General features: G+C 40.9%; 12 protein-coding genes, 1 long non-coding RNA gene and 1 pseudogene across 23 annotated transcripts; 9 read left to right on the forward strand and 5 right to left on the reverse strand.

Annotated features, from left to right (window-relative positions):
* Positions 1-2,331: 2,331 nt before the first annotated feature.
* Positions 2,332-3,988, forward strand: LOC121746029 (F-box protein At5g49610-like). Its single transcript, XM_042139966.1, has 2 exons — positions 2,332-2,335; positions 2,505-3,988. Exons 1-2 carry the CDS (start codon positions 2,332-2,334, stop codon positions 3,089-3,091), a joined length of 591 nt encoding a protein of 196 aa, XP_041995900.1. The 3' UTR covers positions 3,092-3,988.
* Positions 3,989-29,691: 25,703 nt separating this feature from the next.
* LOC121746030 (translation initiation factor IF-2-like) lies at positions 29,692-32,102 on the forward strand. The gene is made up of 2 exons (XM_042139967.1): positions 29,692-30,258; positions 31,824-32,102. Exons 1-2 carry the CDS (start codon positions 29,692-29,694, stop codon positions 32,100-32,102), a joined length of 846 nt encoding a protein of 281 aa, XP_041995901.1.
* A 7,938-nt stretch (positions 32,103-40,040) lies between these two features.
* Positions 40,041-42,144, reverse strand: LOC121744772. 4 transcript variants are annotated; one of them, XR_006038659.1, is made up of 4 exons: positions 41,820-42,144; positions 40,854-41,708; positions 40,718-40,790; positions 40,041-40,306 (listed from the first exon to the last, which is right to left on the reverse strand). It is a non-coding gene; the product is annotated as an uncharacterized LOC121744772 (long non-coding RNA). The 4 variants fall into 4 exon arrangements; XR_006038658.1 differs by having other exon boundaries at positions 40,718-41,295; positions 41,626-41,708; positions 41,820-42,143; XR_006038660.1 differs by having other exon boundaries at positions 40,718-41,708; positions 41,896-42,143.
* Positions 42,145-42,247: 103 nt separating this feature from the next.
* On the forward strand, positions 42,248-43,764 carry LOC121746031 (annotated as a pseudogene).
* On the forward strand, positions 43,678-45,169 carry LOC121743291 (acyl-CoA--sterol O-acyltransferase 1-like). Its single transcript, XM_042136550.1, has one exon. The coding sequence runs from the start codon at positions 43,878-43,880 to the stop codon at positions 44,967-44,969; it is 1,092 nt and encodes a 363-aa protein (XP_041992484.1). The 5' UTR covers positions 43,678-43,877; the 3' UTR covers positions 44,970-45,169.
* A 2,496-nt stretch (positions 45,170-47,665) lies between these two features.
* On the forward strand, positions 47,666-49,794 carry LOC121746032. The gene is made up of 2 exons (XM_042139968.1): positions 47,666-48,001; positions 48,499-49,794. Exons 1-2 carry the CDS (start codon positions 47,666-47,668, stop codon positions 49,792-49,794), a joined length of 1,632 nt encoding a protein of 543 aa, XP_041995902.1.
* A 4,717-nt stretch (positions 49,795-54,511) lies between these two features.
* On the reverse strand, positions 54,512-56,215 carry LOC121745172 (BAG family molecular chaperone regulator 5, mitochondrial-like). Of its 2 annotated transcripts, XM_042138976.1 has the most exons (3): positions 55,764-56,215; positions 54,950-55,304; positions 54,512-54,778 (listed from the first exon to the last, which is right to left on the reverse strand). In XM_042138976.1, exons 1-2 carry the CDS (start codon positions 56,067-56,069, stop codon positions 54,960-54,962), a joined length of 651 nt encoding a protein of 216 aa, XP_041994910.1. In that variant the 5' UTR covers positions 56,070-56,215; the 3' UTR covers positions 54,512-54,778; positions 54,950-54,959. The 2 variants fall into 2 exon arrangements, with proteins under 2 accessions (XP_041994910.1, XP_041994909.1); XM_042138975.1 differs by lacking the exon at positions 54,512-54,778 and having other exon boundaries at positions 54,859-55,304.
* A 273-nt stretch (positions 56,216-56,488) lies between these two features.
* LOC121745171 (fumarylacetoacetase-like) lies at positions 56,489-60,120 on the reverse strand. The gene is made up of 14 exons (XM_042138974.1): positions 59,810-60,120; positions 59,198-59,276; positions 58,952-59,010; positions 58,740-58,864; positions 58,590-58,664; positions 58,125-58,200; positions 57,911-58,010; positions 57,778-57,837; positions 57,542-57,612; positions 57,395-57,457; positions 57,198-57,262; positions 57,005-57,101; positions 56,770-56,895; positions 56,489-56,686 (listed from the first exon to the last, which is right to left on the reverse strand). Exons 1-14 carry the CDS (start codon positions 60,011-60,013, stop codon positions 56,624-56,626), a joined length of 1,263 nt encoding a protein of 420 aa, XP_041994908.1. The 5' UTR covers positions 60,014-60,120; the 3' UTR covers positions 56,489-56,623.
* A 6,286-nt stretch (positions 60,121-66,406) lies between these two features.
* On the forward strand, positions 66,407-72,673 carry LOC121745320 (transcription initiation factor IIF subunit alpha-like). Its single transcript, XM_042139176.1, has 9 exons — positions 66,407-66,818; positions 67,470-67,622; positions 68,533-68,678; positions 68,748-69,118; positions 69,623-69,738; positions 70,613-70,753; positions 71,029-71,241; positions 71,363-71,575; positions 72,266-72,673. The coding sequence occupies exons 1-9, from the start codon at positions 66,648-66,650 to the stop codon at positions 72,362-72,364; spliced, it is 1,623 nt and encodes a 540-aa protein (XP_041995110.1). The 5' UTR covers positions 66,407-66,647; the 3' UTR covers positions 72,365-72,673.
* A 14,577-nt stretch (positions 72,674-87,250) lies between these two features.
* LOC121744175 lies at positions 87,251-88,721 on the forward strand. Its single transcript, XM_042137622.1, has 2 exons — positions 87,251-87,805; positions 88,085-88,721. The coding sequence occupies exons 1-2, from the start codon at positions 87,385-87,387 to the stop codon at positions 88,585-88,587; spliced, it is 924 nt and encodes a 307-aa protein (XP_041993556.1). The 5' UTR covers positions 87,251-87,384; the 3' UTR covers positions 88,588-88,721.
* A 17,533-nt stretch (positions 88,722-106,254) lies between these two features.
* LOC121743723 lies at positions 106,255-107,161 on the forward strand. Its single transcript, XM_042137069.1, has one exon. The coding sequence runs from the start codon at positions 106,315-106,317 to the stop codon at positions 106,921-106,923; it is 609 nt and encodes a 202-aa protein (XP_041993003.1). The 5' UTR covers positions 106,255-106,314; the 3' UTR covers positions 106,924-107,161.
* Positions 107,162-121,532: 14,371 nt separating this feature from the next.
* LOC121743475 (uncharacterized membrane protein At1g16860-like) lies at positions 121,533-124,622 on the forward strand. 2 transcript variants are annotated; one of them, XM_042136777.1, is made up of 4 exons: positions 121,533-122,375; positions 123,332-123,487; positions 123,773-123,984; positions 124,081-124,622. In XM_042136777.1, exons 1-4 carry the CDS (start codon positions 121,614-121,616, stop codon positions 124,271-124,273), a joined length of 1,323 nt encoding a protein of 440 aa, XP_041992711.1. In that variant the 5' UTR covers positions 121,533-121,613; the 3' UTR covers positions 124,274-124,622. The 2 variants fall into 2 exon arrangements, with proteins under 2 accessions (XP_041992711.1, XP_041992712.1); XM_042136778.1 differs by lacking the exon at positions 123,332-123,487.
* Positions 124,623-124,925: 303 nt separating this feature from the next.
* Positions 124,926-129,147, reverse strand: LOC121745107 (glycosyltransferase BC10-like). 3 transcript variants are annotated; one of them, XM_042138891.1, is made up of 11 exons: positions 128,949-129,147; positions 128,595-128,862; positions 128,188-128,304; positions 127,814-127,914; positions 126,873-126,944; positions 126,669-126,750; positions 126,297-126,377; positions 126,179-126,220; positions 125,843-125,902; positions 125,555-125,701; positions 124,926-125,482 (listed from the first exon to the last, which is right to left on the reverse strand). In XM_042138891.1, the coding sequence occupies exons 2-11, from the start codon at positions 128,793-128,795 to the stop codon at positions 125,303-125,305; spliced, it is 1,083 nt and encodes a 360-aa protein (XP_041994825.1). In that variant the 5' UTR covers positions 128,796-128,862; positions 128,949-129,147; the 3' UTR covers positions 124,926-125,302. The 3 variants fall into 3 exon arrangements, with proteins under 3 accessions (XP_041994825.1, XP_041994824.1, XP_041994823.1); XM_042138890.1 differs by having other exon boundaries at positions 128,529-128,862; positions 128,955-129,144; XM_042138889.1 differs by having other exon boundaries at positions 128,529-128,862; positions 128,949-129,144.
* A 2,501-nt stretch (positions 129,148-131,648) lies between these two features.
* Positions 131,649-140,459, reverse strand: LOC121744549 (calcium permeable stress-gated cation channel 1-like). 4 transcript variants are annotated; one of them, XM_042138133.1, is made up of 12 exons: positions 140,257-140,459; positions 139,160-139,503; positions 138,883-139,044; positions 138,164-138,299; positions 137,642-137,743; positions 136,546-136,665; positions 136,339-136,419; positions 135,126-135,466; positions 133,132-133,377; positions 132,558-132,882; positions 132,198-132,431; positions 131,649-132,117 (listed from the first exon to the last, which is right to left on the reverse strand). In XM_042138133.1, exons 2-12 carry the CDS (start codon positions 139,471-139,473, stop codon positions 131,860-131,862), a joined length of 2,319 nt encoding a protein of 772 aa, XP_041994067.1. In that variant the 5' UTR covers positions 139,474-139,503; positions 140,257-140,459; the 3' UTR covers positions 131,649-131,859. The 4 variants fall into 4 exon arrangements, with proteins under 4 accessions (XP_041994067.1, XP_041994065.1, XP_041994066.1 ...); XM_042138131.1 differs by having other exon boundaries at positions 140,052-140,459; XM_042138132.1 differs by lacking the exon at positions 140,257-140,459 and adding an exon at positions 139,924-140,010.
* Between the last annotated feature and the right edge of the window lie 2,153 nt (positions 140,460-142,612).

Consider the following 142,612-nt stretch of genomic DNA (forward strand, 5'->3'; position numbering starts at 1 on the left):
TTGTGCTACACTAGCCCCGTACACTTGCGGGAATTTCTTGTGTTAAAATAAGTTGAGTCAGATTCTTCGCACACATGGACCCCAACAGAGGCGCAGTTCATGCAATATGAGACTTTCTCCTTAGAGGAGTTGGGGTTTGATCTTCTCGGTGTTCCAGAAACTCCCGTTCAAACGGGGGGAGTAGGACGGGGTCGGGGCCCCGCAAAGAAGAAGGGCAAGGGGAAGGACAAGAGGGTCGGCCAGTCGTCGCAGCCGGTTGAGGACGACCCCTCGGTGCGGAGGAAGTGAACGGATGCGGAGAACGTCGCGCTTTCCAAGGCGTGGGTGAGTGTCTGTGATGATCCTCTGACTTCGAACAATCAGAAGATCATCAACATGTGGGCCAAAATTGCTGCAGCCTACATGAGATTTTGCCCGGAGGGGAGGCCGCGCACCGGGGATGAGTGTCGGAAGGGGTGGAACCGAATCAGGGCTGGGGTCTCCCGATTTTCGGGCTTGTACGCCAACGCCCTCCGCATGCAGAACAGTGGCCAAACGAAGGATGACTGCAGGAGGATAGCGGAGAAAGCCTTCCCCCAGCCTGGGTTGTATAAGGAGTTCACCTACTGGAACTGCTACGAGGTGCTGAACGACTCCAAGAAGATCCGGGCAGGTGTCGACGCTGGCTGGCCGAAGAAGCAACGACTGAACTATACCGGTGATTACAGCGGCAGCAGCGGCGGTTCCCACGACCTCCCCGAGGATGCGGAGGAGCTCCCGTCCCCGCCATTGTTCGCTCGCCGAACTCGCCCGGTTGGTCAAAGGGGGGCGCAACGGGAGGCGCCGGGGGGTCCCAGGAGGTACAGTCGGCATCCCCCCTTGGCTTGTCGACAAAGGATCTCAAATTCTTCGTGTGTCAACAAACGCGCGCTCAGATGGCCAAGACGTTAGCCGAATGGCAGACGGCGATGGACCCCGAGGAGAAGAGTTTTCTTCACGCAAAGCTCGTGAGCATGCGTGACGATTTGAAGACCGGGGGGGCACCGTGGGGTTCCGGCGGATACGGAGGCGGCGGCGACGGTGGCGGCGGAGAAGGGGGCGATAGAGACGATGAGTGAGGCGGAGGTCGTGTTTTTTTTTAATAATGTAATTTTTTAAAATTAATGTATTTTTTTAATGTAAATTTTTTTAAAATTAATGTATTTTTTTTGTTGTACTTTTTTTAATTTAAATAATATTATTGAATTTTCCCGTTTCTGTGTCGTACATTTAATTCCGTATTTTGTGTGATTCTCAATTATTTGTTTTATATAATTAGGGGTGATGTGGCTAGGCTATTGTTGGACTATTTGCTTGTCCTGGTGATGTGGCATGAGGATTTTTAGGGCTGATGATGTTGCAGGAGGTGTTTGTGGCTGGGCTATTGCTGGGCGAAAGTCACTGAAGATGCCCTTAGTCAGTGACGAAGCCAAAAACTTTACTTTGGGGGGACCGAAGCTTAGGTATATTTTAGTGTTGGCATCGCCGAAAATTTTTGTAGCATAAGCAATGGGGAATTGCAAAAGATATAGTAGTAGATGAATAATGAGAGGAAAAGAATGAGAGAATGTGTAATAGAAACTAGAAATATACTATATACTTACTATCGTTATAAAACAAGGTGCAAATAAATTATAATATAAAATTAAAAGTTGGATATATGCAAATAAAATAGCAGTGAGAGTAAAACTAATAGACATAAAAGTGTAAGAAAATAAAACAATAATTTTTTTTTGATTTATAGGTGGAAGGATTTGAACTTGGATACATAAAAATATACTGTAAGAAAATAAAACAAATTCTTGGAAATAAAAAGTGTTAAAAAATTATTTGTGACAAAATGAATTGAACTTTGGGAACATAAAACAAACTCCTAGACATAAGAGTGTAAGAAAATTAAGCAAGAAAAAGAAATTGATTTTTAGGCTCAAGGGGAGTCGAACTTGGGAGCATAAAAATGTAGAACTTGGGAGCATAAAAATGTAAGAAAATTATGCAAAGGATAAAAAAAAGACCGATTGCAAGCTGTGGGATTTGAAATCAGCTAAGCAAGGACACTGATCTGAACTGAAACCAACTGTGCTACTCACAATCTTTATCTTTTCAATAACATATATATACTAATAATTTCAATAGCTGGGAGGCCCAGTGACCCCAGGCCCCAACGTGGCTTCGTCCCTGCTCGTAGTTACATTATACATTATCTAAATTACTGACACACAAAAAAAGTCTTGCTTTCAGATTACAAAAACAAAAGTGATTTGCAACTTTTTCAGTAGACATCGCAATAGAGTGACTCACAGCACATTAAAAATGAGTAAATTAGGTTTTCTTTTAACTTTACTTGCATCGTTCAGCTCCCTCCTCCCTTCACTATTTTAAACGTTGATATATATCCCTATCTCCACAAATACATACTACAATCAAACAAATCTCTGCATCCATTTACAAAATGAAGCCATCTTTCTTCACAAATCTACCATAAGAAATCATCCCCAATATCCTCTCAAGGCTCTCTGTTCGTAGCATTGCAATTAGCAAGTGTGTTTGCAAAGCATGGCTCAATCTACTTGATGATTTCATCGATTCACATCTTTCCATATCCACCCCTACCCTAGCTGTAATGATGCCGTTGCCGGATGCATATCAGTGCGAAGTTTTCGAACTGGAAGACGAACTCGATCTCCGCCATGGCTACGGTCCACTCACCGAGTTCGATTCCCCCGACGAAGCAACGATAGAAGGCTCTGCTAACGGTTTGCTCTTTCTACACAATCTCGAAGCCGATTTCGATATTTTCTATGTATGCAATCCGGCTACTCGTGAATTCTGCGAGCTCCTCTCGCTTCCTCAAGGAATCACGTATGGATTTGGAGCGAGCAAAATAACTGGCCAACATAAGGTAGTCTGTATTAGCCCCAAAATGGATTGTCATGTTTACACTCTCGGAACAAGTTCATGGAGACGCGTTGAAGCTGCCACCGCCTCGTTTGATTACAGCTATAGTATCTTTGGCTCATTCGTTAATGGCAGTCTCCATTGGATAGTATCCTCAGATTCTGATGACACATAATGGATTTGTTGCTTTGATGTTGAGAATGAATGCTTTAGCACCTTTCCTGCTTCTCCGCCTCTTCGAGACTGCAGATTGGATAGTCGCAGGCGCTTGTTTGCTTAGAGGGATTGCATGTGCTTCTATCATGTTACAATGAGATTGCTATATGGTTGATGAAGGAAACTTGGTGCATGGATCGTGTCATCCGTGTGAAGCCTTATTATGGTAGGTATGGCTTCGCATATGTTCAGCCTATTGAAGTATTCGGAAATGGTGACATCTTGATGTTGTGTGATGCCAAGATATTCATGTACTATTCCAACAAGACTAAGACGGCCCAAGAGATTGGTGCTTTCTTTGGTGCGAAGAAGAACTGTATCACCTCCGCGATGCTATAATACTGCGTATTCAGAGGGCTATAATGCAGATTTAAGTCTCATTACTCAAATGTGCCCCCACTTCTGTGAAAAGAATCGGCTTCTTCAACACACTTTCACCATCACTTATATGAGCATCTACCCATCTTGAAAGGTACTTCACTTTTGCTTCTAAATCTGCCTCTGGGATCCTACAACGTTACAATCCAATAATACTGCGTATTCAGAGGGCTATAATGCAGATTTAAGTTTACAAGAAACATTCTAATTGTGTTCAGAAAAAATAGTGCTGGTGTGAGTTACAAACCAGCTGTGAGGGTATGCATGGACTGAGGCAAAATCTATGTCTTTGATGGCAGAATTCTTTACAAAGTCTGATCCAAGCATCGCTGCCCACTTCCCTGGATTTGCTCTGTGACTATCATTTGAGTTCAGACTATAATCCCCTTCGAGTCCAACCGTTACTAGATGTTTTTAGTCCAAACTCGTAGTTGATTTTGCTTTGTTGGTTGAATCGTGTTTTGATCTCGTTTTCTTGCTTTGCACCGTTGATTTTGTCTTGATTTAAGTAATAAAGCTTTGTTGGGTTCTTCTCGTGTTGATCTTCGCTTAGATTTAGATGCTTATTTCTAGGTTTTAAATTTTCAATTTCCGAATGAACAAAGAAATTCTCATGGTATAATTGTTCAACGTTTTTGTTGGAAAGAAATCATGTAATTAAGCTAATTGATCACAAATTGATTGTTACCATAGCTAGAATAGGATCCCTAAATTATCTCCTTACCATATGAAGGATTGATTGTATCTATAAGATTGTAACCTAGCACACAATGAAATCAAGAAACAAATTCACCAAAATTACCGATTCTAGTTTCTTCATGGCATCAAGAGCAGGAAAAAGATCTCTGGCTCAGAGAAATCTCATCACTGCCGTGTAATACCCCTCTCGGCCTTTACCTAAAATCAAACACAATCAACCTCACCAAAAATGTCAGACGGAGCAGAAGAGAAACCAACAACAGAATCCTCAACATTGAGGACGAACAAGAACGTTACCGTGGCGTTCAAATTAAACGGGAAGAATTACCCGTTATGGTCGCGCCTAATGAAAGTCGCGATAGGAAGCAGGAGAGGATATACGCATATCCAAGACAAACCGCCGGAACCCGGAAGTAAGGGGTACCGCGAGTGGGAAGAGACAGACCTCGTGGTCTTCTCGTGGATCATCGACAACGTCGAGCACGATATCATTGCCGACTTCGCCCACCACCAAACGGCCAAGGCGTTGTGGGATAATCTCGCAATTACGTTCGAAGGAAAGGCGGATCCATATCAGATATATGACCTGGAGGACAAGATAACATATATGAGACAGGGAAATCTCGACGTAGAGACATATTACCGTCGCCTCCACGGATTGTGGATTAGCATTGATCGAACCCAGAAACAACCGGTCACATGCTGTGATAAGGGGATCGGACAGTATCGACAACACGCAAATGACAAGAGGCTCATCAAATTCCTCACTGGCCTGAATCAAGAGTACGACCACATCCGACGGGAGATCCTCAAGGAACAGCCGTACCCCTAAGTCGAAGAGGCCTACGGATGGGTGAAGAAGGAGGCGGCTCGACAAAGGATCATGCCACCGGCGTCAACTCCACCCGCCGGAGACCCCTCTGGCATTGGAAGTGCCGATGCATCATCGGGGGAGATAGGCTACGGATTCGGGGCACAGAGAGATCGACCGAACAATCGAGGGAGCCAGCAGCGTCCGCCACCAGCCGGAAACCACCACCAGACCGCCGCAGGCACCGGAGGGAGACCGGACAAGAGCAAACTGTGGTGCTCCCATTGCGGGAAAAACAAGCACACGAGAGAGACCTGCTTTCTCCGGGTAGGATACCCGGAATGGTGGGACGAAAAACAGAGAGCACGAGCCCAAGGGAGGCTCGCCGCCGTCGGAGTTACAGAAATCGCCCAACGACAGCCCCCAAATCAGAACAGGGAAGGGGCGAGTGGTGGAGGAAATTCAACCGGTAATTCCTCCCAATCAGAAATCAGCGGTGGCGGTGGAAGCAGCGGCGGCGGGAGCGGCATCCGGATCGGAAATTTCGTGGAACGAACCGGAGCAGCGACAGAGAATCAAAATTGGGGTAGCGGCGGAGGAATAGGAGGTAAAGGGTTTGATCTTCGATCAAACCCTAGTAAATCCCTTCAATTATGTTTCTATCCCCAACACTTTCAAATATTACAAAATGAACCCCACTACATTGAAAAAGAGCCCCCAGATTCCTATTATTCCGAAAAACCCCCCACACTTACTAAAAATCCGAAATTGACCCCAAAAATTGAACAATTTAGTATCCAAAACCGTTTTGCACCCTTGTTAAATATTTCCGCTGCATTCAACGTGCAAAATAGAGATAGGACTGATAAAAGAGGTTGGATTTTTGATTGTGGAGCCACAGACACCATGACCCCTGAAAGAACGGACTTTAGCGATTTTAGTGAAGTCACTAAAACCTTTATTAGAACTGCGAATGGGGAATTAATTAAAGTAGCAGGGGCAGGAACCATAGAAATTTCTCCAAGTCTTCGATTGTCAAATTGCTTATTTGTACCAAGCTTGTCTCAAAGATTGATGTCGGTTAATCATGTCACACGGGAACTACAGTGCACTCTTCTGATGCACCCAAATTGTTGCGTTTTGCAGGATATTCGGACGAGGAAGATCATTGGGCGTGGCACTGAGAACAATGGACTCTACTACGTGGATGGGGTAGTCCAACATGGCAGTGCAATGCTAGCTCACGGGTCTACAAGAGAAGAGGCTTGGCTGTGGCACAGAAGACTAGGACATCCTTCTTATGGTTATTTTCAACTTTTGTTTCCTAATTTTAAAATTCCTAAAGACTTTTCCTGTGAGACATGTGTTTTGGCCAAGAGCCACAGACAATCTTTTAAACCTTCAAATTCTCGTATGAAATCTATGTTTGAACTTGTGCATGCTGATGTTTGGGGCCCTGCGTCAGTTGTTGGGGGAAAGGGATTTAGATACTTTGTGACTTTTATTGATGATTGCACTAGGATGACATGGGTTTATTTCTTGAAACACAAGTCTGAAGTGGTTGAAAAATTTGTTCTTTTCTTCCATATGATTCAAACTCAATTTCAAACCACCATAAAAATCCTTAGGTCCGATAATGGGAGGGAATTTGTCAATAGTGATATGTCGGATTTTTTCCAAAAAAAGGGCCTTATTCACCAAACTTCATGTGCGTATACGCCCGAACAAAATGGGGTAGCCGAGAGAAAGAACAGAACAATCCTAGAAATAACCCGAGCTATCATGATTGACTCCAAAGTCCCAGCCTTTCTTTGGCCAGAAGCCGTGGCAACTTCCATCTACCTCATAAACCGATTACCCACAAAAATCCTCAACAAAAAAACACCCCTTGATGTCCTTTCCCAACAAGCCAACATACCTGAATCCCAGAGTTTGTCACCAAAAATTTTCGGATGCACAGTTTATACCCATATTCCCAAACATGAAAGAACAAAATTTTCTCCATGTGCCACCAAATGTGTCTTTGTGGGGTATGGAATCAACCAGAAGGGATATCGTTGCTTTGACCCAAGTACCGGGAAGATTATCACCACCATAAACTGCACCTTCTCAGAAACTGAGTTCTTTTACACCCACCACCTTAGCAGTCAGGGGGAGCAAAATCCTGAAATTAATCATAGGGACTGTCTAAGTTGGTTTGTGTCACCTCCAAGTCCTTCAATTGAGGATCCACCAGAGACTGTAGCGGTCACTGCCGCCGAACAAGCCTCACCACCAGAGTCTCCTCAACCACCTCAAGATCAACCTCAACCGATATCCCAGGTATCTCCTATACCACCATCTGAAGAGAATACTGTGGCTAATACTAACCCTGCAGAAGAAGAAGAAGATAATACCATTGATAGTGATACTGGGAGATATGTCCTCCCAAATCGAAGTACTCGGGGCATCCCTCCGAAACGGTATTCTCCCGGGAAGATTGGTGTCAAAAACAGATATGGGGTTGCAAACTTTGTGCAAGGGAATTTGAGCAAGATGGCGCGCGCATTTGAGGCAGCGCTGTATGAGGAAGAAGAAATTCCGCAAACTGCGGAAGAAGCAATGAGGCACAAGCACTGGAGAGAAGCCATGGATACAGAAATGAAAGCATTGATGAAGAACGAGACATGGGTGAAGGGAAGACTGCCAGAAGGAGTCAAAGCCGTGGGATGTAGATGGGTGTTCACTATCAAACGGAGACCTGATGGCTCGATCGAACGATATAAGGCACGACTGGTAGCAAAGGGATACACTCAGACTTACGGAGTTGATTATGCTGAGACTTTTTCACCAGTAGCAAAGATCAACACAGTTAGGGTGCTATTCTCGATTGCAGCCAACAAAGATTGGCCACTTCATCAGTTTGACGTGACGAATGCCTTCCTACATGGGGAACTACCCAAACCGATCTTCATGGTTCCTCCCCCAGGATTCGGAGATAACTTTCAGCCTGGAGAAGTGTGCAAACTACAGAAGACATTGTACGGACTTAAGCAATCCCCGAGGGCCTGGTTCAGTCGATTCACCGAAGTGATGAAGAAGTATGATTATCGGCAGAGTAACTCAGATCACACGTTGTTCATCAAGAAGAAGAACGGCAAAATCACGTGTCTTATCGTATATGTGGACGACATGATTATCACTGGAGATGATGAAGAAGAAATCCAGGAATTGAGAAAGAACCTGTTCAAAGAGTTTGAGATGAAGGATCTGGGTCTTCTCAAATACTTTCTAGGAATTGAAGTCTTAAGATCAAAAAGGGGGATCTTCATCAATCAGAGGAAATACATCCTTGATTTGCTAGCAGAAGTGGGAATGATAGATTGCAGGCCAGCAGACACGCCAATGATACAGAATCACGGATTACAAATAGTAGAATGAGCCAAACTCACAGACAAGGGGAGATATCAAAGGCTAGTAGGTAAGCTCATCTACCTAGCTTATACTAGGCCTGACATAGCATATGCAGTGGGGGTAGTAAGCCAGTTCATGCACTCACCACAAGAAGATCATTGGGAATCAGCTCTCAGGATTGTACGTTATTTGAAGGGTACAGCGGAGCATGGGGTCCTGTTCGAGAAACATGGACACTTGGACATTAGTGGTTTCACTGATGCAGATTGGGCCGGGAATCCGAACGACCGAAAATCCACGGCAGGGTACTTTACGCTGGTTGGAGGAAACCTCGTTACTTGGAGGAGTAAGAAGCAAAAAGTGGTTGCTCTCTCAAGCGCAGAAGCTGAGTTTCGGGGAATTAAAAGTGGCCTCACTGAGATTTTGTGGCTAAGGAAGCTCATGATAGAGCTTGATTTGTACGTGCCAAAACCGTGTAGACTGTTCTGCGACAACAAAGCTGCGATCAGCATCTCCGAAAATCCAGTCCAGCATGACAGAACTAAGCATGTGGAAGTGGACAGACACTTCATCAAGGAGAAAATTGAAGCCCGGATTGTCGAATTTCCATATGTGAAGTCAGAGGATCAGTTAGCAGACATTCTAACCAAGGCGGTGAACTCCACGTCATTCAAAGGAGTACTGAGCAAGTTAAGGATCGAAAATCTCGTTACTTAACTTGAGGGGGAGTGTTGGAAAGAAATCATGTAATTAAGCTAATTGATCACAAATTGATTGTTACCATAGCTAGAATAGGATCCCTAAATTATCTCCTTACCATATGAAGGATTGATTGTATCTATAAGATTGTAACCTAGCACACAATGAAATCAAGAAACAAATTCACCAAAATTACCGATTCTAGTTTCTTCAGTTTTCAATTTTACGAGTAAAATAGTTTGTAGTTGTTAATAGTACAATTTAATGTTTGTGGGTTGAATGGGGTATGGATGGGGCTGGTGCAGAAAATGAGAATGATGACATGGATGAGATTTGAGGCCTTGTCCCTAGACATGGTAGTGGATGCTCTTAGAGACCAATACTAGTTTAAATAGCAGATACATTCTTGGTGTTTAATAACAGCTCATAAGTTGGTACCAAAATAACTTAGTTTACTTTCTTATTTGGATTAGCTAGATACCACTACAAGGAAAATAACAATTAATGACGCATTTTTATTACATTATGGGCACTTTTTTTTGTTGCTAAACAATTCACATGAGCTTTAAAAAGCGTCCTTATTGGTGGCGTGCCAAACAAAAATAAGGACGCAAAAGAGGAGCGTCAGGTGAATTATTTGATTTTGGGACGCTTTTTAAAAAGTGTTAATAGTGTCTCTAATTTACATTCAGGGACGCTTTTTAATAGTAAGTCAATTTGCTTCACTAAATAATGACTTTCCACCATAACTTCACTTAAAAATCAGCATAGGCTTGAGTTTGTACTTATGCAGTGTATCGGAAAGAGGAATGTAAATAGTGTTAGAATAAAGAGAAGATTTAGGAGAATCAATTAAGGATCAATTCCCTACATCAAGAGATTGATCAAATCATGTATAGAATAGGAATGATTTAGTTACCATATGAGAATGATTGTACTCCTATTTAACAGGAACGATTGAATGAGAATAATCATCAAGCCTTACACCAAATATCTCTTCTTCTTGGCCATTTAACATGGCATCAGAGCAAGCGGCGATTCTGGGAGCTTAGAATCAATCTCATCATCGCTCGTAACCCTTTCCCAACCTCTTGGCCAAGAACCTGTAAAAGGTAGAAATGTCAGAAACCGAGAAGGTGATAACCGGCAGCCAGAACACATCCGAAGCGGATGAGTTTGCACGCCTATTCTCAAACTTCATGCGTAAAAGCCTTATGCAAAACCAATCACCAGACAATCACGAAACCAAACCAGAAAACTACCCGGTATGGTCCATCCTAATGCACAACGCAATTAGCGGGAGGGGGATGGTATCTCACATCACAGGAGTCCCAACCCCACCGTCGAGAACCGATCCAACGTTTACACAGTGGCAGGAAGCCGACCATTGTGTATTCACGTGGCTAGTTCAGAACATCGAGACCAAGCTGGTCAGCCGAGTTGCTCAACAACCGACGACGAAACATATATGGGACAACCTAGCTGTAACATACAAAAGTGGTAGAGATTCGTTACAAACATACGATCTCCATCGTAGGGCGAGTACTCTAAAACAGGGGAGCACCACTGATAAGTCGTATTCTAGGCCTTGGTTACTGGTCAGTATGATGTGCAAAATTGATTATATCTGCAAAACAGTTGCTCAAAGTGTGCAGGTTAAGTGTTCTAGCCAGTAGGGAAGTTTCGGAATGTTCAGGTGAAAAAGGGCGCCAGCATGATCTCATACTGATCAGTATTCGTGCTGAAACGGCTTGAGATGGGGAAGACGGATAGCTGAGACGGATTACCCACAATTGAGGGCAAAGAAGTCAACTTGCAATGAGGATTTACCCTAAAATCAAGGGTAAGCCTCCCTATTAAAGGAAGCCAAGAAGGAGAGAGAAAATATACACATTCACTCATTCACCACCATCTTTAGGTAGAGAGTTCTCTCGGTAATACCAGTCTTTCAGCCGTGTCCCTCTTCTTGCCTCGCCGCAACCATGATCACCTGACGCCCAAATGTTCCTGGAGTACCAGTCATCCTTATTCCAGCCAGCAAGATCATAGTTTAGGAGTTCCATCGCCCGGAGTGGCAAAACACTTTTATTTCGCTTTCGTAGTTTAATTTACTTGCATTTTCCTTACGTTGGATCTTTGCTGCTTTTGAATTTCACTGCTTTGAAGTATTTTGTTGAAGATCCGAACAATGTTTAATGCTATGAAGTTGATTTCTGTTCAGTTTGTCGAGCTGCTTTCTTTTCCTTCTGCCTAGTTAGCTTAGATCTAGAGTTTCTGGTCGTTTTGAGTATCGAATCGTGTGTTTCCAGTTAGTAGTTTATTTCTTCGAGTTAGCATAATCTGTTTACTTTTATTTCATAGAGGTTTGTTTCATGCAAGGTGCAGTTATGTGTTTCTTGTCTTCTTCCATGCTGATCAGTAGGCGGGATTTCAGTTTCGATGTTTGATTTTCGATTTGGAATTTTTGATTGTAGATCTGTGTTCGTGAGTTATTAATCGGTGTTTTTATGGTGCTGGATCTGGTTTGTTTTCTTATTTTAGTTTATGTTTGTTGAAGAAGATGATGTCCATATCCAAGTTTGGGACCACTTTTGCTTTTTAGATGCTTTTTACTTTTTAGATGCTTTTTACTTTTTGTCCTTCACCTTTAGTACACCCTGCAGATCTGTCAGCCTAGTCACCACAACTACCACTTATTCTCTGCTTTTCTGTTTAGCCTTTTATAGAAACCTAGTACTTTCCGCATATTTTCTGTTACACCGCATCCACCATAATTCCACGTACACCACTACATGTCGACCACCATTCACCCTTCCTAGTCAGTAGGACACCATCTTAATTTCCCGTCTAGGTAAAGACTCAACCCAAGCGTGGTAGCTAACCAAACCATCCAGAATATTACCACAATAGTTTTAACGCACCATCTCTGTGGGATTCGACCCCTACCTTCACTAAACTACCCAGTAGAAGAGGGTTGAGGAATCTTTGAAACCAGGGTCTAGGCTTAGTTAGGATCTCTATCCTGACCAGTATGATATATCCTTGCTTGAACGACACCCACGCACCCTGCTGCTCTTTCAAATGGCGCCGTTGCCGGGGATGGATGGCGTTATTAGTTACTTTTGTGTGTGATACTTTGGTGTATATATTGTGTATAATTTCCCTTTTTCTTTTTATTTCAGTTTATGAGCAGTAGCTCGTCTCCTGATCAGTGGAGGCAGAAAATACTCAAGCGAGGAACTATACTCGTAACCACTCGTTTTGGCCTGTCGACCACCTTGTCTGACCTAGGCACGAGTAGTGACGAAGAGAAGGGCACCATAGAGGGACCAATACCAGAAGAGAAACCACTCTTGGAAGCCAACCCAAGGGAAATGGCCAACCAGGGAGATGAAGACCCGGAGATCGGGACGCTGAACGCACATACTGAAGGAGAGCCCCCGCAAGCCATAGTTGTTACTCCAGGGCAAACCGCCTGCGATGTGAAGCCTCATGTGATCGCGATCTTGCCTACATACTGTGGGAAGAGCTATGAAGGGCCGTATGAGTTTCTTCATGAGTTTTGTAAAATTTGTAGGGCGCAGAGGAGACCAGCAGGAGCGACTGAGGATGATTATAGGCTGAAGGCTTTGCCATTTGTGCTCAAGGGGGAAGCTAACACCTGGTTCATGCGCCTGCCCCCCAACTCTATTGAGACTTGGGCCGATTTCAAGTCAGCATTCCTGGGTGAGTTTTTTCCGTCATCCAAGACAAGCGCGCTGAAGAGGGAAATAACTAATGTGAAGCAAGGGTATGATGAACCCTTGAGTGATTATTGGGCAAGATACATGGGTCTTTTGGAATCATGTCCCAACCATCGCATGGCGGACATTGAAGTACATCATACTTTCTACGAAGGTATGAACGCGGTAACCAAGGACCTGGCAAATTCATCGTCAGGAGGAAGCTTCACGCAATTACGGGTCAGCGAAGCGAAGAGAGTCCTAAGGAAGCTACTGAATGCAAAGAAAGAGTATGACCATTCAAGGGAAGGATACAACCGAGAGCGGGCTGCTGTTGCCTCGCTTACTGATCAGGAAAATAAGCTGGAGCAGAAAATGGATTTGAAAATGGATGAGCTGAAGAAGTCACTTCTGAGTGCAATCGAGAAGAGCACTCCACCACCTCCCCCAGCTGGGAATTACAAGGGTGCAGAGTAGGGAAATCAAGGACCGAACTATGATCAGCCTAATGACTTCGGGAATATGGAGCAAGTTAATGCTGCGGGGTACTTCAATTCTAGTGGGCATTGGATTCAAGGTAGACAACGGGATGAACCATGGAGGGATCATCCAAACTTCCGATGGGGTGACGGAAGCCAAAATCAGAACCAAGGTCAGAACCAGTATAACCCCCATCCGAACCAAAACCCTAACCGTGGACCAGCAAACCCAGACTACCAGCCCAACTGGTCAGGAAGAAACCAACAATCCCAAAACCAAAACCCACAAAACCAGAACCCGAACCCTGTCTATGTGCCGCCCCACCAGAGAAACTTCCAAAATTTCCAAAATCAGCCGAACCCAGGACCCCAATACCATCAGAACCAAAATCAATTCCAAGGCCAGCACCAGAATCAATATCCTCCAGATCAGTACACCCCTCCTGCCCAGTATAACCAATACCCGCCTAATCAAGGCCAGCAAAAGTCCCAGAACTATCAACACCAAGGGCCGAGTCATTTCCAAAATTCGAACATGCCAAGGAGATCCGTTGAGGACATGATGGGTGAAATGCTAGCGTCACAACAGAGCATCAAAGGAGAATTGCAATCCCATAATGAGGTCGTGCAGGGGATGCAAAATGCCCAGAAGGAACATAAGGCGAACATGGATATGATGAATTGGCAGTTAGCTCAACTAGCCAGTTCGATGGGTGATTTGAAGGGAAATGCGGGGAAACTCCCATCTACAGTCCAAATGCCCGAAAAGGCAAATGTGAGTAAGGTTACGTTGAGGTCAGGAACTACTTATGACGCGCCTCAACCGAAACGACCTAGTGGAGGACCCAATGGAACGAAGATAGGAGGTGATACCATTTCAGCGGAAGAATTAGGGAGACATATGCCTCGGATGCAGGATCCATTCTTCTTGGATGATACACCAAGTGTAAGAGGTGAACCCGACACCCTACTGACCAGGAAGGAACCTCCTCAAGAAGAAGAGCCCAGAATGGAGGCCCAGACCCAGAAACTACCCAAGAAAGACTCCAAGAAGGTTGCTGAGGGACCAGTAGAGGAGAAAAAAGGAGAGAAACCATTCCCATTCCAATTTGTTACAAAGAAGAAGAAAGAGAACCCAGTTGACTACTTGTCGATTTTTGGAAAATTGGATGTCACCATACCATTCCTCCAAGCCGTGAAGCTACCCCCTCTCGGGAAATTCATAAAGGACTTCATAGCCGGGAGAGCCTAGAAGGATGGCAAGATTATGGTGGAAGGGATAGCGTCAGCAATAGTGCAAGAGAAGTTACCACCCAAGAGAGCCGACCCAGGTATGTTCACCCTACCCATAACTGTAGGAGATGTGAAGGTCGAACATGCAATGTGTGATTTGGGGGCATCTATAAATGTCATGCCACTGTCTATCTATAACCGGTTGAAAGGAGTGATGCTGTCAAATACTAGGGTGTTGATCCAACTGGCTGATAGGTCGTGCATAAGTCCTGAGGGAGTTTTAGAAAATGTGTTAGTAAGAGTGCATGATTTTACATACCCTGCTGATTTTTATGTGATCAAAATGAGTGAGCATGAAGCGAGGGAGTCTAGTGGAGTCTTGTTAGGAAGACCTTTTCTGAGAACGGCCAAGACAATAGTGGATATGGCTGAGAGGACTATTTGCATTGATTTTCATGGGGAGAAGTTTACCTTCGATATAAATGATGCCATGAAGAAACCCATCGATTCTGAAAATCTATGCTATGTTGATGTGATTGACCCCCTAGTCCAAGAATTTCTTGAGACCGAACTATTGCAGGAGAAACTCCAGGCTTTAGATGTTTATGAACAGGCTGACATAGAAGCTGCTGCATGGTGTGATCTGATCAGTAGCCAAGGGTTGACTGATGAAGAAATAGAAGTAGCGATCAAGGAATTCTGTCAGAAATCGGAGTTCATTGGAGCCGCAGGGGCTCAGCTACCAGTCAGTATAGAAGAACCATCAGAGGGAGATTTAGAAAAAGAAGGAGAGACTGAGAAAAACCCTCTACCCGAAGACACACTTCCACCCCAAGTTGAGCTGAAGAAGTTGCCACCGAATTTGAAGTATGCCTTCCTCGGGGGTGAGGACTCATATCCAGTGATCATCAGTAGCAGTCTTACAAGGGAACAGGAGGCTAGGCTGCTGACTGTGCTGAGTAAGAACAAGAAGGCGATTGGATGGAGTCTTACAGATTTAGTGGGGATAAGCCCCGACGTCTGCATGCACCATATTAGGCTGGAAGAAGGAGCGAAAGCACATAGAGATGCTCAAAGGAAGGTAAACCCGAACATGCGAGAGGAAATATTGAAGGAAATCTTGAAGTTGTTGTCGCTAGGGATTATCTATTTAGTACCGGATAGTGAGTGGGTCAGCCCGATCCACATGGTCCCAAAGAAGTCGGGCATCCAAGTAGTTCAGAATGAGATGAATGAGCTGATCCCAACGAGGCTAGTCACGGGTTGGCGAATGTGCATCGATTACCGTAAGCTGAATTAGGTTTTGGCCACTCGTTTTGGCCTGTCGACCACCTTGTCTGACCTAGGCACGAGTAGTGACGAAGAGAAGGGCACCATAGAGGGACCAATACCAGAAGAGAAACCACTCTTGGAAGCCAACCCAAGGGAAATGGCCAACCAGGGAGATGAAGACCCGGAGATCGGGACGCTGAACGCACATACTGAAGGAGAGCCCCCGCAAGCCATAGTTGTTACTCCAGGGCAAACCGCCTGCGATGTGAAGCCTCATGTGATCGCGATCTTGCCTACATACTGTGGGAAGAGCTATGAAGGGCCGTATGAGTTTCTTCATGAGTTTTGTAAAATTTGTAGGGCGCAGAGGAGACCAGCAGGAGCGACTGAGGATGATTATAGGCTGAAGGCTTTGCCATTTGTGCTCAAGGGGGAAGCTAACACCTGGTTCATGCGCCTGCCCCCCAACTCTATTGAGACTTGGGCCGATTTCAAGTCAGCATTCCTGGGTGAGTTTTTTCCGTCATCCAAGACAAGCGCGCTGAAGAGGGAAATAACTAATGTGAAGCAAGGGTATGATGAACCCTTGAGTGATTATTGGGCAAGATACATGGGTCTTTTGGAATCATGTCCCAACCATCGCATGGCGGACATTGAAGTACATCATACTTTCTACGAAGGTATGAACGCGGTAACCAAGGACCTGGCAAATTCATCGTCAGGAGGAAGCTTCACGCAATTACGGGTCAGCGAAGCGAAGAGAGTCCTAAGGAAGCTACTGAATGCAAAGAAAGAGTATGACCATTCAAGGGAAGGATACAACCGAGAGCGGGCTGCTGTTGCCTCGCTTACTGATCAGGAAAATAAGCTGGAGCAGAAAATGGATTTGAAAATGGATGAGCTGAAGAAGTCACTTCTGAGTGCAATCGAGAAGAGCACTCCACCACCTCCCCCAGCTGGGAATTACAAGGGTGCAGAGTAGGGAAATCAAGGACCGAACTATGATCAGCCTAATGACTTCGGGAATATGGAGCAAGTTAATGCTGCGGGGTACTTCAATTCTAGTGGGCATTGGATTCAAGGTAGACAACGGGATGAACCATGGAGGGATCATCCAAACTTCCGATGGGGTGACGGAAGCCAAAATCAGAACCAAGGTCAGAACCAGTATAACCCCCATCCGAACCAAAACCCTAACCGTGGACCAGCAAACCCAGACTACCAGCCCAACTGGTCAGGAAGAAACCAACAATCCCAAAACCAAAACCCACAAAACCAGAACCCGAACCCTGTCTATGTGCCGCCCCACCAGAGAAACTTCCAAAATTTCCAAAATCAGCCGAACCCAGGACCCCAATACCATCAGAACCAAAATCAATTCCAAGGCCAGCACCAGAATCAATATCCTCCAGATCAGTACACCCCTCCTGCCCAGTATAACCAATACCCGCCTAATCAAGGCCAGCAAAAGTCCCAGAACTATCAACACCAAGGGCCGAGTCATTTCCAAAATTCGAACATGCCAAGGAGATCCGTTGAGGACATGATGGGTGAAATGCTAGCGTCACAACAGAGCATCAAAGGAGAATTGCAATCCCATAATGAGGTCGTGCAGGGGATGCAAAATGCCCAGAAGGAACATAAGGCGAACATGGATATGATGAATTGGCAGTTAGCTCAACTAGCCAGTTCGATGGGTGATTTGAAGGGAAATGCGGGGAAACTCCCATCTACAGTCCAAATGCCCGAAAAGGCAAATGTGAGTAAGGTTACGTTGAGGTCAGGAACTACTTATGACGCGCCTCAACCGAAACGACCTAGTGGAGGACCCAATGGAACGAAGATAGGAGGTGATACCATTTCAGCGGAAGAATTAGGGAGACATATGCCTCGGATGCAGGATCCATTCTTCTTGGATGATACACCAAGTGTAAGAGGTGAACCCGACACCCTACTGACCAGGAAGGAACCTCCTCAAGAAGAAGAGCCCAGAATGGAGGCCCAGACCCAGAAACTACCCAAGAAAGACTCCAAGAAGGTTGCTGAGGGACCAGTAGAGGAGAAAAAAGGAGAGAAACCATTCCCATTCCAATTTGTTACAAAGAAGAAGAAAGAGAACCCAGTTGACTACTTGTCGATTTTTGGAAAATTGGATGTCACCATACCATTCCTCCAAGCCGTGAAGCTACCCCCTCTCGGGAAATTCATAAAGGACTTCATAGCCGGGAGAGCCTAGAAGGATGGCAAGATTATGGTGGAAGGGATAGCGTCAGCAATAGTGCAAGAGAAGTTACCACCCAAGAGAGCCGACCCAGGTATGTTCACCCTACCCATAACTGTAGGAGATGTGAAGGTCGAACATGCAATGTGTGATTTGGGGGCATCTATAAATGTCATGCCACTGTCTATCTATAACCGGTTGAAAGGAGTGATGCTGTCAAATACTAGGGTGTTGATCCAACTGGCTGATAGGTCGTGCATAAGTCCTGAGGGAGTTTTAGAAAATGTGTTAGTAAGAGTGCATGATTTTACATACCCTGCTGATTTTTATGTGATCAAAATGAGTGAGCATGAAGCGAGGGAGTCTAGTGGAGTCTTGTTAGGAAGACCTTTTCTGAGAACGGCCAAGACAATAGTGGATATGGCTGAGAGGACTATTTGCATTGATTTTCATGGGGAGAAGTTTACCTTCGATATAAATGATGCCATGAAGAAACCCATCGATTCTGAAAATCTATGCTATGTTGATGTGATTGACCCCCTAGTCCAAGAATTTCTTGAGACCGAACTATTGCAGGAGAAACTCCAGGCTTTAGATGTTTATGAACAGGCTGACATAGAAGCTGCTGCATGGTGTGATCTGATCAGTAGCCAAGGGTTGACTGATGAAGAAATAAAAGTAGCGATCAAGGAATTCTGTCAGAAATCGGAGTTCATTGGAGCCGCAGGGGCTCAGCTACCAGTCAGTATAGAAGAACCATCAGAGGGAGATTTAGAAAAAGAAGGAGAGACTGAGAAAAACCCTCTACCCGAAGACACACTTCCACCCCAAGTTGAGCTGAAGAAGTTGCCACCGAATTTGAAGTATGCCTTCCTCGGGGGTGAGGACTCATATCCAGTGATCATCAGTAGCAGTCTTACAAGGGAACAGGAGGCTAGGCTGCTGACTGTGCTGAGTAAGAACAAGAAGGCGATTGGATGGAGTCTTACAGATTTAGTGGGGATAAGCCCCGACGTCTGCATGCACCATATTAGGCTGGAAGAAGGAGCGAAAGCACATAGAGATGCTCAAAGGAAGGTAAACCCGAACATGCGAGAGGAAATATTGAAGGAAATCTTGAAGTTGTTGTCGCTAGGGATTATCTATTTAGTACCGGATAGTGAGTGGGTCAGCCCGATCCACATGGTCCCAAAGAAGTCGGGCATCCAAGTAGTTCAGAATGAGATGAATGAGCTGATCCCAACGAGGCTAGTCACGGGTTGGCGAATGTGCATCGATTACCGTAAGCTGAATTAGGTTTTGGCCACTCGTTTTGGCCTGTCGACCACCTTGTCTGACCTAGGCACGAGTAGTGACGAAGAGAAGGGCACCATAGAGGGACCAATACCAGAAGAGAAACCACTCTTGGAAGCCAACCCAAGGGAAATGGCCAACCAGGGAGATGAAGACCCGGAGATCGGGACGCTGAACGCACATACTGAAGGAGAGCCCCCGCAAGCCATAGTTGTTACTCCAGGGCAAACCGCCTGCGATGTGAAGCCTCATGTGATCGCGATCTTGCCTACATACTGTGGGAAGAGCTATGAAGGGCCGTATGAGTTTCTTCATGAGTTTTGTAAAATTTGTAGGGCGCAGAGGAGACCAGCAGGAGCGACTGAGGATGATTATAGGCTGAAGGCTTTGCCATTTGTGCTCAAGGGGGAAGCTAACACCTGGTTCATGCGCCTGCCCCCCAACTCTATTGAGACTTGGGCCGATTTCAAGTCAGCATTCCTGGGTGAGTTTTTTCCGTCATCCAAGACAAGCGCGCTGAAGAGGGAAATAACTAATGTGAAGCAAGGGTATGATGAACCCTTGAGTGATTATTGGGCAAGATACATGGGTCTTTTGGAATCATGTCCCAACCATCGCATGGCGGACATTGAAGTACATCATACTTTCTACGAAGGTATGAACGCGGTAACCAAGGACCTGGCAAATTCATCGTCAGGAGGAAGCTTCACGCAATTACGGGTCAGCGAAGCGAAGAGAGTCCTAAGGAAGCTACTGAATGCAAAGAAAGAGTATGACCATTCAAGGGAAGGATACAACCGAGAGCGGGCTGCTGTTGCCTCGCTTACTGATCAGGAAAATAAGCTGGAGCAGAAAATGGATTTGAAAATGGATGAGCTGAAGAAGTCACTTCTGAGTGCAATCGAGAAGAGCACTCCACCACCTCCCCCAGCTGGGAATTACAAGGGTGCAGAGTAGGGAAATCAAGGACCGAACTATGATCAGCCTAATGACTTCGGGAATATGGAGCAAGTTAATGCTGCGGGGTACTTCAATTCTAGTGGGCATTGGATTCAAGGTAGACAACGGGATGAACCATGGAGGGATCATCCAAACTTCCGATGGGGTGACGGAAGCCAAAATCAGAACCAAGGTCAGAACCAGTATAACCCCCATCCGAACCAAAACCCTAACCGTGGACCAGCAAACCCAGACTACCAGCCCAACTGGTCAGGAAGAAACCAACAATCCCAAAACCAAAACCCACAAAACCAGAACCCGAACCCTGTCTATGTGCCGCCCCACCAGAGAAACTTCCAAAATTTCCAAAATCAGCCGAACCCAGGACCCCAATACCATCAGAACCAAAATCAATTCCAAGGCCAGCACCAGAATCAATATCCTCCAGATCAGTACACCCCTCCTGCCCAGTATAACCAATACCCGCCTAATCAAGGCCAGCAAAAGTCCCAGAACTATCAACACCAAGGGCCGAGTCATTTCCAAAATTCGAACATGCCAAGGAGATCCGTTGAGGACATGATGGGTGAAATGCTAGCGTCACAACAGAGCATCAAAGGAGAATTGCAATCCCATAATGAGGTCGTGCAGGGGATGCAAAATGCCCAGAAGGAACATAAGGCGAACATGGATATGATGAATTGGCAGTTAGCTCAACTAGCCAGTTCGATGGGTGATTTGAAGGGAAATGCGGGGAAACTCCCATCTACAGTCCAAATGCCCGAAAAGGCAAATGTGAGTAAGGTTACGTTGAGGTCAGGAACTACTTATGACGCGCCTCAACCGAAACGACCTAGTGGAGGACCCAATGGAACGAAGATAGGAGGTGATACCATTTCAGCGGAAGAATTAGGGAGACATATGCCTCGGATGCAGGATCCATTCTTCTTGGATGATACACCAAGTGTAAGAGGTGAACCCGACACCCTACTGACCAGGAAGGAACCTCCTCAAGAAGAAGAGCCCAGAATGGAGGCCCAGACCCAGAAACTACCCAAGAAAGACTCCAAGAAGGTTGCTGAGGGACCAGTAGAGGAGAAAAAAGGAGAGAAACCATTCCCATTCCAATTTGTTACAAAGAAGAAGAAAGAGAACCCAGTTGACTACTTGTCGATTTTTGGAAAATTGGATGTCACCATACCATTCCTCCAAGCCGTGAAGCTACCCCCTCTCGGGAAATTCATAAAGGACTTCATAGCCGGGAGAGCCTAGAAGGATGGCAAGATTATGGTGGAAGGGATAGCGTCAGCAATAGTGCAAGAGAAGTTACCACCCAAGAGAGCCGACCCAGGTATGTTCACCCTACCCATAACTGTAGGAGATGTGAAGGTCGAACATGCAATGTGTGATTTGGGGGCATCTATAAATGTCATGCCACTGTCTATCTATAACCGGTTGAAAGGAGTGATGCTGTCAAATACTAGGGTGTTGATCCAACTGGCTGATAGGTCGTGCATAAGTCCTGAGGGAGTTTTAGAAAATGTGTTAGTAAGAGTGCATGATTTTACATACCCTGCTGATTTTTATGTGATCAAAATGAGTGAGCATGAAGCGAGGGAGTCTAGTGGAGTCTTGTTAGGAAGACCTTTTCTGAGAACGGCCAAGACAATAGTGGATATGGCTGAGAGGACTATTTGCATTGATTTTCATGGGGAGAAGTTTACCTTCGATATAAATGATGCCATGAAGAAACCCATCGATTCTGAAAATCTATGCTATGTTGATGTGATTGACCCCCTAGTCCAAGAATTTCTTGAGACCGAACTATTGCAGGAGAAACTCCAGGCTTTAGATGTTTATGAACAGGCTGACATAGAAGCTGCTGCATGGTGTGATCTGATCAGTAGCCAAGGGTTGACTGATGAAGAAATAGAAGTAGCGATCAAGGAATTCTGTCAGAAATCGGAGTTCATTGGAGCCGCAGGGGCTCAGCTACCAGTCAGTATAGAAGAACCATCAGAGGGAGATTTAGAAAAAGAAGGAGAGACTGAGAAAAACCCTCTACCCGAAGACACACTTCCACCCCAAGTTGAGCTGAAGAAGTTGCCACCGAATTTGAAGTATGCCTTCCTCGGGGGTGAGGACTCATATCCAGTGATCATCAGTAGCAGTCTTACAAGGGAACAGGAGGCTAGGCTGCTGACTGTGCTGAGTAAGAACAAGAAGGCGATTGGATGGAGTCTTACAGATTTAGTGGGGATAAGCCCCGACGTCTGCATGCACCATATTAGGCTGGAAGAAGGAGCGAAAGCACATAGAGATGCTCAAAGGAAGGTAAACCCGAACATGCGAGAGGAAATATTGAAGGAAATCTTGAAGTTGTTGTCGCTAGGGATTATCTATTTAGTACCGGATAGTGAGTGGGTCAGCCCGATCCACATGGTCCCAAAGAAGTCGGGCATCCAAGTAGTTCAGAATGAGATGAATGAGCTGATCCCAACGAGGCTAGTCACGGGTTGGCGAATGTGCATCGATTACCGTAAGCTGAATTAGGTTTTGGCCACTCGTTTTGGCCTGTCGACCACCTTGTCTGACCTAGGCACGAGTAGTGACGAAGAGAAGGGCACCATAGAGGGACCAATACCAGAAGAGAAACCACTCTTGGAAGCCAACCCAAGGGAAATGGCCAACCAGGGAGATGAAGACCCGGAGATCGGGACGCTGAACGCACATACTGAAGGAGAGCCCCCGCAAGCCATAGTTGTTACTCCAGGGCAAACCGCCTGCGATGTGAAGCCTCATGTGATCGCGATCTTGCCTACATACTGTGGGAAGAGCTATGAAGGGCCGTATGAGTTTCTTCATGAGTTTTGTAAAATTTGTAGGGCGCAGAGGAGACCAGCAGGAGCGACTGAGGATGATTATAGGCTGAAGGCTTTGCCATTTGTGCTCAAGGGGGAAGCTAACACCTGGTTCATGCGCCTGCCCCCCAACTCTATTGAGACTTGGGCCGATTTCAAGTCAGCATTCCTGGGTGAGTTTTTTCCGTCATCCAAGACAAGCGCGCTGAAGAGGGAAATAACTAATGTGAAGCAAGGGTATGATGAACCCTTGAGTGATTATTGGGCAAGATACATGGGTCTTTTGGAATCATGTCCCAACCATCGCATGGCGGACATTGAAGTACATCATACTTTCTACGAAGGTATGAACGCGGTAACCAAGGACCTGGCAAATTCATCGTCAGGAGGAAGCTTCACGCAATTACGGGTCAGCGAAGCGAAGAGAGTCCTAAGGAAGCTACTGAATGCAAAGAAAGAGTATGACCATTCAAGGGAAGGATACAACCGAGAGCGGGCTGCTGTTGCCTCGCTTACTGATCAGGAAAATAAGCTGGAGCAGAAAATGGATTTGAAAATGGATGAGCTGAAGAAGTCACTTCTGAGTGCAATCGAGAAGAGCACTCCACCACCTCCCCCAGCTGGGAATTACAAGGGTGCAGAGTAGGGAAATCAAGGACCGAACTATGATCAGCCTAATGACTTCGGGAATATGGAGCAAGTTAATGCTGCGGGGTACTTCAATTCTAGTGGGCATTGGATTCAAGGTAGACAACGGGATGAACCATGGAGGGATCATCCAAACTTCCGATGGGGTGACGGAAGCCAAAATCAGAACCAAGGTCAGAACCAGTATAACCCCCATCCGAACCAAAACCCTAACCGTGGACCAGCAAACCCAGACTACCAGCCCAACTGGTCAGGAAGAAAACCAACAATCCCAAAACCAAAACCCACAAAACCAGAACCCGAACCCTGTCTATGTGCCGCCCCCACCAGAGAAACTTCCAAAATTTCCAAAATCAGCCGAACCCAGGACCCCAATACCATCAGAACCAAAATCAATTCCAAGGCCAGCACCAGAATCAATATCCTCCAGATCAGTACACCCCTCCTGCCCAGTATAACCAATACCCGCCTAATCAAGGCCAGCAAAAGTCCCAGAACTATCAACACCAAGGGCCGAGTCATTTCCAAAATTCGAACATGCCAAGGAGATCCGTTGAGGACATGATGGGTGAAATGCTAGCGTCACAACAGAGCATCAAAGGAGAATTGCAATCCCATAATGAGGTCGTGCAGGGGATGCAAAATGCCCAGAAGGAACATAAGGCGAACATGGATATGATGAATTGGCAGTTAGCTCAACTAGCCAGTTCGATGGGTGATTTGAAGGGAAATGCGGGGAAACTCCCATCTACAGTCCAAATGCCCGAAAAGGCAAATGTGAGTAAGGTTACGTTGAGGTCAGGAACTACTTATGACGCGCCTCAACCGAAACGACCTAGTGGAGGACCCAATGGAACGAAGATAGGAGGTGATACCATTTCAGCGGAAGAATTAGGGAGACATATGCCTCGGATGCAGGATCCATTCTTCTTGGATGATACACCAAGTGTAAGAGGTGAACCCGACACCCTACTGACCAGGAAGGAACCTCCTCAAGAAGAAGAGCCCAGAATGGAGGCCCAGACCCAGAAACTACCCAAGAAAGACTCCAAGAAGGTTGCTGAGGGACCAGTAGAGGAGAAAAAAGGAGAGAAACCATTCCCATTCCAATTTGTTACAAAGAAGAAGAAAGAGAACCCAGTTGACTACTTGTCGATTTTTGGAAAATTGGATGTCACCATACCATTCCTCCAAGCCGTGAAGCTACCCCCTCTCGGGAAATTCATAAAGGACTTCATAGCCGGGAGAGCCTAGAAGGATGGCAAGATTATGGTGGAAGGGATAGCGTCAGCAATAGTGCAAGAGAAGTTACCACCCAAGAGAGCCGACCCAGGTATGTTCACCCTACCCATAACTGTAGGAGATGTGAAGGTCGAACATGCAATGTGTGATTTGGGGGCATCTATAAATGTCATGCCACTGTCTATCTATAACCGGTTGAAAGGAGTGATGCTGTCAAATACTAGGGTGTTGATCCAACTGGCTGATAGGTCGTGCATAAGTCCTGAGGGAGTTTTAGAAAATGTGTTAGTAAGAGTGCATGATTTTACATACCCTGCTGATTTTTATGTGATCAAAATGAGTGAGCATGAAGCGAGGGAGTCTAGTGGAGTCTTGTTAGGAAGACCTTTTCTGAGAACGGCCAAGACAATAGTGGATATGGCTGAGAGGACTATTTGCATTGATTTTCATGGGGAGAAGTTTACCTTCGATATAAATGATGCCATGAAGAAACCCATCGATTCTGAAAATCTATGCTATGTTGATGTGATTGACCCCCTAGTCCAAGAATTTCTTGAGACCGAACTATTGCAGGAGAAACTCCAGGCTTTAGATGTTTATGAACAGGCTGACATAGAAGCTGCTGCATGGTGTGATCTGATCAGTAGCCAAGGGTTGACTGATGAAGAAATAGAAGTAGCGATCAAGGAATTCTGTCAGAAATCGGAGTTCATTGGAGCCGCAGGGGCTCAGCTACCAGTCAGTATAGAAGAACCATCAGAGGGAGATTTAGAAAAAGAAGGAGAGACTGAGAAAAACCCTCTACCCGAAGACACACTTCCACCCCAAGTTGAGCTGAAGAAGTTGCCACCGAATTTGAAGTATGCCTTCCTCGGGGGTGAGGACTCATATCCAGTGATCATCAGTAGCAGTCTTACAAGGGAACAGGAGGCTAGGCTGCTGACTGTGCTGAGTAAGAACAAGAAGGCGATTGGATGGAGTCTTACAGATTTAGTGGGGATAAGCCCCGACGTCTGCATGCACCATATTAGGCTGGAAGAAGGAGCGAAAGCACATAGAGATGCTCAAAGGAAGGTAAACCCGAACATGCGAGAGGAAATATTGAAGGAAATCTTGAAGTTGTTGTCGCTAGGGATTATCTATTTAGTACCGGATAGTGAGTGGGTCAGCCCGATCCACATGGTCCCAAAGAAGTCGGGCATCCAAGTAGTTCAGAATGAGATGAATGAGCTGATCCCAACGAGGCTAGTCACGGGTTGGCGAATGTGCATCGATTACCGTAAGCTGAACAATGCGACCAGGAAGGACCATTTTCCCATGCCGTTCATTGACCAAATGTTGGAGAGATTAGCTGGGAAGAAGTTTTTCTGCTTTCTAGATGGGTACAGCGGGTATTTCCAAATTTACGTAGATCCTGAGGACCAGAACAAGACCACTTTCACTTGCCCGTTTGGAACCTATGCATACCGTCGCATGCCTTTCGGCCTATGCAACGCTCCAGGTACGTTTTAACGATGTATGATGAGCATATTTTCCGATTTGATTGAGGATTGCATAGAGATATTCATGGATGACTTCACGGTTTACGGAGACTCATTCGACTCTTGCCTTCACCATTTGGATATAGTTTTGGAAAGGTGTCAAGCAAAGAGTTTGGTTTTGAACTTTGAGAAGTGCCATTTTATGGTCACCGAAGGGATAGTTTTAGGACACGTGGTCTCAGAAAGAGGTATCCAAGTGGATCGAGCCAAGGTAAATGTTATATCCAAATTACCATTCCCTACTGTTCAGAAGGGAATAAGGGGTTTTCTGGGGCACGCCGGATTTTATCGAAGATTTATCAAGGATTTCTCCAAGATCGCCCAGCCCCTTACCAGATTACTTCAGAATGACGTGGAGTTCGTTTTTGATGAGCAATGCAAGGCTGCTTTCAATCTTCTCAAGGAAAAGCTGATATCCGCACCTATCATAAGGGCTCCTGACTGGAACCATCCTTTCGAAGTAATGTGCGACGCCAACAATTTTGTGGTAGGAGCCGTGCTGGGTCAGAAGATCGATGGGAAGAGGTACGTAATTTTTTATACGTCCAAGACTCTGAATCAAGCCCAGCGGAATTACGATACCACTGAAAAAGAGATGCTGGCAGTGGTGTATTCTTTCGAGAAGTTCCGGCCATATTTGCTGGGATCCAAAGTCATAGTGTATACTGACCATGCAGCGATTAAGTATCTGATTACCAAGAAGGAATCCAAACCACGCTTGATCCGATGGGTACTCTTATTACAAGAATTTGATTGGGAGGTGGAAGATAAGAGATGAGTCGAGAACAAGGTGGCAGACCATTTGAGCAGAATAATGCAAGATGGAAACAGCGAAGAAGTGCTGACAAGTTTCCGGAGGAACATTTGTGTGAGGTGATTTTTGCGCCCAGAAAAATTGACTGGGAAGAAGTGTTGAAACTTACTGGTCAGAATGATGCAGCGAAAGGAAAAGAGAATGTAGGGCATGAACCATGGTATGCGGACCTGGCCAACTACCTAGTGACTGGAGAGCTTCCAGAAGTACCGAGTGTTACCAAAGCACAAAGAATGAAGATCAGGAGTGAAGCAAAATACTACTTTTGGGACGACCCCTATCTATGGAGGGTAGGGTCCGATCAAGTGATAAGGATGTGCATTCCTGACTGGGAGCAGCGGGATGTTTTAACCCACTGCCATTCGTTAGCATGTGGAGGGCACTTCGGGTCCAAGAAGACGGCAAGGAAGATTCTGGATAGCGGCTTTTACTGGCCAACTCTCAACAAAGATGCGTACGAGTTCTGCAGGAGCTGTGAGCGTTGCCAACTGACCGGTGGAATATCTGCCCGGGATGAAATGCCGCAGGTACCTATAATAGTTTGCGAGCTATTCGACATATGGGGAATGAACTTCATGGGTCCATTTCCTTCATCCTATGGGAATCTGTATATCCTAGTTGCTGTAGACTACGTCTCCAAATGGGTAGAAGCCAAGGCCACAAGCACGTGTGAAGCCAAGGAGGTGGCCAAGTTCTTAAAGAGTCATATTTTCAGCCGATTCGGTGTGCCCAGGGCGATCATATCCGATCAAGGTACGCACTTCTGTAACCGTACAATTGAATCCTTGATGAAAAAGTACGGTGTGCACCATAGACTATCCAGCCCTTACCATCCGCAAGCAAATGGTCAAGCGGAGATTTCTAACCGCTAGATAAAGAAAATTTTGGAGAAGATTGTGAACACTTCTAGGAAGGATTGGAGTGTAAGGTTAGAGGATGCTCTCTGGGCGTATCGAACAGCCTACAAAACCCCCATAGGCATGTCCCCTTACCGGATCGTTTTTGGGAAGATGTGCCACTTACCGGTTGGGATCGAGCATCGAGCATACTGGGCAGTACAGAAAGTGAATATGGATGCTACAGCCTGTGAAGAGGAAAGGAAGCTGCAACTGCAGGAGCTTGAGGAACTTAGATTGGAGTCATTCGACTCAGCCATGTGGTACAAAGAGCGAACTAAATTGTGGCATGATCGGAATCTGAGAACTAAGGAGCTCCATGTTGGCCAGAAAGTACTACTCTTCCAGTCAAGATTAAAGCTTATGCCAGGGAAACTCAAGTCCAAATGGACAGGACCTTACATCATAACTGCACTCCGATCTAATGGGGCAGTGGAAATTTCAGGGTGTTTTTCTAACTCTGAACCTTTCATAGTAAATGGACATAGGTTGAAAATATTCAGGGATAATAGCGAGGTGGGTGTAGTGGATGAAATTCCACTACAACCACTTACATCGGTTTCATACTGATCAGTAAGATAGGAATTTGGAGTTCCACGTGGCTAGTTTCTTTTGAAAATAGTTTGCATATACTGGTCAAGTAGAATTCCAAATTGCCTAAGGAAGATGTAAATATTGTAAATACGTAGTTAATCTTTGCATGCAAGATAATTTCTAAAAATCCAAAAATATTTCCGGGCCTTAATTTTAATTTGGAGTACACATTGACCAAGGGATTACTTATCTGGTGCTATTTCAGATTTTATTTAAGGGCCCATTTGATTTATTTTCCTTATTAGGTAAGTATAGGGGGGATTATGGAGAGGACGAAAATTTGAATTAAAGTTGGTGCAGCTTTTGCAGGGTGGCGGCGGCTGGGAGTGGCGTGTGAGCAGAGAGAAGGGACACGCTAACCAATCAGAGGCCAGCAATCTCAACCGCCTCCCTTCTGAAGCGTCGCGACCGGCAACCCCTGATAACCGGTTACAACCACCTGCAACTGCTCTCTCTCACCCAAATTAAACTCACCGTCCCAACCCTTTTCCCTCACAAACCCTCATTTTCAAATTCGCTTTCAAGAAATTCTTGTCCATCTCTCTCACGGAAACATCATTCTCAACCCCAACTCTCTCCAAGATATCAAACCCTACTTTCCACCACTAAATCGCAGATTTTCGATCATGGGGAAGAAAGCGTTCGCCAAAAAAATCAAACCGCGCCGCCAAGAAACCCAGGAGGCACAACCACAGCAAAATCCACCAGCACCAGCACCGACCGCTCAGCCACCACCTATGATTTCCATGGATGCCATGATGACATTTCTTCGTCAACAGGACCCTACTCGGGACTGGACGGCGGCATTGGCTGGTTTCGGTCAAATGGGGGGCGTAGGAACCGCACCCAGTGAAATTCCACCTGCACCGGTCAGTCACGCAGAAGTACAATCGGAGGAGGGATCTCCCTCGGCGACCGCGCCATCGGAGACCTCGGTACCAGATTCGGCGGAGCTCGACGCTGTCGCTGCCCATTACGACTCCGACCCTGAGGAGCGTAAGAAAAGGGCCAGCCAAGAAGAGACAACCCATGAGGGGAGTGGCAAAACGGAGAGGACGCCCGAGGAGGAGCCGGTGTCTCATGAAGTGGAAAGGGAGGAAATAGATCTGAACGAATCAGCCCAGAAGCGGTCGTTGATGACAGATGAGGAGTTTGATTCCATCTTGAACCAAGTAGGCCAAGCAGCGGAAGCTACTGCCTCGGAGGCTGAGGGTCTAGACCTCGCTTCGAAGGCAGTAGGCATGAGCGAGGAAACAAAGGGAGTAAGTGAACCAGAAAGCCCGGCATACCAGTTGGAAGAAGAGGAGGACAATACGATTACGGAAGCCAAGGAAACAGGAACAGAGACAGCAGAACCAGAGGTAGAAGCATCCACCCTAGTGGCACCTCAGGTAGTAAAGCCGATTCCCATCAGACGGAAACTGGTAGTGAAGACAGACTCCAAGGCAGAGCCGGCCAAACCGCAGAGGATATCGCAACGTTGTTTGGGTAAGTGGGCAGCTAGTAAGGTGAAGCCGAACACAGAGGCAGATCCCGTGGAGATCTCGAGTGAAGAAGAAAGGACCACTCCCACAAAACCTGGGGAGGAGCCTTTACCTGTTACCGACCTAGAGGATACTGCAATGGAAACCAGAGCGGTATCTCCAACACTGAGTGGCCAAGGTGAAGAGGCTGACGGGATGGCTGAGGGTCTGGACCTCGCATCCAGGTCAGTAGGCCACAAGGAGACCAGTCCTACTATCCAGGATCCACTTTCAACACAAGTTGAGAAGGAACCCGAAGAAGAGAAAGACATAGATGACGGAGAGGAAGTTAGATACCGTGAAGAGAGAAAACGAAAGGGGAAGGCCCCTATGAAGAAGAAGCCCAGCAACAAGAAGCCACGTACAGTAAACACTGGCATAGTCATTACTGAGTCAGTTCAGCGAGTCCAGAAACACCGGAGGGAGCGAAGTGATAGCGAATACGCTGCCAGCGAGGAATCAGCCTCCGACAGCGATATCTCTTTGGAGGATGAGGAGTACGCAGAACAACAGCTTCAGAATGATCATCGAGAGTTAGTCCACCCACCGGTAGAGAGACTGAGGTACCGGCGCTGGACAGTGGACCTTACTGATGATCTGGTGGAGGAGATGAAACTTTTCGACTCGAAGGAGCTACAGAAAGCTTTCGATAGCAAGGATGAACGGAGTAACAGGTGAAGAGCGGAAAGGTACTTCACATTCCTTCTTTAGATGAGTTAGGTGCCCGCGAGCAGTTTCTATCTTATTTGCACGCGCTAGGATTTGAATGGTTGTTGGAGAATGGGGATCCGAGTGTCCCGGTTAGATTAGCGAAGGAGTTTTTCACGACCTTTAGGTTTAAGGTCACCATTGATCTAGATGAGGAATGTACCAGTTTTAGGCTGTTTGGCGGAGAGATACAGATGAGCTTGATTGAGTGGACCGTGCGTCTGGGAATGTGCAGTTTAGAGGAGGCCATAGGGCCTGAGTGAAGAAGTAGGGAACGGGGAATTCCCCGCAGACATGTGGAATTTGAGCCCCAGGAAGCCTGGGAGGAACTTACTCACCCTGATGCAGGGCAATTCCAGTCCACTATTTCCCGCTCCGTTCATTTCAACAACCCAATTCTGCGTCTTGTACAGCTTTACCTGGATTTCAATTTATTGGGGCAGTCGAACTCCGCTGTTAGGACATCGATGATGGAGTTATATCTTCTCTGGTGCGCCAAGCAGGGAAGGAAGTTGCATCTGGGTTTTTGGACCGCCTACCAATGCCATCTAATTGCCACCCACCCAGCGAAGAACCTCACTCTCTGCCATGTCTTGGGAGTGTTCGTCAGAAACAACATCATCATCACGGAGGCCGAAGATTTATCCGACCAGATCATGGTGGATCCTCCTGGTCTTTTTGATACACCTTTGTTCGTCCGAACGAACACCGTTTACATGAGGCAGGGCGCACCCCAATTCTGCGCAATGGGAGAAGAAGCTATACCGACTGGGAGATCAGCAGCAGCCAGGGAGGAATCAACGCAAGAGCAGCGTCAAGAAAGGATAGAGAAGGCTGTGGACGAGATAGCGGAGGAACACAAACAGATGAGATCAGAAATGACACGGTTAGCATCAGTAATGGAAGGGATCCTGAAGGAGTCTGCAGGACAGACGAGGCAGAGTCAGAAGCAAGAAGCTTTGGAGACGATTTTTACCCGGCTAGGAGAGGAAAACCACCGGTGATAGACGGGATATTGATGGAGTTAACACAACGATGCCAAGAGGAAGCTGTTGAACCAAGTGGCCATGGAGGCCGAGCTAATGAACCACGAGTATCAGAGGAGGTATTAACCAAGACGAAAGAAGCAAAGCAGAAACTAGAGGCGAGACAAGAGGACAGAGATGCCGAGGAGTCGGCCGAGCCTGAAGGAAAATAGTCCGAGAATAAGGAGGAGCAACCGCAAGAACCACCTGCACCACAACCTGCCCCGCGAAGGAGCAGGAGGAACAAGTGACCACCACCCCACCTGACCAGTTAGTTTCTTTTTATTTTCAGTTTTTAGTTTTTCGTATTTTAATTGTGTTTTTTTTAGGTAGTATAATTTCTGTTTGTGCGCAAACCCCATTCATAACACTTAGCCTATTTTATAGTCTAAGTGTGAGAAGTTAAGGGTTTGTCTTTTTGGCGCATGTGTTGTGTTTTCTGTTTTCTTTTTTTCGTAAGCATGTTGGCTCACACTTAGCCCATTGCATGGCCTAAGTGTGAGAAGTTTTGTATATATGTGTGTTTTGTTTGTTGGTTTCTGTTTAGGTTTTCAAACTCTCCCACTTAGCCCATTCCATAGTCTAAGTGTGAGAAGTTTTAGTTTTAATATGTTGTTTTTGTCTGTTTGTCTATGTGTCCATCATACTGGCCATTACCTTTTCCACTTCACTGCCCTATCTGAGGGCAGACACTTGTGAAGTGGGAGGGGGGACGCAATGACCAGTATGATGAATGTGTATATGTATAGTCTGTGTTTGTGCTTGTGTTAGTGTCCTGTTAGGTATAGTTTTTTTATTTTGTGTGTTGATTGGGCTTAAAACTCAACTGTCTTGAGCTGACGGTGAGGGGAATTGAGGGAAATAAGACATGCTGGAAAACAGAAACCACCCCCCTTAGTACCTCCTAGCCAGGATAGATGATGCGAGTATGAAAGAAAAGCCCATACTTAGAGCCAAACACGAAAGCCCTCTTAAAATGTGAGTTATAAGCTTTAAGTGGAACCACTTTCCACATGTTTAGAAAAGAAAAGAGCGGCTGCCACAAATTTCCTAGGGTGAAGTGACTGCGTGTAGCAACACTGAAGGCAGTAGGAATCCCCCCTCCCCAAAAAAAAACCCCACCTTTAGAACCTCTTTTCTAACTCTTTATACCTAGATAAATACCCCTAGCCACTGGGACTGTGTGTGTGCAAGGCATGAAGCGAATGAAGCTTACTGGCTAGAACGGTGTACAAGAAAGCAGAATCCAACTGGACAAGAAAGTTTGGAAGAAAATCGGCCAGGGAGTCATCCCAGGCCCAAAAAGAAGGTATAATGGTGGCGAAGCCACGAGAAAGAAAAAAAAAGAGAGAAAAGATGAAAGAAAATGGTCAGAAAAAAAAAAATCAGCCACACAAAAAATGAATAAGGAATAAGGGTGGCGAAGCCACAAAGATGCTACTGACCATTTGGAGACCAAAGCCAGAAGCACCAACTAAGAAAAGCAACTAACCAGAGGCCCAAATGCACAGTTCCCCCACATCAAATAAAATAGAAGTTTTTTTTTTAACCTTAGAGCCTTAGGAACATCCACCCAAAACACTACAAACCAATAGCCCCGTTACAAGCCTTTAAGCCCTTCAGTAGCTGCACGTGAAATCTAAGTCCGAAGCAATTGTGGTTGAGCACTATGAGAGAACAGTCCTAACATTCCCGGAGAGGTATGAGTGTCTGAGTGAACCTAGTGTTTGGCCGAAGGTTTGAGCGATCTTGACGAGCGGATATACTGACTGGGAGAGAAAGGGGGGGTGGCAGAAGTTCAAGGCTGTCTAAGGCTGGATTGCACCAGATCCCGAGGGGAGGGATGGTTGAAAATATAGCCCAATCTTTGTGTTTAGTCTTTCTGTGTTCGTTTATGTGTTTTCTTTTCTGTGCTTGTTTTTGTGTTTTTGTTTTCTCTTTCCGTTGTAGTCTAGGGTCTAGTTTAGGATTGAGTCGGTCAGGGGAGTAACCAGGCTAGAATTCGACTTAATTCTTTTCGTTTGTTCTTCACGCTTGAGGACAAGCATGTGGTAAGTGTGAGCAGTTTGATATGTCGTATTCTAGGCCTTGGTTACTGGTCAGTATGATGTGCAAAATTGATTATATCTGCAAAACAGTTGCTCAAAGTGTGCAGGTTAAGTGTTCTAGCCAGTAGGGAAGTTTCGGAATGTTCTGGTGAAAAAGGGCGCCAGCATGATCTCATACTGATCAGTATTCGTGCTGAAACGGCTTGAGATGGGGAAGACGGATAGCTGGGACGGATTACCCACAATTGAGGGCAAAGAAGCCAACTTGCAATGAGGATTTACCCTAAAATCAAGGGTAAGCCTCCCTATAAAAGGAAGCCAAGAAGGAGAGAGAAAATATACACATTCACTCATTCACCACCATCTTTAGGTAGAGAGTTCTCTCGGTAATACCAGTCTTTCAGCCGTGTCCCGGTTCTTGCCTTGCCGCAGCCATGATCACCTGACGCCCAAATGTTCCCGGAGTACCAGTCATCCTTATTCCAGCCAGCAAGATCATAGTTTAGGAGTTCCATCGCCCGGAGTGGCAAAACACTTTTATTTCACTTTCGTAGTTTAATTTACTTGCATTTTCCTTACGTTGGATCTTTGCTGCTTTTGAATTTCACTGCTTTGAAGTATTTTGTTGAAGATCCGAACAATGTTTAATGTTATGAAGTTGATTTCTGTTCAGTTTGTCGAGCTGCTTTCTTTTCCTTCTGCCTAGTTAGCTTAGATCTAGAGTTTCTGGTCGTTTTGAGTATCGAATCGTGTGTTTCCAGTTAGTAGTTTATTTCTTCGAGTTAGCATAATCTGTTTACTTTTATTTCATAGAGGTTTGTTTCATGCAAGGTGCAGTTATGTGTTTCTTGTCTTCTTCCATGCTGATCAGTAGGCGGGATTTCAGTTTCGATGTTTGATTTTCGATTTGGAATTTTTGATTGTAGATCTGTGTTCGTGAGTTATTAATCTGTGTTTTTATGGTGCTGAATCTGGTTTGTTTTCTGATTTTAGTTTGTGTTTGTTGAAGAAGATGATGTCCATATCCAAGTTTGGGACCACTTTTGCTTTTTAGATGCTTTTTACTTTTTGTCCTTCACCTTTAGTACACCCTGCAGATCTGTCAGCCTAGTCACCACAACTACCACTTATTCTCTGCTTTTCTGTTTAGCCTTTTATAGAAACCTAGTACTTTCCGCATATTTTCTGTTACACCGCATCCACCATAATTCCACGTACACCACTACATGTCGACCACCATTCACCCTTCCTAGTCAGTAGGACACCATCTTAATTTTCCGTCTAGGTAGAGACTCAACCCAAGCGTGGTAGCTAACCAAACCATCCAGAATATCACCACAATAGTTTTAACGCACCATCTCTGTGGGATTCGACCCCTACCTTCACTATACTACCCAGTAGAAGAGGGTTGAGGAATCTTTGAAACCAGGGTCTAGGCTTAGTTAGGATCTCTATCCTGACCAGTAGGATATATCCTTGCTTGAACGACACCTACGCACCCTGCTGCTCTTTCAACCACGTTGGAGGAAGTATGGAACGATCTCAACGAGATCTGGACGGCAATTGACCAGAAACGGCCCAACCGGATGAAATGCCCAGAAGACATCCAAATCTACAATCAAGAAACAGAACAAGATCAACTCTATCAATTCCTTACTGCACTGGATGATAAGTATGGGTTAGTAAAGAGAGAGGTATTGAAGATGGAACCACTTCACTCAGCCGAGCAAGCGTATAACATAGTGAAGCGGGAGGACGTCCGATCGGAAATCCTCCGCCCTACAGACGGAAAAACCCCAGGAGACGGGATCAGAGAAGGATTGTTCACGGCGAGAAGGCCGAATTACCCCACTGTCCCACGCCGCCGCGGCAGTAGCGGAAACGGGGGGTGGAACCAGCGCCCCTCTGATGAACGGAGAATGGATGAAGATCGATCTAAATTAGTGTGTACAAACTGTGGAAAACGCAAACACACAAAATAACAATGCTTCGAGCTAGTGGGGTATCCCGACTGGTGGGAGTCGAAGCATAAACCGGCGGCTACTCGACCACCGTGGAGCAAAGGCCATGCCGCCGCAGCTGTTGGAGCAGATGGAGGAACGGCGAACCTCGCCGCCACCGAGGGCAACCGCGACGCGGCCGCTCATACTCGGGGCAACGAACAGCTAACCGGCGTACCACCGAGAGCAGCCGGAATCGCCCAATTCACCGCTGGAGGAACTCGAACCGGAGCAGATGAGACGAGTGAGGCGGCGAGAGGTAAATCGGTATTAGGGTTAGGTTTACAACCTAACCCTCAATCTTCCGTGTCTTTGCAAAATATACACCACTCCAAAAATTCTCTTATTTTTGCCCCAAGCAATTCCCGAAATTATAAAGTAAACCCCAGGTTTTTTGAAAATTACAAATCAGCCCCAATTGAATGTAAAAATAGTTTTCAAGTCCATGAAAATTTTGGGGCAGCGTGCGCTATGTCTGCAGGATCTGGGAAAATCAATAGGTGGATTTTTTATTGTGGGTCTACTGACACGATGACTTATGATGAGTTGGATATCACAGAAATTCATAAGCCTCATTTATCTCATATTCAGACTGCTAGTGGGGAATTTACGGTTGTAAAAGGGACAGGGACTGTGAAGATTTCTCCAACTCTAGAATTATCTAATTGTTTACATGTTCCTTCACTGCCCCATAAATTATTGTCAATCAGTCATGTGACCCGGGAATTAAATTGCACATTGCTAATGCAACCGAATTTTTGTCTACTACATGATATCAGGACCGAAGAGATTATTGGGCGTGGCACTGAAAGTAACGGGCTGTACTACGTGGACGAGATAGCCCAAAAAGGAGCTGTCATGCTAACTCACGGGTCTGCTGATAGGGAAGCTTGGCTTTTGCACCGACGCTTAGGACATCCTTCTCCTGGTTATTTAAAAATGTTATTTCCTAATATTACTCCAAAATCGAACATGTATTGTGAAACTTATGTTTTGGCTAAAAGCCATAGAAACTCCTATCCTTTTGAGTAATTCTCGTACTAAAACCATTTTTGATTTAATACATTCCGATGTTTGGGGGCCCGTACCGGTAGTTGGGGGACAAGGATTTAAATATTTTCTTATCTTTGTTGATGATTGTACCCGTATGACTTGGGTATACTTTATGAAGCAGAAATCTGAAGTTTTCGAACACTTTGCCCACTTTTATAACCTTGTCCAAACACAATATCAAAAACCCATTAAAACCCTTCGATCTGATAATGGGGGGGAGTTTGTCAATTCCAAAATGAAACAGTTCATCCTAGAAAAGGGAATGATACACCAAACCACTTGTGCCCACACTCCAGAACAGAATGGGGTAGCCGAGAGAAAAAAACAGAATCCTACTAGAAATGACTCGTGCCATGCTCATAGAATCACAAGTCCCAAAGGCCTTCTGGCCTGAAGCCCTTGCCACTTCCGCTTACCTTCTAAATCGGCTACCCACCCATATACTGAAATTCCAAACGCCAACCGATACCCTAGCCCTACACACGACTATCCCTCCACATCTTTCACTAGAACCTCGAGTCTTTGGCTGCTCAGTCTTTGTCCATATACCAAAACATGAATGAACAAAGTTATCCCCTTGCGCTATTAAATGTGTATTTGTGGGGTACGGAGTAAACCAAAAGGGTTATAAATGCTTTGATCTTAAGTCTAATCGTATGTACATGACCATGAATTGTGATTTTCTTGAATCTGAGTACTTCTATACCCATCTTAGCGGTCATGAGAAGAGTGAGATTAGGAAAACTATTAGTGACCCACTAAGCTGGATGTCAATGCCAAGTGTACCAGAAGCGGACCTACCAGAGGAAGCAGTACGCAACTCCGCTGGGCAAGTCTCTGATGTGGTACAGAATGAAGCGGCAGGTGACACAAGTCCTAATAGTGACTCTCCGCTTCTGATATCGGATGTAAGTACACTTACCCCTGTCAATGAGATTAATGAATCTAATACTGTGGATGAGACTCAGGAGGAGAATGGTGATCACCTTGAAGAGGTTGATACAGATGACATAGAAGGGATTGATCCCGACACTGGAAGATACATACTACCCCCAAGGGTAAATATAGGTGTACCACCGAAGAGGTACTCTCCAGAGAGAATCAACAGAAAGGCGAGATACTCTATTGCGAACTTGGCGACATGTCACCTAACTGAAATGACTCAGGCTTTTGAGGAAGCACTCTACGAAGAGGAAAAGATCCCACAGTCAGCAGAAGAGGCAATGAAGAACAAACATTGGAGAGAAGCTATGAAAAAGGAGATAGATGCTTTAATGCGGAATTATACTTGGGACAAGTGTGTACTACCCGAAGGAAAGAAGCCAGTTGGGTGTAGATGGGTGTTCACCATTAAGCGGAGATCGGATGGAAGTATTGAGCGGTATAAAGCTCGGCTGGTTGCTAAAGGGTACACTCAGACTTATGGAATAGACTACTCAGAGACTTTTTCTCCAGTAGCTAAGATGGACACGGTACGAGTACTACTCTCCATTGCTGCCAATCGAAATTGGCCACTATACTAGTTCGACGTCACAAATGCCTTTCTTCATAGCGAGTTGAAAAAGGAAATATACATGGAAGCACCACCAGGCTTCTCGGATGAGTTCAAGGCAGGTGAAGGATGCAGATTGAGAAAGACTCTGTACGGGCTGAAGCAATCACCGAGAGTTTGGTTTGGTAGATTTGCAGACGCAATGAAGAGCTATGGATACAGACAAAGCAACTCAGATCATACACTCTTTCTGAAGAGACACGATGGAAAGACTACCTGTTTAATTGTGTACGTTGATGACATGATTATTACAGGCGATGATGCGGAGGAAATTAAGAGTCTGAAGGAAAGGCTTTTCAAGGAATTCGAGATGAAGGATTTAGGTGATCTTAAGTACTTCTTGGGGATTGAAGTTCTCCGCTCACCACGAGTGATATTTTTGAGGCAGAAGAAATACATCTTGGACATCCTAGCAGAGACAGGTCTACTAGAGTGTAAACCAGCCGAGACCCCGATTGTGCAAAATCATGGCTTGAAGATATGAGATGGACCTGAGGCGGCAGATCGAGGGCGATATCAGCGATTGGTTGGGAGACTCATCTATTTATCTCATACTAAACCTGATATTGCTTATGCCGTAGGGGAGGTAAGTCAATTTATGCATCAACCCCATGCTGAACATCTAGAAGCTGCATTGGGGATAGTTCGATATTTGAAGGGAACCGTTGGGCATGTAATAGTATTCAAGAAAAATGAAGGGTTAGAAATCCATGGGTATACTGATGCAGATTGGGCAAGTAATCCAGTGGATAGAAGGTCGACCTCGGGATACTTCACGTTCGTTGGGGGAAACTTAGTAACATGGAAAAGTAAGAAACAGAAGGTGGTAGCTCTATCTAGTGCAGAGGCAGAATTCAGAGGAATCAAGAGTGGTCTGACTGAGATCATGTGGCTAAGAAAGTTGATGACAGAGATTGATTATATTCCAAGCAAGAGTCAGTTATACTGCGATAACAAAGCTGTCATAAGCATTTCAGAGAATCCAGTGCAGCATGACTGGACGAAGCACGTTGAAATGGATAGACATTTCATCAAAGAAAAGATTGAAGAAAAAGTGGTCGAATTTCCATTTGTGCGTTCTGAAGATCAATTGGCAAGCATATTAACCAAGGCAGTTAGCTCAAGAAGTCTTGAAGAGGTCCTTGACAAATTGAGTATCGGAGATCCCACTACTCAATTTGAGGGGGAGTGTTAGAATAAAGAGAAGATTTAGGAGAATCAATTAAGGATCAATTCCCTACATCAAGGGATTGATCAAATCATGTATAGAATAGGAATGATTTAGTTACCATATGAGAATGATTGTACTCTCCTATTTAACAGGAACAGTTGAATGAGAATAATCATCAAGCCTTACACCAAATATCTCTTCTTCTTAACCATTTAACAAATAGTTAGTACTACTACTTCTAAGCTCATTGCTACTATCTCATAACATCACTTCATCTGGCTCCTTGCATGAGCTCCTGCTCTAACTTTCTGATTTCTGGAGATGATTCAGATTGAGGGTCTGAGTTGCTGAAAAGGAACCTGCATCAAAATAGTGAGGTCCACGAAACCAGTTTAAGCATTACTCGCAATCAGTTTAATCAAAATCTAATTCTATACTAGAAGACAAAGCATGATGAGTACAAACACAAAGGGAATTACAACTTCGGCATAAAACCAATAAAGATGCTTCTCACCCCAACCATGCTACACAAACAACACAAAAACCAAGATAAATAACAATTTTTTCCTTCATTTGCAAGAATAGTATTAACCGACCACTTGGTGATATGCATGATTCGTCTCTCTTTTAGAGCATACACATTAAACACATCCAAAATCATCCCATCAACCAACCACATCAAAAATCATCCCAGTCTAGAAACAGTTTCAAAGTTCCAGTCTGTGCTGAAAACATAAAACCTTATTATAAACAAAGGAGTGAAGACTTACAAATTTTAATTATAAGAAGAAAATGAATGAGGGAAGATTGAAGCTATCCGAGTGGAACGTCCTTTCTTTCAGTCTGCAAAGGTAGAAAATTTGGAAGACAAACCCTTAATAGCCACTGAATTTCATAAAAACTTACCTGAATGAGCTCATTAACTGTATTCTGAGCCAACAATGCAGCCTTATCTGACAGAATCTGCTAACGAAGAGAATACGTGCATTTGTTCTTACAAGTTACAACTTACAGTTAGAATTAACATTCCATCGTATAAGAGAGTAAATGACATAGGCTCTAAATATACCATTCGTATCAGTTATGCAAGGATAATGCTTGCTCAACCTAATATCAAATAATCAACCTGAATTCCACCCAACCAAGCTAGACATTTCCATTTCAAATATACAATAGTGAGTTAGTGACGAGTAACTTTACTTGTATTCTGATATAAAATGAACCTAACAACAGAGTTAAATGGTACCTTGTTTGTTCACACAAAGAAACTTTGTTCAGTTGCTATTAGAAAACAGATTTAGACAATAGCTTGATATCCAGAGGTTTGCTATCTTCAATAGAGCATTTTCTGGAAAAATACACAAAAAGATAAACCTATGCAATATACCACCATCTAGTCAACCATTAAGAGTTTCAATTAGATACCCAGCCCAAGCACCTTATTCAAACTCCAAAACCGATAAAATTAAATTGGAATAAACAAAAATAGAAAATATTTAGTATTAGATAGTTCTCATAATTCAACTAACAGATAAGCACAGAAGCTAATAATTCACGCACGGAGCTAAAATAACAATTAAACCTAGAAAAATCTAACTACAATCAAGCATGAAACCAAAAGAATTCAACAAAATCTAAATTGCGAAGTACCTACAAAGGAGGTGAAACAAAAACTTACAAATTGAGTATCCGAGCTTGGCAAACAATGGAATTCCACTTAAGAGACGAGTAGATATCAACATAATTCTTCAAATGCTTCTCCTGGATGGACATCCATGCAAATACCACAACCAGAAGAAAATCCATACATAAAAAAGGAAATGAGATTGACAAAAAATGTGATTGAAAGCAAAACTGTGCGCATTCCACTACCTAATTACGGCAGATACTCCATGGGAAAAAGAAATCGGCGGAGAGATTAAAGTGCTCGAAGTGGTGAACGACTCACCGGTGCTCAAAAGGTGAGTGGTAGCCGGCAGCAGCTGCGACACCGGCGATTGAAGGCACAATTTGGAGCAGTCGAGTTCGCGAAGTTAGAGTGGAATCAGGCCCGCGAAGTGAACTCTGTTTTCGTATGAGTGGGTGAGAGTGTTAGGGTTTTGATTTATAAATTAATTAGATAGCAATGTTGGTGCAGGTTTGAACATTACAGAGACACTTGATGTAAAGCGCCCCTAATTTGAGAATTTAGAGACACATTATTTAAAGCAAGCGCCTCTAATTTAGGGATGCTTTATTTAGCGTCTTCAATTTTTACTATTTTAAAAAAAATTACAACGCAAGCAAATGCGTTCCTAATTATGCGTCTTTATTTAGTATGTATTTGTTGAGGTATAACGTATTCACACAAAAAAAAAGTCTTGCTTTCAGATACTAAAATCAAAGTGATTTGCATCTTTTTGGTAGACATCGCTATTGAGTGACTCACTGCACATTAAAAATGAGTAAATTAGGTTTTTCTTTAGATTTACGTAATGTCGTTCTGCTCCCTTCTTTCACTATTTAAAAAACGTTGATATCCTCTCTCTGCACAACAAAACAAAACAAAACAAAACAAATTCTCTGCATCCATTTACAAAACGAAGCCATCTTTCTTTACAAATCTACCATCAGAAATCATCCCCAATATCCTCTCAAGTGCGAAGCATTGCAATTAGCAAGTGTGTTTGCAAAGCATGGCTCAATCTACTCCTCCCTGATGATTTCATCCATTCACATCTTTCCAAATCCGGCCCCGCCCTAGCTGTAATGACGCTGATGCCGATGCCGATGCTGGATGTAAATCGGTGCAAAGTTTTCGAACTGGAAAACGAACTCGATCTCCGCCATGGCTACGGTCCACTCACCGAGTTTGATTTCCCCGTCACAGCAACGATAGAGGGCTCTGCTAACGCTTTGCTCTTTCTAAACAATCTCCACACAATATTTTTTATGTATGCAATCCGGCTACTCGTGAATTCTGCGAGCTCCTCTCGCTTCCTCAAGGAATCGCGTATGGATTTGGAGCGAGCAAAATAACTGGCCAACATAAGGTAGTCTGTATTAGCCCCAAAATGGATTGTCATGTTTACACTCTAGGAACAGGTTCGTGGAGATGCGTTGAAGCTGCCACTGCCTCGTTTGATTACAGCTATAGTATCTTTGGCACGTTCGTTAATGGAAATCTCCATTGGACAGTATCATTGACTTCAGATTACAAAGGATGGATTTGTTGCTTTGATGTTGAGAATGAATGCTTTAGCACCTTTCCTGCTCCTCCACCTCTTCGAGACTGCAGAGTGAGTAGTCGCAGGCGCTTGTTTGCTTTGAGGGATTGCCTGTGCTTCTGTGATGAATCACGTTACAATGAGGTTGCTATATGGTTGATGAAGGAAACTTGGTGCATGGTTCATGTCTTCCTTGTGATGCCTTATTGTGATATCTATGGCTTCGCAGATGTTCAGTATATTGAAGTATTCGGAAATGGTGACGTCTTGATGTTGTGTGATGCCAAGATTTTCATGTACTATTCCAACGAGGCTCGGACGTTTCGAGAGATTGGTGCTTTCTATGGTGCGAAGAAGAGCTTTATCATCTCCGCGATGCTTCTCAACCCGACCTTGGTTTCTCTCAAGAGTTTGGGTATGAAGAATGTAATCTCATTTTGATGGTTAATCTAAATTCGTATACAGTTTCCTAATGGAAATCAGGAATGTGTAATTATTAGACAGATTGGCATCACATGGAAATAGTCATGAATTGGTATTTAAGCATAACAATGACGACATATGTAAAATTATACACGAAGCAATGCTTCCTCGATCTCACGAGTCAAATATTCCCATCACACATAATGTATGCCCAATTCCTTTTTCAAATGGTATAAATAGGAGCGAACATTCTGATACTCACAAACCCTTCTCATCCAACCAAAAAATAAGGGAAGGTTAAATGGAAATGGGGGGAGAGCTGAAGAAGGTGCTAAAATACTGGATGGAAGGAGAAATCACAAGTTTCATCAAGGTATGGCTCTCCGCCTATCTATCTCTAACCTATTGTTACATCGCCGCCAAGCTGCTGCGGAGCTCCGGCGCCAGGCTGGCCGCGTTCCTCCCGGTGGTGTGCCTCTTCATCTTCCTCCCCCTCGAGCTCCACTCCGTGCACTTGGTCGGCACCACCGGCTTCTTCCTCGCCTGGCTCGCAACCTTCAAACTCCTCCTGCTCGCCTTCCACCGAGGCCCCCTCTCCGCCACTCCCCCTCTCTCCCTCCCCAGATTCCTAGCCGTTGCCTGTCTCCCAATCAAGCTCCGCCAAGGCAATTTATATAAGAAAGACACCGGAAGAATGCACAGATCACTGCTAATTAATTACAGCGTGAAGGGAGGTTTGTTTGTTCTGATGCTGAAGGTGTACGAGTACGACGATCGCATCCACCCCAATCTGATAAAGGCGATATACAGTTTCCACGTGTATCTATGCTTGGAGCTGATACTGGCGATCGCGGCGGCGATGGCGCGGGGCATGGTGGGGGCGGAGCTGGAGCCGCAGTTCAACGAGCCGTACCTGTCGACGTCGCTGCAGGATTTCTGGGGGCGGCGGTGGAACCTCATGGTAACGCGAATACTGCGCCCCACGGTATACCTGCCCGTGCTGGGGTGGTCGGAGGGGGTCGTGGGGAGGGAGTGGGCCCCGCTGCCAGCTGTGGTGTCGACCTTCGTTGTTTCGGGAGCTATGCACGAGCTTATATTCTTCTACTTGGGCCGCGTGAGGCCCACGTGGGAGATCAGTTTGTTTTTCCTGCTGCACGGCTTCGGTTTGGCGGCCGAGATTGTTGTGAAGAAGGCGGTCGATGGCAGGTGGCGCTTGCCTGTGCCGGTGGCGAAGGTGCTGACCGTTGCATTCGTGTTGGTGACGGCGCTGTGGCTGTTTTTCCCGCCGCTGATGCGGTGTAATGGGGATGAGAGGGGGCTTGCTGAGGTGGCAGCCGTCGCCGATTTTATCAAGGATGTCGTTCGAGCTCTAACTTTCACACTCAATCCGTAGACCCCAGATTTCCGTTTCTCTCTCTACTAATACCCTTTGTTAGCATAAGCTTAAGCCTTACATTTTACTAGTATTCATCAAATTTATCTTACATGAAATAACGAAATATCTTAGCTATATTAATATAGCCCAACTATATATTATGTTATTTATATCTTATGAAAATAAAATAAGAGCCTACTGAATAATTAGTTGAATAATCAAGTCAAATTCACTGGCTCATTGCACGTTATCTTCACTTTTGTTGATATTATTGATGTATGATCATGTCGTGAGCACCACTGATCCATGTCTAGTTCTTTGTTATCTATCATTTTTAATTAGGATTATCTAATTGAAATTTTACGTAGAAATAAACTCAATGTTAATTCTTTTCTCCTTTAAGTTTCAAAGATATGATTGAAATTAATAAAGATAACTTTGGTTTAGGAAAGACATATAATTAATTTCCGAATCCAAAGAAGTTGTAGGCAATCAAATGCGCTCAATGGAACTTTGGTTAAGATCTTATTGCAGATACATGATGGCGACTAAAGAGTAAATAGTTCTTTCAGAAGAGACAAAAATTGTAGTCGATGTCTGCAACTGGTCAAAGTAAAATATGTCGACATACTAGTTTCAAGTGGAAGATTGGAATTGACTTGACTTTCTTTAATTGGTGGGAAGTCAATAGTCATCACACTTAAGACGACTCCCAATTTCTCGAGCATTTGCCGTCGGCAAACTTTGAATGAGAAAGATAACTTAGTGTTGCGTGTTGTTTGGTGAAGAATTCCTAATTAAGCAAACTTTTAGGCTAAACAGAAAGAGTACTGATTACAGTTTCATCTCCGACCCTATTTTATTACGGACAAGAAGACACTTGATAAAAACTCAAAATACAATTTATTAAAACATGATTGAATTATTAAGTATATCTGATAAGGCTCATTTCATGCATCGGTTTAAGGGTAAAATGTATGCTGCTTGATCGGTTTATCGAGCAAAACAAGTGTTAAATGTGCAGGAATGCCACTTGACCAAGGCAGCAAGGTCAAACTGATCAAGCAAGTACAAAAGGCGATAAAAGGCTAAGAATCAGGGGAGTTGATCAAGGGGAGTGATCAAGCAGTTAGGCGGGGACCACTGGCTTCTAGAAGATTCTAGAAGAAGAACACGTGAGGAAATGAGCTGGATGTGGCGCACCTTTCTGTTATCAAGGACAACGTTCTAGAAGGGGACATGTGCTAGCTTATGAGACGCAAGGACGAAGCTGAGTCATGAATCTGTTTCTCAAAAGCGTCGTCATTCTAGAAGAAAGGCACGCAGCAATCAATGAGTCGCTCATTCTCAGCATGAGCGAATATTCCATGTCAGGATCGTTATCCAGCTGGAGGCCGAATCGAGCTTATAAATAGAGGGTGTGTCATCACAAGTAATATATACTTTACTTTCCGTCTAGTTTAGCTTAGTTTAGCTTAGTCCAGTTCTCTAGAATAGCTTAGCTTAGATAAAGTAATGCGTAGTTAGAAGGGGGAATTAAAGAAGCGCTGCAGAATACTTGATTTCTGTCGGCGTATTCCTAAATTACCCGCCGAGATTCTTCTCGATTTTACTTGCTTTCTTATTTTCCGAAGTATTAGTTTAGTTTTAAATTCACGATGTATTGCTCTCAGTTTAGTTTAATCAAAGTTATTTTGTTTTCATCCTCGCATTTACTTTTCCGCTGTTACTTGCAATTTACTTGACACAGTAGTTAAATTTCCGTTGATCAAGTTAGCTAGTTTAATTCTGCCTAAAGTAAAAACAGTAGTTAAAAACTCCCAAGTTAAAGCGTGGCAGCAGCCAACCCCCCTGTTCACTATTCACACACTCAACACACCAACTTCTCTGTGGGATCGACCCCGAACTTGCCGCTTTACTGTTAAAGTTGTGCAAAATTAGGAGTTTACAAATTACTTTGGTAAGGAAGAAAGAGCGAGAGCGAGACTGCATTGATTAAGTGGCAACGATATTTGCTAACTGATCCGACCGGTTCGGTTATGATTCCATATAACTTGATCCGCATTCTAATCGCGTTTTCGTCTCTTTCCAAGTCCTTCCAAAATGATGCCGTTGCCGGGGAAGCATGGTGTTACTTTATGTTTGTACGTAGTGCGCATGTGTATATAGTCTTATTTCCTTGTTTTCTCATTTTGTTTTTTTTTTCACTGTTGATTAGAAGGTACCAACGTGGTGAACACTGGAATCATCCATTTCTATACAGAGAGACTAACGCTCATTGGAGAGTCCAGGAAGCTGGCGTTGTCACCACTCGTTACAGAGCAGCATTAGAAGCCGCAGCAGCCGCTGAACAGAACACACAACCACCACCAGCAGAGATGGCCCTTGTCGCTGACGACTCCGGTATCGGATCTCTGCACGCTCATGATGAAAAGGAGCCCACACATGCCATTGCCGCTACTCCTGGGATGCGGACCATCGCGATCAAATCAAGAGTACTGGCAGTTTTGTCCCACTTTTACGGTCTTTCAAAAGAGTGTCCGTACACATTTCTGGAGGAGTTCTGCCGATACTGTGCTATTCAACCTGTGCCGGCTGGATCCACATCTGAAGATTACAGGCTCAAAGCTATTCCCTTCTTTTTAAAGGGTGATGCGGGTGTCTGACTGTCAAGACTGCCAGAAGGATCCATCAGGACCTGGGCCGAATTCCGCATGATATTCCTTGACCGCTTCTTTCCAGCATCAAAGACGAGTGCCCTCAAACGGGAGATTACCGAAGCCAGACAGGAGTACGATGAACCCGTTGGCCAGTACTGGGACTGGTTCCAAGGTTTGCTTCAAGCATGCCCCAATCACAAGATGAAGGAGAAGGAAATTTACTCTGTTTTCTACAGTGGACTCACTATGGATAGCAAGAACGAGCTCAACCTCGCAGCTCAAGGGGAATTCTCAAAAACCTCATTCAGCCAAGCCAAAAACATCCTGGAGCGGCTTATTGAAGCCAAGAGGTCGTACGAGACATCACGAGGACAGTATAGAAGAGGAACAGTGCACGCAACAGAGGCGCGCAATGATGAAAAGTTGGAGGCTCGATTTGAGCAAATGGAAAAGAAACTGTTGGAGGCAGTAGAGAAAGCAAGACCGCCACCACCACCTGCACCAAAGGAGACACAATATGTGCCGCAACCGTCCCCACCAGAAGAACATCATTATTATTACTGTGAATTCTCCCCTAAGGTGGAGCCGCAAGCCCAAGTGAATGTCGTGGGTCATTGGAACGCGAATGAGAACTGGATCCAAGGGAAGCAGAGAGATGCTCCGTGGAAGGACCACCCAAACTTTAGGTGGACTGATCAGAATCAAAGCCAACCACCCCCGACGCAGCCCTTACAACTCACCGAGGGGCAGCCCAACTGGCCTGTCGGATCCAGGAGAGGCCGAACACTAGAGGGAACAAATTGCAGGGCGGTCAGGCAGGATGATCAAAAGGACCTCAAGGGAACTGGTCAAGTGGATGACAACCTAACTGGTCAAGCCAACAACAGGGAGGAGACTGGGAGTACCAGCACCAAGTCCCTCAGTTTAGCAATCAGGGAAGGCAGTCGAACAATCAAATGGTGAATTATGTCCCAGAGTACCAAAGAGGAAATCAGCAACCCCAAGGGAACTCACCGTACTTCCAAGGGAGCCAGCAAAATCATTTCCCCCAGAACAAACCGGAGCAGTATGGACCTTCCGGCTACTACCAGCAAGGCCATGGAGGAGGCCAATTTAATCAGAGGTATAACAGGCAGCAAATTGAAGGTTCAGAAGATTTGATGATCCCGCATCGACCCCATGATGCAATGCGAGAGATACAAGAAACCCAGAAGGAACAGAGGGCTGCACTCGAGATGCTTACAAAGCAGTTATCTCAGGTCGCCCTGACACTAGGCGAGCTGAGAGGCAATGAAGGAAAGATTCCGGCTACAGTGCAGCCAACCACTGGGCGAGAGAATGTCAATGCAATCGCTCTAAGATCGGAAGGGGTTATTCAAAACTCAGCTGCAAGTTTCCCAGCGCCCAGACCCAGTCATAACGAAAGCCTTGAGTCTAGCACCCTTGATCAAGTCACAAAAGAAAAAGAGTCTTACACCCGTAAGAAGGATACTGAAAAGGGAAGGATGGTCGAAGCAGAAAAAGTGACCGGTGTGATCCAACCTAGTGATCTTCCACCAAAGAAGACTGACCCAAGGGTATTTACGCTTCCAATCTCCATTAGAGAAGTCCTAATGGAGCAAGCAATGTGCGACCTAGGGGCTTCCATCAATGTTATGCCATATTCTATGTATGAAAAGCTGGGTGAAGAAAAGCTAGTCGAAACCGATATGGTGATACAGCTGGCAAATGGATCTTGCATTTACCCCGAGGGAATTCTAGAAGATGAACTTGTCAAAGTAAATAAGTTTATGTACCCCGCCGACTTCTTCGTCATAAAGACGACAAAGCCGGGAGCGGAAGAGTCTGTTGGCATCCTTTTGGGAAGGCCATTCTTATCCACAGCCAGCACAGTCATCGACGTCCTCCAGGGGACGATGAAACTGAGTTTTAATGGAGAACATCTTACATTCAAAGTTGATAAAGCTGTGAGAAAGCCACAGGACAGCGAGAGCATTCAAACAGTAGAGGCTATCAGCCCTCGGAAACAAAAGTATCCAGAAAAGAAATCCTTCAAAGAACCACCCTCTGGTTCCACTGAAGGTGAACAGCTCAAGAGAGAGGCAGCAGAATGGTTTGATACGACGATGACTGGAGAAATGGACGATCAAGCCATTAGAAGGGCAATTATGAAATTTTGTTAACCGTCACAACCAACCGAGTCGAAAGAGGTTACCCAACTAAGAAGGGTCGAGAAACCACCTGACCAAGCAACCCCATTGAAAGGAATGCTGAAGGAAGATCCCTCGCCTACAAGGCAACTAATCTCCGCACCAGCATCGCCAATGACTCTCAAGAACCTTACCAACCAGGCCAATAACAAACCAGTCAACCTAAATCTGCAGGAACAGGAAGGGAAATCGAAGAAAAAACTGAGGCCGGATCAAGATGTAGTCAAGTGGAAAACTCATGCCTTGATAGAAACTCACCAGAAGCTGTATATGCATCCCATGATAAAAAAGGGAGCGACGCCCCACTTTAATTGACAATGCAGAATTAGCCCCGCCCTGAGATTGGAAGAGTTCATGGTGGGGGAGGAAGAGTTACTCTTCCAGTGTCAACCGAAACTGACACCCAAGGGGCGGAATTCGAACTGGGCAAACCCTCGAACAATCGAAGCAATGCACACACAGGCTATGAAACTCCCATACTCTACCGATCAGGAGCAGGTCAGAACCTTTTTAGGACGCGCCAGGATCCATAGAAGATTCATCAAGGTTTTCGCAAAAAGAGCCCAGCCCCTGACGAAGCTTTTTCCAAATAACATGAAGTTTGAGTTCTCTGATGGCTGCAAGGCTGCGTTCCTAAAGGACCGATTGATAAACTTTTCAAAAATACGTGTGCGATGCTAGAAATCATGTTGTGAAGGCAGTAAGTATTAAATCAGAAAATCCAAGGGGGGTTACGTTTCCCTCTGTGTGTCAGAAACATTGAATCGGGGACAAAGGAACTATGATGCGACCGAAGAGGAAGTGCTATCATTAGTCTTTGCATTTGGAAAGTTCGGACGATACCTACTTGGTTCCAGGGTAATAGTGTATACAAACCAGGCGGCCGTCAAGTACCTCTTGGCGAAAAGGGGATCAAACCCGTGTTTGCACAGGTGGTTATTCCTTATACAGGAGTTTGAATGGGAAGCAGTAGATAAGAAAAGATGTGAGGACAGAGAGGCGAATCACCTGCGCCGAATTCTGCGGGAAGGAAACAGGGAAACCATTCCAGCCGATTTCCCTGAATGGCACCTGCATCTAATCAAGTCAAAATCTGAAGAACAGCGGATCTGCCAGGAAGGAAAAATTGATCAAAGCAAACAGAGAAGCTGCGGACAACACGCACAGAAAAGTGCAGTGTTTGCAGATATGGCCGACTACTTGGTAGCAAGCGAGTCGACAGGAAGGGACGGAATGGAGGCGTTTGTAGTGGGCGACATTCCACTACTAATGCCTAGCTCGCACTAATGAACAGGTAGAAGGAGTGATCGGGTACTCAAGGGAAGTCTGCTTGAACAAGTAACAAATTCCAAATCTATTAAACTAATCAAGTATCATCCCATGGGAACCCGGTCAAATCCTTATTAGTGTAAATAGTTTTTAATGTGTTATTTTTATTTCTTAGAAAATTAAAGGTCGGAAGTGGAGGAAAGAAACTGATCAAGTGGAACTATGTGAGTCGTCATCTGGATTTAATGGTCCACGTGATCAGTGCAAATCGAATTTGATCGGTAGTACAGTGACTGAGTTGACAAAGGCAGGTGATGATAAGACGTGTGCAGTAATTAGAGAGGTGTTAGGCGGCGCCAACTGTCACAATGAAGAGACGTCTTGGAGAGAAGGAGGAAGCGTATCGGAGAAGCTTTGTCACCTGGCACTCTTAAAAGGTGCGCCTGCACGTGAAGAGTCGCACAAGTCTGAACAGGCAGAGAGATCTCAAACTGGCAAGAATCTCAACAGTCGGGGTTGCAGTATAAAAAGGGTTTTTCGGATCTCACTTTCCATCAACTAACTTCAGAACCTTTGTGCTATCCTCATCTAATTCTCTCCAAGTTCAAATCACCCGAAATCATAATCAGAAAGTAATGCAGGGCAATCAACTCGAGACTTTCAATACTTCCTCATTTTCTTCAGGAGCCGGTATCAACAGTGATAATCAGAGATCCTTGTCACCACCCAGCCCACCAACCACCAGAACCTCATTATTGCCTCATAGATTCATCGGCCCACTCCAATATGTGGACCCGGTTGACATCAGGCGTATGGACTCCGTACTCAGAAAATTTCCCACCGTCGCTGACCCCGTGGAGGTTTACACCGCCCTCAAAGCTCGCCTAGGAATTTCTCGGTCTAAGGACCCCGCTTCGCCACCACCCGCAGAGGAGGATGACTCCATCAAAAGAACGCGCCACCGAACGAAGGACCAACTGCTTCTTGAAGCTGAGGGTTCAAGGTAGCAAGCGGATGAGAAGAGACAAGCGCACCAAGGGACCAAGGCAGCCGTAGAAGCAAGCAAGACTGTGGAGGGCAGACAGAAGAGAGCAGAGGAAGAGAGCGAGCGGAAGAAGGAAGAAAGTATCCTTCCTCCTCCCAAGAAGGGCCACCATACCAACCAAGGTATGTGGCTTACTAACGCTGCCAACATGCTTCTCCCAGAAGGAGAAAAAGAATAAAAATACCAAGAAGAAGGAGCTCCGATGAGCACAAACGCCATGAAGGCAATAAGGAAGGCCTGTGAAATGGAGGCTATTAGGAAGGCGTGCAACATCCCGTGATTCAACCATCTAGAAGGCAGTAGTATCACCCTTAACTCTGTTTCTTTGTGTAAACTGTGTTTTGACTCCATTATCACACTTAGTCCTGTGTATGGACTAAGTGTGAGAAGTTTATGAAAATTGTTGTCTGTTTTGCCTATGTATTATATTTTTCTATATTTGTTAGCATGTGTTGATCGCTGGCACTGCCTCACACTTAGCCCAATATCTGGTCTAAGTGTGAGAAGTTTCCATTGATTGATGTTGTGCCGTTGCCTCTGCCTAACCCTTTTTTCCACTGCATCCAGTCCCTCGAGGACGAGTTCATATGCAGTGGGGAGGGGGGACGGGTTAGTTACAGTAGAATCATACATGCTAAAAATTTTAACAAAATTAACAAATTCCAGTTAGTAATAAAATAGGCAATATGCATGAAGTTGGATAATTGGAAGACTTGATTACTTTTTGGAAGAGTTAGAAAAATGATTCAGTATGCTCACGTGTAAAAACTTGATTGCAAAAACTTGATCAATTTGAACGACGCAAGTATGATGGAAACGCTCAATTTCTAAACCAACTGTGAAGCCTCTCTATATGTGAGTTATAAGCCAAAAGTAGAACACTTTCTACTATTTTTACAAAAGGAAACTTTACGAGAGGCTGACTTTTAATATTGAGATGACAATTGCACAAGTAGTAAGGATTAAAGGCATTAGGACTTAGCCTTTTGAGCCATTTTCTTCCTTCGTTCCACAAACCCGCCTCACTAATCAAGGCACCCCTTAGTTAACCACGTTGAGCCCATACACTCTTACCCATTCCTTGAAACCTTAAAACCAAATTCAAAGTTTCATATCACATGAGAAAAGAGGGTCAAAGAGATGAATTTTGTCAAGGGAAACAAAAGGGGATGGCGATAGAATGGTCGAAATGAAGGGCAGCCGGGTTGATCAAGTTAGACAATCGGGTTGATCATATAAAAAGAAATGAAGAAAAGGGTTTGAGAAAAAGAGGGGAGGAAATAGTTGTAACCTGACCCAGAAAATCAAAAGTCAGGAAATAAGCCGGAAGTTATAAGGCTAAAGGTCAAAATTTGACCAAGAAGGAGCATCAAGCAGAGGAAGAAATAAATACCCCAAATCTGATCCAGCGACTTTAGTCAAATCTTTGGCTTTTTGACTCATGTTATTTTTCTTTACAAATTTTATTTTAAACTTAGAACCCCTAGGACCCTACCCTAATATGTTACTACCTTTGAGCCTCGTTACAACCCAAAACAAAGGCCTTAAGTAACTATCTTGTGCAGTCCGATTCAAAGTATTAAATTTATGCAACACCGAGTGAACAAGTCCTAACATCTCTGATGAGAAATGAGTGACTGAGTGAATCCAACAGTGGTTTTTAAATTGAGCAATCTTGACAAGCTGGCACATTGATCAAGCAAAAGCGAAAGAGAAGGAACACAAGCTACTGGCAAATGGATTGACCTCGACCTCGGGTATGATTGTTGGAAAATTATTTGGTCTAATGCATAAATAATTCTTGTATTCATTTATTTTCCAAAAATGGTTTCATAAATTCACAAGCCCATCAAATATATATGGACTATTATGAATTTCTTGTATTAATTTATTTGTAAAAATTATTTTTAAATATAAAAATTAATTTTTATAAATAATTTTTTTTTTAAATTTCGGTTGAACTGCCGAACCGGCCCGGAACCGACGGTTCAGGCCAAAAACCGGCGGTTTTTAACCGCCTCGTGAACCGGCGGTTTTTTTAACCGGAATCGCCGGGACCCTTGGCAGGCCGGTTCCGGTTCATGCATATGATGAACCGTGAACCGCCGGTTCATGAACCGGAACCGGCAGTTCGGAACTTTTGTACATGCCTCTGTATGAGTATTTAGTTAGATTATCTACTTTGGTGGGAACACCTGGGTTGTTCTGCCATGAAACGGCGACGTTTTCCCTGAACTACCACAACCGTTTACTTTTTGGAATAAAACTCCCACATATTAGAGCTATTGAATCAAATCATTGTTCAATTTAAATGGAGTAAAATAAAACTGAATATCCATTCGAAACTAACAATTCACCGACACAACATGACTAACTAAAAGGAAACAAATACTGGTAGTAATAAATAAACAGCAATCCATTAGATGCAAGCTTGACAACCAAGTGACTTTGCCAGACCTGTATCTTGGCACATGTAGTCTCTTTATGCTATAGCATTTAAATCTTACATCACTTTATTACTACACTCCCTGACCATAACATGGAGTAACATAAAATGAAACACGATTAAATGTGAGCAGATGATGCCTCAAGGTATGTTTGCTATCCATTTAATCGTTCCCCATATTTGTGGCTGGTTCTTTCCTTTGGCGATGAGCCATGTAGAGATCCAAACAAGACGTGTTGCAGTAAATGAGAGAGTTAAATGGGGAGGGAAGCAACAATAAGGAAATAAGAGCAAGGGATATTATAAGTATCATTATTCAGTTTATGTATACACATTAAGTTCAGATGTATAATACTATACGAGTGTACCTAATTAAGGTTATTGGTCGCGGAGAAATCTTTGAAGGCACTGGAAGCCCAAATTCTCCGCACAGAACCTCTCCATTTCATGGCCACCTCCTACATCTTTGCAAGCCTCCTGTTCAAGCCCTGCAACAATATCATCCCAATCCCTCAAATGTCCGTCCCATTGCTCAACTCGACTATCTGAAACCGCATCGAGTATCTCCTGCAACCCCACAATCTTGCGACTCACATCCCTCCTCAGCTCTCTCACATTAGGATCGAGTCCAGGCACTGCATCCAGCCTAAATAACAGTCTCATTAATGCCTCATTGATCTTCATCTTCTCCAGTGCACTGCTACGCACAGCATCAACCGTCTCCTGCCAGATTCATATATTCATGAGATGTGATCTAATAAGTACTGATATTTAACACAAATGATAATCAGAGAGTCAGAAGGTGAGCAAAAATGTCGGTGCTGACTGGTAAAATTTGACTTGAGAGTGTTTGTGGGGTCTAAATTTGACCGAGATAAAAGCAGAGATTTCATGCATCAGCGACTGGCAGTAATCATTCAAGTGCCAAGCATTAAAATTAAATTAGGCAAAATTTGGATGGATGCGAACAAATTATAAAAATTAATAATATCGTCTACAGTAAATCCATAGCAAAGAAAAACAGGCTAAATTGATCACTCAACGAATTGAAATTTGAAAAGGAGATGAGCTCGAGCGATTTAGCATATTTTTATGAGTGGTGATTACACAACACGATCGAGAATTTGTAGTGATTCAGCATAAATAATTGCGATCGGAAGAATTGAAAATCGGAGATCATGCCTGGCGTTGGATGAGTTTCTGCCAGTGATTGGCTTCCGAATTGACGGCGGAGATCTTCCTGACGAGAGCGCGGACCACGTGAGATCTGAAGGCCGCCTGTATCTTAACAGCGGCGGAGGATTGGGGATGAGGAGGGAGGTGAACAGTAATCGGGATAGGTTGCGAAGTGGGCTGGGAGGGGGCGATAGGGATTCCGGTAGTTTTGGAGCCAGGCTCAGAGCTGTCATTCTTATTACTATAAACAACAGTTGTGGTGGCGGTGGCGGTGGAAGAAAAGAAACGGTGGCTGCGGGAGGAGGACTTCATTTTGAGGAGAAGGGAAAGCGAGAAAAGAGAGTGAGGTTGCGGAATGTAGACGTTTCTAAAAAAGTTTATCTTGGCGCCTATTACGGCTTCGGCTATTCACTACTGCCCGTTAATTGGGGGACCAATGTCTGGCTTTATCTCGCTACATATAATATTCTGTTACTAATAATAATCCAGTGGCCAAATATTAATGAAGGAACGGGTTTTAATGAATGCATGCATATGAAAAATAGCGCAAAAATTGCAAATGAAAGAGCAATACAAAGACGTCATCCTAAAAAACTTGGAAGTTTGAAAAAATATGAATTTTGCTTCGTTTAAACAGTACAGACAGGATTCACTAACGAGTGAACCCAGTATTGATGAAAAGCCGCCTACTCATTTTTTGAAAAGTCAGATTTGATAAAGGCATAAAGCAATGAAGCCAAAAACAATGAATAGAACTGACTGGGGAATATCCAATTATTTGCCCGTTCCATATTCACTACTGATACAGTTTCACAGAACAATCAAGTACAATCTGAAGCAGAGACAGCCGAAAACTGAAGCAGTTCTTAAGGTAGCGAAGGAAGAATCTTCCCGGAGCATGTTCCAAAGCCAACATTATAACCATCACCCTGCAATCGAATCAGACACTCCTGTTGGGAAGGGCTATAAAGCCACGAAGCAGAGAAAAAGTAAATATTTAAAGAAACTTCACCTTGCAGTAGCCAGTGAAAATGACTTCATCTCCGTCTTCCAGAAAAGTACGACTGGTTCCACCGAAAGATAATGGTTTTTGTCCATTCCAGGATAACTCTAGTAAGCACCCATAAGAATCAGGTTCCTGCATATGAATAAAGACAGTAGCATACAAGTAGAACAAAAGTGATAATTAGCCAACAAAGAAACAAGTAGCTTAAGTGCTTTCATGGCCAGTAATGATAATATCTTACAGGTCCACTTATAGTTCCGGTTCCAAGGAGGTCGCCAGGCCTTAAGTTGCAACCGTTGATAGTCTGATGGGCAAGTTGCTGAGTTATCGTCCAATATCTGCACCACCAGAACAGATTTGGATTCACAAAAACTCCAGATGATCAAGTCAAAGAGATCGTCAAAAACTATAAGATAAGGCTGATAACTTCATACAGGTGTCTGAAGTTGCTTCGGGTAAGGACATGTGCATCTTTCTGTCCAGCTGGTACAATGGAGACCTGGCAGCGGCAAGGCCAAATTTCCTTTTATAAGCAAATATAAAGGGTTTCATAAACATGAGAAGATAGGGGTTACAAGAGTTTATCATTGATGCTCATCGGCATGTGTGTGTGTGAAGGACAGACAAAAACCTGCAAGGAGATATCATAGTTTTGGGATTTCTTCTCAGCAAGATATGGCAAGGGAGTGGGATTCTGCAATTAAGACATGTGCAAATAATTATATGCATGAAAAGACCAGGCAACCATATTGCTGTTAAAATCAGAAATTATATGTACCTGCTGTGGAGCATCTAAAGCAAACTGTTCCAGAGCATCTAAGGTCACAATCCACGGGGATAGAGTTGTGGCTGCAGAGGATCCACATATAAAAAAGTAAGCTATCGCTGACTGGAAGTTCCCTCAGAATATTGATGATATTGAAAGAATAAAGAGATTATCTACAATTATTGGCAAGTAAATTTTTGACAACATTATAGTTATAATTCACCATGGCAATGAGAATGGTTTATTACCGAAACTTTTTCCCAGAAAAGGACCAAGAGGCACATACTCCCATGCCTGAATGTCTCTAGCTGTCAAAAGCAGCATCATAAGTGAGTCACATATTTCTGCATGAATTAATATTATAGAAATCTCTGTCCATACCACTCCAGTCGTTCATCAAGACAAGTCCGAATATATGGTTTGCAGCTTCATTGACATCAACAGGTTTCCCCAACTCATTTCCAGGACCAACTACAGTAGCCTAAACACATCTCGAACAAGAACTCTTGAGATATGGTAATTATATCTAGCTGATAACATTCTAAAACACAGATGCTATTTTAATAAGCTAGCCTATCAGTGTCAAATACCTTACCATTTCCAGTTCAAAATCCAACTTGCGAGAAGGTCCAAAATACGGAAGAGAATTTCCAGCTGGATGGCCCTGCCCTCTGGATCACAGAAAGGACTTAAGTCAACATGGTTTCCAAGTATCTAATTTACTAATAGGGACTACAAGAACGTATCAGACAATTTTCCCTTTCTAATGGATGTTTTAATGCCCTTATACCTAACTGCAACCACTAAATAAAAATTTAACATTATAGTCCTGCAAGACTATGGAGGCTCTTATAGATAGAACTATTATTTTAGTAGAACAATATCCATTGGAAATTTATGAGTTTCAGATATCAAACGTTATTAGTCAATATAACTTTAAGTACATTACATTCCCCTGAGGCATAATTATACTGAACAATTAAGATTCAGCTTTCCCAACCTACATAAAGAGACTCAATTGAGCTTTTGAAAATATGGTAATGATTTCTCTTTTTGCAACCTTGGTCTTATTATATCAGTGCCAGAGATGACAATAGAGGATGCACGTCCATGATAAGCAATAGGGATGTGAAACCTGAAAAATATGAAGCCATTAGAGGATCATAAAAACAAGAGATTATTCATCTTTACGAAATTATAAATTGCATACCAGTTAGGGTTGATTGCATTTTCTGGCCCTCGAAACATAACTCCGCAGTTATATGCGTGATGTTTAGATGCAAAGAAGTCCGAGTAATCCCCTATTGTAATGGGAAGAAGCATTTGGACCTGGTTCTGTCGCATCAACAAGGATCAAATGTCAAATGCCAATATATAACATTTGGATGGATCATGCAAATCCAAAACTGTATAGACAAGTACCATAGGCACAAGTGCTTTCTCCCTCAAACTAGCATTATCACGCAATATTGACTCTTCAGCTGCAAGCACATAAGGAACTTGTGACTACAAGGAGAGTATGAATAATGAGAATTTTATTGATCTCACAAAACACATATAAAAATAATTATAAGCATGATCATGTAAGCAGATGCTGTAGGTTTACTCTAATGTTCATGAAAACAGAAATAGATTATAGGATGCCTAGTATCAATTTGAGCAGCCAACCTGACAATAGCTTTTGCAATGTTGTACGAGCTTCCGTCCACGCAGGACGCCCCAATTCCAAGAATTTGTTGAGATTAGACTGTAAAAAATGCGATGAACAACATTGATCAAAAAATTTCATATTGTTTTCCATAATAGAGTAGTAGTAAAAATTATTTTACAAACTTCAGAGGCAATTTATTGAGAAACAATTTCATCTGTCATAAAGAGAGAATTTGATACTAATATTGTTTAGGAATTATTATAAAATATTAGGCCATTGGCTTAATCCTTCTCCGGCGTCTAGCTACACCACCAAGAATTATGTCAAAAGATGAATTCAAACCAGAAAGGCGCTGGGCTTCATTATAGTTAAATTCGAGAGTTATTTGTGTAAATGTGTTTCTTAATTTAACTAGATTCCCTTATGCTCTAGTAGCTTCTTTGATGATGCAATTGCTACCCCTCACACCGGCTGCGTGATTAGGCGCCAATACACAAAATTCGGGTATAGAGAAAACGTGTGGTTGCCACAGCACAGAAGGTCAACTCAAAATGCACAAAATTAGCATGTTTCGCAACCTCCGAGGTTCGAATTGAAAGCTAAAACAAAAAGTGGGGAGCAAAAGAGACCTGATTGAAGCAATCGGAGTTTCTGAGAAGCGAGCCGTGGAAGAGACCGGCCGACGCAAGGACGGAGAGATCGAGCACATATTCTCCTATGGCAACAGCCGGTCTGGGATCGGAAGCCGGTTCGCGCTTGAAGACGCCGTAGGGAAGGTTCTGAATCGGGAAGTGCGAGTCCGGGTGGACTTCAATGAATGACTTAAGAACCATTTCCAACAAGTGAGGGGTGAAACGATGTTGTCTGGAGTGAGAGGAGAGGAGAGGAGAGACAGTGACGACGCGAGAGTGAAAGGTTATGGGTTGCTAACGTAGGCCGAAAATGGAGTCGAACACGTGTCCATACTCTAATCCACTTTTTTAATTGTCTCACTCCATATTTTCATTTTCATTTTCATTTTCATTTTCTCCCGGCGCGACGTGCAAAACAACTGTTGGGCGGGACTTTACGACGGGGACGCAGGCCCGTCCCTTCGCACGCCAATTTTCAGGGGCCTCTGAAATATTTCGGCCCATATACATGTATTCCTATTTTTTTAGCCCAACAAAGCTATTTCTCTTGTATAGCAACGCCCAGGCCTTTTTCTAGCACCGTGACTCCAATTCTGATCGGTTTCTTTTCCCGATCGTAGACCTGGGAGCGGCCTGCTCGTGTTCGGTGTTCCTCATCGACAAACGCCGCAACAGGGACCAGCTCACCAGAGCCATCGTTGATCGCTTCTGCAGCGCCTGCCATCGTCGGCCATTGCGATTGAGAGCAACGCAAACGCATCAATTTATCTTTTTTTCTATAGTATATTTCTTTAAAATGCATTGTCTTTTTTTCTTTAATTATCATATAGCTTTAAAATGTATTGTCTTTTTTTCTTTAATTATCATATAGCTTTAAAATGTATTGTCTTTTTTTCTATAGTGGTAGGCCTCATTTTAGATTTTTGCACAGGGCCTCTGATTTTGTCGGGACGGCCATGCGGGGACCGCATTAGAGGCGGCGGTCTCGCCATCTTCTCAAGCTCTACACTAGTTTATTTACCTCCCTCCGCCACAAAAATTGCTCGTAGTTCAATCTTAAGTCATACTACGTTTCTTAAATATTACTCCCTATATCCCACTTATGAGGAGTATGGGTAATCTCACTATAAATGAGATATTTATTTTTATAGCAAAAAAACAATATTTTATATCTCTTTAACTTTATTTCTCATTCTTCTTTTTTCTTACTTTCACTTTTTTTCACTTTTCATTTAAGTACTAAACACAACTACATAAAAACTTTGGCTAAAGAGTGTTATTTATGAATTCCCTAAATACTCCTAAATAGTAGTCCCTCGTATCACAGAAGTAGGCATTTTAGGTTGGACGGACATGTATTTTAATGCATAATTCGTAAAATAAAATAAATGAAGAAAGAATAAATAATTAAAGTATTGTTAGTGGATAATGAGTCTCGGTTCATTAGAGAGAAAATAATTTCCAAAATTAGAATGAGCATACTCTTGTAGGAAGAAGTAAAGAGGAAAGGGTGCATATTTTGGTGGGACGGAGTAATAGTATTTTATATACATTAAATACTACTTCATTCTTCCACTATTAATTGACACCCTTATTTTTTAGTACTACTTTTTGTAATGTCATATTTCATTAACTCATTTCACTCATATTTTATTATAAAATTGATATATAAAGTAAGTTTCATATTTCACTAACTTTTTTCACTCTCTTTCCACTATGTTTCTCAAAATCCATGCCAAGTCAATCGATGTCGATTAACGAGGAATAGAGGGAGGGAGTATTAATTAAATCATAGACTTTATACTTATTATATTATTTTAATACGCTCTAGGTTGGTTTTCACAATGATTAAGAAAATGTATCGTACAATAAAAATATAGAATCAGTTGGGATATATCGAAAAATCCCCAATTCCAAAGATTTATAGGATAATTTTAAAAAATTACATGTTTATATTAAAATATTTTATAGAGTATAACACATTTAGACATGCATCATGTCCGAATAAACAACTTATGTATACTCTAAGCTATGTACTATACACATTGCCTTCGTGTACTCCACCGAGAAATGGAGTTTTATATCACGTCAAAGACTAAAAAGGACCCGACCATAAATGGAGTTTTATATCACGTCAAAGACTAAAAAGGACCCGACCATGATATGATCACAAAGCAACTATATATCCGCATCAAGGGAAGAATCTAGATCATATTACTTTACCAATTGTGCATTAAAATCCGTGTCGTTTCAAATGTTTCTATTTTTTGAATACGGAGGGAGTATCTGAAACAAGATCATAACAAATGTTGTTGAATGTGTGTATGGTGTGAGAGACATTTTCCGGAGGTGAGATGGCACTTTTGATTTTATCTGTTATGGTGGGATGATCTGGTACGGAGCATGTGAGTTTTCCAAGTTTGTAATATGAAGGCTCTTCATTAGATGTGATACATGCACTATCATGCAAGACCTTAAAAATTGGGATACACACCTTTTGAATTTGATCACCCACGTTCTTAATATTTTATGTAATTCATTAAAAAAATTGCAATGTGCCTGCAAAATTAAAAGAAAGAAAAAGTTTATATTTCAATATATTTTTTTATTAAGAATGTAAAAAATAATAAAATACTACATAAAAAATTTGAATGCTTTAACAATTTTATGAAAATATAAATTTTAATACTCTCCCACGCTCATTTTGGTCTGTCCATTCAAATCGGTACTCTCACGATCTTGTCATAAGTGATATGTTTCTTATGGCCACTAGATCTAAGAAAATGATTTATATTTCATTATATTTCGCTAAAAAAGTAAATGACTCACTTTAAGTGGAACATCCTAAAAAGGAATTCGAGCAACTATGGTAATACGAATAGAATATCCTTTTTTATGAAAATTGCTTCACAATTTTTTCTCTATTTCTCTCTCCTATTTTACCCATTAATTTTGCACGTTACATCGAAACTCGATAAAAAAATTAATCACATGTTTTAAACTCAGTTGTTTAATATTTTAAAGCTATGGAGTTAATATTTTCTCTTGTTCTTTCTCAAAATTTTGTTTGCCAACTCAATTCTAACATGCAACAAATTCAAATTAGATATATATTATAGTATATTAATACTAATTGAATTTACAATTTTGATTTTAATCTTTACTTCCAAAATATTAATTTATATAAATACTTAATAAAAAATATTCACATATTTTTAACTCATACATTTAATATTTTAAAGTCATATAATTTACATCTTCTTATTCCTATTCGTTATATCACACAATAAAATTAAAATTTAATATAGTATTATATTAATACCAATTGAGTTTACTGTCATAATTCTAAGGAATTTCATAATTTTATTTCTTTTACTTTCTAAAAATCTAGTTTTCCAAAAATTCTTAATTTGTAAGTTTCAGTCGAATTCCATGGTCATAGGGATGTCAATTTAGCCCACAACTCGTGGGCTAGGCCGAATAGCCCGCCAAATTTATACGGTTAGGGTTGAAAATTTTCAGCCCGATAAAATTACAGCCTGATTAGCCCGCACCCGATTAGCCTGCAACCCGTTAGAGCCAGACCCAAAAACCCAATGGGCTGGCCCGAAAATCCGATAAAATTTATATTGTTCTATTTGTTTGACTCTAATTCGACACTCCATTGATTATTTTATAATATAGATTACTGAAAAAAATAACTTTCTATTTTATATATTAAATATATAGATTATATATTAAGCTTTTATTAATATAATAAAAGATAAATGAATTAGAAACATCAAATTCACTAAAAAATATATTTAAATTTCTAAACATGCTTTAAAATTTCTTGATGTTTTATGTTTTATTTTGCATAAATCTCAAATATTAGTATTTGATCATATTTATGTTTGAGTTTACTCATATATCTCAAATTTATCATAATTAAATATTTTACATTTTATAAATATAACTAATTTTTATCATTATTTATTGGATTGACCGCATGTTAATTTTATCGGTAGCAACCCGATTAACACGATGTGCTAGCCCGAATCCCGAGCTTCTAGGGTTATGGTTGAACTTTTATAACCCGAAAAAATAACAACCCGATTAGCCCGCACCCGATTGACCCGCAACCCGAATAGGGTTGGCTCGAAACCCGGTGGGCTGGCCCGATTGACATCCCTATCATAAATCATAATCCAATGATATAAATATGGAACGTAGGTCATCTTCTATTACTTATATCATCATAATTCAAAATCAAGACCAAATTTTCACCATTAGATTTTGAAATGAGTGGATGAGTGAAGTGCTGATAGAAATACTGTGTGTGCTTTTATGCTAGGTCAAACTTCTCAAACCAGAGAATCCGCTAGATCACAAGGTCTAGGAACTCGGAGGATCTCAGAAGTCTCAGTCGTTGGACACACAAATTCCGCATTCAAAACCCTTAACCCGCTATACTATGAATTAGTACAAGGAAGCAGGGATCGATCCCACGAAGATGGACACGTAAGAAAGCATTTAGAAGACTCTGGAAAAGTGAATGGCTGCTGCCACGCAAACTTGGGTTGAGGTGGAACTATTACTAGACTCAGGAATTAAATCTAACAATATACCTAGGAAACTGTAAACATCATGCATGCTTGGAACATATTTGTAACTACGAGATATCTAACTAAGTTCCTCGACCGAGTAAACGACTACCTAATATAGCTAGACAGAAAGCGAGTAAACAATGGGGACCATTTTCTAGAAACAACAAGTACGGATGAAAAACTGCAGATAACAAACTACGAATTTAACTAACAACGATATGCATTCCTTACCTGATTCAAACGTGAACATGAAGAAAAACAGAGCAGATTTCCAGATTCAAACAGAATGTAAAAGTTCGGACGTCGAAAACTTGTGATTAGCCGGAAGTTAAACAGATCTACATATACTAGACGGAAGGAAATAAAAATACGGAAATGAGGCATCAAATTACGACTACTCTGTTCAGATCCACACGTCGGATGCTCAATCCACTCCGGATCCAAACAATCCGAACCCAACTACAACCAAAATCAACTCCATAAACTCCAATTCAGCAAATCTATTCCGATCAACAACAATCGTCAACGATTCTACTCCAATTCAACAAGCAAATGCGAAAAGCACCCAATCGAGTAAATAACGACGAACTCAGAAATAAACATCATTCATACTCAAAATAAACATCGCCATATCAGAAAACAGAAATTGCATAAAACCTGGTTAATTCGACAGAAAAAACAGAGTCGAGCTTCGAATAGCGAAGCTCGATGAAATTCACAGTAACAGAAATGAAATAAAAGCTGTAAATTGTATCTTCGCTCTACGCAAGGACGGTGTTACCCAACAACTAACAGAAAGTGAAACCCAAAATCTCTTACAACTCCCGGGACATCCCCCTAAGTGTGTAGAAGTAAGTGAGCTAAAAGAGCCAAAAACCCCAGCGTCTCCCCCCCAAAAAAGGTCCCCTTCTGACTGCATGCTCTTGCTCTTATATAGGCGCGGGGGATCTTCTAGAAGCCTTCGCAGAAATCTCAGTTCTGCCCTTCAGCTTCGCTGCTTCCTCCGTCTAGTCATTTTTCTCCATATTGCTCACTTTTATAGCCGATTCCCTTCGCCATGCAATCGTCCTTCTTTTCTTTCTGGACCTGGCGAAACTTTCTACACACATGGCTTAAACAAATGTGTTAGACCCCGTAAATGCATAATTTCAACTCCTTAATCAATGCATGAAATTAGCCTTATCAATGTGCTTAAATCTTACGAATTTCAACAAATAGGAAACAAAATATCAACAAAAGGGTAAGATCGTCATTCTATTATCATATCATTATTTTCGTATTTTTTTATATCAACATAGTGTATTATAAATATCAAAACAATGACATGAGTATTTCAACACAAGTACACGAAAATATCAACATAGTTTTATTGAGATTTTACATGCATTATGTTAAGATTTTACATGTATTATATTGAGATTTTACATGCATTATGTTGAGATTTTACATGAATTATATTGAGATTTTTTTAGGTATTTGTTGATAAAAATCTGCTTATCAACATATACGAAAAACTGAAATAAAAATCATCAAATTCCATCATCCGAACGTCGTCAGAACATATGCAATTGGGATCTCTTTAGAATCCTTATAAAATTATCTTTAAATTGATATATTTTTTGCGCAAAAATAATTTAAATCGAGTGAGTTACGTAAATTTAAAATTTTGAAATAATTTAAATAAGAGAGAATTGACATTAATACCCTTTAATTTTATTTAATAATTATTTAAATTTAAAATATAATCTACTTAATATTATATCAAACACTGAATCTCTTAATTTAATAGTTAAAAATTGATCTTGATTTTGAATTACTAATTAATTAACAATTGATCAGATCCCTATAGAGCGTTAAATAAATTAGTCAAAATATAAAACGTAATACAAGAAAAAAATTATGAAAACATTATATCTCAAATTATTACATCAACATAAATATTATGGTGTGTCTATTTTTGAATAACAGTAATCTTCCACATATATTAGGAGAGAATTTAGATTTTCAATGTTTATAGAAAAGGGTTTACTACGAAACAGAGAGTGAATCGATCTCCGATCCTAAATTAGATTTATTTCTGAAAGAAAGCGTTTGCCTTTGATCGACGAGGTTGAATTCAAGCTTCTCAGCTCTAATATTACCTGAACCCTAACATCGATTTGTCTACACCCTAGCACCCCCTTGATTTTCAATTACTCTGTCATTCCTAATTGTGGGTTTTTATATCAGTAAATTAGGAAGGGGGAAAGATGTCAATTGATTTGATATTGAAGCCGTCGTGCGGTGCCTGTGGATCGACGACGGAGCTCTACGGCAGCACGTGCAAGCACCTGACGCTATGCGTGAGCTGTGGCAAATCTATGGCCGAGAAACGTTCCAAGTGCTACGAGTGCGGAACCCCTATCACTCGCCTGATTAGGGTTCGTCATTATTGGAAAAATTTATTGAAAATTTTCAGAAATAATTTGATGTATCTTATCCCTACATTAATTTCAGTATGCTTCTGCAGATAACTGGATGATACAACTCTAAATCTGTTGGATGTCAATTTGAACGCAGACTCTTAATGGTTATATTTATATCGGTTATCTGTAGACAATTTGGAGTTCTGAATATTAAGTGAATGAGTTGTCATTTCTGTGACTCGAGTAATTCAAAGGTTTTTCTAGCAATCGTAATCATTGGTTAACTTCTCCATCCAAGTATAAGAGAATGGATTGTTTGTTTCTGTTAATATACTTTTACATGAACTAAAATATCAAGTTAGTTGGTGTGCTTTAGCATCTGAAGTCAAAATGATGGTTGTCTGTTTTTGTCTGTAGGTTTCCAGGTTCTAGTTGACATGGCATGTTATATAACCAAAACTTAAAGTACATTTATGAGTTTTAACTTTAACCATTTTTGGAGATAGTTTAGAGGCTCTAAAACTTGCATTGTTGTTAACATTTGGCACAGAGAAAGTGAATATTGGTGATTGAACTGCATTCAATATTCTGTTCTTATGCTCACTTGCATCAGAGATCATTTTCCTTGACATATGTTTAAAAGTGGATGTTATCTGTTGAATGTAGGAATATAATGTACGTGCCAGTTCCAGCAACGACAAAAATTATTTCATTGCAAGATTTGCCTCAGGATTACCAAATTTTAAGAAGAAGAATGAGAATAAATGGACCTTGCAGAAGGAAGGTTTGCAGGGGCGCCAAGTGACTGACACTCTGCGGGTACTTCTTGTCCTGAATCAATATCTAGTTTCCATTTGTTGAAACTTGCTATATCATTACTATTTTTTTGTGGAAGAGTTCTGTCATGCATGTGATCGTCTAATTTTCCAATCTCCTAACATGTCCTTCTGTAGACAATTGCGAATCTGTGATGTTGTTCCAGTAGCCTTGTCGTTAGGAAATAATCTTTTATGTTCATATTTTCTCAACTTTGTTATTTGTAGTTGAGGAAGTCGCTATACATGGGTGGATCCAAAATTTGAAAATGAGTCAGCTGAAAAATAAACTATTTGGCACACTCAATTTTATATACATACCAAAATATTTTGGTGTTCACACAAGCTGTGCCTTGTGGAACTTCAATGCATAAACTCATCAATAACTGATTTTGTATGTTATATACTAACAGAATCTCTTTCAATTCAAAGTGTTAACAAAATTTCTTATATTTGGGTTGGGCTAAATTTGGTTAGTCTTAATAAAATGCTCCCTCCAACCCATTATCGATGACACATTTTTTGGTCACGGATATTCAGGAGAGTTGAAAAGTGGTGTGAGGAATTTATATTATTTAAAGTTCTATGAGTAATAAATATGTCTTAAAAAGAAAACGTGTCATGTATAATAAGGTGGCCTAAAAAGGAATACATGCCATGAATAATGGGACAGAGGGAGTACATGGGTATAAGAAAATGTTTTAGGCTGGAGAACAATGCAGCCACTGAATAGATCCACCCCTGTTGCTATAGTAATCTTCATGACCATTCCCACTTTTCTTGGACTGAGGTATATTTAGAATAAGATTACTGCAAACACTGAATTTTAATTGGCAGATTCAGCACATTCTTTTTTTCTTTTTTTTATGTCATTCGATAACCGATTGCATTCATCATTTAATTTTTCTCTGTAGGAGAAATTCAAGAATAAACCTTGGCTACTGGAAGACGAAACGGGTCAGTTTCAATTCCATGGTCACCTTGAGGGCACACAGACAGCCACATATTATCTTCTAATGCTTCAAGGAAAGGAATTTGTTGCTATTCCTGCTGGGTCCTGGTAATCAGCATTGCTTTACGCCCATGTTATTACTCTTTTGAATATGCATTTCATAGTTATTGATTATAGGTACAATTTCAACAAAGTGGCACAATATAAGCAACTAACCTTGGAGGAAGCCGAAGAAAAAATGAATAATAGAAGGAAAACAGCTGATGGCTACCAGAGATGGATGATGAAAGCAGCAAACAATGGAGCTGCAGCCTTTGGTGAAGTTGAGAAGTTTGATGGTCGGGAAGGTGCATCTGGTAGTGGGAGGGGGCGCAAAAAAACTACAGGGGATGATGATGAAGCCAATGCTTCAGATAGAGGAGACGAAGATGAAGATGAAGAGTCAGCAAGAAAAAACAGGTTGGGTCTCAACAAGAAAAGTGGGGATGACGATGAAGAAGGTCCAAGAGGTGGTGACCTTGACTTTGATGACGATGATATTGAGAAGGGTGAGTGTTGATATTTTTCTCTTCGTTCATGATTCTGTTACTGGATTCTCATATGCATGTGGTGGTTTGAGTGTGTAGGAAAAGTAGAGATGGTTCTATCATGTGGTCAGTTAGCAATGACTTGTGATGTCATCCCACAGAAATTTCTCACTTTCTCAATTTAAATTTATCTTTGCCAGCCATCTGCTATAGACCTTTCAAGTTCATGCATCATATATACAATGCTCTGTATCTGTCATATGTTACCATTAAACACATTTTTCAACAAACTTAAGTTTTGAAATTAAATTTTTTTGCTAAAATATAATTTGAAATAGAGTTTATGCTTTCTAATTCTCGGTTTACTTCTTTTTCAAGCGAATTTTTTTAGAAATTTAGAAAACTAATTTCAGAACTCACTAAACCTTCAGTTGGTGTAAACCGTATTCATAGTAGAGACACATATGGAGTGGCTATTACCTAGGAAAGGTCATCCCCCTCTGACCTTTTGATGATTGTCATCAGGTGATGATTGGGAACATGAAGAAATTTTCACTGACGATGATGAAGCAGTTGGGATTGATCCAGAGGAACGTGAAGATTTGGCCCCTGAGATCCCTGCACCTCCAGAAATTAAGCAGGTCATAATTTGCTGTTATTCTACCTTTAGAACTTAGCTGAGTTTCATATATACTGGAATGAAGGAACCTCATGATAAATACTCAATAAAATCTTCCATTTGCTTAAAGATGCATGCATATGTTTCTTCGATGTTGCAAGTTTGAATGATCCCTATTCATGGAGTAGCTGATGTTGCATAAATCATACTCCCTCCGTCCCAAGGAAGATGACCCCTTCCTTGGGCGGTACAGGATTTTATGCACTTTTATTTTGTGTGTTAAATGGAGAGAGTAAAGTAAGAGAGAGGGAATAAAGTAGAGATAAAGGGGTTTCCATTTTAAGTAATGGGTCATCTTGGTTGGGACAAACCAAAAAGAAAAGTGGGTCATCTTTAATGGGACGGAGGGAGTACAATTTCTTGAGTGCTATCAGTTATTATGTCAAGATGTTAGCTGTTTAAAATTCTTATAGCTGATAAGCATATAAGCTAGGTAGACCTAACTAAACCAAAATCAAGGATGTCCCGTAATGGCAAAAAGAGACATTATTTCATGGACGGAGGGAGTACATGTTATAGGTTTTCAAGGAACTAACTTTAGATGATGAACTTCTTCCTGGTCTTTTTATAGTTTGAAAGGCACTGCACTGTAGTATGCACGGTGGATCACATGAGTCTGGCTGAATGTGCAACTTAAAAAAAGATAGTTTGTTTTGCAGTCCTTTTTATTTGGAGCAAATGATATATTGTTTCCCTGCCAACCTTTTATTTTCATTTCTCATAGGACATTGACACAACCACTAAATGATTATGACATCCATTACCGCCATGCATGTGTTGTGATTGAAGCCCCGGTTTAAATGATGGTGTTATTCTGGATATTTCGTTTATCTCAGGATGATGAGGATGAGGATGAAGCTGACGAAGAAGATAAGGAGGGAGGACTGAGTAAATCTGGAAAAGAGCTGAAGAAGCTACTTGGGCGGTCTAATGGGCTGAATGATTCCGACTCCGAGGATGACGACGATGACGATGATGTATGTTGTTTGATGCCACATTCTAGTTTGTTGTTTTTATCTCAAGGAGTTTATGTGAACACACAAACACATTGCCTTGGTGGTGCGGATTTTGAACCTGATAAACATCCAATGTCCTGCACATGGTTTCTTGGAAACGAACCTATTTGCATTGTTTGGAAGTTTATGAGAAAAAAATTTAATTTTGTTTTTCAATGAAGTTAAAATTTTTAATTCTTCAACTCAAGGTTCTGAACCCAGATTTTCTGGATATTTAATTTTTCCACCTATGTTAGGCGGATGATGATATATCACCAGTAATCGCCCCAAAGAAGGAAGCTCCTAAAGAGGAGCCAGTTCATAACAACAGTCCCCTTAAAGCAACAAATTCCACAGCTGGTCGTGGGACACCATCTACTTCAAAATCGTCCAAGGGGAAAAGAAAAGTAGGCAGTGATGATTCAAAAACACCGAACAGTGCACCTTTAAAGAAAGTGAAAACAGAAAATGTGAGATTGCATTTGTGCAGCAGTGCTCATTTACTCTTATGCTGGTCCTCCGGTTCTTCCATAGGTCAATACTTTGTGTTTGTGGTTGGTTTATTCAGTGGAATCTTTTATTGGAATACAGGAAACAAGAGCTGTGAAAGATGAGAATGCTTCATCCTTAAAAAGCGCTGCACATCCTAAAGGTGCAATGCCACCCACATCATCAAAAAGTGTGTCGGCACCAGCAACTGGACCAGTTACTGAAGAGGAAATTAGGGCTGTTCTACTACCAAAGACGCCAGTGACCACGAAGGATCTTCTGGCTAAATTCAGATCCAGATTGAAGACAAAAGAGGTCAGGAAATTCATCTTCCGTTGTTTTTTCTCCCTCAAATTACCTTATGCTATTCATGTTTTAAATTTTCTTTTTTCTTCGGTTCTTACATCTTTTCAACACTTGTGAAAAGTTAAATTGTTGTTGGATCTAATAGTTTTATTAAAAGTTATGGAATATCTGCCGTTTGTGGATTTACAACTATCAGAAAGATCAAATAAAACTGAAGTCCCATTGCTTATGAATGTATTTGGTTCTTTTGATGCTTCTACTTGAATGACCAGAATAAAAAGTACCTCCTTTGATTATAGTCGAAGCTACTTTTATCCCTGTGGTCATCTCACTGCTAGTGTTTTTGAAAAGTAAATTGTCATTGTATTGTGTTGTTGCACGAAATCCCTGACCAGGCTTCAAGTTATAGTGATTAGAGAGTCTGTACAAATAGGTGTTGGACGTACGGCAGCCATATTAACAGTTATAGATGATTCTGGTTTATGAGTCCTATTTTAACATGTCTTCACAGTTGTGAGCCTATTTGCCAGCACATCACCCATCCTATGCTTAGGCTCCAGTGACACAACTTTGGCCATGACAGGCTCCTTATGTTTTAAGCTCTTTGTAAATTCATGCAAGATTTGTATGTGGCTCATAGTCAAATTCTCAGCATTTGTCTTGGAAATGTTAACTCTAGGCAAGTTTGTGTGGATGCAGGAAAAGGATGCTTTTTCAGCTATAATGAAAAGGATATCAAAGATCCAAAAGACCAATGGTGCCACAAACTACGTAGTTCTTAGAGATAACTTGGCGTAGTGACTTTATACCTCCTTGCAACAAAAGTTGGTTTATTTTGGGAATACAAATTGGTGGAACGCCAGAGAGAACAATACGAACCAATGATCAATTCGGTTGCTGAAGTCGTCTTCTTCTTCTTTTCTTTGGGATGCATTGCCTTTATATAGCCATAATAAGGATACATCATCCTTAACGCTGGTGACGAGACTTACATTTGGATACAATATAGTTAACCTACACTAGACGTGTGCCGCTATCTGAAACAAAGATTTGTATTGTTGTATACATCGGGATCTGTGTTGCATCTATCCAAATGATACTTGCTCACATCTAATCTAGAAGGCATCCATTCCCCATCCCAAAAGGAAGTTACTAGTTTTAGTACTTCATCCGTTCCCTCATAGTTGAGACGAAATTTTTCGGCACGGAGTTTAAGAAGTGATGTTGAATGTGTTAACTAAATAGATAAAAAAGTAAGAAATGTAAAAAAGTAGAAAGAATAAAGAAAAAAATGAATAAAGTAAGAAAGAAAAATGTTACTATATATGAAAATGACTCAACTATGTGAGAACTTTACGAAATAAAAAAATGACTCAACTATAAAGGAACAAGAACAGATAGAGTATAATTTATTTAGACATGATGTGCGTTCATTGAATCAATTTAACTGAAACAAATTGGGAGTAGTTATCAGTGAAACATCAAAAACTGAAAATGCAAACAAGGGTAGACAGTTTTAAAGACCAAGTTTCCAAGATACAAGGCTTTCTTATTATAACGAGTTGTTCAAAAGGGCTTCCCGTCCTTCCATCAAATATTCTGCTTTTTCCTGGATATTCGGGTTCAAATACCCATGGATTCGCAGTTTGCTTACTGACTTCATATAATTTAGGAAACACTAGTTTTCTGGAAGCTTCTTGTTCATATCTCTCATCAAAAGGCGCTATTCGATAATGTCTGTCTAGCAAACCCCCTGCTAACCCGAGCGAACATTCAAATATCTGTCCTACATTCATTCGTGAAGGTACTCCTAATGGGTTGAAGACCATGCTATCAAATTTCGCTCAAATTAAATGATATTTCTAACCAATCCTTTATTATAACTAAATATCTACATAATATTTTTGGATTTCAGTTTTCATTTATTTTGCAATTTTCAATAACACTATTTATTGCAAGTGAAAATCCCAATTAAAGAGGTGCAACCCCTACACTAGTTTCCACATCACACACACATTTAAAAGCAGGGTTATACTAAAAAGGAGTATGAAAAATATACTCGACAAACTTTAACTTGGCTACTCTATCTTCTTTTTTGTCTTTTTCAGAAATTGGCCAAAGTATCTCTCACCCAATTAGCTTCTCGCGGTTGACTGCAACTTTATGGGTATTTTTAATAGAAAATGACTCATTAATTGCTACTCAAATTATTACTGGGTGAAGATTGTTACGTTTAGCTTTGGGCCTTTGGCTGCTACTAGTTTCCATATATAGTAGGGACAACTGCACATAGACGAGTGGTCGTCCAAGTTCATTACAATCACTCTCTCTACATATGCGAATATAGAAAACAGATTAAATTGGTTTTAAATTTTGTACGGCTCTTAATTAATTTGGAATTGTTTCTTTTTTTTTTCCTTCAAAAACACCAAACTTATTTGATAATTATATGGAGTATTTAATTCTACCTGATGATAGTAGTATATTTCTAAAATCCCCATTAGAATGAATCGACCCGTAATTGAGGAATAATGCAAATCCCAGACAAGCGCGGGACCCTCATTTCTAGCGGAATGGATCACCTCGTACACTATATACTACATTTGCTAATACACCATCATAAAGTGGACATGTAAATTTATATTGAGGGAAAGAAAATCTATTTCTAACATAATCTCTTTAGCCTTTCCGTGACTTTCTCTCTTTTGTTTTCTATTTCTAATATTTTAATCAAATTAATTGTGTTATCTCATTTTTAAAAAAATACTAATAATATCACATTGCTACTTATTCTGAACGAATTTATTATTAAGATTCCTACTTAAGCCAAATGATTTATTCTCAATGATTTCATAGCTATGATATACCACATGCTAAATACCGAGGATTTATAATATAAGTATTTTGATTATTTTAAAATATAAAATGGCAACATAAGTTTTTAGTGATTGTTTCAAAAGAATTTTTCTTTTATTATTTTCTTAATTTTTCATATTTAATTGAAACAAATTTCACGATATAAATGATTCCTATAAAAATAACAAATATTGCATGACTTATTCAAAAATTAAAATTTTGTTGTGATTATTTTTCACTCTAAAGTTCATGTGCTTTAAGTTGTTTAGGCTATATATATCATATACAAAATATCATAACTTTTCCCATTATTTTCTTCGCAAAGAAGAACACATTCGTGTATAAACAAGTGTATTTGCTTATATTATAGAAAGACATCGTGTGGCTAATTAATTAGGTTTAAATAGATTCATAATTCTCATAATAAGCATAATTCTCTTCGTAATAAAAAATTTAGATATGCTAATTACTAATACAATTATTTATAAAAAGAGTTAACGCATTTAGATTAAAAATGGTAAAGCGAGGAAATATGAGAGAGGTTGTATTGAAAATAGATTCTACCATAATTATGGGTTCCACATGTCCACTTTATAATGGTGTATTAGCAAATGTAGTATATAATGCATGAGGTGATCCCTTCCGCATTTCTAGTACTATCACTCATGTACTACCCTCGTATGCATTAAAACATATGCTAGTTGCTTAATCATTAAATTTTACAAGAATTTACACATAATTTTGGGTCGATGAAGTTTATCGTAATTGATTCCTGAATCTTCGAGCCTCCACATGGCATTGGCGGAGTGGGGTGATTAATCTAAAAAGTATAAGAGGAAGTGAGAAAAAGTTTAGTGGTGTTGGATATTGGTATCATATATGTAAAAAATCATGGATTAAATATGTCCGGTCAATGGATTTTGACCAAATAATAAATGTGACGAGATATTTAATTTTGTGAAATTAAATGACATAGCGTCGATCTACATTTTACGTAGATAAATGTACTATATTCACTTTCTCAAATCCGATTTCCGGTGAGTGAGAAATAGTGGATTAAAGTTGAGCATAATTAGCTTTTAATTAAAGCTTGGAGTTGGAGCTTAGGGAATAATTAACTAAGTGTTAATTATCCCACATTGGAGGATTAATGCATATTTTAATGTGATGTTACTTAATAATTATAGTGGACCAAGATGGGTGAAAGAGCCCACACGCGCGCCGCCGCCGCCCCCCCGCCCGCCCGAGCCCGTGCCCGTGGTCGCGGGCCGCGGGCCCGATCCCGATCTGGATCTTGGTCTTTGGGTGGTCTTTGGGCTTGGTGCTTGGCCCAAACTAATCTTTTTAGACCACCGCCGAGTCAGCAATCCAAGTGGCTTGACACATCGTCAAGCGAGGCACAGTCACGGCTGCCACATAAGAAATCCACATGCTCCACACGCGAAAGGCACACTACTGCCACACGCCTGTAACCGACGACGGTTACGAATTTGCCATGATGAGCCTTCAATGGCTTGGTTGACCATGCATGGTGGTTTGGCCTATAAATAGGCTAGCCATACCACTGCATTAGACACACAAAAACAAGCATTCTCTGCATTCATAAGCTCTCTCCCTCTCTCTGCATTGTCTTTCTGTCGAAGCTCTGCCCTCTCCTCCATCCAGTTCGCCGGAGCTCTGCTGATAGCGGTGCTGCTTCACCAGAGACGTAGCCGTTTTACCTTTGGGGACGACACGCCAAACTGAGAGCACTACCGGGGCGTATCTCGTCTTGCGGGAAGAGGCCTCCTCGACTCGGCTAATTCACGGTTTAGTTGTTTCATTTTTCCGTTGTAATTTTAAGTTCAGTTTCTCCTTTTGTATTCTTTCTTTTGGGTTGTATTACGTCCGGTTGTATCTCTTGTAATCCCCAGAAACCAACAATATATTCATTCAACTTGTTTAATTGTGAAGAGGACTGCACAGCCTAAATAGGCTTAGGGTTAATTACATATGATAAGATTTACCCTAGCTACAAATCAGGAAAAAAATAATTACAATCAATTACAAGTCAATTCCCTAATCTCTGCATATCTTCTTGATTTATTTCCAACACTCCCCCTCAAGTTAAACAATGTGATCACTCATTTTTAACTTACTCAATACTCCATGGAAGCTTCTTGAATCCACTGCTTTAGTGAGAATATCTGCTAACTGATCTTCTGACCGAACAAAGGGAAGGTCTATCACTTTTGCTTCTATGTTTTCTTTGATGAAGTGACGGTCTACTTCAACATGCTTTGTTCGATCGTGTTGCACTGGATTTTCAGATATACTGATCGCCACTTTATTGTCACAAAAGAGTCTACACGGCTCTTTAGACATCAATCCAAGTTCTGTCATCAACCTCTTCAGCCAGAGGATCTTAGTCAATCCACTCTTAATTCCACGAAACTCCGCTTCGGCACTCGACAGAGCTAACACCTTTTATTTTTTACTCCGCCAAGTTACAAGATTTCCCCCCACAAAGGTGAAGTATCCTGCAGTCGACTTCCGATCATTTGGTTTCCAACCCAATCTGCATCAGTGAACCCATGTACCTCCAAGTTCCCATGATTCTCGAACAAAACTCCATGCCCGGGAGTCCCATTTAGATACCGCACAATTCTCAAGGCAGCTTCCCAGTGATCGACTTGAGGCTTATGAATGAATTGACTAACTACCCCACTGCATAGGCAATGTCTGGTCTCATATGAGAAGGGTAGATAACCTTACCCACGAGACGTTGGTATCTAGTCTGGTGTGTAAGTTCAGCTCCTTCTGTCAGTCGAAGGCCATGATTCTGCACCATTGGAGTCTCTGCAGGCTTACAGTCCAGCATTCCAGTTTCCACCAAGAGATCCAAAACACACTTCCTCTGACTTATAAATATTCTCTTCTTGGACCGCATTACTTCAATTCCCAGAAATTATTTTAAGAGACCCAAGTCTTTCATCTCAAACTCGGTAAAAAGGTTCTTCCTCAACTGACTTATTTCCTCTTCATCATCCCCAGTGAGAATCATATCATCTACATAAATGATCAGGCAGGTGAGCTTTAAAAAAAAAATTAACTCCTATATAAGGGAGGAAATTACAAATAAACTTGATGTGAATCAAATTTACATTGTTATTCCCATAACTTTACATGATTTATATAGTTTGATGCTTGCAAAAGTGTGTTTTACGGTGTAGGAAGAGGAGTAAATGGTGAAACAAAGAAGGAGGCTCGGAGGGTGAAAAGCTGTGCAAAAAGCTCTCAAAAGTGGCCACCCGGCCGGGTGAATTTCATGCCCAATAATGTACCCAGCCGGGTGATTTCTGGAAGGCAGCGAGAGGACAGAAAGCTCTCAAAATTGGCCACCCGGCCGGGTGAATTTTATGCCTAATAATGTACCCGACCGGGTGGATCAATTTAACTGCAATATTGCAGTTTTATGAGGTAGTTTCCATAAGTGGAGAGAGGAAAAAAGGGCAGAAGATAGGGACGTAGGGGAGAGCATGTTATTGATTCAACAAAAATTGGAAGAAAAGGGGAGAGAGAGAGTGGATGTGACGGTTATTTTTTGGGCAGAGGGGGAATTGATTTTTGGAGAGAGGATATTGGGTAGAATTTGGAGGAGGAAAAAAGGTGTCAGGGGGGTTGACGTTTTTTTTGGCAGAGGAAAAAAAGAGAGAAAAGGGAGAAAGAGAGGAGGAAGAAGTTCCGGCCAACATTCTGACGATCCGTCTCCAAATCCCGATTCCACTCAACGAGAGCTTGAATCCTACGGTTTTTATTGCATATTTCACAATGTTTTTAGGCTAAGCTCTCTATGTTGCTCCAAGTTGTAATCTAGGATTTGTAAAAATGTTCTTACACCATTGAAATCATATGTTTGTGTCCAACAATGTGCTCAATATTTATTCACTATGTTTTTGGCTAATAACGTAGTGATGTTAATTCCTTTGCTATTGTCTCTTTAACATAGTTTAGGAGTGTTTGATTGTTGGATTGCTATTGAATTAGAATTGTTCAGAGGATAATTTAATAGTGGATTAGGTAAGTTCGCATAGTAGATGATCTTTAATTCCCGCGCTTCTGCAGGAATTTAATATCTTCGAAAATTAATTCATGGAACAAGTGTTCAGCTGACTGTGAATTATACGTCGCAAACATGTTCAGTGCACGCGATTAGGTTGATTAATTAATCCCAAATATGTGCTTTTAATATAGGTGTAGAACAATACAAGCCTAGTAAGCAACTTGGAGTGACATACTTCCCCATTCAAAGAGTCCGTCTTTCGTTAACTTGTAGCTTTAGATCATCATTAATTTGTAGAAATCAAAACCTTCAAATCAAGATCATTTTTAGTATGTTTTTCCTTTGTTTTGGAGTTAAATAGCCTACGCCTCCCTGTGGTTCGACACTCGAAGTACTACAATCGACTCTGTACTCTTGCAGATAGGTTGTAATATTAGAGCTATTTAATTAAACTTGTGTGTTTTTAATCCATTAATATAAAAGCTCAAAAATTACACATCAAGTTTTGGCGCCGTTGCCGGGGAGGCAACTGGTTATTTAATTTAGGATTCTTTTTATTTTTATCTTTGTATAGTTTTCTAACATTTTAATTTTTTGTTTCAGAGTTGTAGCTAGAAGACTAAGTCGAGCCAACGACTTTAAACAAAGGCGCTAGTTGGGAGGCAACCCAATGAGTTTTTAGTTTTCTTTATTTTCTCTTAATAAATCGAGGGTTTTGTTCGCTCAATTCTTTCCTTCGATGTATTTTATGAATTGAGTATTTTGTTTTCTTTTTGTTGTTTTAATTTTTCTTTTTGTAGGAGCAACGTGGAGATAGGATTCACATTCGAGCTTATGAGGAAGCACACCTACAAAGGAAAATACACCCGCCCTCCCACCCGAATGCACTATGGATATCATGCCAAGTTTGGGGGAGTATTCTTTCCCTTTACTTTTTATGTTCTTCCTTGCTTGCATTGAGGACAATGAAGCATTCAAGTTTGGGGGGGTTGTTTGAAGTTGACTGATTTTTTATGCATGATGCATGTTTATTGGGTGTATTATATGCTAAAGTGTTGTGAATCATGTAATTGACGGGTGCATGCTAGATCTTCGGCTTTCTGGTTGGGAAATCTTGCTTGATCTTACTTGATCTTTGAAGCTTAGGATGGATAGAATATGTGCATGAATTTATTTGAAAGAGCATGTTGTGACTACATCCGATTTCTTGAGTTGAGGAGAGTATGAAAGTCATATGTCTTGTGGAAATTATTTTGGATCAATTTGCTTTATCGAGTTGCGTGCTTGTATTCATTTGTGTCAACGATATGGGAGGATAAGGCACTAGGATGAACTCTATGGCCAAATGATCACATGCCTAGTCCTACACATGATCCCCTAGAAGCCACTTTGAGCTTAATTTCCTATCATTTGTGTAAACACGTAGCCTATCACTTAGCTAATTAAATAAGCCTCATTTTAGCCTCATCGAAAGACCTTGCTACTATTTGGGTGCTAAATACAAGTTAGAGCTTTGTGGTTTGAGTTTGAGTGTGGGTGGTGAAATGTAAAGAGTAGACATATTTAGACTTGATGTAATGTGAAAAAAATGAAGTTCTTAGAAAAGAAAGAAAAAGAAAAAGACGACCTCCAAATTTGCAAAAGTCGAGGTCTTTATCAAAAAAAAAGTTTGATGGAATAAAGATAGAGCTTCTATATTTGTTTGAAGTAATCTTGTCTAGAATAGATCTCAAGTTTGGGGGAGTTCGAGTTTGGTTGTAAATTTTTTTCGTTGATTAATCTTTGGAAGGAAGTTGTAGGAATGAAGAATTTGGCACTCAAATGTGTAGCCTTTGAGCTCACTATCCATATTTATCCTACCTCATCCCTAGCCTCATTACAACCTCGAATTAAGACCTTGGACCTTATTGTTGATGCTTGTGGATGCTTTGTAAATAACTTGGTAGAGTTAATGAAGTTTGATTTGAAATCCGCGAGTCTATGTGATAAGTAATGTTTGACGAGTCAATGATGACGGTTTGAGTTGTATGATCACATGCTTGGACTTACTTTGAAATGCACCTTGACTTGAAGTTCTAGGTTGATAAGTGATAGGTTCATGACAGTGGGAAATCTTGATTGGAATTGTTGGGGGTTTAGACTTTGTCATTCATGTCTCTACAGGATTCATTCTTTTGAAAACTTTTGAAAAAACTTTTGTGAGTTGAGCTTCAAAGTGTTGTGTTTTATATGATCTTGCCCGAGGACGAGCAAGTAAATAAGTTTGGGGGTATTTGATGTGAATCAAATTTACATTGTTATTCCCATAACTTTACATGATTTATATAGTTTGATGCTTGCAAAAGTGTGTTTTATGGTGTAGGAAGAGGAGTAAATGGTGAAACAAAGAAGGAAGCTCGTAGGGTGAAAAGCTGTGCAGAAAGCTCTCAAAAGTGGCCACCCGGCCGGGTGAATTTCATGCCCAATAATGTACCCGGCCGGGTGATTTCTGGAAGGCAGCGAGAGGACAGAAAGCTCTCAAAATTAGCCACCCGGCCGGGTGAATTTTATGCCTAATAATGTACCCGGCCGGGTGGATCAATTTAACTGCAATATTGCAGTTTTATGCGGCAGTTTCCATAAGTGGAGAGAGGGAAAAAGGGCAGAAGATAGGGACGTAGGGGAGAGCATGTTATTGATTCAACAAAAATTGGAAGAAAAGGGGAGAGAGAGAGTGGATGTGACGGTTATTTTTTGGGCAGAGGGGGAATTGATTTTTGGAGAGAGGATATTGGGTAGAATTTGGAGGAGGAAAAAAGGTGTCAGGGGGGTTGACGTTTTTTTGGCAGAGGAAAAAAAGAGAGAAAAGGGAGAAAGAGAGGAGGAAGAAGTTCTCGCCAACATTCTGACGATCCGTCTCCAAATCCCGATTCCACTCAACGAGAGCTTGAATCCTACGGTTTTTATTGCATATTTCACAATGTTTTTAGGCTAAGCTCTCTATGTTGCTCCAAGTTGTAATCTAGGATTTGTAAAAATGTTCTTACACCATTGAAATCATATGTTTGTGTCCAACAATGTGCTCAATATTTATTCACTATATTTTTGGCTAATAACGTAGTGATGTTAATTCCTTTGTTATTGTCTCTTTAACATAGTTTAGGAGTGTTTGATTGTTGGATTGCTATTGAATTAGAATTGTTCAGAGGATAATTTAATAGTGGATTAGGTAAGTTCGCATAATAGATGATCTTTAATTCCCGCACTTCTGCAGGAATTTAATATCTTCGAAAATTAATTCATGGAACAAGTGTTCAGCTGACTGTGAATTATACGTCGCAAACATGTTCAGTGCACGCGATTAGGTTGATTAATTAATCCCAAATATGTGCTTTTAATATAGGTGTAGAACAATACAAGCCTAGTAAGCAACTTGGAGTGACATATTTCCTTTCAAAGAGTCCGTCTTTCGTTAACTTGTAGCTTTAGATCATCATTAATTTGTAGAAACCAAAACCTTCAAATCAAGATCATTTTTAGTATGCTTTCCTTTGTTTTGGAGTTAAATAGCCTACGCCTCCCTGTGGTTCGACACTCGAAGTACTACAATCGACTCTGTACTCTTGCAGATAGGTTGTAATATTAGAGCTATTTAATTAAACTTGTGTGTTTTTAATCCATTAATATAAAAGCTCGAAAATTACACATCAAAACTCCTATACTATAGACAGGAAGAAATTACAACTGATGTTAAGAGGGCTCGAACTCGGCACCTCATGCGAAAATGTCTAAGCTCTTTGCCGCTAGGTGATCTTTCCTCCCCTCTTCTTGAGAAATAGGGTGTGATCTAAATTACTCTGCTTGTATCCGTATTTCTTCATTACCTCAGTAAACCGTCCAAACCATGCCCTTGGTGACTGCTTCAAACCATAGAGCGTCTTTTTAAGTTTACAAACATCTCCTTCCTTGAACTCTCCATCAAATCCGGATGGGGCCTCCATATAGATTGGTTTGGTAAGCTCGCCATGTAGGAAGGCGTTAGTCACATCAAACTGATGCAGTGGCCAATTCTTTGCTGCAGCAATAGAGAATAGCATGCGGATAGTACTCATCTTCGCCACTGGTGAGAAGGTCTCCGCATAATCAACTCCATAGGTTTGCGTGTAACCTTTTGCTACCAACCTCGCTTTATAGTGCTCAATCGATCCATCCGGCCTTCTCTTGATTGTGAACACCCAACGACATCCCACTAATCTTGATCCCTCGGGTCTCAGACACACTTCCTATGTCTTGTTCTTCATTAGTGACTTCATCTCTACAATCATTGCCTCCCTCCAATGTGGAATTCCCATTGCTTCCTCGGCAGTTCTGGGAAGCTCTCCTTCATCATACAAGGCAGCCGAGAATGCCCTCGCTATCTCTGTCAAATTAGCTTTAGCCAGATTTGCCACTGAATATCTACTCCTCTTCGAGACGCGTTCTGGACTGTATCTCTTTGGTGGAACACCCCTTATGCTCCTATTTAGGAGTATATATTGTCCAGTATCCCCGTCAATCGCAACAACATTCTCCTCCGGTTCTGTGGCAGAGTCATTAGGAATAATTGTACTATTGATGCTGGTTTCAGGAATTACCTCGGATATCTCTGGAGGAAGACTATCAGGTTAAGACGATTGAGGAGGCTCTGTTGCCGACAAGACAGGCTTGGCGGCAGTACTAACTGTCTCTGTTGGTTACACGACAGAGTTTCTTGGATGTGACATAAACCAGCTTAGGGGTCCACTCGACCTATCGACAGTTCTACTTTCCCCCGACCACTAAGGATGGTGTAATAATACTCGCACTCCAAAAAATTACAATTCATAGTGGTTATTATCATCCTAGAGAATGAATCAAAGCACTGATAACCCTTTTGGTTTATTCCATACCCTAAAAAACATATTTTATGGCGCAAGCGGAAAATTTTGTTCTTTCGTGTTTAGGAACATGAACATACACAGAACACCCAAAGACTTTAAGTGGTAGCGTAAGAGGTTTGGGTACTTTGGCTAGAGAAGATAAAAGCTGGAGCGAAGTTTTCATACTCAATATTTTTGTAGGGAGACGATTCACCAAATAAACCTATGTAGCAACTGCCTCGGGCCACAAAAATTTTGGGACATTTGAGTCAAAAAAATAAGGCACGAGTGATTTCTAGAGTGATCCTATTTTCCTTTAAGCAACTCCGTTTTGTTCGGGGGTATAAGGACAAGAGGTTTGATGAACTAACCCTTTATCTTTGAAAAAATTTGACATTTCTCGATTGACAAACTCCCTCCCATTGTCAGACCTAAGCACTTTGATTTGTGTCTAAAACTGAGTTTGGATTGATTTGTAAAACAAGACAAATTTTTCATAAATTTTGGATTTATTTTTCAAAAAATATACCCATGTCATCCTTGAACAATCATCCACAAAAAGTAAGAAATATTTAAAACCATGATCACCAGTAACGGGCGCAGGGCCCCAAACATCAGCATGCACCAAAGGAAAAAGATTTTTAACATGAGTTTCAGTAGACTTAAAAGATTGTCTGTGGTTTTTCGCCAAAACACAAGATTAGCAATCAATATCCTTAAGATGAGAAAAATGAGGAAAAAGTAACTTAAAATAACCATGAGATGGGTGACCATAACGTCTATGCTACAACCAAGCTTCTTGAGTCGCAGATCCGTGAGCTAGCATTGCGGCACTGCCTTGGTGAGCCATCTCATCAACATAGTAGAGGTGTTGACGCTCAGTGCCATGCCCAATTATCCTCCTCGTCCTGATATCCTATAATACACAGAAATTATGATGCATTAATAGTGTGCAATTTAATTCATTCGTCACGTGGCTAATTGACATCAACTTATGTGATAGTTTTGGAACATAGAGACAATTCGACAATTTCAATGTAGGTGAGATCTCAATTGTCCCACTACCCTCTACTGATGTCAATTCCCCATCTGCAGTATGTATCTGACTTTTCATAATATCACTAAAATTTACAAAATCACTCTTATCATGCATCATCGTATCTGTTGCCCCACAATAAAAAATCCACCCTTTCTCCTTATCACTAGGTAATTTGTGCAAAATTTTAAAACTATTGGGACTAACAAACATACTATCACATGATATGGGGTCATTTTTCAAATTATGCAGAGTATAAGGTTCAGATTGTAAGGCACGGGGTATATGCTGCAATTTTCAAAAAATAGAGGGACTGTGCATTAAAGGATAAATTGGGCTGGGTTTTGCAAACCCTAGCCCATTACCTCCTTCACCAGACACGCCGCTGCTCCCCCCTCCGATTCTGCCGGTGAATGCAGCCTTCCCCATCTCCTCACTCCGTCTGCCACTGCAGCCGCCGTGAGGGGTGTCTCTCCATCAGCGCCCCTTCCTCGGGCGTTGGCCTCTGCTCCATTCTCCTCAACTCCGATGGCTAATTTCGCCTTCCCTTTCTGACTCTCCTCCCACTAATCCGAAAAACCAACCAATTTGAAGCAGGTTTCTCGGGTGTGCATTTTCATCCCGCAGTGAGAACACCAAAGCTTGGTCTTGTCGGGCTTATTTCCACCGCGGCGGTTGTTGGAGGCGGCAGAGTGTGGTGTCTGTTGTTCGGGACGCGGTGGGGCTGACTGAGGGGAAAGACATGTGTTTTGGGCTCCAAATCCAAAGCCCACTCCGCCCGAGATGGATCTCCGTTCGTTGCGCCGGTTTGGTCGGGGTTCGCCGACGGCATAATCTTCAGCCGTGTGGCCTCCCGTTTCACCCAGCCGTACGCGACGTCGACCGGAGGCGTCAGGCTCTCCTTGAGAATATCTCTTCTGATTCCCTCAGATTGAGGGTTTTATCCAGCTAAAAACTTGTATAATCTCCGTTGATTGGTGATGTCTCGATACTGACATACTCCTTTGTCGCAGCAGGTAATGGGTCTGCCTTGGCAGCGGCCGATCTCGACCCACATACCGTGCAAGGTCCTCCAGTAGGTTTTCAGATCCGTGTCCCCTTGGACAATCCGACTGACCTTGTCCTCCAAGTCGTAGATCAGATACGGATCCGACGTACTCTGGTACGTCACGACCAAGCTTTCCCAGATTGCTTTCGCACTTTGGTGATGAGCGAAGTCTCCGACAATATCGATCTCCATATTGTCTACGATCCAAGAGAAAACCAGTAGATCGGTCTCCTCTCATTCCAGATACTCCTTATCTGTTGATTCTGGGGGCGCCGACACTCCAGTGATGTGCCTCAACGCCCTTCTACTTCCGACGGCGACTGTAACATTCTTACTTGCTTTGAGTCTGGTATCACTGGGTTTAACGTCTTCTTCTTCTCCTGACATTCTGCAGGTTCTGTTGTCCGTCGCCTTCTGATCGGGACAAGGTATATTTGGCTGTGATGAATTATTTTCTGAGCCTCTGATTATCCTGCTCTGAAGCCATGTTGGATATTGGTATCATATATTCATTCAACTTGTTTAATTGTGCAGGGGACTACACGCCTAAATAGGCTTTGGGTTAATTACATACGGTAAGATTTACCCTATCTACAAAACTGGAAAAAAAATAATTACAATTAATTACAGATCAATTCCCTAATCTCCGCATATTTTCTTGATTTATTTCCAACAACGGGCGCACCGCGCATTATGTTTTTGCATTATAGTAAGTATTAGTAGTAATTAAAAACGCGATTGTACGCTAGTCTGTTCGCCATTGCAATAAATTTATATTTATGTTTAAGCTGTTGCATTCTTTTGCTAATAAAAATTTGATCAGTTTGAAGTAAAAGCATTAACTATATTTACAATCCTTTTTTATTATATTAACTATATTTGTTTAGATGGTGCATTTTAGTGTTCTGTGATGAGGCAATATTCTGCAATAGTGTTTGGTAGCATGGAACGTTAGAGTCGACGCAATTAGCTTATGAGTGGACTATTTATCAGGGATAAGGACAAAAAAAGTACTCCTTCCATCCAAATTAATAAAGATAGTAATTTTTCTCATTTAAGAAAGTTATAGTATTAAATTAGTTAAATAGAAAGGGAATAAAATAGATAAAGAGAAAAAATAATAAAAAAGAAAGTAAATCATCAAAAGAGAATAAAATAGAAGAAAGAATGTCATAAGAGAAATTAAAAAATACTCCTATAATTTTTATTAATAAAATACACGGCTCATTTAACTTAGACATCTTAAAAATGACCAAAAATGAACAAAATAAATAAGTACTATATATAATAGTTATGGAATAACAATTCCTAATAATAAATTACTACTATTTTCTAAGGAATGAAATCAAATGCTAATCAACATTGTACTATATTCTAGTAATTGGTTATGATCAATTTTAATTATCAAATAATAATTTCTCAATTAAATTTAAATACAAAAAATCAATGAAAAAATGGGGTACTAAAAATATAGAAAAAGGCAAATTTTCAAAATAATTAAAATATAATGTATCACCCCGTGCTCAATTATTATTATTATATTATTATTATTATTATTATTATTATTATTATTATTATTATTATTATTATCATTATCATTATTATTATTATTATTATCATATGCTACTTATTTGGATGAGATAGTGAACCTGGTCATATTTCCTACTTTCAGTACATTGGCTTCCACTCTTAGAAGCTCAACAAATGACTTTCCCGTAGACGTATCACCACATCTACCCTTTTCCCACACACACACACACACACTGTATATATATATATATATATATATATATCGACAACATGTCCTCATCCATACCATTAATAACTCACTCCATTTTCTTCTACATGTAAACATTGTTGCATCATAATCACCACATCTAGCTCACAATTCGCCATTAACATTTCTCTCCCTATAAAGGCTTAAACCGACCGTAATAGTGTGAAATCAGAATCTCGGAGATGGTGAACGTTCCGGTGAGGTTCAAAAGGGTTGCGGCCGCCTTCGACGAGATGTCGAGAGACAGGTCGTTCGAGAGCAGCGGCAGCGAGCATTCGGCCGATTTGTCCGATCTCGTCAACTCCTTCTTTGAGAGGGAGATTAGGGAGCAGAGAATAATAGTCGGTGGAGATGGCGATGGAGGCAGAGACGATGCGATTGAGATCGATGAAGATGAAGATGAAGATGAAAATGAACCCGGGAGTAACTCGCAGGACTCCAGAATTCGTGATTCTTTGAGAAAAATATTTGATCTCGGCGACGGAAGAAGCATTTCAAATGCGGTGGAGAAGGCGTTGTTGGAAGTTGTTGGCGATAATGATTCGTCGCCGGAGTTCAAGCGGCGGCTAATGGCCCGCCTGCGGAGTAGTGGCTTTGATGCCGGTGAGTCATTTTAAATTTTAATGCCTTGTTGACGCCACTTGATTTTAGTATCATATCAATGTAGATGCGAATTTATTCAATTCTTTATAGTATTAAAATTGGCCAATGCTCCTACTTGTTAATATAAAATCAGAAGAGCATTTCATCTATAACAAGGATTAACGATACAATATAGTTTTAAGTTTCCATTAAATTTCTCATTTTGTCATTTTATACGTCTGAACACATACTCTATTAACTCATGTTATCTCAAATGTAACAATGATAATGGAAAAACAGGCATTTGCAAATCCAAGTGGGAGAAGAGCGGAAGCAACCCGTCGGGGAATTACGAGTACATAGACGTCAACGCTGGTGGCAGCCGCTACATTGTCGAGGTTTCCTTGGCCGAGAAGTTCACAATCGCGCGCCCTACTGCGGCCTACACCTCCATGCTGGATGAATTTCCGGCGATCTTTGTGGGCAAGCCTGAGGAGATGAAGCAATTGGTGAGACAAATGTCGAAGGCGATTAGGAAGTCATTAAAGAGCGTGGGGCTGAACGTGCCGCCGTGGAGGCGCCTGAGCTACATGCAGGCAAAGTGGTTTGGCTCGTATAAACGAACCACTAATGAAATTTCAAGGGCGGAGGCGTTCAAGGATTTGGGTGGGAAAAGATTGGTTGGTTTTGCGACAGCGACGGCGACGGATTTGTCATTCTGCAGAAAGGATTTTGCAGCCAAACACGGCGTTAGAGTTGGGAATTTGGCTGCGCTTTTAAACAATCATGAACTGCTGCTCTAAATCTTTCAGGCAAAGCCTTGATAATTATTTATTGATTTGGGAAATGATAGTATATATCCTCCCCATTTTGATTCAATCAGTATCAGATTGTATTGTAGTTTTTTTCTGTAAAAATGTTGTTGAGATTGTATATACAAGTTACTAGCAAAAATCAATAAAAATCATGAAATTTCAGTAGTATTTTCGATTCTATAAGAGGTGATTGATTGATTCGACACACAGAGCCTAGTTAATTAGGCCATCCACAACGATTTTCCTATACCGTTCCTTAACCGTTTAGGGTTCCTATACCGTTCCTAAACCGTTCCTTAAACTACTATTTATGGGCCCCACTGTACCTTTTTACTCCATTCCTTAACTAAGGAACGGAACCTGCAACCCTCCGTTCCTTAGTCGTTCCTTAACCGTTCCTTAAATTACTATTCATTCAATTTCATTTCTTATTTTTATTTCCAACCCAATTCAATTAAAATAAACAAACGTTATTAAAAAACACACAACATTAAAAAAAATTACAACTTAAACTTTAAAAAAAAACACACAATTAAACGTGGGAAAATAAAAAAACTACTCCGCCGGCTAATCATCATCCGGAGGCGGTCGAGGTTGAGGGGGAGTCGGAAAGCCAAGTTGTGCTGCCATATGCACAATTCCGTTCCACCAGGCCGCGAATTGGGCGTACGAGAAGCGGGAAGTGTCTGCCATTGTGGCGGTCATGTACGCCACCATAAGTGTGTCCGAGCCTCCCCGCGAGCCCGATCCCGAGGGCGGTTGGCTTGATTCGCCTCGGCCCTTCCTCGCTCTAGCCGCCTTCGCCGCCTTCGTCCCTTGCGGCCGACGGCGCCCACGGCTGGATCCCCCGTATTCGCTGGCCATACCCGCAAACACCTGCGGTTCACCCTCGCTGCCCTCCCCGGTGTCACCAGACGAGTAGTTGCCGCTCGCCGTGTGCTTCATGCGCTTTGAGGTTGAGCCCGAGCTGGAGCGGACACCGCCGACCCACCTTTCCTCGTCCTTGACGAGCTGCCAAATATCAATAAATTTAAACTGTAGACCGGTGTCCTCGTGGAAGGCGCGCAAAGCCGCCCTCAGAATGTCGGCGCCCGAAGCTCCGCTTTGGTAGTGCGCCGCTTCGGCCGAGTAGATGCCGCAGAATTTTTTGACCTGTAAGTCGACTCGGCCAAAGTGAGCACGGAGCATTGTATATTTGCGCTTCCGGGCCCCTTTCGGCTTAGTCTGGTGGTAGACATCACGGACCTTTTCCTAGAAGCACTTGGCGGCTTGTTGATTCCCGACGATCAGACGGTGAGCCAGGCGTTGTACACCGCCTTTATTTCTTCGTTGCTGTACGGATGCCAGCCCAGATCCTCATGTTCCTCCTCCTCCTCCTCGGCCGCCTCAGACGCAGCCCTGGAGCTTCCACCGCCTCGGCCTCCTCCCTGGGTGGGTTCAACGGGGATATTCTCCCGAATCTGGGACAATCCCTGAGAAGGCCGCGAGGCGGAGGGTCGAGCGTATGCATCCACATCGAAAGTGGGTGGTTGGTACCCACCCGGCGTCGCCGACCCCTGGGTGCCCGGCGTCGACGAACCGGAACCACCAAGTGTGTTGTACATGGTCTCCCAATCGCCGAACGCGTTGAGATCCCACCCACCGGAGCCGCCACCGCCGTAGTTGCCGTCGCCGGACATTTTGTGAAGAGATTGAATATGAAAATTGGAGAGGAAATGAAGTTGATTTAGGAAGAATAGATGTGTAGTTGTGTGTGAAATGAGGATGAATTAGGAGTATTTATAGAATAAGAAAATAAAAAAAATAAAAAAAAAATAAAAAACGGTAAAAAAAACGGTAATAATACCGTTAAAATTTTTTTTATAAAATCAATTTTTTTTTAAAAATAATTATTGCGTCAGCACGTGACGTCGCCCACTCGCGGGCCGGCGAGTGGGCGTCACGCACGACGCGGGGGAGAGCCACGTCGCCGAAGCGCGTGGCGGCACAGACCGTGCCGCGAGTCGTGCCGTCGGCACCCGGCACGGCATGGGAACGGAACCTCGAAGAAACCATGCTTCGCAAAGCGTTCCGCTGCAAAGTCGTTGCGGGTGCTCTTAGTGGAGTAATATAGTGCTCCCTTAGAGCATCTCCAGTGGGCGGACATCCCACTAGGACATCCACTAGGACATTCCAAAAACACCTCCTGCCACGTCACTAGGACTTCCCATCCCACTGCCACGTCACTAGGACATCCCCTCCTATGTCCGCCCTTCCCATCGCCCTTCCCACTAGGACATCCCGCAATAAAAAAAAAACATACATTTACAAATAAAACAATTTACATTTACGGAAATAAAATTTGACGTCAACCCCTCCGAGTCCAAACCTCATATATTATTCGAAAAAATTACGGGAAAAATTAACAACTTCATCGGAAAAAACATACATGATTCGAAAAAAAAAATTCAACGAGCCGTATATATAGAGTTTAAAAAAAATTTTAAAAACGGGACGTCCTACTGGACGTCCGCCCGCCCGTCGCGCCGACGTCCTCACGGGACGTCCGTATCCGACCCTAAACGCCACAATGGCGGACGTCCCGGTCGCCCGTCGCGACGTCCGACCGGATGTCCGACCGGACGTCCGCCATTGGAGATGCTCTTAGTCCATTAAATTCTGCCACATTTTAACCCGGCACGAATTTTAAGAAGAGTAATGCTAAATAGTCATATTATGGCCAGCCATAAACTTAAAATATTAATAAAAGTTGTACATTTATTGCTGATTCACTTTAATTTATTTCACCTAGAAAACTACAATTTGTTTTTGACTATATTATCCTTGAACACTAACACTAGTAAATAACAAAGAGAAATGTAATCCTCTTTTCAATTCTTTTATGTTGATTTCGTAGAACTTTTTATACTTTTATTTATTATTTTTGTATTATTATTTAAATTATGTATGAAATTAGTTTTAACAAAAGAAAATTTCTTGTTAAACCATAATGCAAATCTGCATTCACAATATACGTACCTAATTAATTCTCCGTAAACTGACCAAGTATATAATAGTAATTTTCAGATTTGCATGCATACAAGAATTGAGAATTCAATTCATCCATTCGCAATTCTTTTCATTAGTTAAGAAAGAACTCACAATGCGTTACATAAATTAAGGTCTCGGTTAATTGATCAAGTAATAAAAAACTTATACAACCTTGAATTCCATAAATGCGTGCACACAATTTTGGTATGAATTCTTTTACCAAAGCCAAAGTTATTAAACTTTTGCAAAACCATCATCAACCAAAGTCTCATCGATCAATTACTCAATATATTCAATGATCAATATATTCATTATGAAGCTATGTTACTATATATTTCAATGATTAATAACAAATATTTATTGTTATAAATAGATTCAATCAAATTTTCAGTTTCTCAATCGTATATTTAATAGTAACTGTTATACACGCTATATTTAAATAAATAATACATCATATATAAAAATTATTGGTAAAAATAAAAAAAATAAAAACTGAAAGAGCTTGAAAACAAAAGAAATATAAATAATAGAGTGTGGAATTGAAATTTACTAATGCAATTAAGTAAAAGGGTAATAGTGTAAACAATGTTTGAGCATTAAATAAGGTAATTAAATGATTTCTATTCACAGTATTTATATTTACTTAAATGTCATTTTATGGCCGGCCATAATATGACCACATAGCATTTCCTTTTTAAGAAATATAATGTAACATGAGTTGAGAAAATTTGGTTGAAAATGAGTACTCCTACTTTTATATATTAGTTTTATGATAAAATATGAGTTGGAATGAGTTAGTGGAGAAAATAGTAAATGGAAAAATGTGATAAAATTTAAGCGATGGATAAAGTATTTATTAATGCACTAGTAATTACAGATTTTTAGTTATTTAAGATCAGAATTCATAAAACTACAAATAAAAAAATTAATCTTATATATCTGGATGCAATTAAATTACTTCCTTTGATGCATCTTTTACCATATGTTTATATTAATCTTTTCTTGTAGATGGTTCCGTGATATCTTCATGGTTTGACATTCACGAAATACCAGTGACAGTTGTGAGTTCTGCCCCTACTTATTCTGTTTAATTTTATGCTTACGTATTTTCTTTCATTGTATATTCAAGTTGTATTTAGACTGAACCTAACGAGCTGTTCTTTATGCACATCAATGCAACTTTATTTCAACTTTTGACCAACATACTTGGAAGTTGGTGATAGGGTCCTCGATCTAGCAAATCTCGTCGAAGATATCTCCAATATTTTAGCGTATCTTTTATTTTAGTTAGTTGTCTTTATTTATTTCCCATATCTTTTGTAATCTTTTATTTTAATTATGTTTCTTGATTAGCAAGACATGTGTTAGGGTTTAGAATTCTATATAATAGAATTCTATCGTAATTCAAATCATTGAGAAATAAAGTTAAAACTTATTCTCATTCTCGGTTCTGGCGGAAATCGCCCCCTAGCACCTCAACTAGGGTTTATCTTCCTTTTATTCTCGTTTCAAACGTGCGTGCTCAATCCCGATAGAACAAGGTTCTATCAATTGGTGCTTCCATTGTTTACTCTTTCTCCATCACATTCTCAAAATCCCAAGCCAATACTTTCTCTTTTTTCTATACAAAATCCCACGCACCATCTCGCTTTTCTCCCTTTTGAGCTTTCAACTTCTGTATCGTTCAAATGACTATCAGCCTACCTGTTAAGGATTCGTCTGACGACGTGCATGAGTTTATCCTGCAAGAACTCGGCAGCATGAAGAGGCAGTTGAGCGAGGCCATCGATCGCGAGCGTTTATTGTTCGGCGTTGTTGCACCTCATTTCTCTGGCGAAAATCCCGTTGAGTGGATCTATGGTATTGAGAGGTATTTCAATTTATCCTTAACTCCAGAATCAGATCGTCTAGAACTGGTACCTCTATTAATAGATTCTCCGGCGTCCGAATGGCTCTATTTATTTCAAAAGAACAACCCAGAGGCATCTTGGCAAGAGTTTTTGTTGGCCCTTCGTCATCACTTTGATCCAGATCTCGATAAGAATGATGTAGACCGAAAGGATGCCTTAAAGCTAGCCCCACAGTTCGATGCGTCACATGCCGAGCCACACACTAAACGGCCCCCTTACTCCAAGGACGGTGCCGTAGCTGGCATGCCGATCAGCTCCGCCCATGTTAATGTGTTGTCACCAGTGGTTGTTCTACCATCAGCATCATTGCTAGCCACCAGTTCCAGCGTGGAGGTCCAGCCCGAGCCACCTGCCACCCTTTATGACAGCAAGGGAATGAAGTTGCCGGACAGCCCGACTACTGCACAACACGGTCATTCCTTGCTCACGTATTGTGAAGATACTGAGTGGAGCAGTGCTTCTCGTCAATTGGTTGCCGAAACTGAGCCAGCTGCTATCATTGCTATGGAGGAAATAAAGGACGTTGATTCCGATAATGGCGGTGGATTGCAGGGTGTGGCATGACCTATTCGAGGGTTTTCCGGTGATGCAGCGGGCCTCCTTGATCCATACTACAATGGCCGTAGCATTCCGCGACAAGAAGGGCTCCCAAACCACGCCGTACCTAATAGTCTCCGAATTTTTGTTCACTCACCCAACGTTGTGAACGAGAATCTTGCCATTATAAATTCTTCTCGGGTGGAGATATTTCTGCATTGGCTCTCCAAGATAGATGATGGTGTATTGGATCTTTATTATAAAGGGTTTAAAGAGCCGGCTACTAGTTGTACTTTGTCTAAGTTACAACGGGATGAGAAAGCCTCTACCATTGTTGCTAGAAATTCTGAGGGACGTGAGGGAAAGGTCCCTACTAGTGCTGCCGAACACTCATCTAAGGTTGTGAATGCATTCTTTGAGGATCATGCTGTTGAATCACCGGGCACGGATGTTAAGCCCATGTGCTTGACAGATGCTTTCCTTGAGAAGAACTTGGTGTCGCTGGCGATGGAGTTCTTCATGGAGAGTTTGATGTTTCTGGAGGAGCGGGTATCGTCGCCTTTCTTTCCTGCTTCAACATTCGCTACGACTCGTACGAGACTGGGGCATGAAACTCTTTGCTTTGGTGCGATGAAAGGAGTTCGTATTTTTTACCCTGGAGATTTTGAGAGTATTTCCACCTTGGACGAGACACTCGTGTTCTTAATTCATGACCCACTTGAGGGCAAGGTTGTTGTCAACGGCGGGAGAGTTGATAGGGTCCTCGATCTAGCAAATCTCGTCGAAGATATCTCCAATATTTTAGCGTATCTTTTATTTTAGTTAGTTGTCTTTATTTATTTCCATATCTTTTGTAATCTTTTATTTTAATTATGTTTCTTGATTAGCAAAACATGTGTTAGGGTTTAGAATTCTATATAATAGAATTCTATCGTAATTAAAATCATTGAGAAATAAAGTTAAAACTTATTCTCATTCTCGGTTCTGGCGGAAATCGCCCCCTAGCACTTCAACTAGGGTTTATCTTCCTTTTATTCTCGTTTCAAACGTGCGTGCTCAATCCCGATAGAACAAGGTTCTATCAGTTGGGCCTCTAAGTGACTAGGCTTCTATAACTTATGTATATTCAATGAAATGTGTTAAGTGTCTACATGAAACATTACAATTTTTTAATGTCTTTGATCTGTGAAAACTTTTTTCATATCTAAACCTGGGAGTTGCTGTTTCTGCTTGTGTACACTCACTGTCACCAGCCACATAGTGAGCTCGATAATTGCTCGGAAGTGAAATTTACACAGTACTTGTTTATAGCCAAGTGACCAGTTATCATTATTCTGTATTTATCTGATGTGGGTTAAGATCGCATAACAGGATTCCCCTCAAGATGAAGGTGACGTGCTGAAGTGATAGGATTTTGTATCCTATCGAAGTAGCAATAGAGCACTAGAACGATTATGAAGAACAGAACGAAAATAAACGCTTCCCTAGTGGAGGTTCTAGGGTTTAGAACAAGAATGAGAATAGAAGTATCGGTAGAATTCCCTCATGCTTGATTCGACTATTCGACTCTGTTAAAGTATCGGTAGAATCGATATATTATTTCTGAATGAATTTACATTATACACATAGCGTCAATATATAGGGCTAAGGACTCATCTATATGGTAAACCTAATTAACATAATTACATTGATTCCAAATCTCCTATACTTGGTAAAGATTGATTCTCGTATATCTTTTCCCTGATTTGGTGCAATCTTCTCCAACACTCCCCCTCAAGTTAAGCGACGGGGTTACCGATGCTCAACTTGCACAATACTTCCCGAAATAGTTTCGAGTTCACTGCCTTTGTAAGGATGTCCGCCAACTGATCTTCGGACTTGACAAATGGCATCTCCACTATCTTTGCTTAAATGTTCTCCTTTATGAAGTGTCTGTCAACTTCAACATGTTTGGTTCGATCATGCTGAACCGGGTTCTCAGAAATGCTGATGGCTGCCTTGTTATAGCAAAACAATTTGCAGGTCTTCGATGAGTCCAGGCCCAATTCTTTCATAATCCTCCTTAGCCATAGTAGTTCGGTCAATCCACTTTTGATTCCGCGAAACTCTGCCTCCGCGCTAGAGAGTGCTACCACCTTCTGTTTCTTACTTCTCCATGTCACAAGATTACCTCCAATAAAGGTGAAGTATCCTGCGGTTGACTTCCTATCATTCGGATTTCCTGCCCAATCCGCATCAGTAAAGCCATGTATCTCCAAGTTCCCGTGCTTTTCAAACAGAAGTCCATGATCTGCCGTCCCCTTTAAGTATCGGACGATTCTTAATGCTGCATCCCAGTGCTCTTCTTGTGGTGCATGCATAAACTGACTTACAACTCCCACAGCATAAGCAATATCTGGCCTAGTGTGTGATAGATAAATCAATTTTCCAACCAACCTCTGATATCTCCCCCTGTCGGCAAGTCTTGCGTTTTCCTTCATTTGTAACCCATGATTTTGGACCATTGGAGTGTCCGCGGGTTTACAGTCCACCATTCCCACTTCTGCCAATAGGTCGAGGACGTACTTTCTCTGATTTATGAAGATCCCCTTCTTCGATCTTAGCACTTCTATCCCCAGGAAGTATTTAAGGAGTCCTAGATCCTTCATCTCGAATTCATTGAACAAGTTCTTCCTTAGCTCGATCATATCTTCTGTATCATCTCCAGTGATAATCATGTCATCTACATATATGATTAGACACGTAATTTTACCTCCTTTCTTCTTAATGAACAATGTGTGATCGGAATTACTCTGCTTATATCCATACTTCATCATCACCTCCGTGAATCTCCCGAACCATGCCCTTGGAGACTGCTTGAGCCCGTATAATGTCTTTTTCAGTTGGCACACCTCTCCATCTTGGAACTCACTAGCAAAGCCTGGTGGGGGTTCCATGAAGACTGGTTTTGGTAGCTCCCCGTGCAAGAAGGCATTAGTCACGTCGAACTGGTGAAGTGGCCAATCCTTGTTGGCGGCGATTGAGAACAAGACCCTCACAGTATTAATTTTCGCCACAGGTGAAAATGTTTCATCATAATCGATTCCATAGGTTTGAGTGTACCCTTTAGCCACAAGTCTGGCCTTGTATCTTTCCACCGTGCCATCCGGTCTATGTTTTATAGTGAACACCCATCTGCACTCGACTGTCCTTACTCCTTCAGGCAACTTGCCTTTCACCCATGTATTGTTCCTTATTAGTGCCCTCATTTCAATAAGCATAGCATCCCTCCAATGTTTATGTTTCATTGCTTCCTCTGCCGATTGTGGAATTTCTTCTTCCTCATACAGTGCGGCTTCGAAAGCTCGTGCCATTTTAGCCAAATTCCCTTGCACAAAATTTGCTACTCCATAACGGCTCTTCTTCCCAATCTTCTCAGGGGAATATCTCTTTGGTGGTATTCTTCTTGTAGTCCGATGAGGGAGAACATACCCTCCAGTATCACTGTCAATCGTATTATCTTCTTCGGGGAAATCTGGACTCAAGGGGTTAGGAGAAACTGTATTCTCACTAGGATCGGGTTCAGGAATTACCTCGGATATCATCGAAGGAGGATCCGGGGACGGCGGATGAGATGACTCTTGTGGTGAGACTTGCTCGGCGGCAATAACAACTGGTTCTGTTGGATCCTCAATCGAAGAGTTTGGAAGTGGCACAACCCAACTTAGATAGTCTGGTGAACTACCTGGATCACTCTCCCCCTGACTACTAAGGTGGGCGTGGTAAAAGAATTCGGTTTCTAGGAAGTTACAGTTCATGGTAGTAATGACCTTTTTGGTGAGAGGGTCAAAACATCGGTATCCATTCTGGTTTATCCCATACCCGACAAAGGCACATTTTGTTGCACAAGGTGATAGTTTGGTTCTCTCGTGTTTCGGGATATGGACATAAACGGTGCACCCAAAGACTTTAGGTGAAAGGTTTAGGTGTTGGGGAATTTTGGTCATTTTGGAGAGGGTATCGAGCGGGGTTTTTTTGTTGAGGATTTTGGTAGGGAGACGGTTCATGAGATAGACAGAGGTGGCTATAGCTTCAGGCCAGAAATGTTTGGGTACCTTGGATTCGATCATGGGAGCCCGGGTGATTTCAAGGATAACTCTGTTCTTTCTCTCGGCTACCCCATTTTGTTCGGGTGTGTAGGCACAGGATGTTTGATGGATCATTCCCTTATCCTTACAAAATTGGGCCATCGAATTGTTAACAAACTCCCTCCCATTATCGGACCTAAGGGTTTTGATAGTGGTGTGAAACTGGGTTTGGATCATATTATAGAATAAGACAAATTTTTCCACAACTTCAGATTTATGTTTCAAAAAGTATATATCCAAGTCATTCTAGTGCAATCATCCACGAATAGCACAAAATATCGAAAACTGCCCCCACCAACAATTGGTGCAGGGCCCCACACATCAGCATGTATTAAGGAAAAAATAGAATTCATACTGGTCTTGGTAAGCTTAAAAGACTGTCTATGGCTCTTGGCCAAAACACATGTTTCACATGAAAAATCGGTAGGAATAGAAATGTTTGGAAAAAGAAGTTTAAAGTAACCAGGAGAGGGGTGCCCTAGTCTTCGGTGCCACAGCCAAATTTCTTGTTTCGTGGTTCCGTGAGCCAGCATCGCATTGCCATGTTGAGCTATCTCATCCACGTAGTAAAGTCCTTGTTTCTCAGTGCCACGCCCAAGAATCCTCCTCGTCTGAATATCCTGTAATATACAGAAAGTGGGGTGCATCAGAAGTGTACAATTCAAGTCTCTAGTCACATGACTTATGGACATCAATCTCTGAGATAGCGTAGGAACATGTAGACAATTTGACAAACATAGAGTAGGAGATATATTGATAGTTCCCCGACCCAACAACAGTAATCAACTCCCCATTTGCAGTTCTAATAAATGTATCAGCAATTTCACCATAGCTACTAAAATCATTTCTATCCGGGGTCATAGTATCTGTGGCTCCACAGTCAAAAATCCAACCCTTATTGCTCGTTCTATCATTATTATAAACATGAAATGCAGCGGAAATAGTTTCTAACGGTGCAAAGGGGTTGTTTGACACAAAACTGTAAATATTTGGGCTTTTTTGAGAATTTTCCATATTCTGGGGCCGTGTTTGATAACCCATAGGATCTGGGGGTCTAAATGAAATATCATGGGGTCCAATTTGTAATAAACATTTCTTCTTGGGGTCAAAAGTAGAGTAGGGAAAAATACAAGGGTTTGGTTTTAAACCAAACCCTTTACCTTCATAGACGGCGCCGCTCGTCTTCCTCAGCTCCTCCGCCCTCTCGGTGAAATTGCCGACTCTACGAACGCCGTCGCCGCCGGTCGAAGCTCCAGCCGACGATTTCCCTTGGCCAGTCGCCGTTTCCCTATTTCCGGTACCAATTCGAGCGGGATGCCCCTTCTCATCTACGCTGACCGCCAGCTTTGCTTGAGCTCTCTCATTCTGTTTCTCCTCCCACCACTTCGGATATCCGATTAGAAGGAAGCATTCCCCCCGGGAGTGTCTCGGTTTCCCGCAATGAGAACAGATTAGCCGGGATTTGTCTGGCCTGCTTCCCGGTCGGTGAGAGGTCGTGGTGGGTCGTGGTGGTCCGCGCGAGTTAGGGCGTTGGCTCTGGGCAGGGAGGCCGTGCCCAATTCCTCCTCCTGTCGACGAATCGGCTGCTCTGCCGTCGTCGTCTCCGGTGGGTGGGGGGGCTGTGTTGATACTCCTCCGGGCAGCCTCCCTCTTTACCCAACCGTAGGCCTCTCGGCCTCCTATCTTGACTTTCGTCAATCTGGACCAGATCGGGTAGTCCTTTTTGTTCAGTTTGAACGTGACAGTAACGTTCTTGTTGTTCCTTAACTTTGTTGGTGTTTCCAGATCCGTTTTTGTATCCTTCTCGGTGTCTGACATCGTTTCTGATGTAGGGTTCGATTTCTGTGGTTGATTTGGCTATGAGGTCGAGAATTTGGTATATTGTGGCTATGATGATATTGTTCTGAGCCAAGATCATGAGACTTATATACTAGTTTCAGTTTTCTCTTGACACCGATGTGGGACAGTTATATGTTATATTTTTAGTTTCAATTGCCAACACCCTCCCTCAAACCCTTCAAGGTGAACCTTGGAGGGGTTGGACTTTTTCTAATCGATTGGACAATCAGCCCAATTTTTTTCGATCGGTTGGACCACTTGGCCCAAATTTTTAAGTCCAGATATACTGGTGGGTCAGTCATTTTTTCGGTTTCGGCCCAGATATACTGCTGGGTCAGTTAAATTTGACCCACAGTCGGCGACCCGCTCTGATACCATGTTAAAGTATCGGTAGAATCGATATATTATTTCTGAATGAATTTACATTATACACATAGCGTCAATATATAGGGCTAAGGACTCATCTATATGGTAAACCTAATTAACATAATTACATTGATTCCAAATCTCCTATACTTGGTAAAGATTGATTCTCGTATATCTTTTCCCTGATTTGGTGCAATCTTCTCCAACAGACTCGGGAAAGAATCAAGAAAAAAACCAAAGAAGATTTGACTTAATCTAATCTATAACTCAAAGAATATCTTGCAATTAAAGCAAGATATTAAAAGATATCCAAATGATATTAAAAAGATTACAAAATGTATTATAAAGATAAGCTCTATCTTGAGCGATAGTTTTGATGGTTCGGCGACGGTAGGGGTGACAGAGGCAGCCCATGATCGGGTGAGCTGATGATGTCCGAACCCCTATCATGAAGGCAGTTAAAAAAATCCATGGCATGATAGACAAAGAGATAGCAGCAGGCACCAATCCTAATAATGTCTTCATATGTGGGTTCAGTCAAGGAGGTGTGTCTGTCTGCTCTCTCAAACTCTATCTATTGTAAATGAAGTGATATCTATTTTTGTTTAATCCTCAGGATAATTTAAGAAATATAATCTTTTAGGTGCTCTAACATTGGCAAGCATTCCAAAAACTCTTGGTGGCGGTGCAACGGTCCCATTTAACTCTTCAATTTTACAAAGAGTTAAAGAAGATGCAAAGAAGGTTATTTCCACCTCTCCTAACCGGCATTTCGCATCTTATTTGTTAGACCTCCCTGCTCTTAGTCATGTTTATAATTTTAAAACCTTGAAATGCAACTTATTTCAGACTAACAACAACTCTGAAACGGTTACGAATGTAATTAAGTCATGTGCGGATCTATTATTGCGTGCTGAATTATTTGTTCACAAACATTGACACACTGTCTTGTTAACTGCCATGTCATTAATATACCTGGTTGTATGTATTTCAATGTTATTTTGATATAAAGAATCCATCATCTAAATGAGAAAATGCATACAGACGCGTATCCTGTGGTCCCATGGCATGGCTGATACAACTGTAATATTCGAAGTTGGACAAGCTGGTCCTCCCTTTCTCGAAAGAGATGGCGTAAGCTGTGAATTAAAGTAAAGGTATTACCATTCTCGCGCATCCTCCCAGTTGCATTATCATCATTCTTCTTGTTTCTACTTGCAATCATATGAACAAAAGCATATTCTATCTGAGTAATAAAGATTTGATTGGTCGTATTTGCTTCAGGCCTACCCTGCTCGCTCTCGGTCACTCCTTAAACTCCATAATCTGGAATCTTGGATCAAATCCCGTCTCCACAGTTCGTCCTGAAGACACTACTTGCCATCTAAAACACCGTCACACGCTTCATTCAACCGGACACATTTAACATATTAACACGTGATGAAGAAACAAGATTGCTCCATATTTGAAAAGCAATAAATGAAAACGTTGTGATGGGAGTGAATTGTCAATCATTGACACGTCTTTGCTAGTATGCTAGCGTAAGCAATATGATTGACGTGAGGAGATGAAAATTGAGACAGTTAATGACACATCTGTTGGGCATACAGTGGTCTCCATAAAACTACAAAAAGTGAATTTGTGATTTCAAAACTGCATCACATTATAGATTTAAATAATCTTATTTGGAGGCAACTAACTTTATGCATAAAAGTTTGTTTATCAAAGGAGAATAATCAATTATAACCCATGATTGCATGACCATAAATCTCACATGAGTTGATGCCATAAATCTCACATGAGTTGATGATTGTATAATCTCATAGCAAAGACTTGCATTCAAAAAAAATGTATGGCCCGAAATAAGGTTGGGCCTGAGGAGGCCCAAAATCCGATGGCGACCTTGAAAATTGCAGAGATGTTGCGGTGAAACAGACAGAGAGTGATAATTTCTGTAAGGCCATCCACAGTAGGCGCCCAGCGACCGCCCAGCCGAGCGCCGGCGCTGGGCGGTTCGCTGGGCGGTCTATTGCAGCCACCCAGCGGCTGAGTGGAGAGAGAAACCGCGCAGCGCTGGGCGGTTATGTGGCGCTGGGCGGTCGGCTGGGCGGTCCGTTCGGCGCTATTGCAGCGCCCGGATCGCCCAGCGCACCGCCTAGCGCGAAAATTAATTTTTTTTTTCCGAAACACTATATATACGCGCTTTGCTCGTCATTTTCATTTGCACCACTTGTTTTAACGAGTACTCTCTCTATCTTAATTTCTGTTCAAGATCAACAACGGGAAATGGATCTCAACAACGAGCCTAGTTCCGGGAGTAGCGGGTCACAAACTCCGACGATCCCTGTGGGAAGTGGATGGGGTCAGGTGCCCGGGTACTACAACATGTACCCGTGGCAGCAGATGATGCCCGGGGCCCCAATGGGGGGGAGTCCACCGGGGAGGTTTCCGCCGATACCGGGGTGGGTACCCGGGATGCAGATGATGCCTGGGGGAGCACCGGCGACACAGTGGACTCCGGGGGTCGTACCGGTGACACAGTGGACTCCGGGGGTCGTACCGGCTACACAGGGGACTCCGGGGGTCGTACCGGCTACACAGGGGACTCCTGGGGGTCCCCGGCGACGGCGGGGGATGTCTATCGCCCCAGTTTTGATTTCTCGACTGGGTCTTCGCACACATCGACCCAAACACCCTTGGGGTTTGATAGTTTCTCCTTAGATGAGTTGGGGTTTGATACTCTCGGAGCTCCGGAGACTCTAGTTCAAGGGGGGGCAGTGCCGGGGCGTGGCGCCCCAAAGAAGAAGGGCAAGAAGAAGGTCGGCGAGTCGTCGCAGCCGGGTGATGAGGAGGTACGGAGGAGGTGGACGGACGACGAGAACGTCGCGCTCAGCAAGGCGTGGGTGAGTGTTTGCGACGATCCTCTCGTTTCGAACGAGCAAAGGATCGTCAACATGTGGGGCAAGATAGCAGCAGCCTACCAGAGATTTTGCCCGGAGGGGAGGCCCCGCAACGGGGAGGATTGCCGGAAGGGCTGGAACCGAATCAGGGCGGCGGTCTCCCGATTTTCGGGTTTGTACACCAACGCACTCCGCATGATGAGCAGTGGCCAAACGGAGGATGACTGTAGGAGAATAGCGGAGAAAGCCTTCCCACTGAAGGGTTTATACAAGGACTTCACCTACTGGAACTGCTATCTTGTACTGAGCGAGTCCGAGAAGTTCCGAGTAGGTGTCGACTCTGGCTGGCCGAAGAAGCAACGACTGAACTACACCGGCGATTACAGCGGCAGCAGCGGAGGTTCCCACGACCTCCCCGAGACGACGCAGGAGTTCCCCACGCCGCGTTCGGTCGGTGGCCGACCTCGCCCGATTGGGCGCAAGCGCGCTCAGCAGGCGGCGAGAGGGAACGCCGGGGCTTCCCAGGAGGTCCAGTCGGCATCCCCCCTTGGCCAATCCACCCAGGAGCTCAAATTCTTCGCTCGCGCCCAAACGCGCGCTCAGTTGATCAAGACGATGGCCGAATGGCGGGTGGCGACGGATCCCGTGGAGAAGAGCGTGCTTCAAACCTTGCTCATGAGCCTGCAGGACGAGTTGGAGGCTATACGGAGGGAGACCGGTGGCGGCGGCAGCGGCGTAGGCGGCGGAGGCGACGGCGATGGTGGCGGCGGCGATGGTGGCGACGGAGGCGACGACGACGGAGACGAGGAGTGAATTGTCACTCTTTTTTATTAATGTATTTTTTTTTAAAATTAATGTACTTTTTTAAAATTATTGTACTTTTTTAAATTTTAATAGTATTATTAAACTTTTCTCGTATATGTCTCGTAAATTAAATTCCGTATATTGTGTGATTGTTAATTATGTCATTTTATATAATTGTTATTAGTGATGTGGCTATTGATGTGGCTGGGCTATTTATGATGTGGCTAGGCTATGGCTGGGCTATTTATAATGTGGAAGGAGGATTTTTAGTGCTGATGATGTGGCAGTGGCTAAGCTGTGGCTGGGCTATTCCTATTGTGGATGGCCTAAAGTGGATATGAGCAAGAGATTCGGTGCAGGCCCGCCGCTCTCTAACCAATCATATCTCATCCTTTACACGACACCACTGTTCACTATCACCCCTACACCAAGTCATGCATCGCACCTGATCCCTCCCCACCACGTCACCAATTTCTATGCTCTACCTTCAAAACTAAGAGCATTCACAACCGTGCTCTTGCCAGCAGCACGGTTGCGGGCCCGAGCGGTACTATTCATGCCTGCTCTCTGGTAAAAGCACAACACCCACAACTGTGCTCTTCCGCAAGGACGAGCACAATTAATTTAATATTCAATTAAACATAAACATTTCCATAATACTAAAATTCATTAAAAAATCACAATAAATATTACAAAATACAAATAAAATAAAAAAGACATAATTAAAATCCTAAAAATTAAAAATTACATAATTAAAATACTAAAAATTAAAAATTACATAATTATTGGCTAATATTATTCGAGGAAGACTACTCATCCGGCGGCAACAATCACAATTGTTTTTGGAGACCCACTATCATGCCCTCGTGCGTTTGAAGTTGCGTGGGGGTCATAGTTGACCTATCGGCCATATTGAGTTGGGCCAAAAGGGCTACCCAAGTTAGCTCCAGCGAGTTGGCTAGCCACTTCTTCGGAGCCGGAGTCGGATAGGGATACCGACCTTGACCGTTTGGAGGAGCCGCTAGAGGAGGATGTTACGCCTCCCAGATACCTCGGGTGGAACCGCGTTTCCTGCCAAACGTTGAGGTACTTAAACGACTTACCGTTCATGGATTGGTATGTGCTCAGCGCCTCAGTGATGATGTCGACCTCGCTCCGGCCGCTCCCGGCATTCCGCGACTCCTGGAGGAAATAGCCATTGAACTTGCCAATTTCGTCGTTGGCTCGGCCAATGCAGTTGCGCACCATACTCTCGTTGCGCTCGATCGTTCCCGGCGGCCGGTTTGCATTGTACCGGCGAGATACGCGCCACCAAAAGTGATCGCCCGATTGGTTCGTGCCAACCGCCGCATCTTCGGAGATTCGAAGTACGCCTTGAACAATTTATCCATCTCCGCCGGCGTGTACGGTGTGCGGACACCGCTGCCGCGAGTAGGAGCTTGCGGAGGTTGGGAGGGGGCGGTCGGCCTAGGCTCCGGTGTCCACCCGTATCGTCCTTCGGAGGCACCTTGGTCGTCGATTGGGTATGGACGGTAGCCACCCGGAACGGCCGAATCTTGGGTTTGAGAAGGGGCCGAATATTCCGTTTCCGAACTAGGAAACCGTTGTGAACCGAACCATTCGGGGTTCCAACCGTGGGAGCCCGTAGGGTTATCGCCTTGGCCGACATAGTGATGTTGTAGGGTATGAGAGAATGAAGATGAAAATGGATATGAGAGATTGAAGATGAGAATGGAGATGAGAGAATGATGATGAGAATTGTGTGGTTTGATGTAAATTTTTGGGAGTGAAATTGAAGGTATTTATAGATGAAAGTGTGTATTTTTGGGGTAAAAAAATTAAAAAAAAATTAAAAAGTGGGAAAAACGGTTATAAACGGATATAATTTTTTTGGGAAGTGATTTTTTTTATCGGTTTTTTTAATTAAAAACCGATTTTTTTTAAAAAAAAATTATTTAAACCCAACGGCTATGCCGTTGACGAATGAGGGCGCGCCATGTCAGCTGCTCGCTGGCAGCGCCGTGCCAGCGGTGCGGACGGCGGTGGCGAGCAACGCCACCGTTGCGGATGCTCTAAAAACCTAGAACCAAAAAAAAAAAAAACCTAGAACAACTCTGCTTATTTATTCATTTATTTATAAGCCCTCTTCCCTCTCTCTCTCTCTCTCTCTCTCTCTCTCATACAGATTGATTTTGATTGCTGATGAAGAAGCTTTATAAGAAGAGTACGGTGCATCCGACGCCGTCTGTTGTTTCAGAGCACCTCCTCTCGTTTTTGCCGGCGGCGATATTGGCTCTGACCGCCACTCTATCTCCGGCCGAGAGGGAAGTCCTCGCCTACCTCATTTCCTGCTCTTCCGTCAACTTCTCCACCGCGCAGCGCAAGTCTACTCCGCAGAAGACGCCGGCGCCGGGCGATGACCACGCTGCCTGCTTCAACTGCAACTGCTTCCGCTGCTACATGAGCTATTGGGCCAAGTGGGATTCGTCGCCGAACCGTCAGCTCATACACGAGGCCATCGACGCTTTCGAAGAGAAGGAAAGCAGGAAAGACAAGAACAAAAAGGAGAGGAGGAAGGGCAAAAGCGTCAAACTCCCTATTTTGAGTGAGCCCAAGCATTCGGAACCGATTTTGACCGATGCTGATTTCTGTTTCGTTGACTCAATCACGGCGGCGGAGAGCGGCGGTGGTGGTGGAGGCGAGCAGGAGGAAGAGGAAGAGATTGTTATCACAGAGGAGGAATTCGACAAGGGTTCAGTGAGGAGGTTTGTGGGTTTTCTTGGAGATAGGATATGGAGGATTTGGGGTTAATTTCTTTTTTCTTTTTTTTTTGCGGGGGGGAATTGAAAAACTAATTTCAACGCTTAGTTTGAGTTTGTTGATGCTTTTGTTTTAGCAATCAATTCTGTTTTTGGCCTGTGTAGGTGTAGCATTTCATCCTCATCTGCAATGTAAATTAATATCATTAGCCTTACCTTAATTAATGCCTCTCTTTAATAAATGTTCAGATTGAGTTGTGTGTGAAATTTGAAATGCTTTTCTATTTTTAGTACCCAATTTTCATCCAATCCTTATCGTCTATTTCTTCTTCTTCTGGGTTACTGTGGTTGGAATTATGGTGGGGTTAGCCATTTTTTGGAGTTACTTGTGACATATTCTTGTTGCCTTCTCGCTATCATCTCTGATACTCTTTGTTTTCTCCTCATTCATTATTTCATTTTTTGTACCTTTTCGATCACCTCTTTTTTCCCCTTTGCAATTCATTTGCTTTCAGCTTTACGAAAATTATTTGGTTTCTTGGTAGGAAATAGAGTGAGAAATTTGCACAATATTCAAATAATCTCAATTTGAGGAAAAGGGTACCTTGTGTTGTGGCAGTGGCAGGGTTGCAAAAAATGGAAATGTCACTTTTCCACATGAAGAGAATCCAAGAAGAGTATCCACAGTAGCGTAGGGGGACACTAAGCCTTGGACAAGCCATTTTTTTTTCACAGAAAAAAAAAGTTTCTAGAGCAATAAAGTACACTTGGTTGGACATATTTCACGAATCATTCATTTTTTAATATCAATGGAATCCATAAATTTTAAGGATGTATAAAGAGGGAATGGCGAAAATAATGAGGGGAATGAGTTATATTTATATGCAATTAAAATAAAGATTAGGCAAATAATCTCTGTTATACGTATAATCTTGGATTTTTAATAGGTATGTAAATCTAAATTTAATCTTGAATTTATACCAAATACTACTACTCTATGAAATATTATTGACTTATGGAAAAAGAAAAAGAGAAAAAAAAATATGTAGTGAAGCAGCCTTGTCTTTGGTTTGTTGATGCCTAAAAGAAATCGTTTTTGTATATAAATGGTTTTATTATTCATCAGAATTTAATTATTTTTGTGATCTATTTGAAAAAAATAACTGAGTTTAAGGTTGATTGATAGTGGGAAATGGGAATTTTGCATAATTGCATTGTTTATTTTAATGAGGGCACCCGCAACGAGTGCCGCCGGCGTTCCGCGTGCCGTTCTGCCGGAACGGTTTCGCCGCGGAACGCGTTGCGGCGCACCGTTCCGCTCCCATTCCGTTCCGCGTGCCGACGGCACGGAACGCGGCACGGCTTGTGCCGCCACGCGCTCGGGCGACGTGGCGCTCCCCGCTTCGTGCGTGCTTCCCACTCGCCGGCCCGCGAGTGGGACACGTCAGCGATGACGCAATAATTAATTTTTCTTTTTAAAAAATATATTTTTATAATTTTTTTTTAAAACGGTCATATTACCGTTTTTTAACTTTTTTTTTAATTTTTTTTATTTTTATTTTTATTTTTATTTTCTTATTCTATAAATACACCTAATTTATTACATTTCACACCCAACTACACATCTACTCTTCCTAAACCAACATCAATTCCTCTCCAATTTTCTATTTCAATCTCCTTCACAAAATGTCCGGCGACGGGAATTACGGCGGTGGCGGCTCCGGTGGGTGGGATCTCAACGCGTTCGGCGATTGGGAGACCATGTACAACACACTAGGTGGTTCCGGGTCGTCGACGCTGGGCACCCAGGGGTCGGCGACGCCGGGTGGGTACCAACCACCCACTTTCGATGTGGATGCCTACGCTCGACCACCCGGCTCGCGGCTTTCTCAGGGTTTGTCCCAGATTCAGGAGGATATCCCCGTAGAACCCACCCAGGGAGGAAGCCGAGGCGGTGGAAGCTCTAGGGCTGCGTCTGAGGCACCCGAGGAGGAGGAGGAGGAGGAGGAACTGGAGGATCTGGGCTGGCATCCGTACAACAACGAAGAAACTAAGGCGGTGTACACCGCCTGGCTCACCGTCTCGTACGATCCCATCGTCGGGAACCAACAAGCCGCCAAGTGCTTCTGGGAAAAGGTCCGTGATGTCTACCACCAGACTAAGCCGAAAGGGGCCCGGAAGCGCAAATATACAATGCTCCGTGCTCACTTTGGCCGAGTCGACGCACAGGTCAAAAAATTTTGCGGCATCTACTCGGCCGAAGCGGCGAACTACCAAAGCGGAGCTTCGGGCGCCGACATTCTGAGCGCGGCTTTGCGCGTCTTCTACCAGGACACCGGTCTACAGTTCAAATATGTTGATATTTGGCAGCTCGTCAAGGACGAGGAAAGGTGGGCCGGCGGTGTCCGCTCGAGCTCGGGCTCAACCTCAAAGCGCACGAAGCACACGGCGAGCGGCCACTACTCGTCTGGTGACACCGGTGAGGCCAGCGAGGGTACACCGCAGGTGTTTGGGGGTACGGGGGATCCAACGCCCGACGAATACGGGGGATCCAGCCGTGGGCGCCGTCGGCCGCAAGGGACGAAGGCGGCGAAGACGGCTAGAGCGAGGAAGGGCCGAGGCGAATCAAGCCAGTCGGCCTCGGGATCGGGCTCGCGGGGAGGCTCGGACACACTTATGGTGGCGTACATGACCACCACAATGGCGGACACTTCCCGCTTCTCGTACGCCCAATTCACGGCCTGGTGGAACGGAATTGTGTATATGGCATCACAACTTGGCCTTCCGACTCCCCCTCAACCTCGACTGCCTCCGGAGGATGATTCGCCGGCGGAGTAGTTTTTTTATTTTCCCACGTTTAATTGTGTGTTTTTTATGTTTTTAGGATTTTAATTGTGTGCTTTTTTTATTTTTTTTAAGTTTAAGTTGAATTTTTTTTAATGTTGTGTGTTTTTTAATAAAGTGTGTTTGTTTTTTATTAAAGTGTGTTTATTTAAATTGAATTGGGTTTGGAAATAAAAAAAATGAAATTGAATGAATAGTAATTTAAGGAACGGTTAAGGAACGGAGGGTTGCAGGTTCCGTTCCTTAGTTAAGGAATGGAGTAAAAAAGTACAGTGAGGCCCTCAAATAGTGGTTTAAGGAACGATATAGGAACGTTATAAGAACAGCGTTGTGGATGGCCTGAAAGCGACGAAATGACATGCCTTGAGCCTATAACCTGCACCCAAACACTGTAAAGCAAAAGGTTGCCTATTCTTTTTGTTGCACTAGATTATTTTTCTTTGTTTTATTTCGCAATTTCTGAGTATTCAGTTGAGATGGAATTCTGTGGCGAAATATAATCATCCTATGGAATCTTTTAGTTGAATTTGCGTATCCTTGAGCTAAAAAGATGAATTTTGTATTTCGGAGTGGCAGTTTAATAATTCTTGGAACCTTTTATAGTATAGCTAGGTTTTGTAAGGTACATTATTTATTCTTAAACTAACGTGTCAAATTATTGGGCATGATAAGATTCTTGAACATTTATACTGCCAATAATAGCAATTTTTAATTGTAGATGAGCTTCCCAATTTTTATATTTTTTTTAAAAACAATCTTTTAACCTTGATCTGTATCTCAAATTAATTTGAGAGAGTACAAGCATATCTCTATTTTGATTACCTCTACTACCAATAGCGAGAGTAATTAAGAAAGTGAGTCGGTGTGTTAAATTTGGTGAAATTAGTTAGTTTCGATGTCAACTACGGTTATCAGATTTTTCCAGTATAATTAAATTATTCTACTATATTGATTGCAAATTAATTAAACATAAGCAAAGTTTACACGTAGCAGACTATAGATTTTTTTGGGGGCCATGATCTTCTATATATCATGTTTCTCAATATGCAATGTTGTAAGCTAAGGGCTCGTTTGATTGCCATGATAGAAAATAGCAAGATAGTTATCTTAAGATAGCATTTTGGGCCGAAAATGAGATAGTGTCTGATAGTATTTTTATGATGTTGTTTGATTGACAAGATAGTGTTTTATAGATAAGATGTAAAATGACAGAAATGTCCTTATTACTAAATATATTTGTATGTAAATGTGTATCTCTATTTTATGATTAAGTTAAGTAAATGGGTGTTAATGATCATGGTATCAACAAAATTATTAACGATAATCAATATTGTAAGTACCAGACACAATGCGAGGTTAATACAAATCATAATTAAAATGTCCAAAGAAAAGATGAACAACTTAAATTTTCCATTGAAAAATTGAAAAAAAGATTGATTTTGAAGAAATAACATTCTGACTTTTGAATTTATCAACTCTAATAGTTACGAGTTTTAAATTATTAAAAATGATAATAAAATTCTAAAAACGTGCAGTTTAAATGTCAATTAATGTCTTTTCTCATCTTTCTCTCTACTTATATTTAATTTGTGTGCAATTGTGCATTTATTTCGTAAATTACAATTATAGTAGTAATAATACATAGAAAGTAATACTATGAGTTGTCTATTTTAGTTACACATCAATTATAAACCATTATGGTCTACATTTACATTTTCAGTATTTTTCACATATTTAATCAACACGCCTAATAAACTCATCGAATTATATTTCAAGTTGGATTAATTACAGTTTGTATCCCACCCAACCGTTTATAATATTTTTAACTACACAGTATATCCTAAGATTTGTAAAATATTGATTTTAAGCTTAATTTTTAACTCTCATGTGGCTTCGCCATCAGGCAAATCTCATTTATTCATAAATTTAGTGCTAATTTTAATAGCTTGACCGAACAAAGAAATACTATTCCCTTTGTCCCGTTGAAGATGACAACACTTTCATTTTAAATTTGTTCTAACGTCCAAGATGACTTATTATTTGAAATGGAAACACATTTATCTTTACTTTATTCAATCTTTCTTACTTCACTCTCTTCGCTAAACACACAAAATAAAGTTGTATAAAATCTCTTGCTGCCAAGAAATAAGCCATCTTTATTGAGATAGAGGGATTAGTACTAGTATCATTTTCGATAGTCAAATCGATTAATTACAAGTTTATAACTATAAAGATTGAAGTGCTGAATGAGTCAATGGCGGAATTTGAATTTAGATTAATAATAAGTCAACGAGATTGAAATGCAACTTACATTTTGGGAGTTTCTAGTGATCAGACTGTGACAAGTTTAATGATAACAAACTGCGCTTATTTGACTCATTCTTTCCATCCATTTCTAATTTTCTCAATTATTTGGACTTATTTTCCTAAAATTCACTGGAACTAATTTGTGCGATCAAATGAGAGTACATAACAAAGCACGAATTGGTCAAATTTAGTATAGTTTCTATTTTAACTTTGGAGTAATGTGATTGGGCATAGTATGACGTTGTGGTGTCCAAATTAGGAGTTTGCTTGGCCTCACTAGGATAATAAGTGATAAATAATGAGACGTCACCTTTTGGTTTGTACTTTTCCTAGTGTAATAAACCAAATAATTATAAATATAAATGAGATAATTGATGCCAAAAAAAATTGAATGATAATTTTTTTTATTTTTTTCGTAATTTTCTCTGTCCACCTCCATCCTCTCTCGATGAAGAACAACACCATCCACAAAAATGGATGGACATTTAAAGTAGAAGGAAAAAATTACCAAAAAATGAAAAGAAGCTCATTATTGTGAATGAACTAAAATAGAGAAGTACTATGACTTATTGACTAATGACGTAGAAAATTTAGAGTGTTAGGAATAGAAAATTTTATAAATAATCTGAAAATGTGATGTAGTTGAATGAGTTGGTGTAAAGTGAAATTCAAATGTTAGGTTGCCAATACTAGGAGTTACAATTTTAAAGGCGAGGAATTCATAGTTTTGGATATAAATTTTCCCTTTAAGATTTAGCCGGAAAGATTCTAACCAATCTTGTTTTGAAATTGAAAATCAACCAAGTTCCCATTTTATGCAGTAATAATTCCTAGAATAGCAGGCAGTGAAAAGAATTTGTTTGGGCCCATATCAGTATTTGGGCCTAGACAGTTATGAGTCCGTCAAAATCAAAAGAAACAATAAATTCATAATTTATTGCATGCTTTAATAAAAACTAGGTATTAGCTTTTATTTTATTTTATGATATATGCATTGAACAACTCACCTGTAAAGAAAATAATTTAATTCCCAAAGTTGGTAAAGTATTTTGATTGTTTTTAACAAATAGATTTCATTTTTAATATAGGTAGTATCTGACAGACTAATAAGAACGTTACACTTTTGATGCACTATTTACTAGTGCTAAAAATACCTGCAAGCATACAGGGTAGATCTAGTATAGCTAAAGGTCAGTACCGGATATCGAACACAGGGAATAAGATTGCAACTGACTACCATATACTAAGCGTCATATACTATCTAGAGACACTTGATTTTTGGGTTGATTAATTAAACTAGACTGAAAGAAATAAACAAAAAATGGAAAACATAAAAAGAAATAATACAAAGCAGGCTTAAGAATGTAGAATTTTAGGATCCAAAAACACAATCGACTTCCTTGAATTACGGTCTCCAGAGCTATTAAGTCGATCATAATTATAGATTAAACCCCCTCCCGAGGTGAGAAACATGTAGATTAGGTGATAGGATTGAAGTCCCCTTCTAACCCTTAAACCCCTAACTCCTAAAAGCATATAAGATCAAAGACCTCACTCAAAACCTCAACTCTCACGAGTTCTATTGAATTAAGGTGTGAATTATCTCTTTTTCCAAGTCAATTATTTCGTCTCCCGAGTACTCTAATCAACTCTAACATGTATTCAAGAGGTAGCTAATCAATTGAACATAGAAAGCACCAGATAAATCAAATAACTGCAAGAGCTAACAAGGAAAATCAATCGAATATCTATACCAAAAATTCTACAAAAGATGTTCTACTCATAGACAAGTAAAAACTACAATTAAAGTACGAGACATGAAAGAAATTGATAAAAACCCAAGGTTGAATCTTCAATCTTCAGTCTTCTCTTGTCTGGATCTGCAGAGCTCCGCTCCAATGGAAGATGGATGAATTATGTGTGTATTATGGAATGGAAAGAGGTGTAGAGATGGAGATGGATTGGAGACTCTGAGATGAAGATTATAATTTAGGTTATGGGTATTTATAAGCTAGAAAAAGATTTAGAATGGCAAAAAGTATCCTCCAATTAATTGAAAATATAATATTTTCGAATCTGCAATTAAAAGGAGGGATTTGGGCAATAATTTCTTCATTCCTTGAATTTTCGCCTAATTTCCGTCAGCTTTGACTACACTGCGCAATGTTCGTAGAATTGTCATAACTTTCTCCACAGAACTCCGATTGATATATGCAAGATATCCACGCGAAGCTCTTTCGAAGACAAAGAGAATGACATATAGTAAGAACTGACTGGACTTCAAAATCGGTGGCAGAATGGGCTCGAACAGAGGCTGCTGCACTTTGGCCTTTTTTCACATTTTTCTATCTTTTTCTATCATTTATCAACAAACACGTCAAAAATATCAAATGTATAACATATGCAATTTAAGAACATAATTTGCATGATTGACATTTAAAACAAGTCAAATCTAGTCCTTAAAAACATGCAAAATCCGTGTTTGTCAACTTTGTTGATGTGTTTTGTAGGAATGGACTCACGTGGTTTTCCAGTTACATGGACTTCATCCATATTTCACTTATATAATTTTTAAATATAATTCCTTTTTTTCACGCGATTAAGTGGTAAAAAACAACTTAAAATAGTTACTCCATCTGTCCCATTTAAGACGGTCAATTTCTTTTTTCACACTTGTTTTACAAAAATCATGATAAATAGTTAAAATTGAGGAAAAGTAAAGTAAGAAAGAAAATAATATAGAAGAGATTCTCTTCCATATTATTCTCTCTCTTAATTTACTTTCCCTCCACTTTAATTATTTATTATGATTTTTACAAAACACGTGCGAAAAATGAAATGGGTAATCTTAACTAGGACGGAGGGAGTATATTCGAAGTCTACAACTTTGTATACATATATGAAAAAGGATAAAGCTATGTGGCCATAATGTGGCTGGCCATAAATGGCATTTAAGTAAATATATGTATTTTTAGATATTAATAATTTAATTGTATCATTTAATGCTTAATTCAATTGACAATATTACCCTTAGCCTTAGTCTTTAATTGTAGTTTCTTTTTAATTCATTTATTCCATTCGTTTTAGAGTAATTTGTTACTCAACTTTTTTACTACTTTATTTTTATTTTTATTATAATTGTATCATCTTAATGGAGTAATAGTTATTTTAATTTAGTTATTACTGTACTCCATAATATATAATCAATAAGATAATGATGAAGTTATCTAATACTATAGTAGTAATATGCTAAAATTTTTTTATACTTTTTTCAAATGAATTTAAGGTTATTTGAAACTATCAATTCAATATAAAATTAATTAAAACATCTATTTTAACTCTGTATCGATCCAACATTTGAATATCAACTCAATTTAATCTTCACATAGAAAATTGAATTAAGAATAAGTTGATTTAATAAGAGATCAATCAAAACTTCCCTGGTAAAAGTTATAGGACTCATTACTTTAATAAGTTGCTTAAAAGTCAAACGTCATTTTTTCCATTTTTTCTATAACTAAAAATTAATAAAAAACACAACAACATTTGAATTTATAGTAGAATATATTTCTTGACTAGCAAGCATACTGTGACACAATACTACAATGTATACACTAAATAGTATATATACACCTCTATATCATGAAGTATTACAAAAATCTATTATAATATTTATGTACAATAAATTATATTATAAATTTATATACTATAAATTATAAATATTATACATATATAATAAATTAATTTATAGTATCGAAATATGACATTAAATTTTTAATATTGAAGTACACTTCTTCGAAAAATATTAAATAATATTTTTATTAATACTAATATTTATACGTTACTTGAATATTATGATTAAATGTATTTTAAATAAAAAAGTAGTTAAAATTTTTTTTAGTTATTAATTAAAAGAATTTATCCAATTATGGGAAGATTAAATAATTGTTGTTGTGTAAATTTCATTATCAATGCATGTCTTTAATTACGATAGATTATGTTGTTAGAATTAAATATTACTAGTGTAGTTGAAATTGATTAAAATTATAAATTTATTTTTCGTAATTATCATTTTGGGATTAATTCAGTTAATGTAAATTGAAAAAAAAGAGAATTGAATTATATACTTAAATTGAGAATTTGTTTATAACATAAAGACTCCTTGCAATTTTGTCGTAGAAGTATATTGTGTGACTTAATAATATTTATAAATATAATGTCCTTACAATTTATTTTACTTCTACATAAGTAGTATTTAATATTTAAGGGTATATTAGTCTTTAAAAAATTGCTACTCTCTAGATGCATAAATTTCATGAACTGTACATTAATTATACAAAATTTTAATAATTTTTTAATATTATGGCTTACCATAATGTGGCCATTTAGCACTACTCTATGAAAAATGTGCTCCTAGTTTTGTAAAGTTTACACGTGAATTACTAATACTAATTTGATTTTTTAAACAAATTGATATGCGCGTATTTCCGAATTATTAATTGTATTTCGAAAAATAATAGGGAAAAAGTTAGTGGTGGCGGTATAGGATTACGACCTTCCGAATCTTTAATATACTAACTTAGTAGTAGTTAGTATTGTTTGTTCCTCAATGTAGTAAGGGGTGACCCCCTTGGTCATAAATCATAATTGCTCTAATCTTAAAATACGTAGTCATGGTTAATTTTAAAAATGGAATCAATGATTGATGAAATATTTTGAGGTAAGGAATCCTTAGAAGAAGTGAGTTAGCATGATTGAGCGGCATGCATTACGACAAAATCATGATTAATTATGAGTTTAGCTTAAGAAAACAAAAGGCCACCTGACTGTAATAGCTTCACTCTAAACACGCTTTTCACCCAAGTCACTTCCAATGGTTAAAATTGTCCACCGACTTTTTTACATAATACTCCTACTATTAATTAATTCATCTTCTTTTCCTAGATTATAATCTTCAAGGTCCACTTTTTGCATGGTCACGTAATTACATCCACCCCAATTCCTTTATAATTATTAAGGAATTGAATTTGATGTAGTATGATAATCTATGCCTATTGATGATACCATTAATGAATTATAAGAGTATGGATTATCAATAAATACATAGAAACGTCTCTCACATCACAACTGATAGAAAATTGTTGCTATTTATTAGTTGAGAGCTTGAGGCAAACCTTCTCTTGCGAGTGTGGGAAAGCGCCGCAAAACAAGGATTAAGGAAGAAATTCTAGTATAAACCCTCTGACACTCAAGTTAAACTAATTATAAGTACTAATAATTTTTAGAGAAAAAATAAAATGATGAAAATACAAAAAAGATGATATTTGCTTGCTGCTATGCTGAGCAGCATGTAACAAGATTATGCTATATTAGAAATATGAAAACAATAAAAAATATTTTTCAATCCACAGTCATTTTATGGTTGAATTAGCTAATATTTTCAATTCATAATAGTTCAATATTATAGCGGTTTTATGTTCACATCAGACCGAACAACATATCGGTTCACATCCTGGTCCGGTCCTATTTATAAAATCTTTGTTCAAAGTTTTTGTTCGTAGTTAACTAATTTATTTATTTTGACATTTATTCTCTATCAAATAGTATACTTGGAAAACCTATAATATGGAGTAGAATTTGAATTAAACAAGAGAATGAATAAAACATAATCATAAGATTCAATCTTTAATTTAGTCAATTTGATGGAACTCGAATCCGCAGATTAAATTGGGGGAATGAATTATGGAAGAGCAAGGCTGGACAAGGGAGATAGGTCCCTCCACAATCCCACAAATGGAGATGGCCATTTTAAATGTATCTTAACTAGTTTCTTAATTAGCTCCTAAGAATATAAATTTTTTAATTTTTTTAAAGTATTTATTTTTCCTTTGGGATGAATAAAAGGTCAGAAAATGTAATGTTGGTATGGGACCCTCGTACACCCCAAAGCTTATTGCTACCGACACTTATAACGCTACACATCAAAATCCATAAAGAATTGCATTCGCACATTAAACTTTGTTTATTCAGCTTATTAAATAACAGTCGTTGATTTACTAATCATATGCTTTATCAATACAGCTTATTAAATCATACTAGTACATTTCTTTATTTCCGTTTTGGGTAGTGAGATTTGAGAAAGTCGATTAACAACTCATCCATCACAACCAAGCTTTTTACTTGTCTTTCTCTAATTTGGTAGTATTTCAAATCGTTATATTGTGTACGGGAACATCTTTAATTCAAAATTAGTACTATCAACTTATGTAGAGAAAATATTCTAAAAAGTTATGGACATAATAATCTGTAAATATTTTACTATATGTTATTACTATTTTCATAAACATCATGCTTACCTTTATAAATGTCATTTTCTATTTCAAATATATTCCTATTTTAATTTCATGAATTGGTCATTATCTCCTCCAATTTATGCATCAGTTGAGATTTAGGTCATCCGCATCCTATCCTTGTCTCTTAACCGTCTCATCTCTTCACTATTTATGAGTCCCACTGTACTTTTCACCCCATCTCTTAACAAAGAGACAACACCTACATCCCTCCATCTCCTAACCATCTCATCCCTTAACCATTCATTCAATTTCATTTTTTATTTTTATTTCCAACAAATTTAATTAATAAAAACACACTTCATTAAATAAAATAAAATTACAATTTAAAATCCTAAAAAAATAAAAAAAAACACATAATTAAAATCCTAAAAAAATTAAAATACATAATATAAAATACAATTTTATATAAATTATAAAAACTACTCCGCCAGCGAATCATCCCCCGAAGGCGGTGGCGGTGCACTCAAGCTACTTGGAGGCGGAATACCAATTTGTCTTGCCATATACTCAATTTTGGCAAGATGGGCTTGATATTGGGGAGACGTCACGTGGGAAGTGTCAGCCATCGTGGCGACCAAGTACATGGACATTAAGGTGTTCGAGCCCGAGCCCGCCTGGCTTGATTCGCCTCGGCCCCTCCTCCCTCTAGCCACCTTCGTCGCCTTGGTCCCTTGCGGCCGACGGCGTGAACGGGAGGAGCCCCCTGCATCGTTGGTCGTGCCCTCAACCTCTTGTGAGGCGTTGTCTGACCCGCCCTCACTAGACGAGTATTGGCCACTCGCCGTGTGCTTCGTGCATTTCGAGCTCGAGCCCGTGCTGGACTGGACACCGCCAGCCCACCTTTCAACATCTTTGACCGACTCCCAAACATTGACATGTTTGAATTCTTTATTGATGTCGTCTTTAAAGACTCTCAAAGCCGCTCTCAGAATGTCGGCTCCACTGTCCCCGCTTTGGTAATTCGCCGCTTCATTCTTGTAGATCCCGCAAATTTTTTTGACATCTCTGTCGACTAGGTCAAAATGACTGCGGAGCATCTTCAAGGTGCGGTGGCGGGCCCCCTTTGGCTTATTCTCGTTATAGGCGTTGGTGACCTTTTCCCAAAAATACTTGCGGGTTTGTTGATTCCCGAAGATGGGATCGTACAAGACGCTGACCCAAAACGTTGAACAGAGTCATCGTATCCCTGTGGCTGTATGGATGACGGCCTACATCCTCCTCCTCCTCGGCGTCGAATGCGTGACCCCCGGAGCTTCAACCGCCTCGTGCTCTTTCCGGGGTGGGTTCATCCGGAAAATTCTCCCTAATTTGGGATAATCCCTGCGATTGCCCATACCTCGGGGCGGAGGGACGAGAGTATGCATCCACATCAAAATATGGTGTTCGGTACGCTGCCGGCGTCGACGAGCCTTGGGTGCCCGGCGTTAACGAACCGGAACCGGAAGCACCCAAGACATTGTACATGCCCCCCAGTCGCCAAACGTGTTCAAGTCATAGCCGCCAGAGTTTCCGTCGCCGGACATTTTGACAGAAATTGGAGAGGAAAGAGAGATGATTTGTGAAGAATAAATGTGTGTTTGTGTGTAGAATGAGAATGAAAGAGGAGTATTTATAGAATTAAAAAAGAAAAAAATAAAAAATAAATTTTTTTACCGTTCAACCGTAATATTACCGTTTTTTAAAATTTTTTTCTAAAAATCAAATTTATTTAAAAAATTATTTATTGCGTCAGCATGACGACGCCCACTCGCCGGCCCGCGAGTGGGCGCCACGCCTAGCGCCAAAGCTCGCCACCTGGCGCTGGCGCTGGCGCGTGGCGAGCTGGCGATCCAGCTCTCTCCGGGACGAGACAAGGGACGAGATGGAGGATTGCATCGCTGTCTCGATGCGGCCTCGTCTCGAATTAATGTTGAGGTCAACGCCGCGTGGCGAGCTGGCGCGCCAGCTATCCCTCCGGGGCGGGACAAGGGACGAGACTAGGATGAGATGGATGATTGCATCGCTGTCTCGATGCGGTCTTGTCTCGAATTAATGTTGAGGTTTCCACCATCTATTCATCATTTAACAAAACGCTGGCTTTTAAATACAAAATAAATGGTTCATTTAAGTAAGAGTTGCCTCGTCGATAAAATTCAATTTGATGCCACGTAATCAATAATTAGTAAATTAATCATCGTTAACAATACGAGCATTAATAGATGAAATAAAAAAATTAAGTTAAAAATTAGCCATCGGGAATGGAGAGTATCCACTATGGTTGAGGCGCGGCTATATCCCCGTCGGGGCGGTTATAGTGGAGGTGACGTCCGCCCTCCGGGCGGACGAGGAGTGTGGGCGCGGTAGGCAGCGGACGGGCATCCGGCGACTCCGGGGCGGACGCGGCGGATAGGCGGGGCTCCTATAGTGGCGCGGTGTCCGGCGCGGCTATAGCCCCCGATTTTTTTTATTCAATTTAATTCACCTATAAATACACCACATTCCCTTCATTATTTTCACACCATTCCAACTCTTCATCACTCAAAATTTCTCTCACTAGAATTTGTGGTAAAAAATGGACAATTTGTGGAGAGACGCGTGGAATGCTCTGATTCAATAGGTGCAACACCAGGCCGCCCAGGAGGATGCGGCGCGCTTGGCGGAGGAGGCGGAGGCTGCGATCCCTCGTGCGATTACTCATCGGCGGACCATCCCACGAGACCACGTCGGTGCGCACCAGCGTCTAATGGCGGATTGCTTTGTGGATAACCCCTGTTATCCACCCGAGATATTCCGCCGGAGATTCGGGATGTCGCTACGGCTGTTCAACCATATAAAGACGAATTTGGCGGAGCGTTACCGGTGCTTCACCCTCCAGCGTCTAATGACTAATTACTTTTAATTATACTTGATTGAAACTAAAATGAAAATTGATTATAAAATTTGGGGCTATTGAAAGTGTCCACCATAGTGGCAGATACAAAATTTTGGGGCTATGAACAAAAAAACTAGAACTATGGACAAAAACTGGGGCGGTGCTATTGGGGTGTCCGCCTTAAAGTGGACACCCTACAGATAGGCAAAGGAGAAAATGGTCATTTCATATCAAGAGTAGACCCTTTTTGGTAATTTCATCACTCGCGTACTCCTCCATTACCTTCTCTTCCCACCTGCACTACACTCTCACTCTACCCACACCTACAAAACCTTTTTCCCACATCTCCTCTTTGGCTCTTTCTCTCTCTCTCTCTAAAGGAAAAAAATGAGCGTCCGAAGTGGGTCGCACCAGCTGAGTAACGGGCTGATGGTCTCGGGCCGGCCCGAGCAGCAGCCCAAGGAGCGCCAGCCCACAATGGGCTCACGCGCCGTTCCCTACACCGGCGGCGACGTTAAGAAATCCGGCGAGCTCGGAAGAATGTACGGCGTCGACCTATCCAGTGGGGACCACCACCACCACCCGCCGCCGGTTGTCCCCCCAAAGCTCCCCTCGCGTCAGCCCTCCTCCTCCCAGCACAACAGCGGATCTGCTAGATCCGGCCCCAATTCCGGCCAAATGGGGAAGAATTCGGGGCCTATGAGCAAGAAGTCATCGTCCTCTTCCTTCTCCGGGCCGATGACGCCGATTCAGCCCACCGGACTCATCACCTCGGGCTCGCTCAGCTCGAACCGGAGGTCGGGGCAGCTGGACCCACCGGTGGCGCCGAGCTCGTTCAAAAAGGCGGCTTACGGCTCCGCAGTCACGAGCCTAGGCGACGAGGTGAAATTAGGGTTTAAGGTTTCGAAGGTGGCAATGTGGATGTTTTTGGTGGTGGTGGTGATGGGGCTGGTGGTTGGGGTGTTTCTCATGGCGTCCGTCAAGAAGCCGGTCATTCTGGTGGCGGTGGTGGCGTTATTGGTGCCGATTGTCGTCATTTTCGTGTGGAATTACGCCTACAGGAATCGCGGCGTGTTGGGATTCTTAAACAGTTATCCAGATGCTGAGCTCAGGGGCGCCGTTGATGGGCAGTTCGTCAAGGTCACCGGGGTAATTACGCTTTTGTTTTTTAGTGCCAAATTATTAGGAGAATTTTGCGTAATTTTGAATATTTAATTACGCCCAATTTCATCTTCTGCCTAGTATGTTATTCCCAGCTTGTTGCTAATTATGGCACTCGGCGGATCCCTCTCTCTCTAGTATATATTATTTTTATATGAAAATAGGGGACCAGTTTGACTACTTAAGCATTGGATATGAAAATCAGCAATTTAGGGGAATACCCGTTTTATTTGGATTATGATAGTGGTTGAAATTGAACTGGTTAAATCTTTTTAGGGTATATCTTTTCTGATAATTTGATCATCAAGTGTGTCAATATTTCACTATGAAGGTTCGTAATTTGATTGTTTTACCTTCATCTGGTTTTTCAGATCTGGATCATTTTCTTGATTGTTGTAATTTAGGTTTGACTACAAATAACTAAAAGTTGCGTCAAGTATATTCAATAATAGTGATATGCTCATGGCAGTGGAGATTTGAGCTCTTAGGAGTCGATGAGGTCTTTGCGATAGAGCATAGAATAATTTAATTGAACGGGCAATGAGGCAATGCTCCTGGCTTGACTTATGTTACATTTGTTTAGACATAAATCACTTAGCTAATATTATGTCTAGTTTTGTTGTGAACTTGCACACGTACAAACTTTCTTGCATCTTTTCTTGTGCTTATTAGTAGTATCTTCACAAGCTTGAACAGCACAGAGCTTTGTTTGAAAGCGTGTCATTCTACCTGTTGCAAGGTCAGACGATATTAGGGGTGCTAAAGTCAGCATTTTTTTCTGATTATATCCTGATTCTGGGAACCATAGCTGAAAAGAGTTGTCACGGTCATAATTTGTAGTACTATAGAAGCCGCTAGCACTCAGTTTAGGTGCATCAGTTTTCCCAAGTTACTTTCTCTTTCAAAGTACCTGTATTTATCGAATGTTGATTGGTTTTTGGAAGGTTGTCACCTGTGGCAGCATACCCCTTGAAACTTCTTTCCAGAAGGTACAAAGATGTGTGTATGCATCCTCAGAATTATATGAATATAGAGGCTGTGGTGTAAAACCAGCTAATGCCAAACAAAGATGGTTCTCTTGGGCATGCACATACTCGGAGGTTAGTGCTGAGAAAGATACTGCTTCACTAACTAAAATCATAAGGTTGCATCTTCTGTGATGTGTCACTTTGAACGCCACCATTTACATGCTTGTGTTATGGCTATACGATTCATTCATTTTGTGGAGATTTTGTGCTTTCATTATCAACAAGATGTTGCATAATGCATGAGATTTCAAGATTTATCTGTCTTTTAGTGGCTTAGGTTGCTGGTTTTGTAATAAGTTACATAAGCAGACAGGTTTCTCCTTGGAAGTAATTTATTGTCCTTCTTTGTGTTAACAGAGGCATGTTGCGGATTTTTATATATCAGATTTTCAGTCTGGTTTGAGAGCTCTTGTAAAAGCAGGCTATGGTGCTAAGGTAGCCCCTTTTGTGAAATCAAAAGTAGTAGTTGATGTCACCAAGGACTCCAGCAAATTGTCTCCAAACTTTCTACGCTGGCTTTCTGAACGAGGCAAGTCAAGTGATGACCGATTAACACGGCTTAAAGAAGGGTGAGATACCTCATTGCAATATACTTAGTACCCAAAAAATTGTGTTTTGTTTTTGAAAACATGCGGAAACTAGTGTGAATACATTTGATTCTGCAGATACATAAAAGAAGGAAGTACCGTGAGTGTTATGGGTGTGGTTCGACGACTGGACAACGTGCTCATGATCGTCCCACCTTCTGAGCCGGTCTCAACCGGTTGTCGCTGGCCATGCTGCCTTCTGCCGACATACATTGAAGGCCTTACTTTGACTTGTGATGAAAGTCAAAATGCAGACGTGATCCCTGTGTAAATGAAGCGTCTTTTTTGTCTTTGGTTTTTGACGAACAAACACGTGGACAGTGGAATGTATGAGATGTAATGAAGGTCCAACGGAGATCCACTGTGTATAGTTTTGGTTGATGAAGAAGGTGTGAAGTCTATAAGCATGGTAGATATACAATACACGTGATGGAGACGACGGGTAAAGTTCCCTACAAGCAGGTGGGCTTCTTTGATTGATATGAGTGTATAGAAGCCATCAATCTGAGTTAAGCTTTGTATATTCTCCATTTCTTCCTTCACTCCATCAATATCAATTATCAAATGTGAATTTATATGTTGTCACTCATCTTTGTTTATTAAGTATTATGTTAACATCAGATTGTTGGATTCAGCCTAATTTTTTCCAAGTTTCAGTTGCAGACCAACCTAAAGCAATTTATCTTGTCATGGCTGTCTTAGTGAAAACCAAATACCCTAATAAAATGATAGTACTATAAGACAAAGGAGGTTTTCACATTATCCCATTAAAACGTAACTTACCAATATGTTGGACAAATGACAAAACTAATTAATATTTCACGTCAATTTTTGATGCATTAAAGAATAGTGATGGGTATGTCTTAAAAATAAGTAAATAAATAATTGATGCATTAAAGCGGAAGTGATGGCCGATAGGTATCTAAACAAACAATAGATATATAATATATTGAATATTATTTGTTGATCTGCCTAGTAACATCTTATACATTGATCTGCCCCATATCATTTCTTGTTTCTTATACACACAGAATAGTGCTCACCGATCACCACACAAGGTGGTATCAATCTATAAAAAAAGCCTATTCTAACCACTATTTTCAATGCTGTAAGTAAAAAAGGCTATCTCTCTGTCTCTCTCGCTATAGATTTTACATATATGTATCTGTGCCTCCACCTGAATGTAAGCAAAACTTTCCTGAGACATTTTAACATGGCAGGCGCATATCATCCTGGAGGGAGGGCATAAACTATATGTGAATTTATGCAAAAGTTTGTTATCACACATCCTAGCCAAAATTCAGGGTGGTGCCTCCAGTAATGTGGACACATCAAAGTTACCAACTACTCCTTGACTAAAAAGGCGCATTGCGGCTCCTTGAGAAAATTTCCTTGCAAATAAAAAACAGGGAGCGGATGTGGAATTGTTACTGCACCACTCTGTCCTGTATTCCGTTTCATAGTATACGTGGTTGATATCCTGAAAATACACAGGCCATAAATACAGAAGAACAACTTGTATCTGGGACAGCCTGAGATAAATTAAACAAACCGTTATTCTTTTTATTTGTTCTGATCCTGCATCTGCATAGCTAAATGTGAAAGGATGCCAACCACCATTATCCATGTTTGTTGTGGATTGGTTCCATACAGTGTAGGTAACTGTTCTTCTTTCTAGTTCAGTTTCAAGATCTTTCATCTACAAACCCAAAATATAAGAGAGGCGAGTATAAGTCAAGTGATTTGAAATCACAAGCAGTTGTTGGAGAGAAAGAGAAGTTATGTAGTTTGACCAGGTATGGTTGTGGTGGTATATGCATTATAAGAGTTTTTTGCTTACTGAGAGTAATGTCTGGACGTAGTGTTCATCTGGTATACAGTTGTGCTGTTTCTGAAGTTTCTGCATCCAATTCAATATTAGATGGTCAACCAATATATCACGCCATATGATAGAAATTGAAAATGCAGCATACACTAAAGAGCTACTAATCCTATTTACTTTGATGGATTGATTAATTTTGAGCATGTTTGACCATCATATCCTTCGTAGACTCTATCCTTATGTTTATCAATCAATCCTATCCCTCAAATAAACACTCCCTTACATAAAATTTGGTATATTTTCAAGGTTTATCATTATATTCACATTGGATCAGGCAGAAAAAAGGTAACTTACAAGATTCTTCCTGCCCTTACTTGCATCAACTGGTGGACGTCTCTGCAACAAAACACATTTTTCTAAGTTTATCAAATTTAACTATCCAAACAAATATTTACTCACAAAACAAAAGTACCTTACAGAACTTCTTGAAGATGGGAAAAACAATTTCATCATCAACAACTTCTTCTGCATGTCTTCTAATCAAGGTGACCCACTGAAGTAGATAACCAATTAGATTCATATAGAGCAATATGTTTTAATAACTGTTGAATGAGTTTAGCACCCCTTTCATAAGAAGGCTCAATTATCTAGTAGATGTGTATCTTGTGGATATTTTTACATTGAGATTTGAGATAACAAGCATAACATATTTTGATGACTGTTGAATAAGTTTATTCACGCGTGCGGAAAAGGGGGCACCAAATTAGTCAAATCTGGTTTGAGTTAAGAGCAATCAGTTTATCAAAAAATGAGGCTCATTACTACCATGAAACAAGATATTAACCTGCGATCCTTTCCGCCATTTCTGCTTAGATATAGCTGGTGACATCTGTGGATTGTAGCGATCATCTTTTTTGTCAAGAAAGCTGTCAAAGGAAACTCATATTTAGCTATCCTATATAACAAATACTTTTAAATAGCCCATAATAAAATGTCTACAAAAACAAGTAGCCAAGAAGTGAAAACTATTTTAACTTTTATTGACTACCTGTCCACAAAACTTCTCGGAGAACCCATCAGATAGCTGTAAATATAGCTGAAGTTGTACAAAGGGACACAACTGTTTGCAAACATCTATAGTCAGAAAACGATCAATGTTCAAGTCACATCTATGCAGAAAACATTAACGGATACACACATGTATGAGTGTATGACACAATATGGAAAAATAAAATTTGGCACAAACTGCATCTGTTATTATGAAAAAAAAAATCAGACAGAAACAGTAATTATGAAAATTAGGTGTTGATACCCATGAAATGACATCCCAAATTCAATATGATATGATAAATGCAATTTTTTTTAAGTGTATATTGCAACATCTTCTGGTTTTTGTTTCCTATACTTCAATATGTAAAGTTAAGCCCCATATACTTTCATATTTCCCTTTGAGTCCTTGACTTCTCCCCATTTGGGAGATATTTAACTATCCAAAGCAAATATTTACACAAAGCAAGATTTACAACGTACAAAAATAGTTAAAGTACACACAGAAAAAATGTTTTTTTTTCTGTAGGAATTGAAGAAGCTAAAAAGCCTAACCAAGCTACTTAAACGCCATAAATAATCGGGTGCCATGGCGGACGCCATCAAAATCTGCCACAAATCACTGGGCAATGGCATTTTTACAAAATACTTCCATGGCAGTACTATTTAATAACACGGATGCTGTATCATGACACTCCTACTTGTTCTATGTTTTAGTAACACACAAAGCTATGAATAAATCCGACAATACTATAAGGGCACAGATACCTCAATATGACACTCCTATAGCCAGAACTTCAATCGACATTGGAACGTTTACCAGCTTGTCTAATTTTGTTCATATGCTTAGTAGCTAAATGCACCATATTAGGTTGAACCAAAAGAATTTGCATACAACTTTATTCGACAAAAACACTGTTCTACGGCTATAATGAAGATGACCTGTCTGATAGAAGTACAAATCTTTGATTTGCAGGATCCTGAAGGGCTTCCTCCAAAAGTATTCTCTCAGCTTGAATCATGCTTGCTTCTCCCCAGGCTACCTACACCATCACTCTTAATATCAATCTACTGTGGTCTGTGGCTAAGACAAGCAGCAGCAGAGGTTATGTGTCCTTCAGGTCACACATTCTAGTCATCAAGGATACTCAAGACACACATTGAAACACACACGAACCCTATAGGATATGGATTTGGACTTGCAGAATTTCATACACTTGCAAACTATATTTTAAACTTATTTTTCACATTCAACTAGATACTACATCTTCAAATCGGCTTATCCAAACAAACAATGAATAAAGTGGTGATATTACCTTAATGCTGTTTCTCAGTTGCCGGTCGAAAAAGACTGTCGATCTTGTAGTCGATTCATCAAACACAAAACCCGGCTCAGAATGTATATATATTGAAAATTTTGCCCTATCAACATTCTGCAAAGAGCCAAAGTGCGATTAAAAACTCAAATCAGAAGGAAATATAATCATCTCCGAGCAAAATAAAAGGCTGCAACATGTTACAAGAGCAAGACCAAATCTCCTCCTAAAATCCTACTCCCTATTCTACTTTAGATAACCAAAGTCAGAAGTGAAGTACCAAAAGAATCGAGAAGCACAAAAACAAGAGATTTTCCCCAGCAAACAAAAATTGCACCAACCTCGAAAAAGCTCTCCCAAAGGAAATCAAGGGGTAAATTTCTCCGAACGAGAAACAAAAACGCGACCTTAGGATTGCCGTTGAAGTCATAGGCGAGAAAGCGAGATTTCCGGGGCAGAGCAGCCGTGGACTGAGAATACTGCTGGATTCTGAGAAACGCGAAGACGCAAAGAGCGACGGAAAGTAGGATCACCAGCTTCCATCCGAGACACAACACGTGGCGCATCGACAGCCCCAGCTTAATCGATGCCTGTGCCCTCTTCGTCATCGCCACCGCTCACATACATAAAAAAATCGCCGAATCTCAATCCTAATACTTCCTCTTCTTTCTCCTCCTGTTGTTCAAAATATAAAAACAGTAACTAAATCAACAATTAAGCAGTGAATTCACGGAAGGTGAGTTTGAGAGAAAGGGGAGTACATGTACATTGTAAGCGGAGAGCGCGATCGATGGCGTTAAGCAAAGCAATTTTGTTGAAATAATAAAATAATTGAAGTTTGGTTTGAAACGGAAGGTTTCTGGCGGTGATTCAGTTGGTTGGGTTGGGAGGTGCTTCTTCGCCAAGTGGAGGGGACAAGTTCAACGACGTCGTGTCACCATTTCTATTTCTATCCGCACTGTGCTGCCAATCAATCACCACATCCACGTTACTTCTTTCATGTTGATTCTAGATTATTTTATTTAACCCACATGGGTGATTTTCGATTTCAAAGATAAAATAATACCAAAATATAATCCATCTAAGATTGAGTTGTGGAATTGAATCTTATCAATCAAACACCCTCTATTAAGTATTATTGATCTTTGGTAGAGTAGTATATAATTTATTTATCTTAAAGCGCAGATAAAGCATTTGATAAAGGGTGGGTCTGATGAAGCCTGATGAAAGCCAGGATTAGGGATGTCAATGTAGCCCGTAACCCGTGGGCTGGCCCGAATAGCCCGCCAAATTTATAGGGTTAGGGTTGAAAATTTCTAGCTCGATAAAATCAAAACCCGATTAGCCCGCACCCGATTAACCCGCAACCCATTAGGGCCAGACCCGAAAACCCGATGGGCTGGCCCGAAAACCCGATAAAGTTTCTATTATTCTATTTTTTTTTACTCCTAATTCGACATTTTATTGATTAATTTTAACTAAAAAAGAACTTTCAATTTTATATTATATATACAAATTATATATTAAATTTTTATTAATATAATAATTGATAAATAAATTAAAAACTTCAAATTCACAAGAAAAATATTTAAATTTCTAAAACATGCATTAAAATTCTACGAAATATCTGAAATATTAGTATTTGATCATGTTTATGATTGAGTTTAAGCATATATCTCAAATATATCATAATTAAATGTTTTACATTGCATGAATATTAGTAATTTTAATAATTATTTATTGGGTTGATCGCATGTTAATATTATCGGTAGCAACCCGATTAACCCGGTGGGCTAGCCCGAAACCCGAGCTTTTAGGGTTAGGGCTGAGCTTTTATAACCCGAAAGAAATCACAACCCGATTAGCCCGCACCCGATTGACCCGCAACCCGAGTAGGGTTGGCCCGAAACCCGACGGGCCGGCCCGATTGACATCCCTAGCCAGGATAATAAACACTCATATTAATTTGTCTACATTAATTTTGAAATGAGACAAACCTATATTCTTACACAAATACCCTCAAATTAACCTATATTTTTACCAAACATTTTTTTGTTTTTATTCAAAACATCCATTAGCTATTGTACAGAAGATGATATCTGAAAAATGTTTATCAAATATTCTTGTTCAATCTCATACTCCATATCTCAGACACCAACTACAAAACCTGAATAACAAATTTGTTACGGAGTGTCGCACATAATCTCATACTTTGTGTCATTTGACTACCTTTGATAACCATTTTTGAGCCTCGGTGCTCGGCCATGCCTAATCGGCAACGAGAAGAACTAATTAATGCACAAACAAATAATACAAATTTCTCACGGGAAAGAAGGAACGAAATTAATGCACAACAAACACTACAACTTTTGTTGGACGGTAAATTAAGGAAATGAGATGAGTCTTATTTATAGAAAACTTGGAGATTGTTTCATGAACTTGGAGATGGAGACCCGCTACTACTTTATAGAAAGGAGTATAATGATAAAAAAAATTAATTTATAATGTATAATTAAAAATCAAATCTGAATCATTAGATTAAAAATGAAATGATGAGATTAAAATCACATAGGTCAATTTTAGATCGCATGAATTAAAACAATCTAAAAATGACCTTCGTACTTGGTTATGCATTAGGATTTGCTTATTTTTTTAACACTACCCCAACGCAATAAATACAAACAATATGATACTCCCTCCGTCCCAAGATAAGCAAGGCGTTTCATTTTTGCCCTCGTTTTGGAAAAATGATACTCCCTCTATCCCTCAAGAATATGCATTCTATCCTTTTTAATCCGTCCCACAAGAATATGCACTTTCTAATTTTGAAAAGTCTTTTTTCTCTAATGAGATGAGACTCATTCCCCACTAATAATATTTTATTTACTTTTTCTCTTTACACAATTCTTTCTCTTACTTTACTTTTTCTCCACTTCAACTATTATATACTCCATCCGTCCGCCATTAGGAGTCTCATTCCTTGGCGGCACGGGTTTTAAGAAATATTAAGAAAGTGGGTGAAAAAAAGTTAGTGGAATAGGGGTCTCACTTGTATATATTAGTTTTAAATGAAATGCAAGTGGAATGAGTTAGTTGAAGATGAGACACTATTACCATTTATGGTAAAAGTGAACCGGGACTCCTATTCGTTGACGGACTAAAATGGTAAAACGAAACTCCTATTCGCGGGAAGGGAGTATCATTTTTGCAAAAGAAACGCTTTGCTTATCTTGAGACTAAGGGAGTATGAGTTAACAAAGAGAAGCCTGTTGAGGGTTGAAGGCTACCGCGATCCAGTTTAAGCCTTTTATTAGGCACAGGACATATTTATGAATCACATTTAATGGAAGAGATACACTTCCTCTTTGATGAAGTTTCTAATATTGGTATTCTGGCTCGATATAGAAAATGAAAATGAAAATGAAAATGAAAATGCAAATGCAAAGAAATTGAGTGAATAATTAGGAAGATCAAACGGAAGGGCGTACAACTCTCATTCCAATAAAAATATTAACCAGTAGTATAACCATACAAACTTTTCGATGGAACCTCATTGAAGCTGATGTTAAAGTTGGAATCACTTGTTACAGCTTATATACTCGATTGAACTTTAACTACTCTCTCATTAATTTACAACAGGATCGGTATACCAGCTCTCGCAGTTGGTGCGAGCTAAGACAAAGAGCCTTCGTGATCTGGCAGAGATGGTGAGGATCCACCACTAAGTTTGCTGGGAGCTGGTGTATTTTTCCGCGACTGTTGTCTTTTCGTGGGCACAATCACGCTGTCATCAAGTTTCGTGTTGAATCCTTCATCTTCATCATCCTCTTCATCTTTGAAAACTGGGTGGATGTATGCATGCTGGAGATAGCCTTTCAAATTCAGGTTAGGCTCTCTTGCTCGTTCGAGTGTGTCTTTCATCATTGCTTCCTGAAACCAAGATGTGTATTGAATTACTATAAATATCTGACATAAATAGAATGATCCATGAATTTAGAAATGCTACAAACCTGTAAAGGATATTTAACAAAAGCTGGTTGATAACGGCCTTTGCAGTAGAGATGAAAGAAGATTGTCAACACCGGAAGCACAATAAGGACCAATGGGGCCTCATATATACCTTTTGTGCCCATTAATCCCATCAGGACTATCTGCGAGAAGATCATGGCATAGATAATACGTCCGTGTACGTCTGGCCAGAATGCTGCAGCACTTTCATATTCTTGATTGTATACATTTATGATCTGCACCAAGAAAAGGGAATACAATGTCAGTTGTATCTGTATTGGAAAGTCATCCACACACGAGAGATCCATTGAATGTAATGTGAGAGAGAGAGAGAGAGAGAGAGTGAATGGGGATTATTCTACCTGGTGGCGAAATACCATGTATGCCAGAGCAAAGAAAACCAGTATAAAAGGAAGGAAAATTGGTGTCACCACAGCATAGACAAGGCCTAGAAGGAAATATAATTGTATCTGAGGTTCGCCGGTGTTAAAACCAATGCTTCCTGGATTCATCGCCTCATCTCTGTCCTTTTCTGTCTTCACTAGGAAGAAGTTTTTCAGATGGAAGAATATGAGTGGTTTCAGTCTTAAGATTTCTCCAGCAATACCAGCCCATCCATCAACCATTACATAAGTGATAAAGAAAGTTGCTTTCATAGGGATTGCAACACCAAGTGTCTCAGGGATTCTGCATTGCACAATCTCGTATAAGCTTACCAGTTAGTTCATTAAAAATAGGATACCATCCTCTCTTAGCATATTTTACACCAGAGAAGATCCATACATTTCTTAGTTACGAGATGGGAAATATAACCATATCATCCCACCAGGTGATAAATGGTTTTAATGCTGTACAAAAAATAACCAAACAAATTTCCAATCCACCCATTGATAAATGACTACATATGTAGTAAGAGTTTATGTTCAGATAACGTACTCTTTTGGTGACTGACGAAGAAAACTATCAAGTTGTGAAAGTGCACTTCCTGCTATTATGCTCACAAGGAAAACATTAACAAAGTTGAACAGATAATATCTTAAGGCAGCTCTCCTCTCCAGAGCTGATATCGACAGAAAGCCCTCAAATTTGGACATCATCATCAATATTGTTGGTAGCACTATAAGAAAAATCTTCAAAGCAAGCCCAGGAAGAACACCTTGGATGAAAGATTTAATAAATTTCCTGCACCACGAATATAGCATTATTATTAATGTGGTAACATATATCACAACTAATAGTAGCAATATTTGTTTCCAAATTGATCATTCTACACAAGATAAACAACAATACAGCACAGTACAGCCAAATATCTGTATTGCCAAATTGATCATTGGGGATAAGGTACACATGACTACACTATTCACAGAGAACTACAAGAAGCTAAGGCTTTGCACAAGGATCATTGTGAAAAATCAAATTAGTATGCTACTACTTCTTTTCAAGATACTTGTTGCAATGTGTTCAATTTTCCGCACTTCAACCTTTGTCATTAATAAACGCCCTCTAGTATGGAGGCTAATATGAGAAGAGTTAGCATAGCTTTCTCTAAACCTCCTAGGATCAACTATTTTGAAACTTAACTGTTTTTTGTGCGCGTGCCAAATATCAAGTATTGAAATGGACGGAGGTAGGAATGAAAAGTGCACTACGTGGATCTAAGTCCCCAAAAATATCCACAATTGATTAAGCAATTGGAGCAGTCCCTTCGTCTCTTAAGTTTCACTAGTTCTAAAGTGATTGTTGAACTTTAACCTTCCAAATGTCGGCCACTGACTTGATCAAAAGATTCAAAAGGTGAAAAAATGGAATGAGTAACTAATCTAGGAATAACTCGACACAAGTTAACAAAAGATGCTAACTAGTGCTCATAGTATAATCTATTTTATCATAAATTTAAGTTCTCTATTTTACAGGATGCCACCAATTCTTTTCATTATTCAAGACAAAAAAGAACACAATCTTAGTCTAATTGATTATATAGGCACATATATTAGCACCATCCATATCAGTCCCTTCGTCTCTTAAGTTTCACTAGTTCTAAAGTGATTGTTGAACTTTAACCTTCCACATGTCGGTCACTGACTTGATCAAAAGATTCAAAAGGTGAAAAAATGGAATGAGTAACTAATCTAGGAATAACTCGACACAAGTTAACAAAAGATGCTAACTAGTGCTCATAGTATAATCTATTTTATCATAAATTTAAGTTCTCTATTTTACAGGATGCCACCAATTCTTTTCATTATTCAAGACAAAAAAGAACACAATCTTAGTCTAATTGATTATATAGGCACATATATTAGCACCATCCATATCAGACTCTCTTATCTCATCTCACTCCTAGTGTTCTAAAGCTTAAAGGATCTTAATAGCACACCAAAAACTACAGCTCTATCATTATACTATTAGAGAACAAAACTAAGCAGGTAGAGCCAATTCATCTTGTAACCTAAATTTGAGCATACTAGGCAGGTATACTCATTCTTTCTTGCAAGCTAAAGGTAAGCAGACTAAGAAAGTAGAGTCAATCTGTCTTGTTAGCTAAATCTAAGATAATGACGTGAAAAAACATTTCTGATCAACATTTTTTAATCTAAAAAGTTTACTGGGCTTTCTTCCAAGTTCAGTTAAAGACAAAGTCCTAATAACATTTGCAGAAAAATTGATCTTTGTGATATTACTTCAAATAAATACTATTCAAGATCCTCATTTAAGATTTAAGAAAGCCGTGAAGCTTTTAACTTATGGTAAGGAGCCTCGGACTTATGGTAAGGAGCCTCGGCAATATATCAAATCAGAAGGCATAAAGAGTGATGAATTGCAGTTCACATCATCATACAGTCAAGTAAATGCAACACACTTGAATTTCTAATAACCAGACAAGCTGAGGTTTTATGATGAACGTAAACAGCTTTAGAAGAAACACTCACTCCTCAACAATTGGCTCGAGAAAAGGCAACCTCTTCTCAATACTCTCAATATTTGCAAGAGACTGAACGGCAGAAACAGGGATCATGAAGAAGAATGTAAGTAAGAAGAAAGCGACTGCAGCAATAAGCTTCCTAATAGTTATTGAAACATAAGGAATTGCCAGGTTAGGCCAGAATACATCACGTGGCTCTGCAGCCCATTCAGTCAACCACAAAGTTGGGTTTCTGGACTGCTGAGTTTGTGCACACACAGCAGCACCCCACCTAGTTTTGAAAGAGACAAAAGCTGCTGGCATGATACACTTCGGATCAGTTTTTACCCTTTCCCGCTCTGCTTCAATCTACAAGTGAATAATATGATAAAATTATAAGTTTAAGAATCATCAATTTGTATTTTGTAGTGAGCAAGACCAAGCAAGATCAGTCATCTAGTTAGCAGCAGAACATTAAGTAAATTAATGAAACATAAAGTGACAGAAAGCAACTCTTAAATCATTTGAAATAGGTTATACTATTAAAAAGATAGAAATTGCCAATAATGGAATAATCTTTAATCTTTAGATGAACAAACAGTTGTGTGACTAACCAAAATCTGCAGATCATGTTTTTGTGTATGCTAATAATGCATGACACTACTGTAAAATTAAACAAAATTACATTAGTATCAGGCATTAAACATCTTCTATGTAAAATGGTTAATAATCTTTCTGTAGCATCCACATAAACAATGAATCTATTAACTGAGCCATTAGTTGTTACCAAGTTAAACGGAGTTATTAGTTTGTTGAGCAACCAAAGATGAGCCAAGATGGTCCTTAGCCTGGTAGTAAAGGAAAGCTGGAGATCACAAGAGGCAACTATGAAAATGAAACCATTTTGTGTGATAACTACTGTTACATAAACCCTAAAAGATCTAACTGTGGATGCATTCTCTCTTTTTTGTTTGTGTGCACTCTGCATTCAAGAGAAACAAGCGAAATGAAGTTATAAACAGCCCCACAATAATAGGATAGATTTGTTTTTTTGGATGGTGGATTTATACGTGGCACGTGCAATACGGATTTTCTTATTTGTTTTGGAAGCTGGAGCTTTAAATGACAGATTGTGAAGTGCTCTAAATAATTATAATAATGTTGCATTTCAAATGCCATAGTCATATAGCAAGGAAGACTTCTTTCTAGTTACTTTTCAAGTGCAATTTTATTGTACTCACTTCTTGAGTCAGTCTCTCTATTTCAGCTGTCTGATAATCAATTCCATCCACTTTATCCCCACAAAGGCCAAGAAAACCAGTCTGCAAGTTTGAAATAAGTAAATAGCACTCGTTAACTAGTGATTGAATAATAATACTAAACTGAAGATACAGTTCCTAACAATTGAAACAGAAATGAGATGACTCAACGCAACAAAGAAACAGTACCTTAGCCATAGGTCGTTTCGCTTGATTCCTTGAATATTTTAATTGGTAATAGTCAAGCCAGTTTTGCTTTTTCTTCTTCTCCTCAACCAGTTTTGCAAGTTTGTTGGCATTGATTACAACCTGTATGTATTTGAAATCAGAAAGATATTTAAACTTTGGCAGTAGACTACAGTTATCAACTACTATAATATGAGGACATGATATGACGAGGTCCACAGTACAGGGTGTTTAATAGAAAGTGACCATGTTGACAAGAAAAGACAAGTAGAAATACTCCCTCCGTCCCACAAGAGTATGCACTCTTTCCTTTTTAGTCGGTCCCACAAGAGTATGCACTTTATAATTTTGGAAACTCTTTTTTATCTAATGAGGCGGATCCCATTCTCCACTAACAATACTTTAATTACTTTTTCTTTCTACTTCTCTCTTACTTTAACAATTGTTCATTCACGGCAATATGTTTCTTCTATTTTGTACAGTCCAAGAGTTCAACATAGTCTCAATAGTGGTAAATATCAAAGTATCGTGAATCATTTCAGTTTATGAAAGTGAAATCTGATACATTAATGAACCCTAACTGAAAATTTTAAGAAGCGTGCAGGATCACATAAGAAATCTAGAGGGCCTAGAGGCAGGCCATTTGGTTTGCCTCCTGTAGGGCTATATCAAAAATAACAAATGTAGAGGCAGATTCCTACAATTATACAGTGAAAATAACTGAAGGAGACTATTAAAAGGCGCATCTTATTGCTGCAATAAAAAAGAATGTCTTTCAATTATTAAAGTTACAAGTAGTCATAAATGAGATTGAGAACTAATCCTAAAATCATATATGAGACGTCAAAGAGAGAGTCTATAAATAATGAACCTCTTTTCAAATGGAAGGAGAATCATTTTCTGACAGGCATATACTTTTGTAAGAAAAGAACAGTATTCGATCAAATTCACGGAGGGGAATGGCAGAGGGTTATTCTATGTGACATATCTGAATGAAGAAGACAGCAGACAACAAAAAGTCCCAGCAGAAATCTCAACTATTCTGAAAATATATATACATCTAAATACTAATTTGCAGTAAATCTTAGCAGTAACAAACCTGATGAGTTAGATAGTGATCTGGATGGTTGACCAAAAAAAAGTGCTCCACACATTCTGACACTGATTCATCAGTATCTGGAGGCACATTTCTGACAAGAACCTGCGCCGAAAAGTTTCACCAAAGTCCAAACTTGAGTGTTCAAACATTGGTAACAATCTATAATCTATTCTAAATCATCAATCACCATCTATCACACTAGCGTTTCCACCATGCTGACCAAGCATTGGTAACTAAAAGGTACAGAAGGGCGCGCAAATCAATTTTTTATTTGAAATAGCATTTCACTACATTTATGTTTAACACAGCCTTACTATCATCACATCATGTTCGTCTTAGTATATTTCTCAACAGCACAAAACAAAAATAACCTGTTTACTGACTCCATATTAGTTTTTGAATAATACCCATGAGCTTATAGGCCCGAGAACTTACTTTTTTTTTTTATAGAATCTTAAAACTTGTCTGAATTTAGTTTAGCAGACAGCCTTTTTACAGTGTGAACAAGATATTACTTCTTACCGTGAATTGATCAGGACGACGCTTTTCTGAAGCAAGAAAGTGTAAGCGCATTGTAGCAATTATTTCATACTCCTTCATCAATGTATAGCATGTCCAGAAAGTAAAGACATAGGCCATTACTACATGAGTCCAAAACCTGTGAATAAACGTATAAGTGTGATTCACATTTCAATCTATTCATGTAAAGCAAAAACTACACATTAACTATTGCACATGAAAATTTATAATTAGAAGGCGTCTAGATCATGAACAATATCATGTGTACATCGAAGAAGACCAGAAACTGGAGGTGTGAATGTCCAAGAAGAAAATCTCTTGCATGTGTAAAAGATCTCCATTGCAGTTGAGTTAATTAGATTTATTCAATTATCAAACTGAAGACAATGGCCTGCAAATCATCTGAGATTAATGAGGAAATATTGTTTTCCTGCTACCCATTAGCAAATAGCAACAAAAAAATGCTCTGAGAAAGTTAGTCTCCACCTCACAGGTAGGTTAGAACTTTTTATGTCTCAATAAAAGGCTATTGCAAAACACTAGAACAAACACCGATATAGAGCCAACATAGAAAAACATCTTATATACAAATGTAACCCAACTTTTGAATTTCTCAAAATAGGCGGTGTTTTCACAAGTTCATCCCGTTAAGAATAAATTAGATGTCGAGAACTCTGGAATAGCAAGTAACAAATCGAAGATGGTTTGAATTAACTCCTGACCTAGGTGATCCATGCGGAACATTTGAAATAGAGAGCTTGTCAATATTACTAAATGTTATCTTTTCATCTCCTTGAGATAATACTGCCAAGGTGTTGTTCGTCCAGTTTACAGGCACAAGGATGGTCCACGAGAGCAATGTCACTGGAACAAAAATCTTTAGTCTGCATATACCAAAATGCAGAATCAGTTCACACTTTCCACTTATTTGGCAGCTTTGAACATTATATGATAAAGAATACAACGGCAAGTCAAGGAAATACAATAGGCAAATTATACCCAAGCAAGTAAATCCGCAGATAGGCAGCTGAATCCAGCCCTGCATGATCAATAAGCTCCGGCTCAGGCATCTTCAGTGCTTCTGGTACCCAATTCAGAAATCTAATGTAAGCTCTCCAGTCTAAATTGACAATTTTGGTAACGAATGCGCCTGAGTGACTGGGACTACTTCTCAATCCCTTGAGGTACCATTTCGGAAAATATACTCGATCATTAAATGGCTGAAGCCGTAGGAAGGCAAATGCTATAAGAAAAATCAAGGCACTGAGAATATTAAATGCTGCTGCAACCCCTATATCTCCAAATGTCGCCATGGCTTGCCTCTAGCTAATCACCTAAACCTCCTGTTTCCAAACCAGAATATGTCAATTTCACATAAACCATCTATAACATGCCACATAATGCAGTCAATTCTGCTATGCCTATGTAAAACATTTCTACAATTGAAACATAAAGTTCAGGGTTTTACAATCAGATACATATTCCTGAATCATGTATAGTTATAGAATTGGAGAAAAAAGTTGACAAAAATTAATTTAAGTCAGACTGTTGGCAGAATTACCCAAAACGCTAAATATCTTGTAAATCCACAGGCACAACTTAAAGCTGATAATAGTCCCAGCTGTTGAACTGATTTTCAAAAAATACAAAGAAATATATATCCTATAACTTCCATAAGCAATTTACTGAATCCTCAACATCAAAATCATATTTGGCACCAGTAGACAGTAGCAGGTGCAAAGCAGAGGAATTTTACATATTACCTAACTCTCACCACTAACCGGAATTCAAAAACAGAACATCTCCAGCCGGCCGAATTGGTCAAAGAGAAAAGAGAATAAACACTAGAAACACACGAGAAAAAGTTATTTAAACGGGAAGAAAAACATACTTATGATTCGGTAGCTCCAAAAACCGTGAAGAAAAGCAAAAAGAAATCAACTCAGAAGGTGGAGAGTTGCGGGTCGGGGAGTGAATAGAATTGATTCGAAGTTGAAGAAAAGGCAAAGAACATCCCCACAATCTTCTCCGCGAAGATATGTAATTACAGTAAACCACAAGACAAGCGCCTATACATACACAATACACACACTTACGGAATGAGAGAGAGATGGAGTAGTTGTGTGTGTCAAAAGAGGTATATATATATCACAAAATCGAATAAGAGTCAAGCGACAATGGAGATTTTCTTCTGATTTGGAGTGGGATTTGTTGGCTACTGCGACTTTATTTCTCTCACTGATAATTTTGTATGAATTCAGTATTGTTTTGTTTGCCTGATTGCTACGTTTTCAGTTTCCCCATTTGCTGCTATAATTGCTACTTATATTTATTTCATTCATAACTAATTGAATAGTTTAGGTGAAGTATCGGCAAGTCGCATTAGTTCGGCAACGGCTATTTTCGTTGCCAGCGGATAAGCCTTGTGTATTATTTATCACGAAGAAAAGCTATATATACATTTTTTTGAGGTTTATACTTATAGAATAAATTGTTTTGGAGGTTTTACTTAAAAATATTTTCAAATCTCCAATCATGTTTTTTGAATGTCAGAAAATATTTACAACCAAAAGAATAATAGCGGCATTTAGTTATGGATACTATAAAATTTGAATATAATTATCTTTGTGTGGAATTCAAATGGGAATTTATTCACATGAGCTTGTCCCTCCTATAGATAATGTAAATAATAATTTCAATCATTTGTGACAGAGAGGAAGTCTTGGGATAGGCATCTCAGATATTCGTCCCTCGAAGTGGAAAACTACTTTGTCTAGATTCTAAAGTTAATGGAAGGTAAGGCGACTACTCTTTCGAAAGCAAAAGAGTAGAACATTAATGCCATTTTTTGGCCAGAGGCGGTTGTCTACCTATAACATACTATTACCTAACTATGTGATACTAATATGCAACTTTTTACACCACATGCTTCATTGACCTTCCAAGGAATACAAGTTTTTCAAATGAAGAAAAATTAAATACAAAAACTCTTCACGTGGCAATACAATTAATTTACTCCTACAAGTTCAGAGTGAGCCTTAATCCATTTATAATTGGTTTTCAATCTATATGATTTTGACTAATATGGTTTTATATTTAATTCTATATAAATTAATATGTTAGATATTATCCTACGTCATGGATTTATGCAACAGTTTTCTCAAATATCAATTAAAATTATGTGCTAAAGTTATGTGCGTAGAAACTTAATGATTATTTTGGTTCTCCGAACTCCATCAATGTGTAAATGTATTTGGGATGATTCTACTTGTTACGAATAATGTCATTTTTATTTATGGGATGATACGCGGCGGATGGAGGTGGGGTCGCGTGGGGTCGGCCGACTCCACCGCCGACTCCGTCGACATTGGGATAAAATTACCCTTCATCAACCTCCGACCCCACGGCGTTCAAACCCCTGCCCCGGCGCCTACTCTTCGTCGTCATTCTTCACTTCTGATCTCTGAAGCGGTGGCGCTTATTATCTAACAAAAACTCCCACCGCCCATTCTCTGCAAAAAAAAACTCTCACCGCCCGCTTATTCTCTAATTTTAATTAAAAGTAGATTGTCTTACAAGTGGGCCTTTTATTAGGTTTATAAAACTTGTGTTTTTACAGCCCAATATACTTTTTTTAAATATTATTCCAATTCCTAACTAATTCAAGCAGAATTAAAAATTTAACTTCTGATAGGCGATGACAGTAATTTTGAAGTAACCAATTCTTGCTGAGCATTTGCAGAAAGAATTATTTTTTTCTGATTTTATAGTAATAATCATTTTTTATATATTTTTTAAAAATTTCTTTTATTAGCTGATTCTATTTACCCTAACTTATATAATAGATATCATAATTATCCTTGTATTTTACTACAGACTTAAATGATTTGTTTTAAATATATTAAAGTACTGATTTTCGTTACTTTACTTCTAGGTTAATGAAAAAAAAAACTCATGTTTTTATCTATTCTTCTAATGTTGAACAAAAACCACAACAATTGAAAAATCATGGAGTAGTTGATAACAATCTTGACGAGATTAAAATTGATAAAAGAAAAATTAAGGTTGATCTAAGATTACGAGATTCTATTGATAGTTTTTATGTGAACATTCGAGATCATATTCGTAAAGAATATGTAGTCAAAGGTCCTTATCAATCAAAAGACCATGATTTCCAAAATAACTAACTAGAAACTCAAAAGATAGGAGAAGTTTTAGATTGTTTGTATAAAGACTATGTTTGACTTGAATATAGTATGAAAAAAGATGTTGGATATTGCTTTCGGTATTTTTTTTAAGCGTGATTATTTATATTTTAATATTTTATTAGAAATAATTATTTAAATATTATATTGTTTTTAGTTCGACCCCACGGTTATAAATTCCTGGATCCGCCATTGCGTCAATCAGTGAGCATTATTAAGTGGAGTGTATTTCGTCTTGTAGTTAGAG

This window comes from Salvia splendens, chromosome 8 (genome assembly GCF_004379255.2).
Source record: "Salvia splendens isolate huo1 chromosome 8, SspV2, whole genome shotgun sequence".
Classification (NCBI taxonomy): Eukaryota; Viridiplantae; Streptophyta; class Magnoliopsida; order Lamiales; family Lamiaceae; genus Salvia; species Salvia splendens.

Coding starts and splice junctions, on each gene's coding strand:
- LOC121746030 (XM_042139967.1), top strand. CDS start 29,692: ATGGGGGGCGTAGGAACCGCACCCAGTGAAATTCCACCTGCACCGGTC. Junction 30,259..31,823: donor CCACCCTAGTGGCACCTCAG/GTAGTAAAGCCG, acceptor TACATGAGGCAG/GGCGCACCCCAATTCTGCGC.
- LOC121743291 (XM_042136550.1), top strand. CDS start 43,878: ATGGAAATGGGGGGAGAGCTGAAGAAGGTGCTAAAATACTGGATGGAA.
- LOC121746032 (XM_042139968.1), top strand. CDS start 47,666: ATGATATTCCTTGACCGCTTCTTTCCAGCATCAAAGACGAGTGCCCTC. Junction 48,002..48,498: donor GACAGTATAGAAGAGGAACA/GTGCACGCAACA, acceptor AGCCAACAACAG/GGAGGAGACTGGGAGTACCA.
- LOC121745172 (XM_042138976.1), bottom strand. CDS start 56,069: ATGAAGTCCTCCTCCCGCAGCCACCGTTTCTTTTCTTCCACCGCCACC. Junction 55,305..55,763: donor AGAAACTCATCCAACGCCAG/GCATGATCTCCG, acceptor TGAATCTGGCAG/GAGACGGTTGATGCTGTGCG.
- LOC121745171 (XM_042138974.1), bottom strand. CDS start 60,013: ATGGTTCTTAAGTCATTCATTGAAGTCCACCCGGACTCGCACTTCCCG. Junction 58,865..58,951: donor AGAAAGCACTTGTGCCTATG/GTACTTGTCTAT, acceptor TTGATGCGACAG/AACCAGGTCCAAATGCTTCT. Junction 57,838..57,910: donor CTTGATGAACGACTGGAGTG/GTATGGACAGAG, acceptor TGCTTTTGACAG/CTAGAGACATTCAGGCATGG.
- LOC121745320 (XM_042139176.1), top strand. CDS start 66,648: ATGTCAATTGATTTGATATTGAAGCCGTCGTGCGGTGCCTGTGGATCG. Junction 69,119..69,622: donor TGACGATGATATTGAGAAGG/GTGAGTGTTGAT, acceptor GATTGTCATCAG/GTGATGATTGGGAACATGAA. Junction 69,739..70,612: donor CACCTCCAGAAATTAAGCAG/GTCATAATTTGC, acceptor CGTTTATCTCAG/GATGATGAGGATGAGGATGA.
- LOC121744175 (XM_042137622.1), top strand. CDS start 87,385: ATGGTGAACGTTCCGGTGAGGTTCAAAAGGGTTGCGGCCGCCTTCGAC. Junction 87,806..88,084: donor GAGTAGTGGCTTTGATGCCG/GTGAGTCATTTT, acceptor ATGGAAAAACAG/GCATTTGCAAATCCAAGTGG.
- LOC121743723 (XM_042137069.1), top strand. CDS start 106,315: ATGAAGAAGCTTTATAAGAAGAGTACGGTGCATCCGACGCCGTCTGTT.
- LOC121743475 (XM_042136777.1), top strand. CDS start 121,614: ATGAGCGTCCGAAGTGGGTCGCACCAGCTGAGTAACGGGCTGATGGTC. Junction 122,376..123,331: donor AGTTCGTCAAGGTCACCGGG/GTAATTACGCTT, acceptor GGTTTTTGGAAG/GTTGTCACCTGTGGCAGCAT. Junction 123,985..124,080: donor TTAACACGGCTTAAAGAAGG/GTGAGATACCTC, acceptor TTGATTCTGCAG/ATACATAAAAGAAGGAAGTA.
- LOC121745107 (XM_042138890.1), bottom strand. CDS start 128,795: ATGACGAAGAGGGCACAGGCATCGATTAAGCTGGGGCTGTCGATGCGC. Junction 126,751..126,872: donor CCGAGAAGTTTTGTGGACAG/GTAGTCAATAAA, acceptor TTCCTTTGACAG/CTTTCTTGACAAAAAAGATG. Junction 126,221..126,296: donor TCTTCAAGAAGTTCTGTAAG/GTACTTTTGTTT, acceptor GTTTTGTTGCAG/AGACGTCCACCAGTTGATGC.
- LOC121744549 (XM_042138133.1), bottom strand. CDS start 139,473: ATGGCGACATTTGGAGATATAGGGGTTGCAGCAGCATTTAATATTCTC. Junction 133,378..135,125: donor CTCGAGCCAATTGTTGAGGA/GTGAGTGTTTCT, acceptor TTCGTGGTGCAG/GAAATTTATTAAATCTTTCA. Junction 132,118..132,197: donor TTGTTAAATATCCTTTACAG/GTTTGTAGCATT, acceptor TCTTGGTTTCAG/GAAGCAATGATGAAAGACAC.